This window comes from Amblyraja radiata, chromosome 29 (genome assembly GCF_010909765.2).
Source record: "Amblyraja radiata isolate CabotCenter1 chromosome 29, sAmbRad1.1.pri, whole genome shotgun sequence".
Classification (NCBI taxonomy): Eukaryota; Metazoa; Chordata; class Chondrichthyes; order Rajiformes; family Rajidae; genus Amblyraja; species Amblyraja radiata.
In genome coordinates this window covers 6,264,698-6,367,721 of record NC_045984.1, presented here as the reverse complement: position 1 = coordinate 6,367,721, position 103,024 = coordinate 6,264,698, and the positions used below count along the sequence as shown (strand labels likewise).

The window sequence follows — 103,024 nt, the reverse complement described above, 5'->3', positions numbered from 1 at the left end:
AGCGTGGAGCAAACATCTTCACATACTTAAAGGTAACCAAGTCAGAAGCATTATGCACATCTGGACTGAGCTCAGCCAAACACATTGTGTACAGAAGCATAAACAAGGGCCTCATGTTTCACACACTGTTTTAAGATGTTCTCTCCTCACCCCAGCCAACAGCTGCAAGCTCCCTGAATGTTAATGGAGGTTATGAGGCAGACACACGTGAAAGGCATCAGCTCCAATATAAATGCTTACAAAACCTTTCACCTCTACAGCGGCTGACGAAGGCACTCGCCTTCCTTTAAACTAACTTCCATATTAGTTAACACAGCGGGACAGGCAGCATCTCAGGAGAGAAGACCCATTCCTTCTGTCTGCCTGTCCCGCTGTGTTACTCCAACATTTTGTGTCTATCTTCGGTTTAAACCAGCATTTGCAGTTCCTTCCTGCTCTATATTAGTTTAGTTTAGAGATACAGTGCAGAAACAGGCCCTTCAGCCCATCAAGTCCGCGCTGCCCAGCGATCGCCGTACACTGACACCATCATGCATACTGGGGACAATGTATCATTATTACCGAAGCCTATCTGTACCTCTCCTACTGCAATAAACTTCAATCAGCTTGAGTTTGGTCTGAGGAAGGGTCCTGACCTAAAATATCGCCTACTCTTTTACTCCAGAGATGCTGTCTGATCCACTGAGTTACTCCAGCATTTGTGTCTATCTTTAGTTTGGCCTCGTTGAAAACTATCAAGTAATGAAAGGCCAGGATAGAATGGATGTAGAGAGAATGTTTCCAATAGTGGGAGAGTCTCGAACCAAAGGACACAGCTTCGGAATAAAAGGATTACTTTTAGAATGGAGATGAGGAGGAATTTCTTTCGCCAGAAGGTGGTGAAAATCTGTGAAATTCACTGGCATGGACAGCTGCGGAAGACAAGTCATTGGGTATTTTTGAAGTGGAGATTTATAGGTTATCAATTAGGGCATCAGAGGTTAAAGGGAGAAGGCAGGAATAATAGGTGATATTTTGGATCAGGACCCTTCTCAAGATCAAACACAAAGTGCTGGAGCAACTCAGCAGGTCAGGCAGCATCTCTGGAGAACTTAGATAAGTGACATTTCAGGTCGGGATCCTTCTTCAGACTCGAAACGTCACCAACCCATATTCTCCAGCGTTGCTGCCTGACCTACTGAGTTACTCCAGCACTTTGCATCTTATTTTGTAATCCAGCATCTGCGGTTCCTTGCATCCATGTTATAGAAACATAGAAACGTATAAAATAGGTGCAGAAGTTGGCCATTTGGCCCTTCGAGCCAGCACTGCCATTCAATGTGACCGTGGCTGATCTCAAGGTCATCCTGGTTTTGCCCAATCACCCTCCCCCATTCCGCCTGCAGCTTTGTGAGCATCTTTAGTCTACATTTTTGACAAAGTTTCCCCTGAAAATTGTCCCTTCCCGCAGATGCTGCCTGACCTGCTGAGCATTTCCAGCATTTTCTTTTTTTGTGAACAATGTCAAAATTGATTCAAATAAATGAAACCCTTTGTATTTTTAAGGCAGTAGCTACATCTAGTGGTCTTAAACGGAATTACTCAACACATTTTTATTTTATGAGGTAAGACACAAAAAAGCTGGAGTAACTCAGCGGGTCAGGCAGCACCTCTGCACAAAAGGAATGGGTGACGTTTCGAGTCGAGACCCTTCTTCAGACTACATCACCCGGCACGGCTTCATGGCCGTGGGACTCACCATCGCCCGTGGGGGTTCCAACCTTGTACTTTCAGACTGGGAGCGGGGCCGTAAATCGCCCCGCGCGGCCTAAAATGGCCGTGGGACTTATCATCACCCGCCTGGAGCTTGGACATTGGGAGAGACATGGAGAGCAGGGGAGAGAAAAGACTTTGCCTTCCATCACAGTGGGTTCACTGTGATGGATGTTTGTGTGAACTTAATTGTGTGTATGTCTGTAGGACATTGTCTTTGTTTGTATGGCTGTGGAAACAAAATTTCGTTTGAGTCTCACTGGGGCTCAAATGACAATAAATTTGTATTGTATTGTATTGTATTGTAGGAGAGAGGGAACCGAGAGATATGAAAGGACAACTTTCCCTCTCTCTCTCTCTCTCTCTCTCTCCCGCCTCTACTCTCTCTCCCTCTCTCCCTCTCTCTCTCCCACCCATCCCTCTCTCTCCCCTCTCTCTCTACCCCCCTCTCTCTCTCTCTCTCTCCCCCCTCTCCACTCTCCACTCTCCCCCTCTCTCTCCATCTCTCTCTCCCTCCCTCTCTCCCTCTCTCCATCTTTCTCTAGCTCTATCACTTCCCCCAATAAGTGATTCCGTCTGTGAATTGTGAATGAAGCACTGATTGATGGCACATAAGTACATCTTAGGTTTAGATGTAAAATATAAGACTTTTTTTAAAAAGAGGAGCAGTCATTTCCCCAAAGATCTGGACCTAACCTGCTCCATCAAACATTGACACCGGAGATGATATAACTGTCCACTAATTCACTCTGTGAATCTCTGAGGTTTTTATTGAGACGAGTTGTTTTATAAAATACATTTGTTGTTAAAAGTGACACCATGGGTTAGACTGCAGTGGCTGTATCTGTGCACCAGATGGCAGCAGAGTGTCACCTTCGCTACGGTCTCTCAGCTCCAGGTAGATAAAAATGCTGGAAAAACTCAGCGGGTGCAGCAGCATCTACGGAGCGAAGGAAATAGACAACGTTTCGGGCCGATACCCTTCTTCAGGCTGATGTGAGGGTGGGGTGGGGGGGGGGGGGGGGGGCGGGAAGAAGAAAGGAAGAGGAGGAGCCAGAGGGCTGAGGGAGAGCCGGGAAGGGGAGGAGACAGCAAGGGCTACCGGAAATTGGAGAAGTCAATGTACATGCCGCTGGGGTGCAGACTGCCCAAGCGGAATATGAGGTGCTGCTCCTCCAATTTCCGATGGTGCTCACTCTGGTTATTGCGGACTGAGCGGAGGTGTTCAGCGAAACGATCGCCAAGCCTACGCTTGGTCTCACCTATGTAGGTCAGCTGACATCTAGAGCAGCGGATGCAATAGATGAGGTTGCAGGAGGTGCAGGTGAACCTCTGTCGCACCTGGAACGACTGCTTGGGTCCTTGAATGGAGTCGAGGGGGGAGGTAAAGCGACAACTGCCCGGGGAGGGGGTGGGAAGGGTGGGAAGGGAAGAATTGACCAGGGAGTTACGGAGGGAGCGGTCTTTGCAGAAAGCAGACGGGGGGAGATGGGAAGATGTGGCGAGTGGTGGGGTCACGTTGGAGGTGGAGAAAATGACGGAGGATTATTTGTTGTATGTGACGCCTAGTGGGGTGGAAGGTGAGGACGAGGGGGACTCTACCCTTTTTCCGAGTGGGGGGATGGGGAGAGAGAGCAGTGTTACGGGGTATGGAAGAGACCCTGATGAGAGCCTCATCTATAGCTACACTTGTCGCTTTACCTCCCCCCCTCGACTCCATTCAAGGACCCAAGCAGTCGTTCCAAATGCAACAGAGGTTCACCTGCACCTCCTCCAACCTCACCTCGAGGACGACAGATGGCACAATGGGCTAAGTGTTCGGCTGGCAACCGGAAGGTAGCCGGTTCGAATCCCGCTAGGAGTGCATACTGTCGTTGTGTCCTTGGGCAAGACACTTCACCCACCTTTGCCTGTGTGTGAATGTGTGTGAATGTGTGTGAGTGATTGGTGGTGGTCGGAGGAGCCGTAGGCGCAGATTGGCAGCCACGCTTCCGTCAGTCTGCCCCAGGGCAGCTGTGGCTACTGAAGTAGCTTACCACCACCGAGTGTGACTGAGGAGTGAATGAATAATGCGATGTAAAGCGCCTTGAGTATTAGAAAGGCGCTATATAAATCCCATCCATTATTATTATTATTATCTATTGCATCCGCTGCTCTAGATGTCAGCTGATCTACATCGGTGAGACCAAGCGTAGGCTTGGCGATCGTTTCACCGAACACCTCCGCTCGGTCCGCCATAGCCAACCTTATCTCCCGGTGGCTCAGGACTTCAACTCCCCCTCCCATTCCGAATCCGACCTTTCTGTCCTGGGCCTCCTCCATGGCCAGAGTGAGCACCACCGGAAATTGGAGGAGCAGCACCTCATATTCCGCTTGGGCAGTCTGCACCCCAGCGGTATGAACGTTGACCTCTCCATTTTCCGGTAGCCCTTGCTGTCTCCTCCCCTTCTCAGCTGTCCCTCGGCCCTCTGGCTCCTCCTCTTCCTTTCTTCTTCCACCACCCCTCCCCTCCCCTCCCCCCTCCCTCCCCACCCACCCTACATCAGTCTGAAGAAGGGTTTCGGCCGGAAACGTTGCCCATTTCCTTTGCTCCATAGATGCTGCCTCACCCGCTGACTTTCTCCAGGACTTTTGTCTACCTTCGATTTTCCAGCATCTGCAGTTCCTTCTTGAACATCTCAGCTCCAGGTACTGACCAACATTCCACATGTTACAGTAAGGCGCTGTTATTCTTCTGCAGGTTATTTTCCTGTAACATTGCAGGTCCCACCCAGCACCCACCGTTCCTCAGGTCCCAGCACATGGTGCGGAAAGAGCTCGTATCTCCACAGCACCTTCCACTGCTGCAGGGTTGCCTCAGCTAAACAGCTCCCGAGGATATGTTAAAGTCGGCTTACTAACATGTTGACATTTTCTGCTCTCACAGTCCAATTCACACCAGTCCATTACAGTCCTCACAGTCCAGCACAGTCAACAGCAATCCATTACAGTCCCACACCAGTCCATTACAATCCTACACCCTCAGTCTGAAGAAGGGTCTCGACCTGAAATGTCACCTCTTCCTTTTCTCCGGAGATGCTGCCTGACCCCTTGAGTTACTCGAGCATTTTGGGTCTATCTCCAGTGCAATACAATCCACACCAGTCCATTGCAGTCCATGTCAGCCTGCTACACTCTGCCCTAGTCCATTACAATACATTATAGACCTCAGCAGTCCATTACAGTCCACACCAGTCCACTACAATTCACACCAATCCATTACAGTTCACAACAATCACCATCGCACACCAGCCCATTACAGTCCACACCAGATTCACAGCGAAACACAAAGTGCTGAAGGAACTCAATGGGTCGGGCAGCATCTTCAGAGGGAAATGAATAGGCATTGACTAGGATTGGGACCCTTCTTCAGACATATCCAATTTAAAAGCAACTGTCTACCCCCATCTTTCTGCTGCCACCCACTACTGTGAACTACTGATGGTCCAGTGGTATCCACTCTGTAAATGGCTCAATTGTAATCATGTATAGTCTTTCCGCTGACTGGTTAGCACGCAACAAATATTTTTCACGGTACCTCGGTACACCAAACAATAAGCTAAACTGGAATTTGTTTGGATGGGCACAGAGAAAAGAGGGATAGGGATCATGTACACGCTGATGAGATCAGTTCAACTTGGCATCTTGTTCGGCACAAACATTGCGGGCCAAAGGGTACCAAAGGATACTGTGCTGTACCGTTCTGTGTTCTAAACTGGGATCCTAAGATCATAAGCAATAGGAGCAGAATTAGGCAATTCGGCCCATCAAGTCTACTTTGCCATTCAATCATGGCAGATCTATCTCTCCCTCCTAATCCCATTCTCCTCCCTTCCCCCCGTAACCTCTGGCACCCGTATTAATCAAGAATCTATCTATCTCTACCTTAAAAATATCCACTGACTTGACTTCCACAGCCTTCTGTGGCAAAGAATTCCACAGATTCACCACCCTCTGACTAAAGAAATTTCTCCTCGTCTTCTTTCTAAAAGAAGTCCTTTAATTCTAAAGCTATGACTTCTAGTCCTAGACTCTCCCACCAGTGGAAACATCCTCTCAACATCCAAGCTTTTCACTATTCTGTGTGTTTCAATGAGGTCCCCCCCTCATTCTTCTAAACTCCAGCGAGTACAGTCCCAGTGCCGTTAAACGCTCATCATATGTTAAGCAAAGGTCTTCATGCAATGATCACTCCTCTTAAGCAGAACGTCCTTTAAAGGGACTTCCAATGTCCTTTTTTTAATTCTACGTGGGTGCTTGGGTGCAAGCTATATGAGGCATGAGTAATAAAAAGGCCTTCTGGATCTCAAATGATTAGCAGGTACAAGGGGTGAAGTCTGCTGTGGGAAGTGGGAAAATTGTCACATTTTGCTGTTCTTCACACATCGAAACCTGTTGTGACTAATCCATGGGAATAATCAGTCACAGAATTAAAAGCATCTGCATTAAGACATCACACCTTGTGCAGTCAGTGAGCTCAACTGAGGCCTGTGGATGAGAGGGTTCAGAGCAGCAAGGATGTTCTCAAGGGCAGAAAGCATGAAGAAAAAATATAAACCATGATACGCTGGCGGACAGAGACACGAGGAACTGCAGATGCTGGAATCTTGAACAAAGAACCAAAGTGCCGGGGGAACTCAGTAGGTCAGACAGCTTGTGTGAGGGAAATGGACAGATAATATTTCAGGTCGGGACCTTTCTTCTCTTAGTTTAGATACACATTTTCTAGAGACATCAGGCTTGGTGCTGTGCAGAGTAGTGAGAATGATGGTAAAAGATTTCAAGGGAACGCAGAAGGATTGTCAGAATGGGAAAAGATATGGCAGGTCAACTTAATAGAGTGGCGATGAAACTTTCAAAATGAAACTAGATCAGAAGAGTTTAGAATTTGAGAGATGCAGCATGGAAACAGGCCCTTCAGCCCATCGAGTCCACGTCGAACGTTGATCACCCGTTCACACTAGTTCAATACTATCCCACTTTCTCATCCTCTCCCTGGACATTACACCCTATTTTCAGAGGCCAATTGACCCACACACAACCCCACAAAAGTCATGTGACACCTTTAAGATCTGACATGTTTTAAATACAATGACTTCCATTCTGTTTTCTTACCGTGTTTTTGGAGGAGTGCGTTCATTGTTTTACATAAGCCAAAGACCTGGGTGCTGTCTGTGTGGAGTTTCTACTACTTGAGGGCTTCCTCCAGGTGTGCCAGTAGGGTTGCCAACTGTCCCGTATTAGCCGGGACATCCTGTATATTGGGCTAAATTTGTTTGTCCCATATTGGACCGCCGTTGTCCCGTATTTGACTGTGACCATTCGGGTCGAGGGGACTGTCGTGTCGGAGCGCCACGTCCGGCCCCACCTCACCCGCCCCGACATAGTGCAGCCCATGGAGTGCAGCAGCAGCAGCGCCTCGCCCGTGGCCCCGTCGGTCGGCCGCCCGGCCAGCTGTCCGACCTTCGGACCTTCGCTTACCGCCGACACCACCACCCCTTCTTCTCATTGCTGATCATCACCCTATGTGCCAGTGTACTCCCACATGGCAAAGATGTGCGGGTTTGTAGGCTAATTGGCCTCTGTAAATTGCCCTGTGTGCATAGGGAGTGGTTGTGAATGTGGGATGACATAGAACTAGTGTGAACAAATGATCAGTGATCAGCGTGGACTGAGAACACTGATGGGCCTGTATCTTTCCCTCTACAAAGTCGCTGTAATATTACTGGTGAGTTAAAACAAGGAACTGCAGGTTCTGGCTTATAAATAAAGGACACAAAGTGCTGGAGTAACTCAGCGGGTCAGGCAACATCTTTGGAGAACACAGATAGGTGACATTTCAGATTGGGGCCCTTCTTCAGACCCTTCTTCTGACCAGAAACATCACCAATCCATTTTAGTTTAGTTTAGTTTTAGAGATACAGCGCAGAAACAGGTCCTTCGGCCCACCTGGCCCATGCTGGCCAGCTTTGCACTAACACTATTCTACACACTAGGGACAATATTTAGGAAAACCAATTAACCTACAAACCTGGTCGACAAAAATGCTGGAGAAACTCAGCGGGTGAGGCAGCATCTATGGAGCGAAGGAAATAGGCAACGTTTCGGGTCAAGACCCTTCTTCAGACCTGTACGTCTTTGGAGTGTGGGAGGAAACCAGAGCACTCGGAGGAAACCCACGCAGCCACAGGGAGAATGTACAAACTCCGTTCAGACTGCACCCGTAGTCAGGATCGAACCCGGGTCTCTGAAGCTGTGAGGCAGCAACTCTACCGCTGCGCCACCCGTGCTACTGTGAGCTGGGCTCTGCTCAGAATTGTCTGTGGTGATTCAGATTGCAAAGGTCAGATCACATTTAATGAGGCTCCTGTTCTGTCGCTGAATGGGAGTTATTGCAATGTTGTTTAGAGCACAAATTGGGCTTCACCCAAACCCAACCAGTACCAGCCCGTGCAAACAAGAGCCTCTTTGTTCCCTCACCGACTCATTTAGTGCTTGGGTCAGCCAATATCCTTGGAGTTACAGAATGTTATTGTCAATTCAGAACAAAAAGAATAGACCTTTTAATGAGGTTTTCTTAAAAGACAAGACTGAATAATGGAACCATCATCTCAATGTCCTTGTCGCTGTGATGCCAACTCCTGACAAGGATGGTGTCAAACTGGAAAGGGTGCGGAGAAGATTTACAAGGATGTTGCCAGGTCTCAAGGGCCTGAGCTATAGGGTAGCTGAGCAGACTGGAACTTTATTCCTTGGTGTGTAGGAGGATGAGGGGTGATCTTACAGAGGTGTACAAAATTATGAGAGGAATAGATCGGGTAGATGCACAGAGTCTCTTGACCAGAGTAGGTGAATCGAGGACCAGAGGACGTAGGTTTAAGGTGAGAGGGGAAAGTTTTAATAAAGACCTGTGGGCTAACCTCTTTACACAAAGGATGGAGGGTACTTGGATCTAGCTGCCGGAGAAGGTAGTTGAGGCAGGTCCTTTCATAACATTTAACAGAAAACTGGACAGGTACATGGATAGGACAGATTTAGAGGGATATGGGCCAAGCGTGGGCAGGTGGGACTGGTGTAGATGGGACATGTTCGTTGGCATGGGCAAGTTGGGCCGAAGGGCCTGTTTCCACACTGTATCACTCTATGACTCCTAAAATTCAGATGTTATAGCCAAGCTGCATTCTCAAGCATCCACCTGTGAGCAGCGTAAAGTGGCCCCAGATTACAGTGATCGCTGATATAGGGCTTACTGGGCTAATTTTAATTGCTTTTAAAGATATTTCAAGTGGTCGACACATTTAAGATCTGACATGTTTCCATACAATGACTTCCATTCTCATTTCTTCCCCCGTTTGCAGATTGTTAAGTCCCGCCGCACCAGAGATCCGGGTTCGATCCTGACCTCGGCTGCTGTCTGTGTGGAGTTTGCACGTTTACCATGTGGCTTTGCTCCGGGTGCTCTGCTTTCCTCCCAAAGCCCAAAGACATGCGGGTTTGTAGGTTGATTGGCCTCTGTATATCGCCCCCTAGTGTGTAGAGAGTGGATGAGGAAGTGTAATAACATTGAACTAGTTTGTGGCGTGGAATTGGTGGGCCCAAGGGCATGTTTGCATGCGGTAAAGTAAATAAGCACCATGGGGTGGCACGGTGGCGCAGCTCTAGAGTTGCTGCCTCACAGTGCCAGAGACCCGGGTTTGATCCTGGCCTCGGGTGCTGTCTGCGTGGAGTTTGCATGTTCACTCTGTGACTGCGTGGGTTTCCTCCAGATGCTCCGTTTTCTCCAACATCCCAAAGACGTGCAGGTTTGTAAGTTAATTGGCTTGGTATAAATGTAAATTGTCCCTAGTGTGTGTAGGATAGTGTTAATTTGCGGGGATCGCTGGTCGGCGCGGACCAGGTGGGCCGAGAGGCCTGTTTCCGCGCTGTATCTCTACACTAAATGAATAATATAAATCCTGGCCTTATCCAGCCTAGCAAGGCCATGCTTTCCAAAATACTATGTCTTTCATGTTCTTTGACCCACGGCAGTGTTTCAGGATCTGGGCAAACGACAGTCGGGAGATATTGGAGGCAATTATTTGGCAAAAAAAAGTACGCCACAAAAACAGTTTGTAATGTTAAACAGCGATACATGAGGCCTTGAACAAATAAATCTTGAAGTCTTGAAGGGAAAGTACAAAGGCAAATAGCAAATTGGGATTTCAAAAGCAAGAGAGACACAAGGAACTGCAGATGCTGGAATAATGAATGATACGCTGGAGTGCTGGAGTAACTCAGTGGGACAGACAACATCTCTGGAGGACATGGATAGGTGACGTTTCGGGTTGGAACCCTTCTTCAGTCTGACGGCTGCTAATTTCGGCGATTTGTGTCCACGGGGACACATGGAACTGCAGATGTTGGTTTACTAAAAAGTCCTGGAATAACTCAGGGGGTCAGGCAGTACCTCTGAACGACATGGATGGGTGACGTTTCACGCCAGGACCTTTTTTCAGACATTATAGTAGGGGCAGAGAAAGCTGGAAAAGATGTGGGGCAGGACAAAGCCTGGCAAGTGATGTTAGGTTTCAAAAGCCCGTAGCTGAGGGATTGAGAAGACTGAGGGAGATTCCAAAACATGGGTGAAAGAGGGAGATGATTCAAGAAGGAGGAAAGCACAGATAAATGTAAGTTGGGAATAATTGGGTGTGGGCAGCACTATGGCGCAGTGGTCGAGCTGCTACCTCACGGCGCCAGAGACACGGGTTCAATTCTGACTTTGTGGTGCTATCTGTACGGAGTTTGCACGTGACCGCGTCTGCTTTCTCCAGGTGCTCCGGCTTCCTCCCACACTCCAAAGACACGCAGGTTTGTAGGTGATTTGGCTTCGGTAAAATTGTAAATTGTCCCTGGTTTGTATGACAGTGCTCATGTGTCCGGAGTGATCGCTGGTCGGCACGGACATGGTGGATCGAAGGCCCTTTGTCCGCACTGCATCTCTGAAGTCTAAAGTAAAGTCTAAAGAAGGATTCAGGGGAGGTCCTACCTCTTTCAGCACAGAAGAAGACCATTCACCCTTCAGGTCCATGCCAGCCCCCATCAAAGCAATCCCTTTGATTCCATTCCCTGTGATCTCTGCACCTTATTCTCACCCACATGTCCACCAGCTGCCCCTCTCACCAATGCCCCTGCTTACCGACAGTAAGTGATACAAGTTCAAGTTTACATTTGTTGTCACATGCACCAATTGGTACAGTGAGATTTGAGTTACCATACAGCCATATGAATAAAAAGAGCACAACACACGATAGAATTTACCATGAACATCCCCACACAGCGGGATCAACGTTTTCCCACTGTGAGGGAAGGCAATAGAGTTCAGTCATCTTCCTCTTTGTTCACCCGTGGCCGGGGCCTCGAGTCCTCTGCATTCGCCGCTACGGACGGCCCGATGTTCAGGCCCTCTTGCCGGGATGATTGAACCTCCGGTGTCAGAACGGGAGAACATTCTCAGCGCTTGACGTTTCCGAATCGGCCGCTTCCTACCGGAGACCGTGGCTCCCGAAGTCCACAGGCCGAGCTGGGCGGAGGGAGATTCAACACTGGCAGCCCTCGGCAAAGGGATCCCAGGACTCTGCGATGTTAAAGTCGGCGCCGCCAGCGGTTGGAAGCTCCGCAAACCACAGCTCCATGGTGTTAAAGTCGGCAGTCCCAGATCTCCGGAGCTCCACACGAAGACCCCAGTATGGCATCGCCCGCTCTGCGATGGTACCTCAGTGCTGCGCCGCTGCTGAAGCTGAAGCTCTGGCCGGTCTCCGGCAGGAAAGACCGCGCCAATCCAGATGGCAAGCCACGAGGAGGGGGCGAAGATGCGGCTCAGAGGAAAGACGCATCCTCGTCTAGGTAGTGACTGAGAAAAACAGTTTCCCCCACCACCATCCCCCACATAAAAAGACTAAAAGACCTCCAATTTTTTTTTGACAGACTAAAAATGTTTTAAAAGGATGAAAGGACGAACAGCTGCAAGCGAGGCTGCCATACACAACGGCTCCCCCTACTACTGTGTTGGATACCTTGCTGGTGTCAATTAATTTACCACCGTGACTTTGGGATGTGGAAGAAAATTAGGAAACTCACAAGAAAATGTCCTAGAGAGCATAGTTTAGTTTAGTTTAGTTTAGTTTAGAGATACAGCGCGGAAACAGGCCCTTCAGCCCACCATGCGCACCAACAAGCGATCCCTGCACATTAACACTATCCTGCACACACCAGGGACAATTGTACACATACACCAACCCAATTAAAGTACATACCTGGAGTGTGGGAGGAAACCCAAGATCTCGGAGAAAACTTACGCGGTCTGGGGGAGAACGTACAAACTCCGTACAGACAGCAGCTGTAGTCGGAATCGAACCTGAGTCTCTGGTGGTGCAAGCGCTGTAAGGCAGCAACTCTACCGCTGCGCCACCTTAGTCTTCAGGTGAAAGGGCCAAAGATTATAGGAGATGTGTGAAGCATGTTTTTTGCACAGAGGGTGGCGGGGTCATAAGTTCATAAGTGATATGAACAGAATTAGGCCATTCAGCCCATCAAGTCTACTCCGCCATCTAATCATGGCTGATCTATCTTTCCCTCTCAACCTCATTCTCCTGCCATCTCCCCATGTCCCTTGACACCTTGGAATGCTTGAAATAACTGCCAGAGATGGTGGTGCAGATATGATCGGGGCATTGAAGAGGCTTTGAAAGAGGCACGTCAGCGCAGCAGTGGAGTTGTTGCCCCGCAGCTCCAGAGACCCGGGTTCGATCCCGGCTACAGGTGCTGTCTGTACAGAGTTTGTACGTTGTCCATGCGACTGTGTGAATTTTCTCCAGGTGCCCTGGTTTCCTCCCACATTTCAAAGACGTGCAGGTTTGCAGGTCAATTAGCTTCAGTAAAATTGTAAATTGTCCCTAGTGTGCAGGATGGTTCTAGTGTGCATGAGATGATCGCTGGTTGGTGCGGACTTGGAGGGCCCAAGGCCCTGTTTCCATGCTGTATCTCTAAACTAAATGAAACTAAACTAACAACATGCAGGGAATGGAGTAGTATGTGTCATGTGCAGGCAGGTGAGATTAGCCTTGAAGTTCTTCCCTCTAGACTCACAAACATGTGAATTAACACTGGGACAATGTCAGCTTTTACTGGGAGCCCCAGGTTCCTTACATTAGTTTATCTTGGCAGCATCTTGGCACAAAAAGATGTCAGACCACATAGGGAGTATTGTGAGCAATTTTGGGGCCCATATCTGAGGAAGAATGTGCTGGCTCTGGAAAGAGTCCAGAGGAGGTTTACATGAATGATCCCAGTAATGAGTGGGTTAATATATGGTGCGCGTTTTTCGGCACTGGGCCTGTACTCACTGGAGTTCAGAAGAATGAAGGGGGACCTCATTGAAACATACAGAATAGTGAAAGGCTTGGATAGAGTGGATGTGGAGAGGATGTTTCCACTTGTGGGAGAGTCCAGAATCAGTCATAGCCTCAGAATAAAAGGACGATCCTTTGGGAGGGCATAGCCTCAGAATTAAAGGACGTTGTTTTACTAAGGAGATGAAGTGAAATTTCTTTAGTCAGAGGGTAGTGAATCTGTGGAATTCCTTGCCACAGAAGGCTGTGGAGGTCAAGTCAGTGGATATTGTTAAGGCAGAGATAGATGGATGGATTTTTGATTAGTATGGGTGTCAGAGGTTATGGGGCAGGAGAATGGGGTTAGGAGGGAGAGATAGATCAGCCATGATTGAATTGATGGCAAATAGCCTAATTCTGCTCCTATCACTTATGAACATGAATTTATGTTCGGCACAGACATTGTGGGCCGAAGGGCCTGTTCCCATGCTGTACTGTCCTGCGTTCTGTGTCACAGATAGAATTTGCAAGCTCCATCCGAGGTCACTATCAAATGTGTGCCATTGAAGCTGACGGCAGCAGCACTACCTGCTGCACTTAGAGAGCGACTCTCAGAGCTTGTGCTCTCAGATGCTGAGGCGGGGTTTAATGGTAGTATGAAGAAAGTGCGGGGGGGGGGGGGGGGGGGGGGGAGGGGGACACAAGAGTGCTTCACAGTTGGAGTGCCAGAGGGGGTTGTGGAAAAAGACTGTGGCAGGGAAAGGTTGGAGGCTGGAGGTGAAAGACAGTATCACCCTGCACAAGACACCCAGCCCTCGTGTGTCTCCATAATACCGCCCATGTTATTATTAACATAAACAAGCACTTCAACCCCAGCAGTTCCTGCAAGTGAAGGATGTCCCCCATTAGCTGATATCTGAGCTGGTTGAACTATGAACATGAGCCTCACTAACCGCAATAATATCTGTTAATGCCTATCCATATTCTCAAGTCCTTTAGGAAACCTTAGAGTCGCTGAAACAAACGACCCACTCTGTAAACCTTTACATTATTCAGCACAGCAATTATGCTGGACTCCTTATACATTCTGATGTTGAATATTATGAACCATAACTCCACACGCAGTGCTCAATGGAGTATTTCCAACTAAGAGCTCGGGTTCATCGTGCAACCGTTTGCAAGTCTTGTATATTATATTTGATTCCAGTTTTTTTTTCCTTATTATCTGAGTTCAGTTCAGTTTTATTTTGTCATATTTAGGTTAACACAGGGTCAAAGGTACAATGAAATGTGTTTGACAAGACAACGAGTCACCTCAGCAATGATATTACAAGGAAAAAAATAAGATAAAATATCATAAGATGAAAGTGACATTGGTAGGTAAAAGACAATAATGAATAAAATATTCAACATATATGATGTGTATATGATTGTGTATAATGCTCTTGCTGATTTTTCTCACAGGAGCCCAGGTCTGGAGTGTGATTCTCAGAGGGTCTTCTCTTCTTGCCATGTACTAGATTACATCCAGTCACTGTTTCCTTTCTAGTCACTATTCATTTGCGGGTAGGTGACTTTATCTATGAACACGTGTACAGGGATACAGTGAAAAGACTGTTCTGCTTGCTCCACAATCAAATCATGCTCTACGCAAGCTGCACTAGATCCTCTTGCAGGGTGGCACGGTGGCGTAACTGGTAGAGCCACTGCCTCACAGCGGCAGGGACCCGGGTTCGATCCTGACCTCTGGTGTCGAATGCGAGGAGTTTGCACCTTCTCCCTATGACCGTGTGGGTTTTCTCCAGGTGCTCCAGTTTCCTCCCACAACACAAAGATATGTGGGTGTGCAGATTAATTGGCCACATTGTGTAAGGAGTGGATGAGAAAGTGGGACAACATAGAACTAGTGTGCACGGGTGGTCAGTGCAGACTCGGTGGGCCGAAGGGACTGTTTCCACATTGTGTCTTGGAACTAATCTAGACTAAACACAATACATCCTCTTCTGGAAAAGCATGCAGAGAGTTGCAACAGAGCTTTTGCAACTTCCACGTCTCTGAAAAGTTCGATCTTGGTGAAGGAGCCGTGCAATTATTATTATTTCTCACTTTAAGGCCCGGTGTCCTGGCAGCACTGGATCTGTGAAGTAGGGGTCGGCCTGGCCCAGCGCGATGCCATAGGCTCCTTCCACCGCTGCTCCATGCAGCTGCCGCAGTCTATGCTCTGTCCGCACGCTCATCCACCCGGCTGCTGTAGGGCCTCCGCCTCTGCCAACACCACCCCCCGCGACCACTGCAAACCCGTTGCCCCCAGCAGCTGCCCCTCCACCTCCGTGCACTGAGACCCCCCATTCCTTGTTCCCCAAACCCATCCCAGCATTTCAGGTACACAAAAGGCTGGAGAAACTCAGCGGGTACAGCAGCATCTATGGAGCGAAGGAAATAGGCAACGCTTCTTCAGACTGATAGGGGGTGGGGGGGGGGGGACGAAGGAAGGAAAAGGGGAGGAGGAGGAGCCCGAGGGCGGGGGGATGGGAGGTGACAGCTCGAGGGTTAAGGAAGGGGAGGAGACAGCAAGGGCTAGCAAAACTGGGAGTATTCAATGTTCATGCCCCCAGGATGCAGACTCCCCAGGCGGAATATGAGGTGCTGTTCCTCCAATTTCCGGTGTTGATCACTCTGGCAATGGAGGAGACCCAGGACAGAGAGGTCGGATTGGGAATGGGAGGGGGAGTTGAAGTGCTGAGCCACCAGGAGTTCAGGTAGGTTATTACGGACTGAGCAGAGGTGTTCGGCGAAACGATCGCCCAACCTCCGCTTGGTCTCCCCGATGTAAATCATTTCAGGATGCTTTCCGAGGGCACTCGAGATGAAAATGTCCAGTAGTACTTTATTGTCACGTACCTAAGTCATAAAGTCATAAGCGATATGAGTAGAATTGGGCCATTCGGCCCATCAAGTCTACTCCACCATTCAATCATGGCTGATCTATCTCTCCCTCCTAACCACATTCTCCTGCCTTCTTCCCATAACCCTTGACACCCATACTAATCAAGAATCTATCTAACTCTGCCTTAAAAATATCCATTGACTTGGCCTCAACAGCCTTCTGTGGCAGAGAATTCCACAGATTCACCACCCTCTGACTAAAGAAATTTCTCCTCATCTCCTTCCTAAAATAGCGTCCTTTAATTCTGAGGCTGTCCCCTCTGGTCCTAGACTCTCCCACTAGTGGAAACATCCTCTCCACATCCACTCTATCCAAGCCTTTCACTATTCTGTACGTTTCATTGAGGTTCCCCCTCATTCTTCTAAACTCCAGCGAGTGCTGGCTTGGTGCCGTCAAATGCTCATCATATGTTAAGCAATGGTACAGTGAACTTCCTTTCTTGTATGCAGTTCAGTGTTAGTCCTACTGTACATGAAGCACAATGATACGAAGTATAAGAGTGTAAGATAGTTATTAAAATTAAAATGTATTAATTAAATTAGGCGGCCTGGTCCTTAAACAGCTTAAGCAGTTTATAGGACAACAAACTTCCATAGACACCAACAGCAAGGAATGATATACATTCTGAAATCTTCTGTCTTCAAAATAAATGCTGGAAATTACTGTACGACAGGGAGGCTAACAACAGTTGTGTTGCGGCACGGTGGCGCAGCGGTAGAGTTGCTGCCTTACAGCGCCGGAGTCCCGGGTTCAATCCTGACTACGGGTGCTGTCTGTACGGACCACGTGGGTTTCTCCGGGTGCTCCGGTTTCCTCCCATGCTCCAAAGACGTACAGGTTTGTAGGTTAATTAGCTTTGGTTAAAATTGTAATATTATCCCTGGTGTGTAGGAGAGTGTTCGTGTGCAGGTGATCGTTGGTTGGCATGGACTCGATGGGCCGAAGGGCCTGTTTCCAAACTGTATCTCGAAAGTCTCATGACAGGATACACGAGGGAAAGGCGTTTTGGACAAACGCAGCAAGGTCTATTTTAAGAGACGGGATAAGTGTTAATGAAGATTCTTTCTCTGCTGTGTGTCTCCCTTAACAGCAGCAGAATAAGCAATGCATATATATATATAGAAAGCTGTCGGGATAATGCCTGACTCACTTCATAGAGATAATGAGTCAAGGAAGGAGACTGCACTGAGATTAACACTTTGGTGGGTTTTATGGAAAATCTAAGATACATCTCAATGACAGATTTGTGAGAATGATATCTAATCAGCTGAGGGTAAGGCTGTCAAATGGAGCAAGTTTACGAGACAACTTAGAAGATAGGCAGATTTACAGATTTTTGCACTGACAGAGATTCCAGGACATTATTTATTCCTTCGCAAGACATGGGCGACTGGGCCACCAGCACTTATTATTCATCCCAAACTATCAGCAGACTGAATGCTTTAAGAGCGGTTTACATTACTTTCAGACATTGCTCTGTGTGCAAACAGGCCCTTCGGCCCACTGAGTCCGCGCCGACCAACGAACACCCTGTACACTAACATTATCCTACACACACTAGGGACAATTTACAATTCTTACCGAAGCCAATAAATCTGTACGTCTTTGGAGTGCGGAAGGAAACCGGAGCACCGGGGGAAAACCCACAGGGTCACGGGGAGAATGTCAAAACTCCGTACAGACAGCGCCCATGGTCATGATCGAACCTGGGTCTCTGCTGCTATCAGGCAGCAACTCTACCACTGCACCACTGTGCCACCCAGTTGCTACTATGGTTCTGGAGTGACTAAGAGGCCAGAACAGACCAAGGTCTTGATCCGAAATGTCACCTATTCCTTTTCACCAGAGATGCTGCCCGACCCGCAGATTTATTCCGGCTTTTTGTGTCTATCTTCAGGGGGATGGACAGGGTAGACAGTCAGAAACTTTTTGCCAAGGTGGAAATGTCCAACACCAGAGGGCACAGCTATAAGGTGAGAGGGAGATTTGCGGGGCAGTTTTTTTACACAGAGAGTAGTGGAGGCCTGGAACACATTGCCAGGAGTAGTGGTGGTGGTGGCAGACACTATAGTGGTGTTTAAGAGGCTTTTGGATAGCCACATGGAAGTGTGGGGGAATAGAAGGATATGTATCATGTACAGGCGGATGAGATCAGTTTACCTTGGCATCATGTTCGGCACAAACAATGTTTGCTGAAGGATCTGTTCCTGCGCTGTGTTGTTCAATGTTTGATCTTCTAACAAGTAGGGAGAGCTGCTTTCTTTTCCGCAATTCCACAGGGAATTGTGAACAAGCTAAGATTTCAAAGAATCCTGCCATTTCATGGATGATTATCGATATCGGCTGTTTTGTTTGATTGAATTACAGATGCAGCATGGAAACAGGCACTTTGGCTTACACCCCAACGGTATAAACATTGACTTCTCTAACTTCAAGTAACCCTTGCTTTCCCTCTCTCTCCATCCCTCCCCTTTTCCAATTCTCCGACCAGTCTTACTGTCTCCGGCTACATTTTATGTCTGTTTGTTTTGTTGTTACCTTCTCCCAAATAACAATGATCTTTTCTACATTTTCTTTGATCTTCATTCCCTTTGCCCTGTTTTCACACCTTCACTTTTCCTTATATATCCGTCTCCCTCCCCCTAACGTCAGTCTGAAGAAGGGTCTCGACTCGAAACGTCACCCATTCCTCCCCTCCAGAGATGTTGCCTGTCCCGCTGAGTTACTGCAGCATTTTGTGTCTACTCCTTCACACTAGTTCTATGACTTTCGCATCCACTCCCTGCACACTAGGGGCAATTTACAGAGGGCCAACTAATGTACAATTCCTCACAAGTGCTGGAGTAACTCAGCAGTTCAGGCAGCATCTGAGGTGGGAATGGACAGGCGAATTTTTTGGTCAGGATCAGGACCCTTCCTCGGACTCTGTTTTGGGTCGGGATCCCACCTCCATAAGCAGGAGAATCTCCAGTTTACAACAACCTGATCCCAGTCAAGAGTTTGGGACTAAAAGTATTAAAAGGCAAGCAGATTACAATGAGTTCCAAATGCAGAAATTCCCTGGATAGAAATGATAGTGAAATCTGGTTGCCCTTGGTTACCATTAGCCAGTGGACAGCAAACTGCACTCTCATGCTGATCGATTTAATGGGGTGCAGAAAAGGGTTTTTAATTGTGTTTAGTTTAGTTTAGTTTAGAGATATAACATCGAACCAGGCCCTTCGGCCCACTGAGTCCATGCCGACCAACGATCACCCGTACACTAGTTCTATCCTACACCATAGGGACAATTTACAGAAGCCAATGAACCGATAAACTTGCATATCTTTGGAATGTGGGAGGAACCCGGAACACCCGGAGAAAACCCACGTGGTCACAGGGAGGCCGTACAAACTCCGTACAGACAGCACCCAGAGTCAGGATCGAACCCGGGTCTCTGGCGCCACAAGGCAGCAACTGTACCACTGCGCCACTGTGCCGCACCTGGGTAATGGGGACAGCTTTTTTCTATCAACCCTGTCTGAATCATGCACCATCTTACACAGAGAGAAAGAAAGACTGGAGTAACTCTGCAGGTCAGGCGGCATCGTTAGAGAACATGGATAGAAGATGTTCCGGGTCGGGACTCTTCTTCAGACTGATTGTGCTGGGGATTGGAGGTTGGAAAGAAAACTGGAAGAGGGGAGGGCAGGACAAAGCCTACACATCTTATACATTCCTCTCAAATTTCCTCGCATCCTTCTTTGCTCCAAAGAGTAAAATCCCAGATCCTCCGATTTCATTCCAGTCACCGAAATTGCCTGTTTCCTCTGAACCGTTTCTGTAAACCTTGGAGAGGGACCTCGCTTAATTCCTAAAGCTCGCGGCCCAGAATTGAATGGAATACTCCCCTGAGGCATAGCCCGTGATATGTACAAGTTCAACATTAATCTCGGAAGTGTCAGTATGAGTTACAGACTCACAACATTCTGACTCAGGAAAATAAAACTATCACTCAGCATCGCAAACAGCTCCATGTATAAACCATGGCAGTATCACATGATATTTTACTGGTTAATTCACCATATAAAATCATGAGGGGAATAGATAGTGTATTAATTCATGAAGGAATAGATAGTGCATTGAATCATGAAGGGAATGTGTACAAATTCATGAGGAGAATAAATAGTTCATAAAATCATGAGGAAAATAGTGTATTAAATCACGAGGGGAATAGTTAATGAATGAATGAATGAATAAGTTTATTGGCCAAGTATTCACATACAAGGAATTTGCCTTGATGCTCCGCCCGCAAGTGACAACATGACATACAGTGACAATCAGGAATGACACATAAAACATTAAACATTAATAATAAAACATTATCGATTAAACATGTGAATTAAATGAAATACCAGAGCAAAAGGAGGCTACAGACTTTTGGTTATTGAGTAGAGCTACTACTTGTGGAAAAAAGCTGTTTTTATGTCTGGCTGTGGCAGCTTTGACAGTCCGGAGTCGCGTTCCAGAGGGAAGTGATTCAAAGAGTTTGTGGCCAGGTCGAGAGTGGTCAGAGATGATTTTGCTCGCTCGCTTTCTGGCCCTTGCAGTGTACAGTTCGTCAATGGAGGGAAGGTTGCAGCCAATAACCTTCTCAGCTGATCGGACGATTCGCTGCAGCCTCCAGATGTCGTGCTTGGTGGCTGAGCCAAACCAGACCATGATGGAGAAGGTGAGGACAGACTCTATGATGGCCGTATGGAATTGGACCATCTTTGCCTGTGGCAGATTGTGCTTCCTTAGCTGCCACAGGAAGTACATCCTCTGTTGTGCCTTTTTGACTGTGGAGTCGATGGTAGCCCCCCATTTAAGGCCCTTGGAGATTATGGTTCCCAGGAACTTAAAATACTCCACAGATGTGACTGTTGATGGTGAGTGGGGTGAGAGGAGGGGGAGCTCTCCTAAAGTCTACAATCAACTCCACCGTCTTAAGAGCATTGAGCTCCAGGTTGTCTCACTTCCTGTCTGTAGGCAGATTCCTCCCCATCCTGGATAAGTCCAATCAGGGTTGTGTCGTCCACAAACTTGAGAAGCTTAACAGAGGAGTCAGTGGCGGTGCAGTCATTGATGTAGAGAGAGTAGAGGAGAGGGGAGAGTATAAAACCATCAAGAGAATAGATAGTGTATAATATCACAAGGGGAATAGTTAGTGTATAACATCATGAGGAAAATGGTGTATAAAATCACAAGGGGAATAGATGGTGTATCAAATCATGATGGAATAAATATTGTATAAAATCACGGGGAGAAGAGAAAGTGTATACAATCATGAAGGAATATATTGTGGATAAAATCATAAAGGGGAGAGATAAAGTAAATGCACAGAGTCTTTTACCCAGGGTAGGGGAATCAAAAACAAGAGGAAATAGGTTTAAGTTGCGGGGCAATCTTTGTCACACGGATGGTGGTGGGTATATGGGAGGAGCTGCCAGAGGAGACAGTTGAGGTAAAACAAGACACAAGGTTCTGGAGTAATTCAGCGGATCAGGCAGCATCTCTGGAAACCATGGATAGGTGACATTTTGGGTCGGGACCCTTCTTCATATTATTAAAAAATCACTTGGACAGTTACATGGATAGGCAAGGTTTAGAGGGATATGGGGCAAACATGGGCCAAACGGGACTAGCTTCGATGGAGGCATCTTGGTCAGCATGGACGAGTTGGGCCGAAGGGCCTGTTTCTGTGCTATGATCCTATATCATAGAAATGAAGGTGAAACAAACATTAAAGTTGTTAGACACAAAGTGCTGGAGTAACTCGGTGGGTCATGTAGCATCTTAGGAGAAAAAGGGTGGTGCCATTTCAGGTTAGGAATCCTCTTCAGACTTGCTGGTTTATACCAAAGATAGATGCAAAATGCCGGTGTAACCCAGCAGGTCAGGCAACATCGCTGGAGAAAAAGGATGGGTGACAATTCGGGTCAGGACCCTTCTTGCAGTTTCTGGTTAATACCAAAAATAGACAAAGTGCTGGAGTAACTCAGCGGGCCAGGCAGCATCTCTGGGGAAAATGGATGGGTGACATTTCAGGCCACTCAGGACCCTTCTTCAGACTTTTTCATCTGAAGTTTCTTGTTTCTACATCTAAAGTTTTTGCCTTGCTGGTATTCTCCTCAGGGTTAAATGTTTAATGTAACTGAGGGGAGTGGAGCCAAGTAGACTATTATCTGAATGGTGGCCGATTAGGAAAAGGGGAGATGCAACGAGACCTGGGTGTCATGGTACACCAGTCATTAAAAGTAGGCATGCAGGTGCAGCAAGCAGTGAAGAAAGTGAATGGTATGTTAGCATTCATAGCAAAAGGATTTGAGTATAGGAGCAGGGAGGTTCTACTGCAGTTGTACAGGGTCTTGGTGAGACCACACCTGAAGTATTGCGTACAGTTTTGGTCTCCTAATCTGAGGAAAGACATTCTTGCCATAGAGGGAGTACAGAGAAGGTTCCCCAGACTGATTCCTGCGATGTCAGGACTTTCATATGAAGAAAAACTGGATAGACTCAGCTTGTACTCGCTAGAATTTAGAAGATTGAGGGGAGATCTTATACAAACTTTCAAAATTCTTAAGGGGTTGGACAGGCTAGATGCAGGAAGATTGTTCCCGATGTTGGGGAAGTCCAGAACAAGGGGTCACAGTTTAAGGATAAGGGTGAAATCCTTTTGGACCGAGATGAGGAAAATATTTTTTCACACAGAGAGTGGTGAATCTCTGGAATTCTCTGCCACAGAAGGTAGTTGAGGCCAGTTCATTGGCTATATTTAAGAGGGAGTTAGATGTGGCCCTTGTGGCTAAAGGGATCAGAGGGTATGGAGAGAAGGCAGGTACAGGATACTGAGTTGGATGATCAGCCATGATCATATTGAATGGCGGTGCAGGCTCGAAGGGCCGAATGGCCTACTCCTGCACCTATTTTCTATGTTTCTATGTTAGTGTGTTTAAGGGAACCACAATCTAATTGCACCTCCTCTGGAGTCCGTGGACAGGCTGAACAGTCGTGCAGTGTTTAAGAAGGAACTGCAGATGCTGGAAAATCGAAGGTGGACAAAAATGCTGGAGAAACTCAGCATCCGCTGAGTTTCTCCAGCATTTTTGTCTACCGTCGTGCAGTGCCCTTCATTGTCGGCTTTCTGAAGGAACCTGGAGTCTGGGAGAGGGGATTGGTTTTCTGTGAGCTGGCTGCTTAGTCTTTCAGTGAGAGAATGAACACACATTGCGGATTTGGTAAGCCCAGGGTAGATGTAATTGGACCTCGGCGTGCAAGGGGGCAGAGTCTGAGCAGTGGGCTGAGTGAGGAACGGATCACATTTTCTTCTTTCAAGCAAGTAGTGTGTGTGTGTGAGTCGCTGTTAGCATGCAAGCGCCGATGGAGTCCCACTGAAAAGAGTCCCTTTGCCATTCAGTAAGTAGGTCTCACTTTCTTTACACTCATTTCAATCTGTACGATCTAGTGTGTGTAGGAATGAACCGCAGACGAAATGTGTAGAAAGGAACTGCAGATTGCTGTGTTTAAAACCGAAGATTGGGACACTAAATGCTGGAGTAACCCAGAGGGTCCAGCAACATCTCTGGAGAAAAGGGAATAGGTGGCGTTTCGGGTCGAGACCCTTCTCCGGACTGAGAGTCAGGGGGAGAGAGAAACGGGGTTGATTCCACTTGCTAAACAGAAGGCGAATTGTTCCCAGAGCGCCACGCAAAGTAAACTATTGAATGCAGTGATTTAGCCTTTAAACAGTGGGGTATCTAACAGCAGTTTAAAAATGTGTGCATATAACATAAAATGACTTTTTGTGGGTGATTTTTCTCGTGAAGAAGAGCTGAAATGTGCCTGATTGTTGGTTCCCCTGTTTCTGGGTCAGAAGGATGTGGATTTGAGCAGATAGTGTTAACAGACGTGCCTGTCAGCGTTGCCTTAGTAAAGATATCAGCCTTCAGGTGAGATGAAGGATAAAAGCTGCTTGCATTACATGAATGAAAGCACTTTGAAAGTTCTCATGTAGACAAAAGTGCTGGAGAAACTCAGCGGGTGCAGCAGCACCTACGGAGCGAAGGAAATAGGCAACGTTTCGGGCCGAACCCCTTCTTCAGACTGATCTCATTCTCATTGTATCTTCGGGCGCCGAAGTTTCCCTCAGCCTAGTGTAGGAAGGAAGTGCAGATGCTGGTTTACACCGAAGACACGAAATGCTGGAGTAACTCAGCGGGTCAGGCAGCATCCCTGGAGAGAAGGAATAGGTGACGTTTCGGGTCGAGACCCTTCTTCAGACTCAGGGGAGAGGGAGTCTAGACGTATGGAAGGGTGAGGTGTGAAAAAGACAGATCAAAGCAGAAGTTGACTCTACTAACAGTTCAACACTTTGGACTGGGCTGCATAATTTATCTACATAGTAAAATACCCAAATAAGTTCACAGTGTGAAGTTGTTTCCAATATTATTTTAATATTTTACTGTGATAAACAGGTTTGTAAATACCATACCCAATAGTGGTAGCTGGATAGCACAGTGGTAGAGCTGTCTTACAGCGCCAGAGACCCAGGTTCAATCCTGACTACGGGTGCTGTCTCTTTGGAGTTTGTACATTCTCCCTGTGACCATGTGGGTTTTCTCTAGGTGCTCTGGTTTCCTCCCACACTCCAAAGACATACAGGTTTGTCAGTTAATTGGCTTTGATAAAAATTGTGTGTAGTGTGTGATAATATACAGAGTGATCTCTGGTTAGCAGGCATTCAGTGGGCCAAAGGGCCTGTTTCCACCTGAATCTCTAACATAAATTAAACTAAAAGAACCTTTGTTAGCAATTTGACCCGTAACTGCAAAACTTCAGATTAACAGCAAGTTTGTGTAGTTTGCACGTTCTCCCTGTGACAGTGTGGGTTTCTACCGGGTGTTCCGGTTTCCTCCCACATCCCAAAGACATGCAGGTTTGCAGGTTAATTGGTCTCTATTGATTGCCCCCAGTATGTGGGGGGTGGATGTGAAAGTGGTATATCAGAGGACTAGTGCAACTGGGTCGGTTTAGTCTAGTTTAGTTTAGTTTACAGACACAGCACGGAAACAGGCCCTTCAGCCCACCGGGTCCCCGCCGACCAGCGATCCCCGCACATAAACACTATCCTACACCCACTAGGGACATTTTTTACATTTACCAAGCCAATTAACCTACAAATTAACCTACAAACCTGTACGTCTATAAATGTGGGAGGAAACCAAAGAACTTGGCGAAAACCCACGCAGGTCACGGGGAGAACGTACAAACTCCGTACAGACAGCACCCGTAGTCGGGATCGAACCATAGGTCTCCGGTGCTGCATTCGCTGTAAGACAGCAGCCACCATTCGCTGCGCCACCATGACTGCCCGGTGTAGACTCGGTGGGCCGAAAGGCCTGTTTCCACGTTGCATCTCTAAATTAGGTGGATTGGTGCAATTTGGTGTTGGCATTATCCTTTCATTAGAGGATATTTAGCGTCTACTTAAACTTTTTTTTTAAATGCTGGATTTGTACATATTTTTTCTCATTGACTGACTGTGTTTGGTTCTGGTATACCAGTATCTGTTCATCATTAGTTGTTCATAAATAAGTGAGATAACATTGTTATGTGCTATTAAAGTTGCCAGGGGTAAACGGGATGAGAAAGGTTGGGAACCCCTGCACTATGCTAACTCATTTAACATGGACAAGGTTGGCCGAAGAGCTTGTTTCCATGCTGAGCAGCCCTAAGTCTCTATAACAAAAAAAAGGACATAAAATGCTGCAGTAACTCAGCGGGACAGGCAGCATCTCTGGAGGGCATGGATAGGTGATGTTTTCAGTCGGGACCCTTTTTCAGACTGAAGATCTGAAGAAGGGTCTCAATCGGTTTTAGGAAGGGTCTCGACTGGAAACCTCACCTATCTATGTTCTCCAGGGATGCTGCCTGACCCGTTGCATTACTCCAGTATTTTGTGTCTTTTCTTTAGCTCCATGAGTCTATTGGTTAGGATACCAATTGGTTTTCTGATTGGCATGTCAGGGAACACTATCTGCTCAAATACTCATTCTTGTGACCCAGAAACACAAGAAGCATTAAACAGACATATTGATTGCTCTCCTAACCGACAGTCATAGCTTCAATCAGCTGCACAGCCTTGTTCCCCCATGGTGTTGAGCTGCCTCGGTGCTATCACTGTTGAATTCATTCAGGAAGTGATGAATATTCTGTCCCGCTCCTAACTTGTGCCTTGTAGAAGGTGGAAAAGCTTTATGGAGGCAGGAGTTGAGAGAGTGGGGGACCTGGTGCGTGGACGACTTGATCCTGGCTCAAGGTTTTGTAAGTTCTGACCAAGTCCACACCGACTTGATCCTGCAGAGCAGCAACCTTGCTGCGATCTAGTGAAGGTCATCCCTTGAGCCAAATGTTGTAAAAACTGGGGGCGGCACAGTGGCGCAGCGGTAGAGTAGCTGCCTTACAATGCCAGAGACCCGAGTTTGATTCTGGCTACAGTGGGCCGAAGGATCTGCTTTCACACTGTATCTCTAAAGTCTAAAGTCTAAAGTAAAGTGCCAAGTTTAGAAGGGAAAAGACACATGAAGGTTAGAATTTGGCGCACAATCATAATCGTGATAATGCACTCACGTTATATATTTGATATAAATGACAATTGGCTCATTAAGGGCACGGAGTGTTGGCAGTTCCTCTACCAACCATAACTGCTGATCCTTGCCCTCTGTCCTTCTGACATGAGAAATAACACTGTGTTAAATCAGATGATTAGATTCAATGTGTTTCTGCAGTTGAGGAAGGTTCCCACAACATTGCCCCATTGAGTTGTGGCAGGCATACTGGTCAACTTGAGGTGATCTGTGTTGCTTGTAGACATGATCTAGAGTCATAGTCATAGAGTGATACAGCGTGGAAACAGGCCCTTCGGCCTGACATGCCCATACCGGCCAACATGTCCCAACTACACTGGTCCCACCTGCCTGCTTCTGGATGCTAGCCAGTGCTTGGACAGTAGACATCTTTAGACTTTAGAGACACAGTGCGGAACAGTCCCTTCACGCTGACCAAGTCCATGCCGACCAGCGATCACCCCCATACACTAACACTATCCTGCACTCTAGGGACAGTTTACAATTTTTCCGAGGTCAATTAACCCACAAACATGCTTGTCTTTGGAGTGTGGGAGGAAACCGAAGCACCCAGAGAAAACCCACGTGGTCACAGAGAGAAGGTACAAACTCCATTAGAGTGGCCAATGGTGCTTTATCGTCACACGTACAAATGCACATTGATTTTTTTTGTTGCATACAGTTCAGTAAAGTACTGCCATACCTAAGCACAATCCCCGATTAACAAAGTGTACAGAAATAGTCCACTGAGACTGCATGCAAGAACCAACAAGTTTTGGCGCCATTTTGACAAGTGCAGTCCGCGCTCTTGGTCTCCCTAGGCTGCTGCAGGCCCTCCAGCCGTCGCCTTCCTTGGACATCAGGATCGTCCAGCGAACTGATGTCCCCCTCCTCGCTCATACACCTTTGTGCCCAGGGCTGCCTCCCGTGGTCGGCTTTGAGGGCCCCGTTTCACTCTCCTACCGGCCTTGCTCCTCACATCCGGCGTCGGTAGCTCCCTCCTCTCTGGTCTTCGGGAGATGAGCATGGGGGCCGGCTTAGGGGCTTCCCCCCCGTACAGGCCGCAGCCCACCGCATCTTTATCGCCAACTAGTGTCGCAGGAGGAGGGAGGGGAAGCTTCATGTTCCTTATTCCTGCAGCCTCAATGGGCTGAACAATGAATGATTTGTACTACAGCTATCAAAAGCAAATATCTACACTTACAGTGGCTTGCAAAAGTTTTCATACCCCTTGAACTTTTCCACATTTTGTCACGTTACAACCACAAACGTAAATGTATTTTATTGGGATTTTATGTGATAGACCAACACAAAGTGGCTCATAATTGTGAAGTGGAAGGTAAATGATACATGGTTTTCAAATTTTTTTACAAATAAAAAACTGAAAAGTGTGGCGTGCAAAAGTATTCAGCCCCCCTGAGTCAATACTTTGTTGAACCACCTTTCGCTGCAATTACAGCTGCAAGTCTTTTGGGGTATGTCTCTACCAGCTTTGCACATCTAGAGACTGAAATTTTTGCCCATTCTTCTTTGCAAAATAGCTCAAGCTCAGTCAGATTGGATGGAGAGCGTCTGTGAACAGCAATTTTCAAGTCTTGCCAGAGATTCTCAATTGGATTTAGGTCTGGACTTTGACTGGGCCATTCTAACACATGAATATGCTTTGATCTAAACCATTCCATTGTAGCTCTGGCTGTATGTTTAGGGTCGTTGTCCTGCTGGAATGTGAACCTCCGCCCCAGTCTCAAGTCTTTTGCAGACTCTAACAGGTTTTCTTCCAAGATTGCCCTATATTTGGCTCCATCCATCTTCCCATCAACTCTGACCAGCTTCCCTGTCCCTGCTGAAGAAAAGCATCCCCACAGCATGATGCTGCCACCACCATGTTTCACAGTGGGGATGGTGTGTTCAGGGTGATGTGCAGTGTTAGTTTTCCGCCACACATAGCGTTTTGCATTTAGGCCAAAAACTTCAATTTTGGTCTCATCTGACCAGAGCACCTTCCTCCACAAAATATGGACCTTTCATGCCCAAGATTATTCCCAGGAATGCATTCCAACACAGCTTGGCATCACGGCAACGGAGGAGATATTATGATGGGTGACCAACTGCCTAATCAAACAGATTAGTTTAGTTTAGTGATACAGCACATAAACAGGCCCTTCGGCCCACTGAGTCCACGCTGACCAACGTACGCTCACCTCGTACACTAGGACTATCCCACACACTAGGGACAATTTACAATTGTTACCAAAGCCAATTAATCTACCAACCTGTATGTCTTTAGAATATGGAAGGAAACTGGAGCACCCGGATAAATCCCACGCCCCCACATGGAGAACGTACAAACTCCGTACAGACAAGCACTCGGAGTCAGGATGGAACCCGGGTCCCTGCCACTGTAAAGCCCCTGTCCCACTTTCCCGAGTTACTCACGAACTCTCCCGAGTTTTCTCCTTGATTTGAACTCGGAGAATTACGATAATAGCCGTTCGTAGGTACTCGGGGCTATTTTTTTAACTTGTGGACATTTTTCAACATGTTGAAAAAACGTCCCGACTTAGCTGATGCCCCGAGTTCCTACGGCTGGTAATACGAGCCGCTACGAAACATCTACGGACTCCTACGGGCTCCTACGAGCTCGCTAACGACATTACCCGACATTCCCCGAGTTCGAATCAAGGGGAAAACTTGGGAGAGTTTGTGAGTAACTCGGGAAAGAGGGACAGGGCCTTTAGGCAGCAACTCTACCGCTGCACCTCCGGGCCGTCATTTGGAGTTATTTGGAATATTGTGTTCAGGATTGGACACTCAGCTGTAGGAAAGATGTTAAGCTGGAAAGAGTGCAGAGAATATTTACAAGGATATTGCCAGGACTCGAGGACCGGACCAATCGGGAGAGGTTGGGCAGGACTTGATTCCTTGGATCACAGGAGGCTGAGTGGTGACCTTATAGAAGTGTATAAGACCTTGAGGGGAATCGATAGGTTAAATGCACAGAGACTTTTACCCAGATTAGGAGAATCAAGGACCAGTGGAAATAAATTTAAGGTGAGAGGGGAAAGATTTAATAGGAACTTGAGGGGCAAGTTTTTCCATGCAGAGGGTGGTGGGTATATGGCATGAGCAGCTAGAGGAGGTAGTTGAGGTAGATACAATATTTAAACAACATTTAATTTATTTTCATGTGTACCAAGTGAGAAGCTTTTGTTGCGTACTAACCAGTCAGCGGAAAGACGATATATGATTACAATCGAGCCATCCACTGAATACAGAATAATAATAATAATAATAAAGTGAATAACGTTTAGTGCAAGATAAAGTCCAGTAAGAAACAATTAAAGATTGTCCAAGGGTCTCCAGTGAGGTAGATAGTAGCTCAGGACCACTCTCTAGTGGTTGATAGGATGATTCAGATGCCTGATAACTGCTGGGAAGAAACATTCCCTGAATCTGGAGCTATGCGTGTTCACACTTCTATACCACGTGCCTGATGGGATGGGGGTGAAGAGGGAGTGGCAAGTGTGAAACTCTTCCTTTGATTATGCTGGTGGCCTTGCCGAGGCAGCGTGAAGTGTAAGATGGAGTCAATGGAAGGGAGGTTGGTTTGTGTAATGGTCTGGGCTGCACCCACAAGTCTCTGCAATTTCTTGTGGTCTTGGATGGAGCTGTTCCCAACGCATGCTATGATGCATCCTGATAAAATGCGTTCTGCAGTACATCTGTAGAAGTTTTATTGAGAGTTGTTGGGGACATGCCGAACTTCCTAAGCCTTCTACGGAAGTAGAGGCGTTGGCGTGGTTTGCTGGCTATTGCTTCGATATGGGTGGTCCACGACAAGTTGCGGGTGATATTTACTCCTGGGAACTTAAAGCTTTCAAACTTCGGCACCATCAATGCACACCGAGGTATGTGCACTGATGCCCTTCCTGAAGTCGATCACTAAGGCATTCGGATGGGCATATGAAAAAGGTTAGAGGGTTATGAGCCAATCGTGGGTCGGTGTAGATGGGCATCTTGGTCGGAATGGGCAAGTTGATTTAAATTGAATTTATTTGTCATTCAAATTTTTTTTTAACGAAATGTCATTACCAAACTGTCATAACACTAAAAAGCAAACAAAACACACAATTAAACTTAACATAAACATCCATCACAGTGACTTTTCTCCAGGCACCTCCTCACTGTAATGGAAGGTAAAAAAAGTCTTATCTCTTCCTTGCTTCTTCTCAAGGCAAACTGCTGCGTCGAGGCTCCCAATATTGAAACCCCCGCCGGGCGATGGTAGATCCCGCGGCCGAGCCGCGCCTGGCGATGAAAGGCCCTGCGAACGGGCCGATTCAAGTCTTACGATTCTGGGCGGACAAAGCTGCTGTGGCTGGAGCTCCCGAAAAGGTCGCCAACAAGCAGCCTGCGAGCTCCCGATGGTAGGGTCCACAGGACCCGCAGCTGAAGCCGCCGAAAATAGTTGCAGCCGTAATCCCCGCTTCCGAAAGTCAGCCATCTCCGCGAGTCCACAGGCTCTGCGACCGGAGCCCTCATGGTCAACCCCAGCTGGAGGCCGCCCAGCTCCTCGATGTTAGGCCGCAGCGCCAATGGAGATACGACACAGAGAAAAAAGCAGCATCTCCGTTGAAGAAAGAGATTTTAAAAAGTTTCCGTCCCCCCTCCCCTACCATCACAACTAAAAATAGACTATTACATACATCTAACGTTAACGATAAGACAAAGAAGGAAGAGAGAGAGACAGACTGCAGGCCAGTCGCAGCCACAGACGCAGCACCACCACAGTTGGGCCGAATGGCCTGTTTTCATGCTGTGATTCTATGACTATCGTTAAAGAGTGTGTCAAAGGGAGAGAAAGAGTATTGCAAAGATTAGGCTCTAGAAACGGAACCACTCACAGTGAGGTAATCTGTCAAGTAGATGGGTTTGAGACGAATGCAGTTGTTTTGAGGTCACGCTTAGTTACCTGATCTTAAACACTCCAGCTGCTGTGCTGGGATTCACATTTACCTCCATAGTCTAGACCTCTGCCGGGTTGCCCAGAAAATGAATGACTGCGTCACCATGCCCAACAACAGTGTCGTCTCATCTTGCAACGTTCCAGAGAGCAGTCATCTATGAAAACACTCCAAGCCAACACCAAATCACAAGCTTCATTCTCTGTCCAAGGTTCATTCATAGAGCATAGAACAGTAAAGACAGAATCAGGCCCCTCAGCCCAACTTGCCCACACCGATCAAGCAGCCCCCTCTACAATAGTCTTACCTGCCTGTGTTTAGCTCACGTGCTCCTGAACTTTTCTTATCCATATACATGTCCAAATGTCGTTTAAAGGACCTTACCGAGCATGATGCCAAGTTGAACTAATTTCCTCTACCTGCACGCGATCCATATCTCTCCATTCCCTGCTTATCAATGTGCCTATCTTGAATGCCACTCGCATACCTGCCTCCACCACCACCCCTGGCAGCGCGTTCCAGGCGCCCACCACTCACCCACCTCACCCAACAGGACAGCATAGTGGCCTAGCAGTAGAGCTGCTGCTTTACAGTGCCAGAGACCCGGGGTTTGATCCTGACTCTCCTGGTCCTGTCTGCACGGAGTTTGTACGTTTTCCCTGTGACCGCGTGGGTTTCTTCTGGGTGCTCCTGTTTCTTCACACATTCCAAAGACGTACGGGTTTGCAAGTTAATTGGCTTGGTAAACAATTGTAAATTGACCCTAATGTGTGTAAGATAGTGCTAGTGTACGGGGTGATTGCTGGTCGGCATGGACTCGGTGGGCCGAAGGGCCTGTTTCCACACTTCATCTCTAAAGTCTAAAAGTGAAGGTCAGTGGGGAACATGTCTTCAAGGAGACTTCGACCTTATCCTTGAATATGTTTCTCTCTCTGCCTGGTGTTCTCTTCCAATGACAGAACTCAGGACAGGCTGTCCATTTCAGTACTCTGCCGTTGACCATGACAAACGTGGTCGACTGAGAGTATCTAGAGCCCTAACCTCGGGGGCATTAGCCTTGGAACTAGGTTTAGATTAGTTTTAGTTTAGTTTAGTTTGGAGATACAGCGTGAAAACAGGCCCTTCAGCCCAACGAGTCTGGATCGACTAGTGATCCCCCGTACACTAGCTCTATCCTACACCCTAGGGACAATGTATAGAAACCAATTAACCTACAAACCTGGGGGTACACAAAATTGCTGGGGAAACTCAGCGGGTGCAGCAGCATCTATGGAGCGAAGGAAATAGGCGACGTTTCGGGCCGAAACCCTTCTTCAGGCCCGAAACGTCGCCTATTTCCTTCGCTCCATAGATGCTGCTGCACCCGCTGAGTTTCCCCAGCAATTTTGTGTACCCTCGATATTCCAGCATCTGCAGTTCCCTTTTGAACACAACCTACAAACCTGTATGTCTTCAGAGTGTGGGTGGAAACCAGAGCACCCGGAGAAAACCCACACGATCCCAGGGAGAACGTACAAACTCCTTACAGACAACACACGTAGTCGGGATCGAACTATATGTGTGTGTTTATATATCAAACTATACATATTATATATATATATATATATATATATATATGTGTGTGTAAGAAGGAACTGCAGATGCTGATTTACACCAAAGATAGACACAAAATGCTGGAGTAATTCAGCGGATCAGGAAGCATCCCTGGAGAAAAGGAATAGATTACATTTTGGGTCGAGACTGAGGGTGTGTGTGTGTGTGTGAACTTTTTATTTGTTCATTATATTTTTTGACAGAGGACTCTGTCTACATATTCTGTTGTGCTGCTGCAAATAAGAATGTCATTGTTCTGTTAGGGACCCTTGACCCTGGGTCTCTGGCCCTGGACCTGTAAGGCAGTAACTCTACCACTTCGCCACCGTGCCGCCCCTTAACCTGGCAGCTTCATCTAAGTTGATCCACAGAACAACTGCCCTGTGCATTAGCGGGGAGATGGCTGACAGAGCATAAAGCTGCACAGCAAGTGATCTGACAGGTCAAATTGGTGTGTTGGGTAATTTGGAGGCTGCTGGTACATACGTACTCTGTGAGAAGCTGATGTAATGGAGTCAGATATTCACTGCTACACGGATACAAAGAACAGCAAACATCAGCCGTTCTTCTTCTTCTTATCGAGTCCACACACAAGATTAGAAGTTGTTCAGCCAGAGCTGAACATCCTTCTCGGCATCTGCACAATGGTGTCTGTCTTACGCTTCTTGTGCTTCTTGTGCGTGGTGGTGGAAAGATTGGTAGAAACAGGGCCGCGACGTGAACGCTCTTTCCTTGACCCCATCAGCCGTTCATTCATCGATATCCATCTCGCTCGGTGAAATAGGCACAATGCAGAACAAGGAACTGCAAATGCTGGTTCACACGCCGCAACTTGCCCATGCCCAAACTTGCCCATGCCCCAACTTGCCCATGCCCCAACTTGCCCATGCCCAAACTTGCCCATGCCAACCGAGATGCCCCATCCACTATTGTTCCACATAGAAACATAGAAACATAGAAAATCGGCCCTTCGAGCCTGCACCGCCATTCGATATGATCATGGCTGATCATCCAACTCAGTATCCCATCCCTGCCTTCTCTCCATACCCCCTGATCCCTTTAGCCACAAGGGCCACATCTAACTCCCTCTTAAATATAGCCAATGAACTGGCCTCAACTACCTTCTGTGGCAGAGAATTCCACAGATTGGCAGAGAATTCCACAAACATACTCATGTTTGGCTCATAGCCTTCTAAATCTTTCCTATCCATGTACCTGTTCAAATGTCTTTTAAATGCTGTTATACTACCTGCCTTAACCATCTACTCTGGCAGCTTGTTCCATGTACCCACCATCCTCTGTATGAAAGAATTGCCCCTCAGGTTCCTATAGCATTTTTCCCACTCACCTTATAGACTTTTGCTGCCCCATTTGTCTATTCCAGCAGGTTTGTGATCAAAATCACTCTCTTTATATTAATCTCACCCCAAATGTATCACCAGCTTCAAAGGCTTTGCAAACTGAGGCATAACAGGGGCGCAACGATAGAGTTGCTGCCTTACAGGGCCAGTGACCCGGGTTCGATCCTGACAACGGGTGCTGTCTGTACAAGGTTTGTACGTTCTCCCTGTGACCACGTGGGTTTTCTCCGGGTGCTCCAGTTTCCTCCAACATTCCAAAGACGTGCAGGATTCTAGGATAATTGGCTTGGGTAAAATTGTAATTTGTCCCCTGTATGTAGGATAGTGCTAGTGTACGGGGTGATCGATGGTCAGTGCGGATTCGATGGGCCGAAGGGCCTGTTCCGTAAATTGCCCAAGTATGTGGGATAGAACTAGTGTACGGGGTGATCGTTGACCGGTATGGACTCGGTGGGCTGAAGGGCCTGTTTCCACACTGCATCGTTAACATTTAACTAAACTAAACTGGATATTATTGTGCCATGACCCGTTGAGTTCCTCTATCAATTGTTAGTCTAAACACTAAACCAAAAGGTTGTGCTGACACAGAGTTGGCTTTCAAACGTACTGGTAGTTTCCTCTGGGTGAGATTTGGCCCGTTGGCGACAGAAGAGCGTTTGACATGTTAAACATCCTGAGCAGAATAATTTTATACAGCACTCAATTCTGCATCAGGATACTCTGGGTCAATATTATGCTTGGACCCAGCACAGGAGAAGTGAATGGGAAGTGGTTCAGTTACTGACATTCTCCATCTGGTTTCAGAATATGCCCAGGCTAGGTTGGTGTTGGTGTGGAGTTGACTGCGCCTACTGTTTAATTCATCGCTATATACAGTACCCGTACAGAATGGACTGTGAACCAGCCCATTGATCGCAGCAAGAGCACATTGTTTCAGTCGCCCTGTTAGATGCAGAATGTGACTGTGAATCCCAGAATAGAAGGCAACACTGAAACATCACGGGTTTACAGACACTTTCTCAGCAACCTCTGACTAAGTAGCTGTCACCAGCAACGTTCTGACTCCCCTCCCCCATTCCCTTCAACAAAGTTCTGCAGCGGGACTGCATTTAACTCTACTGAGGTTCTCCAAGAACAAATCATACAAAACGTTGGCATGTCCTGAAAGCTTCTGAGGTGGGTTTGAATCAATGGTTCAATCAATGGTACTTTGTTGTCACCTCTACCTGGTTACTGTGAAATCCCTTACTGCATACAATTCTGTAAAAATCAAACTGTACATAAACACAAAATTGCAAGCATAGTAGATTACACTGAGAGAGTAGTTTAGTTTAGTTTAGATTATTTTAGTGTTGCAGACTTTGTTTGCACACAACGGGTGGCACGGTGGCGCAGCGGTAGAGTTACTGCCTAAAGGGCCTGTCCCACTTTCACGACCTAATTCACGACCTCTGCCGAGTTAAGCCTTGACTCATACTCGCGACTAATTCAAGACCTTTTTTAGTCGTGGACATTTTTCATCAGGCTAGAAAAATGCCCCGACCTACTTGATGCCACGAGTACCTACGACTAGCATCACGGCCTGCTACGACTTACCTACGACCTCCTACGACCTTGTGACGACCATGCTGCGAGTATGAGTCAAGGCTAAACTCGGCAGAGGTCGTGAATTAGGTTGTGAAAGTGGGACAGGCCCTTTACAGCGTTTTCAGCTTACAGAGATCCGGGTTCGATCCTGACTACGGGTGCTGTTTGTACGGAGTTTGTACGTTCTCCCCGTGACCACGTGGGATTTCTCCGAGATCCTCGGTTTCCGCTCACACTCCAAAGAGGTACAGGTTTGTAGGCTAATTGGCTTGGTATAAGTGTAAAAATTGTCCCTAGTGTGTGTAGGATATAGTGTTAATGTGCGGGGATCGCATGGGCGGTGCGGACTCGGTGGTCCGAAGGGCCTGTTTCCACACTGGATCTCTAAACTAAACTAAACCAAACTCAACAATAGCAGCCCAGACGATTATGCCAGCCTGTTACATACATTGGGAGATGCACTCATTGAATGTGTGTCATCTGACATGGTATGACTTCTTATATTTATAGCAAAGAAAGCCAGACAACTTATCAGGTCCATGCTAACCCATTTCGTTTGGGTTTAGGTTAGTGTAGAGAAACTAGTTTTGAGTACCCTCCACCAGTTTAGAGAACCAACGTGCCCTTCAGACTACCGGGTCCACGCCGACCAGCGACCACCCATACACTTTCCATCCGACACACTAGGGGCAATTTACAGAAGCCAATTAACCTACAAACCTGCACGGTTTTGGAATGTGGGAGGAAACCAGAGCAGCCGGGGAAATCCCTTGCGGAGAGCGTAGGAGAATGTACAAACAGCACCCGTACAGACAGCAATCATAGTCAGGATCAAACCCAGGTCTCTGACGCTGTGAGACAGCAGCTCTGCCCGTTGTGCCACTGTGCCACCCTTGTCTTCTTGCATCCGTTAGATTCCAGTCGATGCCCCACAATGTCATTCCTTAGAGTCGTGTACTTTCACCTCTTTGGTCTGGCTTGAGATGGAACTAAAAGTTAATTCATCAGCCCTGTGCCTCTGGTCTGCAGACCACAGTGGGCCAGTGTATACCATTGGCTTTACTGGTCACAATTCCAATGCATCCCCGAACCACAAGCAAGCAGGCGGGACTCCAGGACTGTGGTGAGTCAGGTGTGCCTAACCAGGCTACAAACCTGACCACAAATTGCATGGAACATCGGAGATGAAGTAATCCAGCCTTCCTGCCCCGACCACTGGAAATTGGGTTGGCTTCAACTCAAACTTACTCCAAAGCCAATGTCTGGAACCTTGCATGAAGAATGATCACCAGGACAGCGCCACAGAAGGCTGCGGAGGCCAAGTCAATGGAAATTTTTAAGGCAGAGATCCTTAAAGATATGGGCCAAACGTGGGTGGGAGGGACTACTGTGGATGGTGCGTGTTGGTCGGCACGGGCAAGTTGGGCCGAAGGGCCCGTTTCCATGCTATATGACTATGACACTTTGTGTCTATCTCTGTTATAAACCAGCTTTCCATAAACCCAGGAGAGTTCCTTCATGTTCTCTGCACCATGGCCTGCCATCTGTCACAAGTTCTAGGAGCAGAATTAGGCCATTCGGCCCATCATCTCTACTCCGCCATTCAATCGTGGCTGATCTATCTATCTTTCCCTCTCAACCTTTCCCTCTCCTGCCTTCTCCTCATAACCCCTAACACCTGTACTAATTTCTTGTAATCACTCACTCTATCAATTCATCTCATGAGATGTCAGAGGAGGTAGTTAAGGCAATGACAGTAACAACCTATAAAACACATGTGGACAGGTACATGGATTAAAGGTTTGGCAGGAAATAGGGTCAATGCAGGCAATTGAGACTGGGTTAGATGGGTCATCTTGTTCGGCATGGCCAAGTTGGGCAATGGGTCTGTTTCTGTGCTGTACAACTCTATGACCCTTATTGGACACAGAAACACATGTTTGAGGGCCTTAAGATTGCAGAGGATAGAACTGGGGAGGTAAGTGTGGAGGGAACTGGAATATTTCAGATGGTGAACATAATATTTATTTGAGGATAATTGATTATTTGGGATAAATGCAGGATGACTATGTATTACCTGGTAATAATAAGTGTCTAAATTTTAAATTTCTAGTCGAGTGAGAAAAAGATGAGGTCTATTTGACTGCCTATTATAACGATGGTATATAATGAGTAGCAAATCTAACGCTAATATCAAACTTAGATTGTATTCTCCAGAACGTTGGAGATTGAGAACCTGATAGATATATATACAAGTATGAGAGGCATAGATTGGGTAGACAGTCAGAACCATTTGCCCAGGTTGGAAATGTCAAAGATCAGAAGACATAGCTTTATTTAAAAGAAATGCGTGGGTACGTTTATTACACTGAGAGTGATGGGTGTCTGGTTCACACTGCCGGGGATGGTGGTGAAGACAGATACGATTATGGCATTTAAGAGGTTTTGGGGATTGGCACATGGATATGGAGGGGAATGAATATGCGTTGCATAGGAGATCAGTTTATCTTGGCATCATACTCGGCACAGACATTGTGGAACGAAGGGCCTGTTCTTGCGCTGTGCTTTCTGTGTTCCAAGATGTTTGCTTTGTCGTGTGAAGTGAAGGCTATCCCATATAAGCATTGGGTCGTGCTTAGAATACGCCTCGCTTGAGCCGCGTGGGGATTGTCAGTATGTGACTGCAATGGTGGAAGAGCAGAGTACACTAGCACCACACAAGTGTGCTGGCCCAGGGCCAGGCACTACAGATCAGACACACAATCTGTGAACAAGTCTCCATTCATGCCTCAAAGCTGTCTCCCAAGTGGCCGAGTCCAATCTCCACCGTGTGTGTGGGCAGCAGTACAACAGTCAATTTCCACTGATCCATTTTTATTTTCCTATAGATGTTATTTTTCATGGCATTCTTGAGCTGAATAAACAGCGAAGGTTTTGTGAGAAGGGAGAACGATTTCATTCCGATACCCAAAGAGACCTGTTTTCCTTTCAACTCTGGGGGCTGGTTCGGTGTCAGTGTTACCTTGTGCCGTTACAGTGTGCAGTCCTTATCCAGACACCCCACAATGAAACTTTCCACCCACAAAGGTTCTGTGCTATGCAAATGCGGCACGATCCCCAGAGTAGTTGACGCTTTCAACATGGGTCAAATTAGTTTGCTATTCACCCTTTCAAATACCCACTGGAGTCCCCAGTTTAGTTTAGTTTAGAGATACAACGTGGAAAAAGGCTCTGTGGCCTTCCGAGTCCGCACCAACCAGCGACCCCCAAACATTAACACTACCCTACACATGCTGTGGACAATTTACACGAATACCAAGCCAATTAACCTACAAACTTGTACATTTTTGGAGTAACGAAAGATCTCGGAGAAAACCCACGCGGTCACGGGTAGAACGTACAAATTCTGTACAGACAGCACCCGTAGTTGGGATCGAACCCGCTTCTCTGGCGCTGATAGTGCTGGAAGACCGCAACTCTACCGCTGCGCCATCGTGCCGCCCAGTTGCAAAGGCAATGATTCTCTTCGAAGCAACGTTATCCCTTGTTGACTTTTCTAGCAATTTATATCCTCTCTCTAATGATCATCATTTAACCAGTGTTTGATTTTTTTAATTAAAGAACATCTATGATGACATGGCCTACAAACTCCGACAAATCTTCTTCTGGTTATGAATTCCCATTCTAGACTGGGTTAGGGGTTGCTGAAAATCAAGCTGTACCATGTCTTTATTCACTCACTTGAGCCAATTTAGGGCTGAAACATTATACATAATGAAAGCTGATACTTGCACTCAAGGCGACATTAATATTATTCAATGCTATCACTCATGGTGAATTGTCTTTATGCTTTGGCTCAGATGTTAAGGGTCAGGTCAAGAGTATTTAATTGTCATGTACTGGCAACAGAGCAATTACATTCTTGCTAATTAGTTAAGACGAATGTGGGTCCCTTGAAGACAGAAACAGGTGAATTTATTATGGGGAACAAGGAAATGACAAACGAGTTGAACAGGTACTTCGGATCTGTCTTCACTAAGGAAGGCAAACAATCTCCTAGATGTACTAGGGTACAGAGGACCAAGGGTGATGGAGGAACTGAAGGAAATTCACAATAGTCAAGAAATGGTGTTGCGTAGACTGATGGGACTGAAGGTTGAGAAATCCCCAGGGCTGATGGTCTGCATCCCATGGTACTCAATGAAGTGGCTCTAGAAATCGTGGACGCATTGGTGATCCATTTTCCAATGTTCTATAGACTCAGGATCAGTTCCTGTGTATTGGAGGGTAGCTAATGTTATCCCACTTTTCAAGAAAGGAGGGAGAGAGAAAGCAGGGAATTATGGACCAGTTAGCCTGACATCGGTGGTGGGGAAGATGCTGGAGTCGATTATCAAAGATGAAATAGCAGTGTATTTGGATAGCAGTAACAGGATCTGTCCAAGTCAGCATGGATTTACGAAGGGGAAATCATGCTTGCCAAATCTTCTGGAATTTTTTGAGGATGTGACAAGTAAAATGGACAAGGGAGAGCCAGTGGATGTGGTGTATCTGGACTTTCAGAAAGCATTTGATCAGATTCCACACAGGAGATTAGTGGGCAAAATTAGAGCTCACAGTATCGGGGGTAGAGTGCTGACATGGATAGAAAATTGGTTGGCAGACAGGAAACAAGAATGGGGATTAACGGGTCACTTTCAGAATGGCAGGTATTGACTAGTGGGGTGCCGCAATGCTCGGTGCTGGGACCGCAGCTATTTACAATATACATCAATGATTTAGATGAAGGAATTAAAAGTAAAATTAGCAAATTTGCAGATGATACAAAGCTGGGTGGCAGTGTGAACTGTGAAGAGGATGCTATGAGGATGCAGGGTGATTTGGACGGGTTGGGTGAGTGGGCAGATGCATGGCAGATGCAGTATAATGTGGATAAATGTGAGGTTATCCACTTTGGTGGCAAGAACGGGAAGGCAGATATTTATCTGAATAATCAGGTTAGGAAAAGGGGGAGTACAACGAGACCTGGGTGTCCTTGTACATCAGTCACTGAAAGTAAGCATGCAGGTACAACAGGCAGTGAAGAAAACTAATGGCATGTTGGCCTTCATAACGAGAGAAGTTGGAGTAAAGTATAGGAGCAAAGAGGTCCTTCTAGAAACATAGAAACATAGAAAATAGGTGCAGGAGGAGGCCATTCGGCCCTTCGAGCCAGCACCGCCATTCATTGTGATCATGGCTGATCGTCCCCTATCAATAACCCGTGCCTGCCTTCTCCCCATACCCCTTGATTCCACAAGCCCCTAGAGCTCTAACTCTCTCTTAAGTCCATCCAGTGACTTGGCAGGGAATTCCATAAATTCACAACTCTCTGGGTGAAAAGGTTTTTTCTCACCTCAGTCTTAAATGACCTCCCCTTTATTCGAAGAATAAAGTTGTACAGGGTGCTGGTGAGACCACACCAAGAGTAATGTGTGCAGTATTGGTCTCATAATTTGAGGAAGGACATTCTTGCTATTGAGGGGGTGTAGCTTAGGTTCACGACGTCAATTCCCGGGAGGGCGGGACTGTCGTATGATGAAAAAATGGAACGTCTGGGCTTGCATTCACTGGAATTTAGAAGGATGAGAGGGTCTCTTATAGAAACATTTAAAATTATTAAGAGATTGGACATGCTAGATGCAGGAAACATGTTCCCGATGTTGGGGGAGTCCAGAACCAGGGGCCGCAGTTTAAGAATAAGGGGTAAGCCGTTTAGAACTGAAATGAGGAAAAACTTTTTCACAGAGAGTTTGGAATTTGTGGAATTTTCTGCCTCAGAAGGCAATGGAGGCCGATTCACTGTATGCATTCAAAAGAGAGTTAGGTAGAGCACTTAGGGCTAGCAGAATCAAAGGGTATGGGGAGAAGGCAGAAACGGGGTACTGATTGTGGATGATCAGCCATGATCACCTTGAATGGCGATGCTGGCTCAAATGTACGAATGGCCTACTCCTGCGCCTATGTCTCTTAATCTATGTATCTAGCTGCAGTTTAACAAGCCCATTAACACAATAACACACAAAAAAATATACTGTATGTATGTGTTTCTGTTTGTGTGCATGTTTGTGTGTATATATATACTAGACCAAGTGCAGACCCGTAGGGTCTGTTCCCCAAACGTGCGGTTGCGGGGAGGGGGGCAGTCACACACACTAACTACCCCATCCCGCACACACGCTAACTACCCCCTTGATATTACATTAATATTATTAATTTGCTCCTTTTACCCCATAACGGCCCTATCTACTGATGCAAAGCCCCCAACTTGCAGGCGCTTCTAGAGAGGAGGGGGGGGGGGGGGGGGGGGTAGAGAGTGAGGGCAGAGAGAGAAGGGGCAGAGACAGAGAGAGAGGGGCAGAGACAGAGAGAGAGGGGCAGAGGCAGAATGAGGGGCAAGAGACAGAGGGAGAGGGGGTGGATGGGGAGGAGGAGAGGGAGGGTGGGAAGGGAGGAGGAGAGGTGGGGGGAAGGGAGGTAGGGGTGAGAGGGGGGAGGGGGTGAGAGGGGGGTGGGGGGGAGGGGTGGTGGGGAGGGTGTGGATGGAAGGAGCGAAGGGGGGGATTGCTGAGGGGGAAGAGAGGGGTGAGAGAGGAGATAGAGGGGGAAGAGTGGGGAAGGAAGGGGTAGGGAGATGGATAGGGGGGAGGGAGAGGAGAGAGGGGGAAGAGTGGCGAGGGGTACCTACAAACTTGCAAATATTTGGATGTGAGAGGAAACCGGAACTCCCAGAGGGAACCCATGTGATCGTGAAAACCCCACACCGACAGCACCCAAGGTCAGGATTGAACCTGGGTCTCTGATGCTGTGAGGCAGCAACTCCACCAGCGGTGCCACTGTGTCATCCAGTTAATACAAACCTAATGAAATGGAAATCCTAACCGTGCCGACCTTTACTTTCTCTGAAATCCTTGCAATAAACCGTGCAAGACAGGTGGTCAACAGTGGAATGTGGATGGACATGGGATGTTGTGTTTAATAGCCTTTCCTTTGATCCATCCCTTTTGTTTGGACTAGACTTTAGCGATACAGTGCGGAAACAGACCCTCTGGCCCATCAAGTCCATGCCGACCAGCGATCACCCGTACACCAGCACTAACCTACACACGAAGGACAAATTACAGGTAGACACAAAATGCTGGAGTAACTCAGCGGGACAGGCAGCATCTCTGGAGAGAAGGAATGGGTGACGTTTCGGATCGAGACACTTCTTCAGACCCAAAATGTCCCCCATTCCTTCTCTCCAGAGATGCTGCCTGTCCCGCTGAGTTACTCCAGCATTTTGCGTCTACCTTCAATTTAAACCAGCATCTGCAATTTTTTCTTACACATTAAGGACAAACTATAAATCCACCAAAGCTGTTCACCAATCCGCCAAAGGTTTGTACTGTACAAACCTGCACGTCTTTGGAGTCTTGGAGGAAACCGGAGCACCCGGAGAATGCCCATGCAGTCACAGGGAGAACGTACAAACTCCGTACAGACAGCGCCCGTAGTCAGGATCGAACCCGGGTCTCTGACGCTGTAAGGCAGCAACTCTACCGCTGCACCACTGTACTGCCCCACAAGCAAGTGGTTTATGGAACCACTGCTGCCAGAAGCAGCAATCAAAGGCTTTATATAAATGCAAAAGTACACAACGTGAAGTTACTCAGCGAGTCAGGCAGCATCTCAGGAGAACATGGATGGGAGACATTATGGGTTGAGACCCTGGTATCTGGCCCACTGAGTTACTCCAGCGCTTTGATTTATTTTGTGTTAACCAGCATCTGCAGTTCCTTGTTTCCCAGCAGACCAAGAGGCCCCATCTATGTGAGTCCCATTTGCCAGCGTTCGACCCATATCCCTCTAAAAAGTACACAATGTGCTGAAGTAACTCAGCGGGTCAGGCAGCATCTCAGGAGAACATGGATGGGTGACGTTACGGGTTCCTATCCATGTACCTGTCCAAGTCTCTTTTGAATGTTGTTATTGTGCCTGCATCAAAAACCTCCTCTGGCAGCTCGTTCCATAAACCTTTTGTTTGTTTATTTATTAGTTCATTGTTGTCACGTGTACCAAGGTACAGTAAAAATCTTTTTGTTGCCTAATATATAGTCAGTGAAAAGACTATACAGTACATGATTACAATCGCATTGTCCGCAGTACACAAATAGAGAATAAAGCGTATAATGTTAGTTCAAGACAAAGTCCAGTAAAGTCTCATTAAAGATAGTTTGAACATCTCCAATGAGGTAGATGGGAGGTCAGGACCGCTCTCTAGCTGGTGAGAGGACGGTTCAGTTGCCTGTTAACTGCTGGAAAGAATCTGTCGCTGAATCTGGAGGTATGCATTTTCAAACTTCTGTACCTCTTGCCTGATGGGAGAGGGGAGAAGAGGGAGTGACCGGGGTGAGACTGGTCCTTGACTATGCTGGTGGTCTTGCAAAGGCAGCGTGAGATGTAGATGGAGTCAATAGAAGGTCACTGAGATATAAATCTAATATTCTTTCGTTAATTTGAACTGAACTTTTACTGTTACAGCTAACATTCATCCACATTTCCGTCAAAAGATGCAACATTTTTACACATCAGTCACAATCTGGGGAATGTATTCCAATTCTCAGTGCTCTGTCCTCATTTTCTTAGTGACAATCTAAACTTTATAACCCATTTTCACTGGCACCCTTCCAACAGAAATATGATTTCTTTATTCGCTGCATTAAATCCCCTTATCCCATTATCTTTCCTCTTAACATTCTCTCATGTAAACAATCCCAATCTCGTGGTTTTCTCTGCCTATGTGGTTTTTCACATCCTGAACACCTTGGTACATCCCCATCCTCATATTCCGTCTGGTTCCAAAGGTCTCCATGTGAAAGGCAAATAAAATAGTAAGATTAAACGAGAACTTACCAGTTTGAAGTTTGATCTGTATTTTATGAGGAGTTACGATGAGGGATTACGTGAAGAACCCGCTCAGTGCGCAGGCGCGGCATACTTCCAAGCAGCGGTGTGGAATCACAGATAGACACAGTTATTTTGAAGTAAACATAGTAAAGATAAGGAGACATCAATTTATTAGTTTGATCCATATAATGAGGGTGGGAGCGGAGGGCACGTAATCCCTCATCGTAACTCCTCATAAAATACAGATCAAACTTCAAACTGGTAAGTTCTCGTTTAATCTTACTATTTTACTTCGGAGTCACGTGAGTGACTACGTGAAGATTTCAAAGCTCTGTGATTTCAAACCGTGTAACAGTTTCATTTCACTCACTGCCGAAGTTCTTGAGGGAGGAAGTGTTATCGTAATGAACCAATGAGTCTATTTGTAGAAAAACACAATGGTATTTTTTAAACAATAACAACAAAGAATTAAGTTGCTCCCCTGGGCTTAAATTAAATATTTGCAGTTCGTAAATCTTTACTGCAAATAAACCAGGTTTTGCCAACGGCTTATTATAAAATTTCTGAACGGTCTTTTCCCTTCCCACCATCCTGCTGTAGCCAGGATGTATAGGCATGTCCATTCTTTAGCCGTCGACATGGATGCTGCCCTGGTGGAATAAAATTTGTACATGTTAGTGTTTATCCCAGCAGTTTCTAGCACCTGCTTGAGCCATCTCGCAATGGTTTGGCTCGTACCCCACCATAAGGTTTTTGTGACTGACCCACAAGGCTTTTCATCTCCCTCGAATATTCTGGTTGTGTCTATGTAGGATAGTAGGTAGGTCATGGCACATAACTGTGGTTCTGGTGGGTAAGCCACGACTGGATTAGGTGTTCCTGGTCTGCTCTGTTTGACCAGTCGCTGGATAACGACAGATCTGGTCTGGAGCTGTGATCATGTTGTCCAGTCGCAATAGGTGTAGTGACTGGACCCTCTGAGCGGATACAAGTGCCATCAACCTAAGCGTCTTTAGTGTAGCTTGCTCGAGGCCGGGGGATCTGGCTGGTGGCCATTCCCTGAGATATGTCAGGACCACACTGATATCCCAAATATGGGTATACCTGGGCTTAGGGCTTGATATTGTAAATGCCCTTCATCAGTTTTACCACCAGTGGATGGGATCCCATCGCCTGTTGTCCTGGCGCTGGTTTGAGATAAGCAGAAAGAGCACTCTGCGCTGTGTCGATGGCACTGTAGCTGATCCCTACATCGTGGTGTAGATGGCCAGGAATTCCAGTATGTTGGTGGCTGTAGCTGTTGCGTATGTTGTCCATGTTTCCTGGCAGTACTTCTCCCTTTTTTGATGCTGGTTAAGTACTGCCTCTTGGTGGATGTTCGAAGGGATGCCGACATGGTGGTGATGGTTTGTTTGGACAATCCCAGTTCCAGGTAAGGTCTGTTCAAACTTGCAACCCAGGCGTTTAATTTTCTCATGGCATGGGTGTTTAGCTTACCTGGTAGGTAAGTAGCTGATAGCCAAATATGTCTTTCGACATACCATTGCCAAATCATGTTGACCAATTTGTCGCATGATAATGATTTTATGCCACCCATATGGTTAATATAAGCCATCACCGTAGTATTTATCAATTTGTAACCGAACATGCAAGTGCTGCATTTTAGATACATATGCTTTTAAACCATAAAAGGCGCCCAACATCTCTAGATAGTTAATGCCCAGTGTAAGTAGTAATGATGACTCTAGTTTAGTCCATCTACCACTTGTGCTGGATATGGAGTTAGTCGCTCCCCAGCCTTGAGCACTGGCATCTGTTTGAATAACTAAAGTAGGGTTAGTGATAAAGATAGGGCTGAAACTATGCCAAACGTTTTCTGCCCACCACTGTAGCTCTGATATTGCTTCAGTGGGTAAGTTCATGACACGATCATAGTGACCTGTATGTCGTTTTATTGCCCGTACCTTTGCTCTCTGTAACTTTTTTGATAGTGCAAAGGTCCGAATTGTGTAGCCGGAAATGCTGCTACCATTTCCCCAATTACTCTTGCTACTTGTCGAATAGTTGGTCGCTCGTTGACCATTAATTTGTTGCATGATTGTGCTAATTCAACCATTTTTGCCTTTGGCAAGGTAACAGTCATATGGACTGAGTTAATTGTGAAGCCCAGGTAGTCCATGATAGTGGATGGCTTCAACTTAGATTTATCTGGATGTAGGACGAACCCCAGAGTTCCGAGGAGCTGTTTTGTAGCTGATACTGCTGCCACAGCCAATTCCATCATTTTCCCTACTATGAGAATATCCTCCAGATATGCCATGACAATATGTTTTTGTTTTCTTAGTATTGCCATGGCTGGGTTCAATATTTTGGTGAATAATCTTGGGCTGAAGTTCGCCCATAGGGCAATGCTTTGTACCATCCAGATAAATTTTAGGTATCTGCGATGATCCTTGTATATGGGTACTAGATAGTAAGCATCTTTAAGATAAATGCTTGCCATGAAGTGTCCTTTGGAATTCAGTTGTTTGGCAGTAACATATGTCTCCATTTTGAAATGTATATACTTAACAAATTTGTTTAGTGATGTTAAGTCAATGATGATGCGACAGACACCATCTTTTTTGGTTTTAGTGAATATATTCGATACAATTTCCAAAGGTTCATGTTTGGTCTTTTCGATGACCCCCTTTGTGATAAGTCTCACCAGTTCAGCTTGTCCCTCACGTTTCTCTTTGACGGAGGGAGAAATACCCTTTGGGGCCATTGTTGAACTGGCGGCGTTTTTTCTGACATGAATTGTATTTTATATCCTATAATGTTGTTGAGTATATACTTGTCACTCGTGACCATACCCCATGCTTCTTTAAACAAGTGTAATCTCCCCCCTGTTAATAAAGCACCCTTATTCTCTATATGCTGGTAGGGACCAGACCCACCTACCTCCATGGTTATTGGCGATTCTGTTTCTTCATTTTCCTGAAGATTTTGTTCTGACGTGCTGGCGATGTTGGGGGGAGGCGCATTTTCCAGAGGGTCCGCTGCGGGCCCTGATCTGAAAGATCTTTGGGGATAATGTGCGGACCCCAAGCGTTCACCAGTCCCATATTGCGGACGTCGACTGGTGGATGCCGTGGGGTGCTGCCACTTGGGTATCGGAGGTCTTGGTTTGCTCGTCCCGGGGCCTGCCCTCATTAGGCCGAAGGTTTTTGATGCTTCCTGCATCTCCTTCAGTTTTTATTGAAATCTTTCCCAAATAGCAGCGCGTCCGTCTCCGCAGCTGGGGCTTTACACAAGCCAGCAAATTTGGGATTGAGGGCAGGTCTTATGTTTCCCTCCGGAGATTGTTGATCTCAAATTGTGTGGTACACATTAATGCCAGCACATCCTGCTGGCAGGTATCCATCTCCGTGGTCTCCACGGAACGAGCAAAGGCTGTGATGGCTGACGTCAGAAGCCTTAGGATCCGCTGTAGCTTGAGTTCTTGGGTCTGGATGTGTGACCCACATGCCCCCAGATTTGGCTGTTGACACTTTTTACTTTGAGGGCCTCACCGTTTTCTGGTGCTGTGTTGTTTCAGCACCTCAGCGAGCACCTTTTCCAGTAATGGTTGATGCTGGCCGCCATTCGTGGTTCCAGCGGTGCTCCAGCCCGTGGGGTTGCTACAAGCGGTCCATCACACCCAACAGCTCTTCATGTTCCTGCACCCCTGGCATACTCCCGAATTCGTCCGCCTGCCCCTGTTCCAGACCAGCCCAGCCCTGGTCACCAATGCTAGCCTCCAGTAATGAGGGAGCAGAGGGCAGTGCATGAGGCACTGTGGAGGGGGTGCCTGACCTCCCTCCGCGAGAGCGCTCTTTCTGCGCATCTCGCTGGAGCTGCTCCAATTGCTGTTGGATGCAGCTCAGGCGGCTGTCTCTCCTCCATTTAGGTGGAGACATGTCCCCGTCCGACGAATCGGACGCCACCGGCCGGATGCCTGTTCGGATGGCTAAACATCCAGCCCGCAGTTCAGGCACTAGCGGGACTGGGCTCGGCGCGGTGATGGGGATAGCGGGGCGACCGGTAATTGTTCCTACCGCCTGTTGCTGCCCCCCCCTGCAATGGAACGCTCCTCCACTGGAGTCGAGCGGGGGACAGGTTCTTCTGGAGCTTTTGTGCCTTGTAGTAGCGAGAGCGCCCCTCAAGCAGCGCGTCTCGCAGGCACCTGCTCCGTGAGCCGCTCCAGCGGCTCAGGCGGCTCTCTCTCCCCCCGTGCGGGTGGAGAGACGTCCCGTCCGACATCGGGAACACCTGCCGGATGCCTCTCGAGTGGCTATGCGTCCAGCCCGCTGCTTCAGGTACTAGCGGGCTGGCCTCGGCACGGTGTCGGGGAATTACGGAACACCGGGTAACGCTCCTACCGCCTGTTGCTGCCCCCCTCCCCAACGGGAAAACGGGGGACAGTTTTATCCAGAGCCTTTTTCTCTGCCTGTAAAAAACACAAGCAGAAAAAGGCTCACCTGTAAAAGAAAACCCGACCTCAGGGTACTCACCTGACGGTCCGGTTCATCCTGTAACGGGACAGCCTAAATCCCGTTGCAGCCGCTGTTGCACTGCTGGCGTAATGCCGCGCCTGCGCACTGAGCGGGTTCTTCACGTAGTCACTCACGTGACTCCGAAGTAAAATTACACACTGCTCTCTAACAAACAAAAAAACACACCTTTAAGAGCCTATTCTGAGACATGGTAAATATCCTGAAATTAAATACTATATTGTAGAACGTTCTAGATTTAGCTCTAGTTACTGAGCCTCAGGCAAATTTACAGACTTCTATTCAACAAGGGCAAAGCGCCATCATCCCATGGAGTGTTAAGCAAAGAATTCTCCAAGTTATTCAGGCCTGGAACGGCAGCTGGTTCCTGGTTTAATGGATGAATAAAACTACAAACAGGTCGTCCTCTTCCCTGCTTGAAATGCACAAGCGTTTCTTTGTTTTATTTGACCTCAGCAGCAGAACCGTGTCACTATCTCTCAAAATCTGACTCAAGAATGTCAAATACCCATTGGAGAGTTGTAAACATTTTGACCAGAACCCTTTGGAGGCTCACAAATCCCTGGCCGTTCGATTTCACAAGTTTACAAGTTATAGGAGTAGAATTAGGCCATTCGGCCCATCGAGTCTACTCCACCATTCAATCATGCCTGATCTCTTCCACCTAATCCCATTTTCCTGCCTTCCCCCCATAACCCTTGACACCCGTTCTAATCAAGAACTTGTCTATCTCTGCCTTAAAAATATCCACTGACTTGGCCTCCACAGCCCTCTGTGGCAATGAGTTCCACAGATTAACTACCCTTTGATTAAAGAAGTCCCTCTTCACCTCCTTTTTAAAAGAGCACCCTTTAATTCCGAGGCTACAAAATTTCTCCTACCAACAAGAAAAATTAAGGTTTAGAGAGGAGGAACAAAAGAAAACAAATATTAAGTAGGTCAAGAACAAATAAAAAGATGATTCTCTGACACCAATGAAAACCGCAGAGATCACTGTGTAACTCAAATGCATTGAGTGACTGAGCTGATGAACAGAGTGCACCACTATTCCTCAGCAAAGAAACCAAAAGCTGGGATGCATGGTTTTAATCGAAGTATTAGAATTATTAGAGGTGGTTTGCAGATAAATCATTTCATACTAACTGAGGTTGGAGTCTGGAACTCATGGCCTAACAACACGGGGTGGCACGGTGGCGCAGCGGTAGAGTTGGTGCCTTACAGTGCCAGAGACCCGGGTTCGATCCTGACTATGGGTGCTGTCTTTACGGAGTTTGTACGTTCTCCCTATGACCGCGTTGGGTTTTTTCCGGGTGCTCCGGTTTCCTCCCACACTCCAAAGACATGCAGGTTTTTAGGTTAATTGGCTTCTGTAAATTGTCTCTAGTGTGTAGGATAGAACTCGTGTATGGATAAATGTCATCAGTCTGAAGAAGGGTCTCGACCCCGAAATGTCACCTATTCCTTCGCTCCATAGATGCTGCCTCACCCGCTGAGTTTCTCCAGCATTTTTGTCTAAATGGTGGTCAGCGCGGACTCGGTGGCCCAAAGGGCCTGTTTCCACGGTGGTCACAGGTAGAACGTGCAAACTTCACACAGACAGCGGCCGAGGTTAGGATTGAATCCGGGTCCCTAGCGCTGTGAGGCAGCAGCACTACCAGCTGCACCACTGTTCGGCCCTGTTGACTCAAGTCAGAATAGCCATATTTGTGAACTGGTGACCTTAAATTCTGTTAGTAAATTTTTTTTTTAAATTGTTTTTAAAAAGCTCGTATCAGCAGCCTGGATGATTATCTTCCATCGTTTTCTAATGCCGCTAAAACTTTTATTGTGACCTGGTCTGACACATAGATGTGACTAATCTGGTAAACACTGTAACTGCTGCCTGAGATGCCCCATCATCACAATGGCAGCTATAAGGTGGGAGCAATATCCATAATTTAACAAACATTTTTTTTAAATGATAGACACAAAGTGCTGGAGTAACTCAACGGGTCAGCTAGCATCTCTAGAGAAAAAGGATGGGTGACATTTTGGATCAGGACCCTTCTTCAGATTGCTTGTTTGAGTACTTTGGGGAGGTGGTAGATAAATAAAATAAAAGGTGCTCTGAAGAGGGTTCCCAACCCCAAAACGTCACCCATCCTTTGTCTCCAGAGATCCTGCCTGACCCGTTGAGTTACTCCAGCACTTTGCTTCTACATATTGTATAAACCAGCATCTGCAGTTCCTTGTATAAGAAGCAGCTGCAGATGCTGGTTTAAACACAGATAAACACAAAATACTGGAGTAAATCAGCGGGTCGGGCAGCATCACTGGAGAGACGGTGACCTGAAACGTCACCTGTTCCTTTTCTCCAGAGATGCTGCCCGACCCGCTGATTTACTCCAGCATTTTGTGTCTATCTGGAGTTTGTTGTTTCTACACTAACATTTCAGCATTGTTTCCCTCCCCTCAAGAGATAAGCTAGCATTACGGGACCATTGTGTTTGAGGTCCGATAGCACAGCGGTTAAATTATCGGGCCACTCCCCCAAAGCTTAGAGCGTTAATGTGGAGACAAGCATTTGAATCCCATCTCAGCAGCTGGGGGTTTAAATACAAGCGATCAAATAAATGGGAATAAAATGTAAGCATTAGTAATGATGATCATTAATCCACGAGACTGTTGTTTCATAATCCATCTGGCTCACTAATGTGCGCTCTGGAAGGGAAATCTGTTATTCTTACCGTTGAACTGGGGAAATAAGTTCAAATCCTAACCTGGCAGCTGATGGTTTAAACTCAAGTCATTAAATACATTTGTAAATAAATGCCAGTATTAGTTTAAAACACACGTCAAATAACCCTTGCATCCCCTCTCCCTCTCTCCATCCCTCCCCCACCCTAGTCGCCGTACTAGCTTCATTGTTGTCCTGTTGCGTTTCACCTACCCCCACAGCCAACAGTATATTGGATAGTGAATAGTGAAAGGCCTGGATAGAGTGGATGTGAAGAGGATGTTTCCACTAGTGGAAGAGTCTAGGACCAGAGGTCATAGCCACAAAATCAAAGGACGTTCCTTCAGGAAGATGAGGAGGAATTTCTTTAGAGGGTGGTGAATCTGTGGAACTCATTGCCACAGAAGGCTAATAGCCCTGTCCCACAGTACGAGTTCATTCCAAGAGCTCTCCCGAGTTTAAAAAAAATCTAACTCGTGGTAAGCACGGAGAATGAACGTAGCGGGTACGTCGCAGCTCGGGGACGTCTCTTAGCGGCTCGTAACGCTAACGGCAGGTACTCGGGAAGACTCGCTAACGGCAGGTACGCACGGGAAGACTCGTGAAGATTTTTCAACATCTTGATAAATGTCCACGAGAGCCCCGAGTACCGACAAGTGGCCATTACCGTAAATCTCCGAGTTCGAATCAGGGCAAACTCGGGAGAACTCTTGGAATGAACTTGTACCGTGGGACAGGGCTTTGAGGAGGTCAAGTCAGTGTATATTTTTAAGGCATAGCTAGATAGATTCTTGATTGGAATGGGTGTCAGGGGTTGTGGGGAGAAAGCAGAATGGACTTAGGAGAGAGGGATAAATCACCCATGATTGAATGGCGGAGTAGGATTGATGGACCAAATGGCCTAAATCTGCCCCTATCACTAAAAAGAAACGATGCACCATTGTGGGCTCCACCTTTCCTTGATCAGCGTTACTTTTTGCAATATCTTTCATTCCTTTGTTCTATACCATCGTCTATATCTCTCATTTCCCTCTCCCCTGACTCGCAGACTGAAGAAGGGTCTCGACCCCGAAACATCACCTGTTCCATTTCTCCAAAGATGCTGCTGGTCCCGCTGAGCTACTCCAGCTATTTGTGTCTATCTTCGGTTTAACCAGCATCTGCAGTTCCTTCCCGCACACATATCCATCTTATGGAGGTCCACGAGGGAAGGAAGTCTGCCCTTTGTGTGACTCCAGACATGAGGTTGCGATTGACTTTTAACTGCGCGCTCGAGAATGGTTCATTCAGCAAGCCAATCTGTTCAGGGTCAATTAGTACTTTGGCCATAAACACTATAAATAATCTGCAATCAAAGAAAGGGGAAGCTTACAGTCTCCTGATGTGAAGGGAAAACTGTCAAGGGGCAGGGGTTGTGAATGGAGGCACGTTCTCCATCCCGCTGAGTGTCGGCAGATCAGTCCGGCTACATATCACACCATGGCAACCTCTCCCAGGGAGCGTGTAGCAACCATACCCCGCTCGCTGTGAAATGCATGGGGCCCCTCTGATGCAGAGAGCTTCAGAAGCCGCACACAGAAAGTAGATGCACAGATGTGCAAGGCCAGCCAGTTCCTTTTGATCACGGATCTGGCATCCTAACGTTTTTGTCCAAAAGCTGACACTTTTATTGCGAGCTCTTAGACCAGCATGCATGCCCTGCTTGGTAGGTGAAGGACAGAGCGGGCAGGGTCAGAAATGCACGTAAGGCCTTAGTTCTTTATATCAGCTCTGAGCTGCGCGCAACACTGCAAGTGATATACCCAATGGAGATGGAATAGTTTAAAGTCATTAACATGTAGGAAGTCAGGACGGGGACGGGGGGGGGGGGGGGAGGGGGGAGGGGGGGGGGAGGGGGAGGGGGGGGGGGAAGGGGAGGGGAGGGGGGTAGGGGGGGAGTGCTTGCAGTTCAGCATCGTTTGCCTTCTTTGCTGAGGATATTGTCATTTTATTCCCCACAGCGCTATTATTTTACACTGCTGCTTCCACGATGCAAACCCCAATAAGCTGGTACACCCTGACGTATCAATCTCAGCATCTATTTCTATTTGGTCTCAAACTATGAGGTACTATTAAGGCCATTACAGTGGAGAGGCTGAAATTTGAAAGCATAAACCTGCTTCCGCAGCACCATATCTTTAGTTTAGGTAGACAAAAGTGCTGGAGAAACTCAGCGGGTGAGACAAGGAAAGGGTTTCGGCCCGAAACGTTGCCTACTTCAAGTCAAGTCAAGTTTATTCGTCACATACACATACGAGATGTGCAGTTAAATGAAAAGTGGCAATGCTCGCGGACTTTGTGCAAAAAAACAAACAAACCAACAACCAAACAAATTACAAACAGAATCACATATTCTTTTACACACTAAATATTGTGGGCGGAAGGAAAAAGGGGAAAGAAAGGGGGAAAAAGCTGCAATTTTTTTTAAAAAGCAGTAGAGTGGTACAGTAAAGTTAGTCCCTGGTGAGATAGGAGTTTACAGTCCTAATGGCCTCTGGGAAGAAACTCCTTCTCAACCTCTCTGTTCTCACAGCATGGCAACAGAGGCGTTTGCCTGACCGTAGCAGCTGGAACAGTCCGTTGCACGGGTGGAAGGGGTCTCCCATGATTTTATTGGCTCTGGAGTTGCACCTCCTGATGTATAGTTCCTGCAGGGGGACGAGTGTAGTTCTCATGGTGCGTTCGGCCGAACGCACTACGCTCTGCAGAGCCTTCTTGTCCTGGGCAGAGCAATTCCCAAACCAGATTGTAATATTTCCGGACAAGATGTTTAGGAAGACAAAAGTGCTGGAGAAACTCAGCGGGTGAGGCAAGGAAATAGGCAACGTTGCCTATTTCCATCGCTCCATAGATGCTGCCTCACTCGCTGAGTTTCTCCAGCACTTTTGTCTACCTTCGATTTTCCAGCATCTGTGGTCCCTTCTTAAACATATGTTTAGTTTAGTTTAATTTAGTTTAAAGATACAGCACGGGAACAGGCCCTTCGGCCCATCGATTCCGCGCCGACCAGCGATTCCCATACATTCGCACTATCCTTCACACTTTGGACAATTTACAATTTTTACCAAAGCCAAATTAACCTACAAACCCGCACATCTTTGGAGTGTGGGAGGAAACCGGAGCACCCAAGGAAAACCCACGCGGTCACAGGGAGAACGCACAAACTCCGTTCAGCCAGCACCCGTAGTCTGGATCGAACCTGGTTCTCCGGCGCTGCAAGGCAGCAACTCTACCGCTGCGCCACCGTGTCACCCTAACATGGTTACATTCGTTTTGATCCCTTGTACAGCAGCTGGATAGATGGTACACATCTCAGTTACAAGGTATAGATACAGGGAACTGCGCCACTGTGCCGCCTGGAACTGTGTTGAATATGGACAGACGATATTTCGGGTCAACCTGCAGGAACAGACAATGGGGGCAGCACAGTGGCACAGTGGTAGAGTTGCTGCCTTACAGCGCCAGGGACTCAGGATCGATCCTAACCACAGGTGCTGTCCGTACGGAGTTTGCACATTCTCCCTGTGACCACGTGGGATTCCTTCAGGTGCTCTGGTTTCCTCCCGCATTCCAAAGTTGTGCAGGTTTGTAGGTTAATTGCCTTCTGTAAATTGAACCTGGTGTGTAGAATAGAACTAGTGTACGGGGATCACTGGTCGGCGCGGACTCGGTGGGTTGAAGGGCCTGTTTCCACACTGTATCTCTAAACTAAACTAAACTAAACTAAGTGTCACCTGTTGAGTTAGTTAGTTTAATTTTTTGTCATGTGTGCCGAGGTACAATGAAAAGCATTTTTTTGCTCCATGATATCCAGTCAGCAGAAAGACTATAGATGATTGCAATCAAGCTGTCCACAGTGCACAGATGTCTCCAGTTCCTTGGGCAATTTGTGTTTTGAACTGTAAAGTGAGACGCATACATTTGCAACCAAATTGAAATGAGTCTATTTTTTTTCCACATTGCCATTCATAACTTCCATATCTTTCCAGAGGTTATCTCCGAACAATGACTTCCCCGAGACAACCGGCCAGTAGTCACGAGCTGAAGGAGTTTGACAGCGTAAAGGAGTCAATCACGGATATCATTAACCAACTGCAGGACATTGATCCCAGCCGCCTCTCCTTCTCTCCGTTCTTGGACCTGGACACCCAGATCACGCTGGCACCCATCTCCGACAGCCCAGAGTCATCCGTGGAAGAGCTGCACTCGTTATCTGATGAAAACATCGACCACCTAACGGACCCAGCTCCAAAGGGCAAGAGGCTTCAGTTCAATGAGGCCCACCAGAAGCTCGCGAAGCAGCAGAGTGCACCGAGCGATGGCCGCTTGAGTCTGATCAAGGCGGAGCTGGTGAGGAATCACAGCTTCCCCTACACTGAAGCGAAACGCAAGCGAGTGGACAATGTGTCGGTGGACATCACCAGGGAGACGTCGGGCTTGCCCGGTGAGAAAGCGTCACTGCCGAGCCAAGCCCCGACCGTTCCCCAGCAGAAGGTCAACGCCAAGGTCGGGGCAGAGAACGCTGACGTCCCGGAGAAGAGCCACAACTTCACCAGCCAGGCTTCGGAGGACCAGCCGCTGCTCGGCTCGTCGGCCGACGGCGAGACCATCGATCTGATTTCCAGCGACACCGAGCGCAACCCCTGTGGGGAGTCTTCGCAGAAGGGGCCGGGGGCCGGGGGAGACGGTGGCCGGAGATGCTGCTCCTGTTGCCACTGCTGCTCTGCACCGCAAGTTAAAGCCATCTCGTCCGTCTTTGTGGCTCTGCTCTTTACACCGTGTATCCTCTACGGCCTCTACGTGTTTGTGCCCTTTGAACCCCCGCCCTGTCCGGACCTCACCAGCAGAATGACCTATACCCTGCGATGCAACATCATTGCCATCACTCCAGTCTTACTCGGTAAGGACTTATTTATTACCTATACCACTGAGTTATTGTAATTCGGCCTACCTTTGCCGATCAGCATTCCCTCCTTGAAGAGAGGAGCCATCCTACTTTGGGACATGCATTAGTTTATAGTTTGTTGGAACAGAATTAGGCCATTCGGCCCATCAAGTCTATTCCACCATTCAATCATAGCTGATCTATTTTTCCCTCTTAACCCCATTCTCCAGCCTTCTCCCCATAACCCCTGACACCCGTACTAATCAAGGATCTGTCACTCTCTGCCATAAAAATATCCATTGATCTCCATGGCCATTAGTGGCAGTGAATTCCACAGATTCACCACCCTCTGACTAAAGAAATTCCTCCTCATTTCCCTCTGTGAGCCTCTGCAATACCAGAGACAACGTGAGTAGTGTTAAATCGGGCGGCAACATCGCCACCTTACAGCGCCAGAGACCCGGGCTCATTCCTGACTACATATGCTGTCCTTGCAGAGTTTGCACGTTCTCCCTGTGACTGTGTGGGTTTTCTCCGGGTGCTTCAATTTCCTCCCAGATTCCAAAGACGTGCAGGTTTGTAGCTTAATTGGCTTTGGTAAATTTGTAAATTGTCCCCAATGGTATGAACATTGTATTCTCCTATTCAGATGCCAATTTTAGGTAACCTGTTCACACCGCTCTCCCACCCCTTTCTACCCCACACCCCCCCTTTCTTCCCCCCCCCCCCCCCCCCACACCCTCCCTCCCCTGTACCCCAGCACAAATTTCTCCCCCTCCCCTCCACCCACCTTTCCTTCCTCCGGCTTCACAATTCGCAACTCTTCAATCCTTTGTCCCATGTCTTCGGTTTTATTCTCTGGCCTTCATTTAATCTATCTGCTTATCAAAACCCCCTTGCTTGTGTTGACTTGTCACCTGCCATGCTTTGTCCTATATCTCTTCTCTCCCAGCTTTGCTTTTCATGGCTGATCATTCAGAATCAGTTCCCCGTTCCTGCTTTCTCCCCATATCCCTTGATTCCGTTAGGCCTAAGAGCTGTCCTGTTGCCGCTGACCCCTGACCCCAGGTGGAGGCGGACCAGACTCAGGAATAGCTTCTTCTCCTCCGTTATCAGGCTTCCATAAGCTCGGGTTCTGCCCGATTCACTTCTATCCCATTGTGGACTTTGACTATCGAACAGACGTGCTACAATGACGAGAACCATATTCTGTACTCTGTACCATTTCTGTATCTTGCCCTTTGATCTAGCGATTGTTCTTAATTATATTTATACATGGTATATCTGCACAGCAGGCAAAACGTAGCTAGTCATTGTACCTCAATACTGGGGACCATAATTAGCCTAAATGTGAAGCTAAATGTTTCAGCTCCTTTGATCTTGAGTTTTTAGAATGAAATATGATCATCAAAGCTTATTTTCCACATTTGACAACTTGCATTCTATTGTCAGAGAGGTTTCTAGCCTTCAGCTGTTCAGCATTCCCAGATTTAGATTTCCGTATCATTCATTGCAAAATCTGTTAATGGAAGAGAGCTGGATCCCTAAATAATCCCAGACGTGCTTTAATAAATGACCTATTTACTGAGAACAAGAAAATTAAATAACCTCGTAAGTGCTTGCGATGTAACAACATACTGTCGTCATGGTTAAGTTAAAAGTAGAAGGTATATTTATAGTGCTTGTATCATCACTCTCCTAAGTGCCTCAAAGACAATGGCTTATGTTTAAATAAAAACTTGGTTTATATACCATTGTTAAAAATCTCAGCGAGCTCCAAAGCATTTTACAGCCACCATCGAATGACTCTTAAAGTAACGTGCTCCAGCATGGAATTCCCAAGCTCCCACAAATAGCAAAGCCATCATTGCTTCTAAAAATATTTTAACGTTTATCAAGGCGCATGGGAGAATTTATTGTCCATCTCCATATGGTGTCCCCGTCAGTTCCCTGGGAGAGTAATGTCTCTCTTCTCCCCTCTGGCAAGAGGTACAGAAGTGTGAAATCGCACACCTCCAGATTCAGCTACAGTTTCATCCCAGCTGTTATCAGGCAACTGAACCATCCTATCTACAACTAGAGAGCAGTCAATAGACAATAGACAATAGGTGCAGGAGTAGGCCATTCGGCCCTTCGATCCAGCACTGCCATTCAATGTGATCATGGCTGATCATCCCCAATCAGTACCCCGTTCCTGCCTTCTCCCCATATCCCCTGTTTTTAAGAGCCCTGTCTAGCTCTCTCTTGAAAGCATCCAGAGAACCTGCCTCCACAGAATTCCACAGTCCTGACCTCTCATCTACCTCATTTGAAACCCTCAGACTATCTTCAATCAAACTTTCCTGGACTTTATCTTGCGTTAAACGTTATTCCCTTTATCATGTTTCTGTACACTGTGGACGGCTCGATTGTAAAAATGCATGATTTTTCAGCTGACTGGATAGCAGGCAACAATTGCTTTTCACTGTACCTCAGTGCAGGGGACGATAAACTAAACTAAAATAACCAGACTAAATTCAAGTCACATTCTCTCAGAATTCCCTCATTATTGCACTGAGGTGTAAATCTGTGTTCCAGGCTCTGGATTAGAGTTTGAAGCAACATCCCAAACCCACCAGGAAACTCTCACCCAGCAAGGTCCCAGTCGCAGAAGTTGAACAACAGAATGGCCCTGTTTTAGGATGACACGGAATCTGAACCAACTGTGAAAACACCAACGTGATAGGTTTACGTTTAGGTTTATTATTATCACAGGTGCAGAGAAGAGTTTTGTTTTTGTGCTATCCAATCCAGATAAAATAATACCCTACAGAAAAATCAAATCAAACTCGAGTACAAAGAAGTAGACCAAAGGGCAAGGCACAGGGTGCAGAATATAGTTCTCAGCATTGTAGCGCATTGAAGAGCTGAAGTGTAAAGTCCACAATGGGGTCAACGTGAATCAGGCGACACCCTAACTTATAGAAGGAGTGTTCAGAAGCCTGATAACAGAGGAGAAAAAGCTGTTCCTGAGTCCGTTGATGCGTGCTTTCAAGCTTCAGTGCCTTCGAGACTGACAGGAGCGGGGAGAAGAAGGAATGACCGGGGTGGAAGTGTGAAGTGTAGATCAAGTTAATGGAGGGAAGTTTGGTCTGTGTGATGGACTGGGCTACATCTACAACTCGCTGCAATGACTTTACTTTAGACTTTAGTGATACAGCGCGGAAATAGACCCTTCGGCCCATCGAATCCGCGCTGCTCAGCAATCGCCACATACATTAGCACAATCCTGCACACTGGGGACGATTTACAATTTTTGCCAAAGTCAATTAACCTACAAACCTGTACGTCTTTGGAGTGGGGGAGGAAACCAGAGCACCTGGAGAAAACCCACGGGGTCACGGGGAGAACGCACAAACTCTGTACAGGCAGCACCCTTAGTCAGGATCGAACCCGGGTCTCTGGCGCTGTAAGGCAGCAACTCTACCGCGGTGCCACCATACCGACCAATATTCTGTTGTCCCAGGCAACGTTATGTACATTGATATTCTGCTTCTGTAGAGCAATGATACACACAGCCCTTTTGATCCTCTAGTGTAAACTGACAGGTGAATACACATCCGAACTTTAGAAAGACTTCTCACTGTTGTACTGGGAATACATTTTTAACCCCTGTCTTGCCGGCCGCTGTGTTGGTGCCCTGGTACCATCAATATGATAGGATCATATTGATGGTACCAGGCACAATCCCGTCTGAAGAAGGGTTTCGGCCCGAAACGTCGCCTATTTCCTTCGCTCCATAGATGCTGCTGCACCCGCTGAGTTTCCCCAGCAATTTTGTGTACCTTCGATATTCCAGCATCTGCAGTTCCCTTTTGAACACCATCAATATGATGATGGCTGATCATCCAACTCCATTTAAATTCCATTTGGAATATTTTGGAGGACCAAGAAACCAAGAACCAAGAACTCAGTATCCTGTACCTGCCTTCTCTCCATACCCCCTGATCCCTTTAGCCACAAGGGCCACATCTAACTCCCTCTTAAATATAGCCAATGAAGTGGCCTCAACTACCTTCTGTGGCAGAGAATTCCAGAGATTCACCACTCTAAGTGTGAAAAATGTTTTTCTCATCTCGGTCCTAAAAGATTTCCCCCTTATCCTTAAACTGTGACCCCTTGTTCTGGACTTCCCCAACATCGGGAACAATCTTCCTGCATCTAGCCTGTCCAACCCCTTAAGAATTTTGTAAGTTTCTATAAGATCCCCCCTCACTCTTCAATCTTCTAAATTCTAGAAGGGTTATGGCCCAAAACGTCACCTATACCCTTTCTCCAAAGATGCTACCTGACCCCCTGAGTGACTCCAACATTTTGTGTCTATATTCCATTAAAATGATGGGCAGATAAAGTTCACGTTCACATGTTATAGGAGTAGAAATAGCCCACTGAGTCCACTCCGCCATTCAATCATGGCTGATCTCTACCTCCTAATCCCAATTTTCTGCCTTCTCCCCGTAACTCTTGACACCCGTTCTAATCAAGAATTTGTCTATCTCTGCCTTAAGAATATCCACTGACTTGGCCTTCATAGCCATCTGTGGCAATGTTCCACAGATTAACTACCCTCTGACTAAAGAATTCCTTTAATTCTGAGGCTATGGCCTCTGGTCCTGGACTCTCCCACCAGTGGAAACATCTTTCCACATCCACTCTATCTGTGCCTTTCATTATTCTGTAAGTTCCAATGAGGTCCCCCCTCCCTCAACCTTCTAAACTCCAGCGAGTAGAGGCCCAGTGCTGTCAAACGCTCCTCTTATGCCAACCTACTCATTCCTGGAATCATTCTTGTCAACTTTGTAAAGTCATGCAGGGGAGGAGGAGGGGTGGAGTTGGAGTCAAAGGTTGAGGGTGATAGTTCAAAGAAATAAAGGGGGAGTAGACGGTGAAGATAGAACCCCCTGTGGTGGGCTATGAACCAGGAAGCGGCATGTTCTAGGATGCTACGGTAAGGCAGTTAGAACACTAAAAGGATGAACTTTAGTGAGGCAGGCAGTGCTGCTGCCGAGCAGCACCAGAGACCCAGGTTCGATCCTGACCTCGGGTGCAGGTTTTCTCTGGGTGCTCCAGTTTCCTCCCACACTCCAAATGCGTACATGCTTGTAGGTTCAAAAACAGGAAGGCAGATTATTATCTGAATGGTGTCAAGTTGGGAAAAGGGGAAGTACAACGAGATCTGGGGGTCATTGTTCATCAGTCACTGAAAGTAAGCATGCAGGTACAGCAGTGCAGTGAAGAAAGCGAATGGCATGTTGGCCTTCATAACAAGAGGAGTTGAGTATAAGAGCAAAGAGATCCTTCTGCAGTTGTAGAGGGCCCTAGTGAGACCACACCTGGAGTATTGTGTGCAGTTTTGGTCTCCAAATTTAAGGAAGGACATTCTTGCTATTGAGGGAGTGTAGTAGGTTCACCAGGTTAAATCCCGGGATGGTGGGACTATCATATGTTGATAGAATGAGCGACTGGACTTGTATACTCTGGAATTTAGAAGGATGAAAGGGCATCTTATTGAAACATATAAGATTATTAAGGGTTTGGTCACGGTAGACGCAGGAAACATGTTCCCGATGTTGGGGGAGTCCGGAACCAGGGGCCACATTTACCAAGCCAATTAACCTACAAACCTGTACGTCTTTGGAGTGTGGGAGGAAACTGAAGATCTTGGAGAAAACCCACGCAGGTCACGGGGAGAACGTACAAACTCCATACAGACAGCACCCGTAGTCAGGATCGAACCCGGGTCTCTGGCGCTGCAGTCACTGTAAGGCAGCAACTCTACCGCTGCACCACCGTGACCGTAATCATTCTTTAATGATTTTTTTTAAATTCCCTACTATTTCACAATCTATAGCACACTGCAAGACAGGTCACTGCGATTTTTACTTCTCGAAAGCTGTACTGTTTCGGCTGCTAATCGGCTGCTAAGGGCTGCTAATTATAATCAGACCAGAGGCCACAACGCCCAATGTAAGAGAAGGACAGAAGACATGTTTGGAGATACAATATGGAAACAGGCCCTTCCGCCCACCGAGTCCATGCTGACCATCGATCACCCGTTCACACTAACTCGATGTTATCCCACTTTCACATCACCCTCAACACACAAGGGGACATTCACAGAGGACAACTAACCTACAACCCTCCACGTTTCTGGGGGTGTGGGAGGAAACCGGAGCAGCCGAAGACAACCCACACGGTCACAGGGAGGACGTGTAAATTCCACATAGATAGCACCCGAGGTCAGGATCGAACCCGGGTCTCTGGAGCTGTGAGGCAGCGGCTCTGTGCTTAAAATATTGTCAGGATGGAGGCCAGGAGATCGGGAATAGGTTGAATTTTCCAGTGTTACTGGGTGTCCTAATCATTTGCTCAGCTGTAAAATAACACAGTGTTATTTAATAACAGCATGTCACGTCAGTCTGGGACAGTGTGAAGGTTTGACTCCCATTGTCTCTGTGATCAACCTTGACCTCATCCTGACCAGAAGGTAGCCGGTTCGAATCCCGCTTGGAGTGCATAGCATACTGTCGTTGTGTCCTTGGGCAAGACACTTCACCCACCTTTGTCTGTGTGTGAATGTGTGTGAATGTGTGTGAGTGATTGGTGGTGGTCGGAGGGGCCGTAGGCGCAGATTGGCAGCCACGCTTCCGTCAGTCTGCCCCAGGGCAGCTGTGGCTACAGAAGCAGCTTACCACCACCGAGTGTGACTGAGGAGTGAATGAATAATGCGATGTAAAGCGCCTTGAGTATTAGAAAGGCGCTATATAAATCCCATCCATTATTATTATTATTAGTAATAAAATACTGACAGGACAATGCCATCTCCCACTGGGCCTTCCCAGATACATATTAAACATTGGACTGAAAGCAACTGCTTTAATCTTAACATTGTTGGCAATGGGTGGGAGGCCTGACTAGTATTTACTGTTCCCTAAATTCATTAAAACATCAAGGCAAATAAAATCCTTACATGCCAATTACTGTATGAGTAGCAACGAACTGATAGATTTTAAAATTTTCTTTTATTTAGTTGTGTTTAGTGTAAACACTTAGTTTAGTTTAGAGATACAACCGGCCCTTTAGCTCACCGAGTCTGCGCCGACTATTGATCACCCGTTCACACTAGTTCTAGGTTATCTCGGTTCCACATCCTACGCCCGAGGCAAAATTTACAGAAGCCAATTAACCTACAGACCTTGCACGTCTTTAGAGTGTGGGAGGAAACCGGAGCACCCGGAGGAAACCCACGCCGTCACAGGGAGAACGTGCAAACTCCACACAGACAGCACCCGAGGGCAGGATCGAACCCGGGTTTCTGGTGCTGCACTCTTCTTGGATTGCAAGGATGGCAACAAAAGATCAGGAACTGGTTACATTTGCCCATGTTATTGGTCGCCTTAATCCTTTCCTCAGGATCCGACTTGTATTTTTGACCAGAATGCAACAAAATACATCACTAATTTAAAAAATCTTACTTCTTATGCTCCCATGTATTAAAGTCAGTTAATTCAGTGTTGCCGTCTCCCAGACCTATTGTAGGCAAGCCTAACAGAAGTTGCTTTGTCCACTTGAAGCTCCTATCAGCCTTTCATCACACCACACCATTTTATTTACTTTGGAAAGAATCACGAGTTGACAGAGTTATGGCTTCAGCTCAATTCTTAGAAGGGGGGAGTTGCAGTAAAGACTGGGTCCCCCACCCAAGACCCCCAGGGCTGACGATGTGTTGGCTTCATATCAGCAAAGTTGTGGATTGTAGTCGAACAATGAATGTGATTCAGGTCGGGTCAGAGTCTGCCCTGCTGGGGCCGGGTCTGAAGAAGGGTCCCGAACCGAACGTCACCGATCCATGTTCTCCAGAGATGCTGCATGACCCGCTGAGTTACTCCGGCACTCTGTGTCCTTTTCTGCCTTGCCAGGTCTATGCCTGGATAAATATATTTCCAAGATAGTTCTTTTCAGAAAGTTTCAGGTACATTTGTTTTGTGGTTTTACCCTCGATTACGCCAGTGAGATTGGTTATTACAAGTCTACCACCGATATTTCCGACGTCTAGTTGTCCGGCACTTCCTTTAAGCCGGACAAGATTACAAGAGCGCACTTGAAAATCCCCCCAGGAAATGTGCCGCCTAGACTGGGTGTGGCGGTCAATTTCTACCTCATCGGGAGAAAACCGCGCTGATCGTCGGGTCGAATTTGCCCCCTCAGTTTTAGGCCAGCTTCTAGTTTTGTAACTGAGCCGATCTGTAATCAGTAGCAGAGTTTACCTGTCCTGTTGCTCACTCCCATCGTTCATCCGAAGAGTAGCACAGACTACAGGGGGAAAGGGATTCATTGCACAGCTGGGCTCGGGCCTTCCTTCCCTTGTCACACGCAGGTACAATGTGTTGTTTGTGTTTCACCGCACACCAATAACTCAGACTTGACCTGTTCTGGAGAACGGCAGCAGTGTGCATTCCTGCGTATGGTTCTTCCTCTGTGTGCTGAGTTCAATGGATGCCAGCTGTGTGCATTCACTTAGACTTTAGACTTAAGAGATGCAGCGCGGAAACAGGCCCCTCCTTTTGAAATAGTCTCAAGACTCTTCTGGCGATGGCTTCCTCCTGGATCTAGACCCAGATTTACTTTAGAGATACAGCATGGAAAAAGGCCATTCGGCCCACCGAGAACCGCGCCGACCAGCGATCACCCCGTGCACTAGCACTATTCTACACACTTGGTACAATTTAGCATTTACAGAAGCCAATTAACCGACAAACCTGCACGTCTTTGGAGTGTGGGTGAAAACCGGAGTCACAGGGAGAACGTGCAAACTCCGTACGGACAGCACCCATAGTCAGGCTCGAACCCGGGTCACTGGCGCTGTAAAGCAGCAACTCTACCACTGTGTCACCGTGCTGCCCCAAACGCCCCCACTTGACTGAGCAATGCAGACAGAAGGAGAGCTGGCTGGTTGGTTGTGATTCTCTCCCTTGCTGGTGGGTCACTACGGTGTGATACCCACAGAAAGGTGGACAGTAATGACATGCGAAACAATCACACAATCCGAGGAACAGGCCAGTTGTCTCTTGGAACCTCCTCGAACTTTCACTGAGTTCATGGTATTTGGTCTGAATCTTGGTCAGTGCTGGGTTAGATGTTGTTGAAGGTGCAAGATCATTAGTTAGGCAGCTGAAATACCACCCACGTTCTTGCTGCCAAATCCTACACAGAATCCAGAACTCTGCTCGGTAGACAATGGTATCTGTAACCCTTAGCGATATTGGTGAATGGACACTGTACTTTATTGGTAACATTGGTAACTAGGGGCAGCACAGTGGCGCAGCGGTAGAGTTTTCTCCGGGATCTCTGGTTTCCTCCCACATTCCAAAGACGTACACATTTGAAGGCTAATTTGGCTTCAATAAAATTGTAAATTGTCCCTAGTGTGTAGGATAATGTTAGTGTATGGGGTGATCATTGGTTGTCACGGACTCAGTGGGTTTCCGTGCAGTATCTCTAAAGTAAAGTCTAAAAGTCACAAATTTTGACTGTAGCTTCACCGTAGGTTTTCTAACTTGGCCGTTACAATCGGGATGGCTTCTTTCTGCTTTATACAAAGTATGGGAAAAGCCACGAGAACTGTAAATTCACCCTCCAATAACACTGTCTGACCCCCCTCCCTTGGTTCAGATTAGATTTGTTTTGTTTAGAGGTACAGCACAGAAACAGGCCCTTCGGCCCACCGAGTCCGCGCCGACCTGTGATCCCCTCAAACGAACACTATCCCACACACACTAGGAACAATTTACAATTTTACAAGCCAATTACCCTTACGTCTTTGACGTGTGGGAGGGAACCGGAGCACCCGGAGAAAACCCACGCAGGTCATGGGGAGAACGTACAATCTCTGTACCGACAGCACCCGTAGTCTGGATTGAAATGGATCCCTGGCGCTGTAAGTTCAAGTTCAAGATCAAGTGAGTTTATTGTCATGTGTCCCTGTATAGGACAATGAAATTCTTGCTTTGCTTCAGCACACAGAACATAGTAGGCATTTACTACAAAACAGATCAGTGTGTCCATATACCATGATACAAATATATGCACACATGGATAAATAAACTGATGAAGTGCAAATAACAGATAATCGGTTATTAATGATCAGAGTTTTGTCCGAGCCAGGTTTAATAGCCTGATGGCTGTGGGGAAGTAGCTATTCCTGAACCTGGTTGGTGCAGTCTTCAGGCTCCTGTACCTTCTACCTGAAGGTAGCAGGGAGATGAGTGTGTGGCCAGGATGGTGTGGGTCCTTGATGATGCTGCCAGCCTTTTTGAGGCAGCGACTGCGATAAATCCCCTCGATGGAAGGAAGGTCAGAGCTGATGATGGACTGGGCAGTGTTTACTACTTTTTGTAGTCTTTTCCTCTCCAGGGCGCTCAAGTTGCCGAACCAAGCCACGATGCAACCGGTCAGCATGCTCTCTACTGTGCACTTGTAGAAGTTAGAGAGAGTCCTCCTTGACAATCCGACTCTCCGTAATCTTCTCAGGAAGTAGAGGCGCTGATGAGCTTTCTTAATAATTGCATTAGTGTTCTCGGACCAGGAAAGATCTTCAGAGATGTGCACGCCCAGGAATTTGAAGCTCTTGGCCCTTTCAACCATCGACCCGTTGATATAAACTGGGGCTGTGGGTCCCCCTCCTACTCCTTCCAAAGTCCACAATCAGTTCCTTGGTTTTGCTGGTGTTGTGGGCCAGGTTATTGTGCTGGCACCATATGGACAGTTGCTCGATCTCTCTTCTATACTCTGACTCATCCCCATCAGTGATACGTAAGGCAGCAATTCTACCGCTGGGTCACTGTCCCGTCCCTAGAGCCTAGAGCTTCTAGTGCTTTAATTAAGCCCATTTACTGGAATATTGACAATATTGACAGAATCGACAGAATCGACATTCCCTTATTTCTCTCCCTACAGATGTTTTCTGACCTGCTGAACACTTCTCGTTATTTTTTGTTTTCTTTGCAGAATTTTAAGCCTCCATGATTTAAAAGAAGCTTTGGGGGAGTGATTGGAATGTTTTTCATTTGTCAAAGTTAATGTGCTTGGAGTAGGTGGTGTAGACCGAGGAGCCACTGTTTGGACAGGGACCTTGCTGACTTGGCTCTCTAATTGGAAGTGTAATTGAGGAGATGATCACTAGCTATCTCTTGCAGCCGGCTATTTGACAGCTGACTGAAAACAGCAAAGTGTGAATAGCTGAAGACGGAGTCATACAACAGGGGAAAAGGCCCTTCAGCCCAACCAGCCCATGCCGAACAAACTGCCCCATCTAAGCTAGTCCCATTTAACTGTAAGGACACAAACTGCTGGAGTAACTCAGCGGGTCAGGCAGCATCCCTGGAGAACATGGATAGGTGATGTTACGAGTCAGGATCTTTCAGACCCGACCAGAAACAGCTCCAATCCATGATCTCCAGAGGGATTCGGGCCCAGGTGCAGGCAAATGGGACTAGCTCATGTGAGGCATCTTGGGTGGCATGAACAGGTTTGGTGCAGCTGGTAGAGCTGCTGCCTCACAGCGCAAGAGACTGGAGTTCGATCCTGACCTGGGATGCCGTCTGTGTGGAGTTTGCACGTTCTCCCTGTGACTATGTAGGTTTCCTCTGGGTGTTCCGCTTTCCTCCCACATCCCAAAGACGTGCGGGTTTGTTGGTAAATTGGCCCAGTGCAGAGAGTAGACGTGAAAGTGGGATAACATAGAGCTAGTGTGGACTCGATGGGCCGAAGGGCCAGTTTCCTTGCTGTATGTCTTTATGAACTGAGAAGACATTGCTGGAGCAGTGTGTTGGCAGGACACATTTGAATGAATCCATTTGGTGATATCCCCTTCACACACTCCACCATATATATCCCTGCCCTGCCCAACCCAGCCAGGTCTATTACTTGGAGCGCAGGAGGATAGCAGGTGATCTTATAGAGGTGTATAAAATCATGAGAGGAATAGATGGGGTAAATGCACAGAGTCTTTTGGCCAGAGTAGGGAAATCAAGAACCAGAGGACATAGGTTTAAGGTGAGGGGGAAAAGATTTAATAGGAACCTGAGGCATAACTTTTATATGTAGAGGGTGGTCGGTGTATGGAACGAGCTGGCAGAGGAGGTAGTTGAGGCAGGGACTTTTGCAGCGTTTAACAAATAGATGGGTACATGGATAGGATGGGTTTAGAGTGATAAGGGCCAATAGCAGGCAGATGGGTCCAAAGATCCTACAGTGGAGCAAGATAATCCACTCCTGCTAAATGCAATGGACTGACGTGTAGTACGCAACGGAGCGGAACGTGGGCTTTTTTTTCAACCATTTCCGTAACTGAACCCAACCCGACTGGCAGTGTAATCAACGTTGCGGGGGAACAGTTTGTGTTAATAAATTTAAATTCTTAAAATGAGGAAAAGATTCTTACCAAATAACTTTTATTTTTACGAGGATGTTTCCGTAATCAGCTTCCGTCTCCGCACTATTATCCTATGGGATCTTTGGCGCGGAGACGGAAGCCGGGTACGGAAATGGGGCCTTCAATTACCCATGAATCTGACCATGACCGCACTACATCTTTTTCGTCAAGTGGACTATCTTGCTCGCTATAGGATCTTTGGATGTGACTAGTGTAGATGGGGCATGTTGGTCAGCATGGGCAAGTTGGGCCAAAACGCCTGTTTTTACACTGTACGACTCTCTGTGACACTCCATGGTCTATTCTTCACCCACTACCCCGTCCAACACAGTGCAACTGAAGTCCATTGTAAACTGGACATAGGCCGTACATGGTAGCCTGCAAAGTTTTGAAAGGGATATGCGTTTCAATGTGTTTCACACAGTTCGCTTTAACTGAAGGCAGCAAGCCTCAGCCTTACTGGCAGCCTGGGCTCAGTTAGCAAGATGGATTGCACTTTTAATGAGGCACCACAGGGAATATTTTAACAATGGAGCCTTGTGCTCTGAAACAGTGCCTGGGGCTTCACTTCTACAGGAAGTATTGAGGCAGGGGTACGGTCTGGCTATTAACAAGGACATAGAATACATTTTAGGAAGAGATTATCACTTGTTTCTGACACTAAGTGGAAGAACAGGAAATATTTCCTCTTCCCGGAGAGAGGTGCGTATGCAGTTAATTGTTCACGGATTTCTAAGGGAGAAGCCAACGTGATAGTGTGGTTTAGTCCAAAGATCCTATAGCGAGCAAGATAGTCCATTCGATGAAAAAGACGTAGTACGGTCATAGGCAGATTTATGGGTAATTTTCGGCCCCATTTCCATAAGCGGCTTCCGTCTCCGCTCCAAAGATCCCATAGCGGAGCAAAGATAACTAGTACGGAGACGGAAGCCGGTTATGGAAACATCCTCGTAAAAATAAAAGTTATTTGGTAAAAATCTTCTCCTCATTTTCAGAATTTTAATTTATTAAATTTATTAAAACAAACTGTTCCCTCGCAACGTTGATTACACTGCGAGTCGGGTCGGGTCGGGTTACGGAAATGGATGAAAAAAAGGCCCATGTTACGTTCCGTTGCGTTACGTTCCGTTGCGTACTACATGTCAGCCATGGTTTTAGCAGGAGTGATCTATCTTGCTCCGCTATAGGATCTTTGGTTTAGTCTAACTGAGTTTAGTTTAGAGGTACAGCGTGGAAACAGGCCCTTTGGCCCACCAGGTCCATGCAAACCAGTGATTCCCGTACACTACACACTAGAAACTATTTACAGAGGCCAATTAACCTACAAACCTGTATGTCTTTGGAGTACGGGAGGAAACTGGAGCACCTGGGGAAAACCCACGCGATCAGGGAGAGAATGTACAAACTCCGTACAGACACCACCCATAGTCAGGATCGAACACGGGTCTCTGGCGCTGTAAAGCAGCAAATCTACCGCTGCGCCATCATGCTTCTCTCATAATTATGTTCCATCTAGAGTCACTGTAATAGTTCCATGTCTTCATGTACACATGGGAAGAAGTACTTTGAGCAGTGTGTTTTTCCCAAACTTTATTGTTGAGGCATACAAAGTGTAGACCATCGGAACCTTACCCCCAGGGTGGAAATTTAGTTTAGTTTAGAGATACAGTGTGGAAACAGGCCCTTCGGCCCATTAAGTCTGCACCGACCATCGATCCCCACTACACACACTAGGGACAAAGTACGTCTTTGGAGTGTGGGAGGAAACCGAGGATCTCGGAGAACACCCACGCGGTCATGGGAAGAACGTACAAACTCCGTACAGACAGCGCTCATAGTCGGGATCGAACCAGCGTCCCTGCGCTGTAAGGAACAACTCTACCGCAGCGCCACTGCGCAGCCCGGTGGAAATGTCAAAGACATGTGGGTTGTAGGTTAATTAGCCTCTCCAAATTCTCCCTAATGTGCAGGTTAGAACTAGTGTATGGGTGATCGCTGGATGGCGCAGTCTCGATGGGCCGAAGGGCCTGTTTCCACACTGTATCTCTAAACTAAACTAAACTAAAACTAGAGGGCAGAGCATTAAGGTGAGAGGGGCAATGTTTAAACGGAGATGTGCAGGGCAAGGTTTTACACAGAGGTTGGTGGGTGCCTGGAATTTGCTGACAGAAGTGGTGATGGAGGCAGGTATGATGGTGGTGTTTAAGAGGCTCTACAATAGGTACATGGATATGCAGGGAATGGAGGGATATAGATCATGTGCAGGTAGAGGAAATTAGTTTAGCTTAGCATCATGTTCGGCACAGACATTGTGGACCGAAGCACCTGTTTGTGTGCTGTACCTGCTTATGTTCTATGTTTATAGGTGTTCGGGGTTATGGGGTGAAGGCAGGAGAATGGGGTTGAGAGGGAAAGATAGATCAGCCATGATATATTGGAGGAATAGACCTGAGGGGCCGAATGGCCTAATTCTACTCCTACATATTTTCCAAGCTTCTCCATGGAAATAATTATCCTTTTAGAGTTGTTTTGTTCACCTGAGACTATCATTTCTCGACTCTAGCAGATGTTCTTTAATTCAGATTCACAGAATCTTGAGCTGCGTTTTTCCTAATTATTCTTCCAGCTGTCCCACAAAGCCAGAGACCAGGGAGGGTTTTACTCCCTAGTGAAATTAAGGACATTTTTCCAAAATCTTTAAGGGAAAGGGAGGTGATCTAATTGAGACTAATATGAATCAGACTCAGAGCATTGAATCTAAGAGGCAGCAGCATCATTAAGAGGTTGGGTTAAACCTGAATAAGAGGCCAGTCTTTAGGCTTGAGAAAAGTAGACATATCTTCTCTCAGCGGTTTGCGAATCTTTGGAGTTTTCTCTTCCAGAATGATGACAGTGCAATGTGCGGGGATTTTCGAGAGTGCGATTGCTGGATTTTGGAAAAGCAATGAAATCATGGGATATATATTGATGGGCGAGGATGAGAATGAATGAATGAATTATATTTTATTGATGACATGTTGCATTTGTGTTGCATGCACAAGTAGCCAAAAAGTAATGGCTTAGTATAAGGCGCTAATAAAGGTATTCCGTTTAGCCCCCAATGGTCTGTCTTTGTTCTCAGCAGCCCCTCTTTCCCCCACCCACACCGGCTTCCTCTCTGTTCTCAATGGCACGTCCTCATCTAACCTGTGGTGTAGAATTGGCCATGAGCTTCTTGAAGGATCTTCATCTCTGGGAAATGAAAGCTTTCCCGTTTTATTAAGTAAAAACAAAGGGTTGAATGAGCAGAGTATTTGAATGAATATAGCACCTTAAATGTACCTTAAAAATCACAAGCATCCTCCGATATATTTTGACATCTATAGAAGCCGATGCTGGTTTACAAAAAAAACACAAAGTGCTGGAGTAACTCAGAGGGTCAGGCAGCATCTCTGAAGAATATGATTGGTGACGTTTCAGATCAAGATTCTTCTTCAGACCAAAGGACCAGTCTGAGGAAGGGTCCTGACCCCAAAACGTCACCTATCCATGTTCTCCAAAGATGCCGCCCGACCTGCAGAGTTACTCCAGCACTTTGTGTTTTGTTTTAACATTTGTGACAGATATTCGGGGTGCTTGATCATAGGAGGAGATTTTAAGTCTCAGAGGTGGGAAGGCAGGAAGGGAATTTTAGAGTTTGGGGATTTGGCAGCTAAAATCGTAGCCTCTGTTGCTGGAGCGGAAGAGAGAAGTCATGAACAACATACCATGGCCAACATTGTGGGGGGACCTGCAAGCAGCAGAATGACCTATCCCAGTAACTGCTGTTGAAAGACAATTCCCCAAAACACATCGCAGAATGAAAGATTATTTCAAAACACAATTCATTCCATCAGTAGCCCTTGGGTTTAAATTCCAATCTGCAACAGTGTTCAATGCACTTGTATCAGGTTGCTTTGTCTACAAATTCAACAGAAGCACAGTTGTACAAGACGCTGGTGAGGCCGCATTTGGCGTATTGTGTTCAGTTCTGGTCACCCTGCTGTAGGAAGGATGCTATTCAGCTGGAAAGAGTGCAGAGAATATTTACACAGAGGCCCTGAGCTAGACAAAGTGGTTGGACAGGCTCGAGCTTTATTCCATGAAGCACATGAGACTGAGGAGAGATCATATAGAGGTGTATAAAATCATGAAGTGAATCAATAAGGTGAATGCACTGAGTCTTTCACTTAGGGTCTGGGAGACAAGACCAAAGATCTTAGATCTAAGATCTTTGGACAAGACCAGAGGACATTGGATGGGGCAAGATTTAATACCAAGCTGAGGGGAATCTTTTTCAAACAGGGTGGTGGACATATAGAACGAGCTGCAAATGGGACTAGCTTCTATGCCTCTTGGTCAGCACGGACTGCGGGCCAAAGGGCCTGTTGTGTGACTCTCTGACTTTCTCTGGAGCTGTAAAATGCCACTATGGCCGCAGTAGAATAGATATTTGGTTAATAATCCAGAATAATAATAAAATCTTGGTATAATTGGTATAAAAAAATAACTGGTTTCCCTTCAAGAGAGGAAATTTGCCATTTTTAACTCGGATAGTGGGCAGATCAAACAATATGATGACTCTTAAATGACTTGGTATTTCAACATTTCATAGGGATTGGTAAAAAATATTGCATTTGTTAGTAATGCCTCATTTCTGAGGGAAAATGAATAATTTCCTTTTTAGATTCATAGTCACACAGCATGTAAACAGGCCCTACAGCCTAACTTGCCCACACCGACCAACATGTCCTATCTACACTAGTCCCACCTGCCTGCGTTTGGCCCATATCCCTCTAAACCTGTCCTATCCAGGAGGTTAATCCAAGTTTTTAAAAAGTGACTTTTTAATAAAGGATTTTGAGATTAACATTAATTTTCCTCAAATCCTATGATTGTATTTTTCTCTCCCCTTCGTGTGGTTGCTACTTGATAAATGCCAAACAAAGTGTGTCTCGGGTGGAGTTTGGGTGGAGAATTGCAAGGATTCACTCCCTCTGCTTGAAGAAATTCTTAGTTACATCAGTCTTGAATGGCTGACCTCATATATTGAGACTGCGGCCTTTGGTTCTGAACACCCGAGCATCACCCCGGCATCCTCCCTGTCAGGTCCTGTATGTCTCAACGAGATCACCTCCCGTTTTTATAATCCTAACAGGATAAAGGGCCCAGTCTTCTTAATCTTTTCACATATGGCAAATTACCATGCCACAAATCCATCCAAACTCTCAGCTGAAGTCCCATTACCACAGGCATATTGTCCTTTGGGTAAGGAGATTAGCTTCCTATGCAATATTCCAGATGTAGTTTCATCCTTTATCATTGCTCTTGTGCGCAAATCATCTTACAATAAGCTCATGTTCATAAGTCGTAGGAACAGAATCAGGTCACGTGGCACATCGAGTCTAGTTTGCCATTCAATAATTGCTGATCTGTCTTTCCCTTTCAACCCTGTCTTCTCCACATAACATTTGACGCCCATACTAATCAAGAATCAGTCAATCTCTGATTTAAAAATACCCAGTCTCGGCCTCCACAGCGGTCTGTGGCAATGAATTCCACAGATTTACCCAAAGTAGATGGGCTGGATCATTTGCTGAGTATATTTAAGGTATGGATTGATAGATCTTTAGATATTAATGCCTTGTGGGTATAATACAGGAAAGTGGCACTGAGCTAAAATATCAGAACTGGTTTTATTACATAGTTGGGCCAGTCACAAAGGGTGGAATGAGAACATGAGAAGCATGAGAAAGAATAGGCCATCAGACCCTTCGAGCATACCCCATCATTACTCATCTATCTAAGTCTTCAAATCATCCTCTATGTCATATGCTGAGAGAATGGAGCGGCTGGGCTTGTACACTCTGGAGTTTAGAAGGATGAGAGGCAATCTCATTGAAACATATAAGATTGTTAAGGGCTTGGACACACTAGAGGCAGGAAATGTTCCCTAGCCAGGGAGCCAAAACCAGGGGCCACAGTTTAAGAATAAGGGGTAAGCCATTTAGAAAGGAGACGAGGAAACACTTTTTCTCACAGAGAGTGGTGAGTCTGTGGAATTCTCTGCCTCAGAGAGCGGTGGAGGTAGGTTCTCTGGATGCTTTCAAGAGAGAGCTAGATAAATAGCTACATTTATTAGCTATCTATTAATTAAATTAATAATTAGCTAAATAGCTAATAACCTTCCCCATGGTCACCATATTCCCTCAGTCAGGGGATATGGGGAGAAGGCAGGAACTGATTGGGGATGATCAGCCATGATCACATTGAATGGTGGTGCTGGCTCGAAGGGCCAAATGACCTGCTCCTGCACCTATTGTCTATTGCCTATTGTCATGTCTCTTCCACAGAGCTCTCAATTCCTCAATCTTCCAGACATGTATCTAGATACTTTGAACAATCTATCTTTCACAACTGTCTGGGACAGAGAATTCTAAAGGTTCACTGACTTCTACCTACCTCAGTTCCAAACGATTGGCCTCATAGAATCATACAGCACGGATGCTGCACCTTCTCCCCAACTTTGACCAAGATGTCCCACCTAAACTAGTCTCACAGGTCAACATTTGGCCAATATCCCTCTAGACCTCCTATCTATGTACCTGTCCAAATGTCTTATAGTTCATAAATGATGGGAGCAGAATTAATCCATTCGGCCCATCAAATATACTCCGCCAGTCAATCATGGCGAATCTATCTTTCCCTCTTAATCCCATTCTCCTGCCTTCGCCCTATAACCCCTGACACCCATACTAATCAAGAATCTATCTTGAAACTATCTTGAAGCTATGTCCATTTGATCAAGACTCTCTAACATCTCCACAACTATACAGTCAACCCCCTTTAGGCTCTTGTATTTTTCACTAATACAAAATACTAATACGAAAGATCTATCACAGATATTAAGACCATGAGTGTGCTGTGCCCATATTCTTGCTTATTGCTCTCTGGAACTGTAAGTTAACTGTCAGTAATCCATACAACCAGGTCACTCTGAGCGTCAAAGTTGAAACATATTCTGCATCTCTCCTATTTCTACAAAAGTGGTGACCTCACCTGTTTCTGTATTGTATTCCATCTGCCACATGCTTGCCCACACGTTTAACCTGTCTATATCCCAAGCCTTTTGCATCTTCAACAATCCACTCTACCAGGCAGTTGTACCTTAAAGGGTGAAAGAGGTGGGGTGAGGAGAAGGGTCCCAACCCGAAACGTCACCCATCCTTTTTCTTCAGAGACGCTGCCTGACCCGCTGAGTTACTCTAGCACCTTGTGTCTGTCTTTGGTGAGAAGGAGAGATTTGGATAGAGAATTTGAGAACTGACCAGTTGAAGGCACAAGCAGGAATGGGTGTGAGTGAAGAACTGTGGTGCCGAGCTTAGTTGAGATTATTATTATTGCCATGTGTACCGAGGAATGGTGCTATCCAGTTTAAAAATAAGTCAGAAGAAGGGTTTCGGCCCGAAACGTTGCCTATTTCCTTCGTTCCATAGATGCTGCTGCACCTGCTGAGTTTCTCCAGCACTTTTGTCTACCTTTAAAAATAAGTTATACATGAATACAATCACGCTGTCCACAGTGCAAAGATAAAGGATAACGGATACAACATTTAGTGCAAAGATTAAGGATAAAGGGTACAACATTTATTGCAAGTGATTCTTGAGGGGGGAATGGGGGGGGGGGGGAAATAGAAAATAGGTGCAGGAGAAGGCCATTCGGCCCTTCGAGCCAGCACCGCCATTCATTGTGATCATGGCTGATCGTCCCCTATCAATATCATGGACAATGTTAGATTACGTTAGATTTATCGTTGTTGCTAACAAAAGAGTTATTTGATGATGTACTGGAGATGGAAGATCAGGACATGGGGACAGGAGTATGTAGTCTAAATAATTAATGAAATGGAGAGCTGAAAGAATGTTCCCATAGAGTATGAATCAAACACAAGTATTTAGAAGAAATGGGAATGAAGTCTTTTCAGCAGGGGGGAGAGAGAAAGACATAGAAATAGGGTTTAGGTTCAGGTTCAGGTTTATTATCGTTGTGAGTACCGAGGTACAGCCAAAAGCTTTGTTCTGCAAGCTATCCAATCAGATCTGAAAATACTATGGCACAGTAGTAAAGTTGCTGCCTTACAGTGCCACAGACCCAGGTTTGATACTGACTACGAGTGCTGTCTATGCGGAGTTTGTGCATCATTCCGTACGGACTTTATCCCCGTGACCTGAGTGGGTTTTCTCCGGGAGCTCTGGTTTCCTCCCACACTCTAAAGACTTGCATGTTTATAGGTTAATTTGCGTGGTAAAATTGTAAATTGTCCCTAGTGTGTAGGATAGTGTTAGGTTAGCGTGCTGGGATCGCTGGTCCACGCTGACTCAGTGAGCTGAAGGGCCTATTTCCACACACTGCATCTCTAAACTAAGCCAAACTAAACCAAATGTGTAGGAAGGAACTGCAGATGCTGGTTTAAACTGAAGATAGACACAAAAAGCTGGAGTAACTCTGTGGGACAGATAGCATCTCTGGAGAGAAGGAATGGGTGATGTTTCGGATCTGGCTGAAGAAAGGACCCGAAACGTCACCCATCCCTGTCCAGAGATGCTGCCTGTCCCGCTGTGTTAAATTAGACTAAAACTGTACGTAAATATAATCAAGCCAGACTCAAAAACAATAGGTCGGGCAAAGGGGAAGATACAGAGTGCAAAGTAGAGTTATGGGTATCGTATAGGAAACGTTCCATAGACAGGGGTACAGAGATCTCTGCAAAATTGCAAAAAGAAAGGCAATGGCAGGCAATATGGAAAAGAGAAATAAAAGCTTACTGAGTGGGAGTGAAACAGCATTACATCTGTATGAAGAGAAGAATGTAGTAGGCGGCAATGGCATTTTCCACTGATTTATTGGACCAGTTAGACAGAAACAAGCAGGTCATGGCAGCATCAAGATAGCAATTATAATATTATGTGATACGAGCAATTATATAGCAATTATCATATTATTACATGTAAAATACTTTCAATATTGCCTACAATTGCTACCCAAATACATCCTAAATGGGAAAACTAACTGGTTCTTCACACTGCAATTTGGTGGCAGCAATTTGAAAATTGCTCTACAGGGAGAGGTGAGTTTAGTTTAGTCTAGTTTAAGTTGCAGTGATAAGATGTAATCTTCATGATTACAATCAGGCCGTCCATAGTGCACAGATACAGGGTAAAGGGAAACATTACAGGTGAGGGACGTCAGAACGTCATGGAGAAAAGGTTAGAGGCAAATGAACTATCCCACCCACAACTAGAGAGCAGTCCTGAACTACTATCTACCTACATGGAAACCCTTGAACTATCTTTGATCAGCCTTTACTGGATTTATCTTGCACTAAACATTATTCACGTTATTCCTTCCATCATGTATCTGTACACTGTGAACGGCTCGATTGTAATCATGTGTTGTCTTTCTGCTGACTGGTTAGCACGCAACAAAGGCTTTTCACTGTACCTCGGTACATGTGACAATAAACATAGAATGTAGGTGCAGAAGTAGGCCATTCGGCCCTTTGAGCCAGCACCGCTATTCAATATGATCATGGGTGATCATCCAGAATCAGTACCCTGTTGCTGCTTTTCCCCCCATATCTCTTGATTCCATTAGCCCCAAGAGCTATATCTATCTCTCTCTTGAAACTAAACTCAAACTCAAACGCAGAGGCTTGTAGAGATGCAGTCAGAGAAGGCTCTATTGAATTATAAAATTATCACGGGCTGCTCGGGCTGAGTGACCTGATTTTTTCTCTCTGCTGTATTCTTGTTGAAAATTCAATGGAATATTTTTAAAATGTGGATTTTCTTTGGAGAGAATGGAATTTTACCTCAGTCATAGCTAAACCTCATTGCGCCTGTGAATGGAAATGCATTTCATTTTCATGTTCTTTTCCAACTACTGTAATTAATCTTTAATTAAAACATGTATTTTTATATTCAGGTAATAAATTCCTACGTCGAAGCAGTCGGATTGTTTCTTAACTTCCTGCCTTCCTCAGACAAGAGGGTGAATGGAAACAATCTTCACCCATTGAATTTGCCACTGTCAAGAGTCAAGCGTCAAGAGTGCTTTATTGTCCTGTGTCCCAGATAGAACAATGATATATATATATATATATTATATAGATACACACACACTTACAGTCAGGTCACGGGGATAAAGTCCGTACGGAATGATGTACAAACTCCGCATAGACAGCACTCGTAGTCAGTATCAAACCTGGGTCTGTGGCACTGTAAGGCAGCAACTTTACTACTGTGCCATAGTATTTTCAGATCTGCTTGGATAGCTCGCAGAACAAAGCTTTTGGCTGTACCTCAGTACTCGCAACGATAATAAACCTGAGGATGAACCTAAACCCTATTTCTATGCCTTTCTCTCTCCCCCCTGCTGAAAAGACTTCCTTCCCATTTCTTCTAAATACCTGTGCTTGATTTATACTCTATGGGAACATTCTTTCAGCTCTCCATTTCATTAATTATTTAGACTACATACTCCTGTCCCCATGTCCTGATCTTCCATCTCCAATACATCATCAAATACCTCTTTTGTTAGCAACAACGATAAATCTAACGTAATCTAACATTGTCCATGCCCTAGCCAATCTCGAAAATGGACTCTCCTCGAAAACTAATCTTTCCTATACGCAGTGCATTACCACAACTGCAGACAAAATAAACAATCTCTTGAACTCCCTCAATTACAGAGAAGGCATCCTGCACGCCTCCCACAGGGGATGGAGTAGACATGAACTTGTAATTGTTTTCTTTGTTAAAACAAAAATAAATCAAAGGTATTCCACGGTGTCAGCAGTGGATAACCCTGAACTTCCATATAAAATTATAAAAGGACTGGACAAGCTAGATGCAGGAAAAATGTTCCCAGTGTTGGGCGAGTCCTGAACCAGGGGCCACAGTCTTAGAATAAAGGGGAGGTCATTTAAGACTGAGGTGAGAAAAAACTTTTTCACCCAGAGAGTTGTGAATTTATGGAATTCCCTGCCACAGAGGGCAGTGGAGGCCAAATCACTGGATGGATTTAAGAGAGAGTTAGATAGAGCTCTAGGGGCTAGTGGAGTCAAGGGATATGGGGAGAAGGCAGGCACGGGTTATTGATAGGGGACGATCAGCCATGATCACAATGAATGGCGGTGCTGGATCGAAGGGCCGAATGGCCTCCTCCTGCACCTATTATCTATGTTTCCATGTTTCCATGGACCTCTTTCAAGGGGTCAGTGTAATCCATCTGGTCCCAGATATTAATGATAGACACAAAATGCTGGAGTAACTCAGCGGGACAGGCAGCATCTCTGGAGAGAAGGAATGGGTGACGTTTCGAGTCGAGACCCTTCTTTAGGCAGAACTCTCGTCGGAGAGAGGAGAAGAACTTCATCAAAGTAGACATACCTTCAGAAGAATTCACAGTGGAGCAGACAAAATGTGTAGGAAGGAACTGCAGATGCTGGTTTACACTGAAGAAAGACACAAAATGCTGGAGTAACCCAGGGCGAAAGGCAGCATCTCTGGACTAACGCATTTACTCTAAACAAAGATTTTAGATCACTATTATTTTACTTGCTTACTTGGAGAGACAGCATCGAAACTGGCCCTTCAGCTCACAATGTCCACACCGACCATTGATCACCTGTCCACACCAGTTCTATGTTATCTCACTTTCCTCTTGCATTAGCTGCATGCTGTGGGTAATTTATTCATGGCAGTGAAGCCTGAACTGACTAAATGAGTCACCTTTTAAAATAATTATGAAATAAGATAATAATTACAAAATAATATTCCACCAGTGGGTCGCTCCATCGTCTGACTCAGGGGAGACTTAAAACAACCCAAAGACGTGTGGGTAAAATTGCCCCTAGTGTGGATGAGAAAGTGGGGTAACACAGAACTAGTGTGGGCCGAAGGGCCTGTTTCCATGCTGTATCTCGAAAACTACTCCATCGAGGCAAGTTTTATCTTCAGCCAAAAGGCACATCGGAATGGATTGTCCAATAGCTTCTTTTAATTATATAATGTGGATTATCTCGAGTTGAAAATGACAATAGAATTATTTTCAGACATTTTTGTTCTGTTCCTGATCTGGTTGTCTCTCGATTGATGATCTCCTTTGATCTCTTCCAGGTGTTGTGGTCGGGTCCCTGTCCCGGCTATGCTCCACTGCAATCGATCCCTTGGACACTAACGTTCGTGCTGTTCTTATTCATCAGAGATACGTTGGCAACTCCATTGAACAGTTTATAATCTACTTTATGAACATGGCTGTGATGGCGACCTATCTACATCAGGAGCACCTGAAGATTATTCCCATCTTATCAGGGCTCTTTGCAGTGGCAAGGTGATGATTACTATGAAGTGGGCACTTTATGAGTTATAGAGAGATGGCTTTATGAGTTTTTAAGAAGGAACTGCAGATGCTGGAAAATCGAAGGTAGACAAAAATGCTGGAGAAACTCAGCTGGTGCAGCAGCATCTATGGAGCGAAGGAAATAGGCAATGTTTCGGGCGCTGCCTGTATGGAGTTTATATCATCTCTCGTCTGATTCAGTGAAGACTTGTCCAAAATAGCTTTTCCTAAAAGCTTCTCCCTGTGAGCCGTGAGTTTTCTCTGGGTGCCTCAGTTCATCCCCCCCCCCCCCCCCCCCCCTTCCCCCCCACTCCAAAGATGTGCACGTTTGCAGGTTGATTCTGTAAATTGTCCCTAGTGTATAGGATAGAACCAGTGGGCGGGTGATCACTGGTCGAGATTTCTCTGTGAGCTGAAGTGCCTGTTTATACACCAGATCTCTAAAGTCTAGAGTCTAAATCTCTCTGTCCAACACTCTCTGAGGCTCGACCAATTTCTCTAAAGCTAACAGTGGCTGATTTTTTCCCAATGGACTTTTTAAGGTGAAGGTTTAATAAGAACCGGAGGGGAAACCCTTTTTCACAAGGGGTAGCGGGTAAATGGAACAAGGCAGTTGAAGCAGGTACTATCATTATATTTAAGAGATATTTGGACAGGGACATAGATAAGAATAGGTTTAGAGGGTTCTAGAGCCTGCATGGACTGGTGGGACTGGTGTAGATGGGATATGTTGGTCGGCGTGGGCAAGTTGGGCCGAATGGCCTGTTTCCACAATGTACGATTCGATGACTCTATGACTGTCCAAGGTAAGTGAGGACACAGACTTGGATTCACTCGAGGATTTATCTTTGCATTGAGTCAAGTTCAAGCTGGACTGTGGGACCAGTATGAATGTGGTCAAGGGATCATAGAAATAATATTAGCCATTTCTCTAGTCCTTACCACCACCCAGTGATAACTAGTGTGAACTAGCGTGAACGTGTGTGTATTCAATAGTCGGCATGGACTCTGCGGGCTGAAGGGCCTGTTTCCGTGCTGTATTTCTAAACTAAACACAAAATAACTAGTTTACCAGGTGAGGAAATAGTTTTCCGTTTGTCTCTCGGATTGGAATAGTTCTGTTTGTTCCTACAGCAGAACAAAGCATGACATGTTCTTTCAGCTTTATGATGTATATGATGCTAAGAGGCTGCAGGGTGACTTGGATAGGTTGGGTGAGTGGGCAGAAGCATGGCAGATGCAGTCAAAATGTGGATAAATGTGAGGTTACCACTTTGGTGGCAAGAACAGGAAGGCAAATTAATATCTGAATGGTGACAGATTAGGAGGTGAGGTGCAATGAGACCTGGGTGTGCTTGTACATCAGTCACTGAAAGTAAGCATGCAGGTACAGCAGGCAGTGAAGAAAGCTAATGGTATGTTGGCCTTCATTGCGAGAGGATTTGAGTCTAGGAGGAAGGATGTCCTACTGCAGTTGTACAGGGTCCTGGTGAGACCGCACCTGGAGTATTGTGTGCGATTTTGGTCTCCTAATTTGAGGAAGGACATTATTGCTATTGAGGGAGTACAGCGTAAATTCACCAGGTTAATTCCCGAGATGGCGGAGCTGACATATGATGAGAGAATGAGTGTCAACTGGGCTTGTATTCGCTTGAATTTAGAAGGATGAGAGGGGATCTTATAGAAACATATAAAATTCTTAGAGGATTGGACAGGGTTGATGCAGGAAAAATGTTCCCGATGTTGGGGAAGTCCAGAACCAGGGGCCACAGTTTAAGAATAAGTGGTAGGACTGAGATGAGTAAAAACGTTTTCACCCAGAGAGTTGTGAATCAGTGGAATTTGTTTGCCACAGAAGGCAGTGGAGACCAATCCACTGGATGGATTCAAGAGAGAGTTAGATTTAGCTCTTAGGAATCAAGGGATATGGGGAAAAAGCCGGAACGGGGTACTGATTTTGGATGATCAGCCATGATCATATTGAATGGCTGTGCTGACTCGAAGGGCCGAATGGCCTACCCCTGCACCTATTTTCTATGTTTCAAGTAGTTGTATTAAAGTAATAATTACCAGAATATAGTTTATGCTCTTTTCATCATGTGCAGATTGACATGGATATGCCAATGTGCACACTTATAACCATAAATGTACAGACATAGCAGACTGGAGAGTGTTGCATAGCAGAGGGATCTAGGAGTGCAGGTGCAGATTCCTTGAAGTTGGAGTCGCAGGGAGATAGGGTGGTCAAAAAGGCTTTTGGCATATTGGCTTTTAACAGTCAGAGTATTGAGTATAGAAGTTGGGAGGTCATGTTGCAGTTGTATAAGACGTTGGTGAAGCTGCATTTAGAGTATTGTGCTCAGTTCTGGGCACCGTGTTATAGGAAAGATGTTGTCAAGCTGGAAAGGGTACAAAGAAGATTTACAAGGATATTGCCAGGTTAAGTAAACTGGGACTTTATTCCTTAGAGCGCAAGAGGTTGAGAGATGATCTTAGAGAGATGTATAAATTAATGAGAGGAATAGATAGATAGATAGATAGATAGATAGATAGATAGATAGATAGATAGATAGATAGATAGATAGATAGATAGATAGATAGATAGATAGATAGATAGATAGATAGATAGATAGATAGATAGATAAATACTTTATTAATCCCCTTATTCAGGGGAAATTCTGATGTCCATGCAGCACACTAATAAAAATACAACACAGTATTCATAAAGAAATTCAACACCAAAACATCCCCCCACAGTGATTCCCACTGTGGGGGAAGGCACAAAGTCCAGTCCCCAGATCGGGTAGATGCACAATCTCTTGTAGTAGGTGAATCGAAAGACCAGAGGACATAGGTTTAAGGTGAAGGGGAGAAGATTTAATAGGAATCTGAGGGGCAGCTTTTTCACACAAATGATGGTAGGTGTATGGAACAAGCTGCCATAGGAGGTAATTGAGGCAGGGGCTCTCCCAGCATTTAAGAAACATTTAGATAGGTACATGGATAGGACAGGTTTGGAGGGATATGGACCAAACGCGGGCAGGTGGGACTAGTGTAGCTGGGACATGTTGGCTGGTATGGGCATGTTAGGCCAAAGGGCTTGTTTCCACGTTGCTCCAAAGCAAAATATTGCAGATGCTGGAAGTCTGAAACAAAACCTGAAATGTATGAAACGCTCAGTTGGCCAGGCAGGTTCGATGGAGCAAAAGAGAGAAGTTTATTGATTATTAAGTGCTTCAAAGATTATGTGGTGAAGGTGGGAGAATGTGTTTGAGAGGGAAAAATAGGTCAGCCAGGATCGAATGGCAGAGCCAAGTCAAGAGGAGAGACAGAGAGAGACAGAGAGAGACAGAGACAGATATACAGAGAGACAGACACAGAGACAGAGACACAACTAACTTGTCAGAGATCCTGATTGTATCACTTGGTTTACGAGCCTTACGATGTGTTGCAGGCTGCTGTACTGGATCACGGCTGCATTGAGCAGCGCCTACCGTGGATTTGGATTTGGGCTGACGTTTTTCCCAACCTTGGCGATGCTAGCCTACAATTGCTACTGCATGTATGAGCTAGGATTAGACCACTACTTCATCCCAGCTGAGAATGGAGGACCCACGCGAGCTCCCGCACCAAGACTGAGGTGGTGGGGCCTTGGGGGTTGAATGATCCAATGCGAACAATCTACACAAGGTCCTGGTGCATTAGATGATCACATTGTGTGAATATGGCCATACCGAGAACATTGAAGAAAGGCAACACTATTCGCTTTTGTCATCGGAGCACTGGACTCAAATAGGTTGCTGTCTCGTGACTATCTTAACAAGAAAACTTACCTGGAATTTGGACTCTCTATATGTGCTTTTAGCTGAGAATAACAAACAATTGATCCGTGTGTGTACATGTTTTGTGCATCTAGACATAACACTAATATCCTCTTCTGTATAATGCAGTTCAAGTTTGTACAGATGTCCTGAACATCCTACACCAACCATAGTTGGAGCCCACTTCAATATGTCAGGAAATCTATGACTATCAATGCAGCTGGTAGAGCTGCTGTCTCACAGCGGGTTCGATCCTGACGACGGGTGCTGTCTGTACGGAGTTTGTACGTTCTCCCTGTGACCACGTGGGCTTCCTCCAGGTGCTCCGGTTTCGTCCCATATCCAAGAGGCGTGCGTTTTTTTGTAGATTAATTAGTCTCTGTAAATTGCCTCTTAACGTGTAGAGAGTGGATGGGAGTGTCGGTAACGTGGAGCTAACGTGTGTACAGGTGAATCGGTGGTCGGCGCGACTTTGCGGGCCAAAGGGCCTGTATCCAGGCTGAGCACCTCTGAAAAAAGCACCATCAAAAAAGAAAAGGACTGTGTTCATTTTTACTGCTCAGATCATATTACTGCTCTTGCCATCTGCGGTGAATTCCACAAACCTAAAAAAAAAAATACAAAATTGCCATCAACCCAGTGTTATGATGTCCTTCTCCAAGAGACATTTGCAAACTCCGTAGTCTTTCCCTGAATTGCTACCGTCTTGCGTGGAGAAACTCCACAAAAATGTGCGTGGATGGATTTGTGAAGTGCCGGTCTCAGGTGCTGAGACTGCACGGAAAACATCCTAGAATTCCATGAAGCCTAACATGGTTCAGCTCAGGGATATTGCAATAAAAGAGGAGGTTGTGGAATTAGACACAAGTTACCAACAAATATTTCCAGTATTTATCACAAATATATACTCAGGAAGCCCTTGACTGGACGCTGATAACTCAGGGCTCAAAATGCTGTAAAATGCAGTGCGTTGAGTGGACCAGCGTCTAACTGGTAGGTACATAATGATACAAATAACCCTCAGGTTAGCATGTTATAAAGAACCGGCATTGTCTGGAATCTATACAGATTTTATGGCAAGATTCATGACTTCTTCCAACTAATGACACCGCAACCCAATATTATTAATATTTTCCATCAGCAATAAAATATTCCCCATTGCACTTGAATTAGGAAAGATTTATATTCTAATGAATATTGGAGCAGGCAGTGTGAAATAGAGCGAAGAATGAGGTGCATAGATAGGGTAGAAAGTCAGCACCTTTTTTCCGCAGGGTGGAAATGTTCGACACTATAGGCCATAGTTATGAATAAGGTGAGAGGGGGTGAGTTTAATGGAGATGTGCAGGGCAGGTTTTCTTACACAGGGGGCCTGGAACGTATTGCCATAGGTGGGAGTGGTGGCAGATAGGATAGTGGTGTTTAAGAGGTTTTTGGATAGGCACATGGAAGTGCATGGAATAGAGGGATATGGATCATGTACAAGCAGATGAGATCAGTTTGACTTGGCATCATGTTCGGCACAAACGTTGTGGGCCGAAGGGCCTGTTCCTGTGCTGTACTGTTGTTCTACGTACAGATGATGGATGATCACAATCATGCCCTATGGACTGATATGTTGGAAAAAACTGCTGATGGTGGTTTATACCGAAGCAGACACCAAGTGCTGGAGCAACTCAGTTGGTCAAGCAGCATCTCTGGAGAAAGTGAATAGGTGGTGTTTCAGGTCTGAACCCTTCTTCAGACTGAAAGTAGAAGGGATGGTGGAGGAGGAACTGGAACTATTGAAAAGGCCAGTTTTGGTCCGGCCCTGTTTTGTTCTGGCCTTTTCCTACCTCCAGTCCGTCTGTCCCCCCGTCCGTCAGTCTGTACTGTCTGAAGAAGGGTTCCAACCCGAAACGTCACCTATTCCTTTTCTCCAGAGATGCTGCCTGACCCGCTGAGTTACTCCAGCACTTTGTGTCTGTCCTGTGGACTGATGCCATTATTAATTATTAGCCAGATTACTCCTATTAATTGTTAATCTCACAGGGTTAACACTCTGAGCCTGATCAGCACAAAAGCACATAATAAAAACTAAATTTCATACATTTGAAGGACACTGGTCATTTCTGAAGTTTCCAGCCTTTTGCCAAGGGGGGCTTTAACTGATGGATATCTTAAAAGTATTCTAAGTATCTATTCAGGGGGTATATTTATGTCTCTATGCTGAATGAATGGACAAATATAACTTAAACCAGGCACACAGACACATAGCATGACCCTTATTGCTTAGAATAAAACTAATAATTCACGTTGGAATTCAGAAAGAGAGCTGGTTCATCAACACACCTACCTCTAAGCACTGTGGTGTGTTACCCATTTGTCAGATACGTTCCATATATATAACTCTCGGAGCACTTGTAATTCCAGGCAAAGTCAAGCAGAGCTATCCTTCTCAGTGTCAGTTTAGTTTATTGTCACGTGTACTGAGGTACAGTGAAAAGCGTGTTATCCAGTCAGCAGAAAGACAATACATGATCACAACCGAGCCATTTATAGATACTGTCAGATCCTCCAAATGTATTTGTTTTTCCATCATTTCTCTTTGGTTTGTTTGTGGTTCGATATTTCTTTGCAAAATTGTCTTTATTCCCACACCTTCTGCAAGTTTGAACCCTGGCAGGGTAACATGAATCTTTGCAAAATGGGCAAAATTCCCACATCCAAAACACTCACAGTCATCATCAGCTTTGGAATGACCCTTGCCATGTCCATGTCCCATGTGATAATAGAATAGCATTTAGTGTAAGGTAAAGACAGCAAAGTCTGATCAAGGTTCGTCAGAGGGTCACCAAAGAGGTAGATAGTAGTTCAATGCCTTTGATTGTGGTAGGATGATTCAGTGCCTGATAACAGCTGGGAAGAAACTGTCCCTGAATCTGGAGGTGTGCGTTTTCACATTTCTGTACCTTTTGCCTGATGGGAGAGGGGAGAAGAGGGAGCGGCCAGGGTGAGACTCGTCCTTGATTATGCTGCTGGCCTTGCTGAGGTGAAGTTGACCTCTCGGTTGCTACCCACCATATCTCATTCACTTCATGTCCATGGTGATCTGTCTTTCTTCATTGGGAAACTGATATGTGGAGTCGAGACTCACTGTGCAGTGCATGGTCGAATTTGAAAATGGAAACTAAGAGACAACAATTAGTGAATTCCAAATCTGGGAATACAAATCTGGAAGGTGCAGCAGAAAGATGGGAGACCCAAGAGAAGAATGTGTGTCCAAGCAATAAATCTATATTTTAACAAACTGAGGAAGGCTGTTTGCCAAATTTATCAATTCTTCATGAAAAATGTGCATCACTTCAAGCCAGCAGCACGGCAAATGTGGATTACATTTCTCCTGAGGATTTTTGTAACTATAACAGCGAATTGTTTGTTGTTTATTAGAGATCTAGTTTTAACTTTAAAAGATTACTTGAAAGTATTGAATTAGCCATTTTTATATGAGGGTTTAGATATCTTTATTTGCATAGGACTTTGATGCAGCCATAAATTGTGTAGGGAAATTAATGTATCTTAATCTAAAGCCTCTAAGACTGTAAATATCTAATAAAGTTATTGCATTCTCATCTGAAATTAACTGCATATTTTAATGCCAGTGGTGCAAGGTTTGCTTTAAATCTGCGATGTTTATTTATCTCAGAGGTCATTTGAAAGGGGTATTTCACCCCCACCTGGGTTTCTCCAGGTTTGTGGTTCTGATTCTTTCTTACCCCTGGTCAGATGTTGCGACGTTTCTAAAGTCTGGACTTATCAGAATCGGAGAAAAGAAGAGAAGAAGGGTGTCACGGTGGCACTACGGTAGAGTTGCTGCCTTAAGGGGGCTGTCCCACTTGGGCGACCTAATCTGCGAGTTTAGAAGGGTGTCTTCGACCTTCAAACTCGCAGCAAGGTCGACACGTGGTCCTAGGAGATCCTATGAGGTCGCTGGAACTCTTCTTAATGCTCAAGGGAAGTTCCCGAATACTCGTGGCCTCAGCTAGGTCGCGGAAAATTTGAAGCACGCTAGAGGCAGGAAATATGAAACACGCTAGAGGCAGGAAACATGTTCCCGATGTTGGGGGAGTCCAGAACCAGGGGCCACAGTTTAAGAATAAGGGGTAAGCCATTTAGAACAGAGATGAGGAAACATTTTTTCTCACAGAGAATTGTGAATCTGTAGAATTCACTGCCTCAGAGGGTGGTGGAGGCCGGTTCTCTGGATACTTTCAAGAGAGCTAGATAGGGCTCTTGAAGATAGGGGAGTTAGAGGATATGGGGAGAAGGCAGGGACAGGGTACCGATTGTGTATGACCAGCCATGATCACATTAAAGCAGTGTTGGCTTGAAGGGCCGAATGGCCTACTCCTGCACCTATTGTCTATTACTTGTAGCAACACAACTGAAACTGACACAAGAGGGGAAGAAAGCTTGGAGAGTGGTAAGCTTGGAAAGCTATCCCTCCCCCCTCCTGCTTTTATCAGATTGAAGAAGGGTCCCGACCCAAAATGTCACTGATCCACGTTCATTAGAGATGCTGCCTGATGCGATGAGTTACTCCAGCACTGTGTGGCCTTTTAAAAAATGTCTCTTTTAACAAAAATAAGGTCAAACTGTGCAAGGTTCACTGGGTCTTCGATATCATTTTTGTTAAGGTAAGTAATCGGGATAACACTTGTAAACCAGCATCTGCAGTTCCTTATTTCTACATCTATATAATTAAAAGTCTCAACTTGACCACTTCCTCTCCGCGCTGTATATTGATTTTAGAAAAAACGCTACCACATATCGCTATGATTTTTGGCCATCTTACTCACAGTCCTGCTCCGCTGAGCAGGCCCCGAGGTTTTTTACCCATCGATGAAAAAAAAAGTTATGAGTATTTAAAAAACCTTGAGATCCTCTCGCCTGTCAATCACCGCGATGAAGGTAACACCCCTTCTGGAGGGGGGGGGGGGGGGGGGGGGGGGGGGCAGGACTGGTTTGGTTTGGTGAACGCCAGATCGCTGGCAAACAAAACTTTTATCCTGAGGGATTTCTTCTGCTTCCGTGGCCTGGATTTCCTCTGTGTGACAGAGACTTGGATCGGTCCTGGTGAGTGCAGCGCTCTTATTGAACTTTTACCGGCTAGCTGTTCTTATTTCAACTCGCCGCGGATGTCGGGCCGTGGAGGAGGAACAGCGGCTATTTATAAAAATAACTTTAAATGCAAGCAGTGCGCTATATCATCCTCATTCTCCAGCTTCGAAGCTACTTTATTTGAGGTGGGTCGCTCTGACCCGGTGCTTTGCGCTGTCATCTACCGACCCCCCAAATATCATAAGGACTTTGTGAATGACTTCTCTGATTTTCTGGCTGGGATTATGCCCAACTATGATCGTGTCCTTATGGTTGGGGACTTTAACATACATGTGTGCTGTCCTGATAAGCCGTTGGTGAAGGACTTTTTAAGCCTTATTGACTCTTTTAATTTTGTGCAGTGTGTGTCTGGTCCCACACACGAACATGGACATACACTAGACCTTGTTCTCTCTCATGGCTTGTCTGTGTTAAATTTGGAGATCTGTGATAGTGTGGTTTCTGATCATATGCCCGTATTATTTGATGTTGGTTTCTCCTGTGCTGCAGTTAAACCTGGCGCTCCTGCTCGGCGCTGTCGGACTTTCAACCCTTTTGCTGCCGGCCAGTTCTCTGCTGCTTTCGATCAGCTCTGTGCCCCCTCTGCTTCCACTTCTCTTGATACGGAGGAGATCAGTTCTTGGTTTCACTCCTCCTGCAGAACTATACTGGACTCTGTGGCTCCATTAAAAACATTGCAGCCTAGAGCTAAACCCGAGCCCTGGTTCAGTGACGTAACTCGTACAGCTAGACGGGAGTGCCGCAAAGCTGAACGCAAGTGGAAGAAGGACAAGCTGCAGGTTTCATTTCAAATCCTAAAGGACTGCTGGCGTCATTACCAGAACACTGTTAAAGAGGCCAAAAGAGAATACCTGTCAAACATTATTGTGTCTAAGCGTCACGACCCACGTGTGCTATTTACAATCATTGACTCTGTTCTTAATGCCCCACAGCCTGTCTGTCTGGAAGCATCGTCTGAAATGTGCAATGACTTCCTGCACTTTTTTATTAATAAGGTTGTTTCCATAAGGGCTCTCATCTCAGCTCCTGCCTCTGACCCCTCTGTTTCTGTCCCATGCCTGGTGGTATTGGATAAGTTTGTGCCTGTGACATTGTCGCGTTTAGAGGATGTGGTTAGCCATATTAAGCCATCGGGTTCCCCTTGTGATTCTGTCCCTCCTCATCTTTTTAAAGAGGTTTTCCCCAGTATAGGGCAGTCGGTTCTTGCTATTATCAACAGCAGCTTGTGTTCTGGGGTTGTCCCCGTAAGTTTTAAACATGCAGTAGTGCAACCACTACTTAAGAAACCTGGCCTGGATCAAACTGTTCTGGCCAATTTTAGACCGATCTCCAAGTTGCCTTTTATTTCTAAAATTCTGGAGAAAGTTGTTTATGCTCAGCTAAAACTCTTCTTGGACGAGCATAATATTCGGGAGGTTTTCCAGTCTGGAATTAAAACTATGCATAGCACAGAGTCAGCATTGCTAAGGGTTTTTAATGACATCCTCCTAGCTAATGATTCTGGTGATTATGTGGTTCTTGTCCTGCTGTACCTATCTGCCGCCTTTGATACAGTGGACCATGGTATCTTAGTATCTCAGTTACAGCACCTAGTGGGCATTTGTGGCAGTGTCCTGGGATGGTTCAGGTCTTATCTGGCAGACAGAACTATGTGTGTAAGCCTTGCTGGTTTTGAATCCTCCTCCGCTCCTCTGTCATATGGGGTTCCACAGGGCTCAATTTTAGGGCCTCTGCTTTTCTCACTGTACTTACTTCCTCTGGGTTCCATTCTTAGAAAGCATGGCATCTCTTTTCATTGTTATGCTGATGATAGCCAACTATATTTGCCGCTGAGGAAGGAAGATACTTTCTCTGTCAAATCACTTCTGTTATGTCTTGATGACAATAAATCCTGGATGGCCCTAAGCTTTCTAGGTTTTAATGAAAAGAAGACAGAGGTGATAGTGTTTGGTCCCAATGGCTGCCGTGAACCTCCCCCTGTTGACTTGGGTCTCCTGGCACGGTATGTGAAGCCAACAGTTTTGGACTTGGGTTTTAGGATGGACAGTGATTTTAAATTAGATCATCAAATAGGCGCGGTAGTTAAGTTCAGCTTCTTTCATTTAAGGCAGCTGGCAAAGGTGAAGCCCATTCTTGAGCGGCAGCATTTTGAAACAGTAATCCATGCCTTCATCACGTCTAGGCTGGATTACTGTAACGCACTCTATTTTGGAGTTACTCGATCTTCCCTGGCTCGTCTCCAGTTGGTTCAGAATGCTGCTGCTCGCCTTTTAACTGGAACTCGAAAGAGGGAGCACATAACGCCAATTCTGGCCTCCCTCCACTGGCTGCCGGTGTACTTTCGAGTTCAGTTTAAGATTCTTTTATTCGTTTTTAAATCTTTAAATGGTCTCGCCCCGCCTTACCTCTCTGAGCTGCTTCATCCCTACGCTCCTGCCCGGTGCCTCAGGTCAGCTGATCAGCTGCTCCAGGAGGTACCGAGGTCTAAGCGGAAGCTCAGAGGGGATAGAGCCTTCTCTGTTGCTGCTCCGACATTATGGAACACTCTGCCGTTGCACATCAGACAGGCCCCCTCACGGTCCATCTTCAAAACCAGTCTTAAAACCCTTTTCTATTCCTTGGCATTTGACCCTGCATGAGACTTTGCTCCTGTTTTAGTGTTTTTAATGTTTTTATTGTCTTGTAATAATTTTTTTTTGTTCATGATTAGTCATGTACAGCACTTTGTTGCAACAGTGGTTGTTTTTAAAGTGCTCTATAAATAAAGTTATTATTATTATTATTATTATTATAAAACCCCGGATGCCTGAACATGACTCAATCACTCTGCAAGATCGCAGGAGAGGCCACAACTCTCATTCTAGGCTGTGAAACAACTGAACTGTGAGTCTGCAATGTACTTGCAATAATTGATTTGTTACCCTGAATGAAAATGAAATGAGTTGCTTGGCCTGCCCCGTGCTTGAAACTGCAATGGAAGTGAAGTGTAAATGCAATTAGCTGTTTAACTTGGCCTGCCCTGTGTTTGAAACTGAAATGGCAATGGAAGTGAAGTGAAAATGCAATCAGCTGTTCACCCTGCCCTGTGCTTGAAACTGCAGTGGCAATGGAAGTGAAATTAAAATGCAATGAGCTATTCGGCCTGCCCCGTGCTTGAAACTGCTATGGCAATGGAAGCTAAATGAAAATGCAATCAGCCGTTAGGCTTGGCTTGCCCTGTGCTTGAAACTGCAATGGCAATGGAAGTGAAATTAAAATGCAATGAGCTGTTTGGCCTGCCCTGTGCTTGAAATTGAAATGGAAATGAAATTAGATGTTGGGCCTGCATGAATCCACTAATTCCGGCCCACAAGGCCCCTATTAGCTGAAAAACCAGTCCCTTTTGCCCAAAATGCCCGTATTAGCCCAGGAGGAGCATTTTGGCTCAAAAGGCCCGTGCCAGGCCAGGAAAAGTCCAGAAGAAGTGCCTTTCACTGAGATTTCACTCAGATCTTTTTTTTTTCTTCTTTTTTTTTTTTAAAGAGCCTCTTCGTCCCATCAGACCTATACTAGCCCAGGAGTCATCACTTTGGCCCATCAGTAAGTATTCCCCCTGCAAGTATTAAACCTCACCCCAGTATTTTCCTCCCTCCTTTCATTTGCTCCCTGTGAGATCCAGGCCAGGATAGACTTTCCTCCTTCATTGTTGTGATCTGCAGAAAAATATAAAAAATGCCTAAAATTGATTCTCCACCCTCTCCCCCTTCTCTCTCACACAGAGTCTCTCACCAGTTTGGGGCAGAATTTCTGGCAGTTTCTGAACTGCCAGCCCACCAAGCCTGAGTGACCGAGCTGCCAGCCAACCAGGCCTGAGTGACTGAGCTGCCAGCCCACCAGGCTCCAGTGACTGAGCTGCCAGCCCAATAATCCATTTGGCCCACAATGTCCATACCAGCCCTCTGGAAACCAGTCCTTTTGGCCCATAACATCCATACTAGCGCTCCAGAAAGCCAAGGCCCCCCCCCCCCCCCACCCACCCCACCCCACCCCACTGGCCAGCAATATTGGAATTGGTGGAGAGGTGGAATATTGCATTGGGGGACCAGCCCTCCCGTGTGAACATGGGACCCAACGGGTCCCACTTGGTCTAGTCATATTTAAAAGCCTCCCTACAACCAGGAGAAAGTGGGTTAACATAGAACTAGTGTGAATGGGTGATTGATGGTCAGACTGGGCATTATTTATTTGTCACATGTACCAAGTTACAGCTAAATCTATTTTTGTATACAGTTCAGTACAAGTATCACAATACGCAAGCGCGATACATATTTGGTAAGCATCTCAGATACAGCACAAGCGTACAGCAGTATTACATTAAGACTGTATACAGAGTCGCCAGTTTGGCACCATTTTCAAGTCCCCATCGGTGTAAGTGCTGTGATCTTGATCTGATCATGTGGGTCGAGGGGCCTGTTTCCATGCTGCATCTTTAAACTAAACAACAGAAGTCAAAGTGAATGCCATCTGGAATACAGTTTCTCTAGAACTAAAGAACACAGCCTCCAAGGTTAAAGGGATACAGTTTGAATTGACTTGGGTTATATTAATCTTGCTAATTCATCATACTCAAACAATTCCTGATTCAATGAAAAAAATTATCTGGTTGTGCATTTAAACAGTTGAAGAATCGGAGGTTGCATTGCTGAATCTTCAGGGAGCTTGTGAGTTGCCCCCTCACTGCCAAAAGGCAACTCACACTGTGGCCATACCTAATACATTCACACCAGATTAGCCTCCAGCTTCCGCAACATGCTTACCTCCTGCCGGATCCCACTGCCAGCAGCAAGCCCCGTCACAATCCACCCTCCGGCACATCGTTACGTGACGAGTTCAACTTGAAGTTGTCCAGATGGACTTCAATTTAATGATGGGATGACCACAAAGTGAAACCCGGAGAAGAAGGATCATAAAAATGCACAACTTCTAAAAGAATTAAAAAAAATAATGGCCATCTACCTCCTGGCAATAACCTTTCTTCCTCTTTTTCTGGATTGGCTTCTGACTTTAAATGTAGGTTTAATGCTGGATCCAACTGTGAGGTTAGAAGGCTCAGAGCTTTAATTCCAATAATTATGGTGCAATTTCACATCTAACCTATAATTCTGAGTAATTTTGACTCCAACTGTGGGGAAAAAATCCTCCCCCATCCTGAATGCAAACGTTAAATGTCCCTGTTAGATTGAGCTCTTAAGTACTTAATGTAAGTTTGTTGGCTGTTGGACTGTTGCCCCTTCCACACACCACAGTATCAATCTGTATATAACTGTTGCAATATAGAAATCATGATACAAAAGCTCCTACAAATCAGCGATTTTAAATAGGCACAAAGTTCTGGAGTACCTCAGCAGGTCAGGCAGCACCTTTGAGGAAAAAGGTCGGAACCACAATAGTGCCACAGATATATATGTTTTAGATGCATTGGAAACAAATGCTCTTTCTAAACAGAAAGGTGTATTGTCATAATTTCAATATGCAGTGTATACACAATGATAAAAATCTAAATATTATAATAATTAAAAATTGAGACTCCCAACAACCTAAATGGTTTCAAAAGGCAGCAGGACTTTTGCAAAAAAAAAAGCCTATCAAATCATGGGGGTCAGTTGCTATAGTGATGAATAAATAAATAAGAACACTAGAAGTTGATGTTGTGAAGCTGGAAAGGGTGCAGAGAAAACTTATGAGGATGTTGCCTTGTTTCGAGGGCCTGAGCTATAGGGAGCGGTTGAGCAGGCTGGGACTATTCCTATGAGTGCAGGTGGATGAGGGGTGATATTATAGAGGTGTACAAAATCATGAGGGGAATAGATCGGGTAGATGCACAGATTCTTTTGCCCAGAGTAGGGGAATCCAGAACCAGAGGATATACGTTTAACGCAAGAGGGGAAAGATTTAATAGAAACCCGAGGAGGTAACCTTTTCACACAAAGAGGGGGGTGTATGGAACGAGCTGCCGGAAGAGGTAGTTGAGGCAGATACTATCACAATGTTTAGGAAACATTTAGACAGGTACATGGATAGGATAGGTTTAGAGGGATTTGGGCCAAACGCAAAGTGGTGGGACTATTGTAGATGGGATATGTTGGTTGGTGTGGGTAAGTTGGGCTGAAGGACCTGTTTCCAAGTTAACTAGTTAGCTATAAAGCTCAGGGTTTTTTTAGATTTGGAAATAAAATGAATTAGTGGGTTGCTAGCAATGATGAATAGCAGAAGTGGTCTACGTTTAATGTGATCCATCTGTTGTCCTTGAACAGTCAGTGACGTATGCAAATGTGAAGTGCTCTGGTTTTGCAGGCTATAAATAACCTTGCAGCTTTTGCCGCTGAAACTAATGACCTTCTTCCTGAAGTTACCTGCAACAAAACAGTTGATGTGTTGTTCATAAATGAGATTTTGTTATAAGATGTACGCACTAAACAGCCAATGTACTGCCCCAGTTAACCTTTGTTGTACCAATCATTTGTGCTACTAGCCGAACAGAATGAATATCAAACTTAAGAGTCATATGGCATTAAAACAGCCCCTTCGGCCCAACTTGTTCATGCTGCTTCAGATGCCCCATCTATGCTACTCCCATCTGCCCATGTTCGACCCATACCCATATAAACCTTCTCTATCCATGTACCTGCCCAAATGTCTTTTAAATGTTATAGCATCGGCAACAACCACCTCCTCTGGCAGCTCTCTAATTATCCACCACCACCTGTGTGGAGAAGCTATCCATCAGTTACCTGCTAAATATTTCCCCGCTCACCTTAAACTTGTCAATCAGTTGTAATTACCTCTCACAGGAATCAGCATTACATTGCTTAGTTTCCAGGATGCTACCTTAGAATCTTTTATTCCATTCGCTGATGCAGTGAAAGTGTCTCAATTTGTTACCAAATGAATGAAGACGATCAAGAATATTTAATTGCAATATGTCTCAGTAACAGAATAATCATATTCTCACTTGTTACAGCTTTATAAATCAATTAACGCAATTATACAGACTTTAATGCAATTTAGCTTAATTTAGAGACACAGCATGGAAATAGGCCCTTCGGCCCACCAAGTCCACGCCAATCAGCGACCAGTGCATTTACGCTATCCTACATGCACTAGGGGCAAATTTACAATAATACCATGCTAATTAACCTACAAACCTGTACGTCTTTAGAGTGTGGGAGGAAACTGGAGATTCCAGAGAAAACCCACATGGTCATGGGGAGAACGTACAAACTCGGTACGGACAGCACCCGCAGACAGGATCAAACCCGGGTCACTGGCGCAGTAAGGCAGCAACTCTACTGCTGCACCACCAATACTCCTAATACAATAAATTAACAACTGCAATACTAATTAACCATAATAACGCAAAAAACAGTTCATATTAGATCATAGTTGTCAAGGCTAGTGTTGTGCAGTGTTCAAGGCCTTCAGGCTCCTGTAACTTCTTCCCAGTGGTAGTAGCGAAATTAGAGTGTAGCCAGGGTGCATGGGTCTGTTATAACATTGGCTGTCTTTTAAGGCAGCATCTCCTATAGCCCCCTTCAATGGTGAGGAGGTCAGGACCTACGATGGACCAGGCAGTGTCTACCACCCTATATACTCACCTTCATTCCTGGGCATTAGAGCTGGCAAACCAGACTGTGATGCAACCAGACTCCATTGTACACTTGTAGAGGTTCGATGGAGCATTTGTCGACATACTGAATCTCCTCACTCTTGTAAGGAAGGAGAGGCTTTGATGCACTCTGCTTGTGATTGCATCAATGTGCAGGATCAATAGTCGGAGATATATCTGTGGGTAAAAGCCCTTATTTTTCCATTGGTTTTAAGCAGAGTCAATAATTACAATGCTCCGAATTTAGTTTAGTTTAGAGATACAGCGCGGAAACAGACCATTTGGCCCACCGGGTCCGCGCCGATCTGCGATCATTCCGCACATTAACACTATTCTACACACACTAGGGACACATTACACATACACCAAGCCAATTAACCAACATACCTGTACATCTTTGGAGTGTGGGAGGAAACCGAAGATCTTGGAGGAAACCCACGTGGTCACAGGGCGAACATACAAACTCCGTACAGATAGCACCCGTAGTCGGGATCGAACCTGGGTCTCCGGCACTGCAAATGCACTGTCCCATATTTATAACAGATGGTCAGTGGATCTCAGGGAAATAACTGCTCATGATATTGGGCCTTACTAAAAATAAAGACACTTTCATACGAAGAACACATTTTTAAATTATTCAGGGCTCATGATAGTCAAAAATTAACCTTTCGGAGGAACTCAGTGGGTCAGATAGCATCTGTGGAAGGAAATGGACATACAAAATTTAATGTTGGGGCCCTTCTTCAAACTGATAAAGTACTGGTGAGATTGCTGGTCTTTATAAGAGAGAGGCATGTGTGTTGCATTTACAAATAAGACAAAGATAATTAAAATGGAGGGGGGAGAAAAACCACAGGTAATAATAATCGGCAATGTGAGATGACCAAACTAAAATTGTAAATGTATTGCCATCAAAATACGAGATGCTCTCTATATAGATAGAGCTCAAATATAAGAAAAGTGCAAACACTAATGGGATTGAACTATAACCAACAGCCAGTGGTAGGAACAGATATGTAGACATGGATGTGCAGGGAATGCTTGGATATGGACCAAGTGCACACAGAGATTAAGTTAGCCAGGAATCATGTCCAGTACAGACATTGTGGCCCAAGCTCTGTTGGTTTCACTGGAGCTAGAGTGTAGCTTTGTCCCCATTCATAAGTAGACTCCAAAATATTTTTGCCTATGATCTCCACATCAGGAATCCAGATAAAAGGGGGTTAAAGATGCAGTCAAATGATTACGTTCACATTTTCCACTCAAAGGGGGCCAAGGGTTCCTTAACAAAAATACAAATGGCTCCATGTGCTTGTGTTTCTTCACTTGATTTTCTTTTTCAAATTGGGAAGTTATGGAAGTCATGAATACTTTCAAGATGGAGTTGAGGCCAGAATGTCATGGAAGGACATTAGGCTGAAGGGGCTTACTTTTGCTCTTACTTAAACCCATTACAAATTATTATCTGCAACTATGTACTACAAATTCTAGCCTTTTCATGTACAGTTTCTATCTTTATGACATTCACACTTGTAATGGGGGGGGGGGGGGGGGGGGGGGGGGGGGGGGGGGGGAGAGAGAAAGTGTTGAAAAGCAATGGGAGTGCAAAGAACCAGTTTCCATTAGGAAAGTGCACCAGTATCAGTTTTACACAATATAGGAATCTCTAAATAAACAACATTCTTGGCTGAATATTTTCTCTACACAAAGGGACTTCCATATTATTCTCCTGCACATCCCCACCCCCACCCTCCCCAGTTGGAAGATAGGTGCACTGCTACACACTACTATCTAGTAAAAAATAAATTTTACTCAGATTAATTCCAGTCCAGCAAGTGTGAATAGCAGCCAGCAGTCAAAGCTCAAGGGGAGTATTTCAACGTGCCATTTACTCCTAAAGTAATTTCATCAAATATTCCATCCCCACATTTCAAACTTTGCTTATGCCCATGTTGAGCCTTCACTGTTAATAGGATTATATTCTAATGGGGGGTGAAAATAAAAAAAGCTGCAGATGCTGGAAATCTAACATCAAAACCCTAGAAATACTTACAGTAGGTCAGATGAAGAGAAAAGTAGTTAATGCTTCAAATCCATAGACCTTTCATCAGAATCCCAGAAAGAGATGATTTAGGTTCAAGTTGCAGAGAGGGCAAGGAGGCAGGGTGGGTAGGACAAAGGAGACTGCTGGCATAGGGTGGGGGCCAGGATTGGTATGCAGACAGAAAGATGTTGATGATCAAGGAGACAAACACGAGCCAAGAAACAGTTACAGAGTGAACACAAAAAACACATCCGTGCCTGAATGCAGGTGCAGGAAATACCCAGCAGGCCAAGCTGTGCCAACAGAGGAGAGCTGCCAATATCACAGCAGGATGACGTGTAACAGTGGTCAGTTCCAATTCAAATAAAGAAAATGAATTGGCTATGGATGTAAATTTTAATATTCTGGAAGGTTGCTATGCACCCAGATATGCCATTTCTCAAGCCTACAGTGTTCTGTTATAACACTGCAGGAGGCCACAGACCGATATGGTCAGAGTGGAAACAGGGTGGAGAATAAAAGTGGCAGCCAACAGACAGCTCAAAATTGTCCCTGCAGTCTATAAACACGGATACCATTTGGTTTCTCCAATGCAGGAGAGAGATTTTTGAACAGAATCCCCAAGTATTATTCATCAATTAAGCAGGAAAAACTATCAATAGTTCCATGTAAACTGAAAGCTTTACTGCAAGGAGAAGCCTCATAATCAGCTAATAGTCTTGCTTTTTTACCTTGGTACTCATTTGAACTTCAGCCTGTTGCTGTAGAAACGTCCAGACATGGCTCAAACTCGTGTTTCCGCAGACACAAGAAACTGCAGGTGTTGGATTCAAAAAAAGGACACAAAGTGCTGGAGTAACTCAGCAGGTCAGGCAGCATCACTGGAGACCCTAGATAGGAGATGCTTCAGGTCAGGACCCTTCCCGTGAATGATTATGGTAGGGGTAGGGGGATAGAAAATTGGAAGCTTGAAATGTGGCCTCCTTTACACTAATGTAAAGGAGGCCACATTGGGAACACCAAATGTGTACCATACAGGTGTACATGAACCTCTGTCTCACCTGTAAGGGTCACTCGGGTCCCTGGACCATTGTGAGGGACCAGATATTGGGATAGGCATTATATTTTCTGCAGTTACAAGGGAAAGTACCCGAGGAGGTGGTGGATTGGGTGGGATATGTGAACCAAGGAGTTGCTGAGTTAGTGTCAAGTGAAGGTGGAAAAGGGCAAAGATGGGAAGATGTGATAAGTGGTGGGAATACGTTGAAGGCGGTGGAAATGTTGGAGAATGATACATTGGACGCGGAGGCCGGTGGGACTAAAGGACCAGAGGAATTCTATCGTTGTTCATTTGGGAGGGGAGTGGGGACAGAACTACGGGACACAGAGGAAGTGCAGTTGGGGGATCCATTAATCACAGCATGGGGGATAACCATGTTTATTAAAGAATGTGGATATCTTGGATGTTCTAGAATGGGAAGTCTCATCTTGGGAGCTGAATGCTATGGATAAATTAAGAGTAGGGGGACAGCGTCTTTTGCAGGAGGAAGGTGGAAGGAGGTGGATTTGTTGTAGATATCAGTTTATAGTTTAGTGAGGGATGCAGAGAAATCAAGCAAAGGGAGAGATATGTCAGCAATAGTCAAAGTTAATTTGAGGGCAGGGTGGAAGTTAGAGGTAGTTATTGAAAGCAATGAGTTCTGTTCGAGTGCAGGAGGCAACCTTGATGCAGATGTCAATGCAGCAGAGAAAAATTAGGGGATAGTGCCAGTGTATGTTTGGAACGAGGACTGTTTGTTGGTTACTTTAACCTAATGTAACCAACAAAGGCCAAGGCCTGCTTGATCTCCAAGAGTAGACTTGGCAAATGTTTCTATGCACTTGCGCTCAGTCTGCTAAGGCCTGCTGGGTCTCCCATTTAATAACTATTTTAACTTCCCTTCCCATTCTGACCTTTCTGTCCTGGGCCTCCTCCATTGACAGAGCAAAGCCACATGCAAACTGGAGGAACAACATCTCATATTCCATTTGGGTAGTTTAAAACCTAATGGTATGAACATTGAATTATCGACTTTTAGGTAACTCACCTGCAAACACCACCACC

The 103,024-nt window shown here is 46.0% G+C and overlaps 1 protein-coding gene across 2 annotated transcripts; it reads left to right on the top strand.

Annotated features, from left to right (window-relative positions):
• Window positions 1-23,379: 23,379 nt before the first annotated feature.
• Window positions 23,380-88,653, top strand: tmem79 (transmembrane protein 79). Of its 2 annotated transcripts, XM_033046487.1 has the most exons (4): window positions 23,389-23,541; window positions 56,463-57,373; window positions 82,028-82,241; window positions 85,705-88,653. In XM_033046487.1, the coding sequence occupies exons 2-4, from the start codon at window positions 56,479-56,481 to the stop codon at window positions 85,910-85,912; spliced, it is 1,317 nt and encodes a 438-aa protein (XP_032902378.1). In that variant the 5' UTR covers window positions 23,389-23,541; window positions 56,463-56,478; the 3' UTR covers window positions 85,913-88,653. The 2 variants fall into 2 exon arrangements, with proteins under 2 accessions (XP_032902379.1, XP_032902378.1); XM_033046488.1 differs by lacking the exon at window positions 85,705-88,653 and having other exon boundaries at window positions 23,380-23,541; window positions 82,114-82,213.
• Window positions 88,654-103,024: the final 14,371 nt, after the last annotated feature.

Bases quoted from the DNA above. Each gene is read 5' to 3' on its own strand.
- tmem79 (XM_033046487.1), top strand. From the start codon at position 56,479: ATGACTTCCCCGAGACAACCGGCCAGTAGTCACGAGCTGAAGGAGTTT. The intron at 57,374-82,027 runs GTAAGGACTTAT...GATCTCTTCCAG, and splicing joins CATCACTCCAGTCTTACTCG to GTGTTGTGGTCGGGTCCCTG. The intron at 82,242-85,704 runs GTGATGATTACT...GATGTGTTGCAG, and splicing joins GGGCTCTTTGCAGTGGCAAG to GCTGCTGTACTGGATCACGG.